The sequence below is a fragment of the Coenobita brevimanus genome, chromosome 46, assembly GCF_032717465.1.
Source record: "Coenobita brevimanus isolate Jiangsu-jjx chromosome 46, ASM3271746v2, whole genome shotgun sequence".
NCBI classification, from domain to species: domain Eukaryota; kingdom Metazoa; phylum Arthropoda; class Malacostraca; order Decapoda; family Coenobitidae; genus Coenobita; species Coenobita brevimanus.
Window position 1 is genome coordinate 54942531 of NC_136999.1, and position 134402 is coordinate 55076932.

At 43.5% G+C, this 134402-nt stretch overlaps 2 protein-coding genes across 2 annotated transcripts; one reads left to right on the plus strand and one right to left on the minus strand.

Moving 5' to 3' along the window:
- The first annotated feature begins 1857 nt into the window (after positions 1–1857).
- On the plus strand, positions 1858–71540 carry Usp10 (ubiquitin specific protease 10). The gene is made up of 10 exons (XM_080271571.1): positions 1858–1949; positions 15688–16042; positions 26169–28691; positions 30899–31100; positions 31623–31863; positions 50092–50223; positions 53454–53615; positions 59997–60107; positions 65241–65367; positions 71260–71540. Exons 1-10 carry the CDS (start codon positions 1932–1934, stop codon positions 71538–71540), a joined length of 4152 nt encoding a protein of 1383 aa, XP_080127697.1. The 5' UTR covers positions 1858–1931.
- Positions 71541–76733: 5193 nt separating this feature from the next.
- Positions 76734–113359, minus strand: LOC145398767 (uncharacterized). Its single transcript, XM_080271577.1, has 2 exons — positions 113258–113359; positions 76734–77564 (listed from the first exon to the last, which is right to left on the minus strand). The coding sequence occupies exon 2, from the start codon at positions 77556–77558 to the stop codon at positions 76773–76775; it is 786 nt and encodes a 261-aa protein (XP_080127703.1). The 5' UTR covers positions 77559–77564; positions 113258–113359; the 3' UTR covers positions 76734–76772.
- Between the last annotated feature and the right edge of the window lie 21043 nt (positions 113360–134402).

Here is a 134402-nt window from a genome sequence, read left to right on the forward strand (position 1 = left end):
GGTGTGGAGGGAGGCTCTTTCCTGACAGGGCCTTGACCAGGAAGGTGGCCCTCTGGACTGGGTCCGAACATGGCCAGCAGGCGTGCTTGCCTCTGCCTGCTCCGGGAGGAGGGCTGTCTGCGGGTGGGGCTGGGGAGGTCATGTCCCAGAGTCTTAGGGGTGCCCCTGGGTGTCTGCGAGTTGCGGTCTCTGCAGGGTCGGACCACAATCAGGAGCTACCTGCGGCATCTATTCCTTGTGGAGTCCATCAGCGGAGGGCGTTGTCTAGGGGTGCGCTGCAGGGCGTGGTTCCCCAGGCTGGTGATGGGCCCTCGCCACAACTCCTCTGGCTGCAACTCCTCTGGGGGACTGCACCTGTGAGGAGAGTGAGAGAGGTGTCCCACTCGGCCTCTGGATGGGTGGTGGGCCGAGCCAGGGACTTCCTCCAAAGGGCTGTGGACGAAGGGCATACAGTGGCCGTCCCTTCCCTCCCGGTGCATACAGTGGCCGTCACCACGGGTCCATGGGCCCTAGAGACAACAGCTGAAGAGAGGACTGGCTGTCTCTTCCCTCCCAGTGCATACAGTGGCCGTCACCACGGGGCTGCTCCCTAAGGAGGTGGCAGACGAAGGGCGTACAGTGGCCGTCCCTTCCCTCCCAGTTCGTACAGTGGCTGTCACCACGGGTCTGCCTTTTCCTGGTTTATCAGCCGAAGTGTGTACAGTGGCCGTCACTTCCTGCCCGGTGCGTACAGTGGCCGTCACCATGGGGATGGTTCCAGGTGTGGCTGCAGCCGAAGTGCGTACAGTGGCCGTCACCACAGGGCTGCAGGGGGTAACAGCAGAAGGGCGTCCAGTGGCCGTCCCTTCCTTCCTGGTGCGTCCAGTGGCCGTCGCCGCGGTGCTGCTTGGGACTGTGCTAGGACGAGTCTCACCCCGATCCTGGCGAGTGCTGGTCTGGCTGGAGAGTAGTGTACCAGCACTGCATACCTCTCGTTGGGTCTGCTTGAGAGGAAGAGGGGCGCATGGCAGCAGGGGACGTAGGGCCCTCTGGCTCGGATCCCTTACGTGCTCTACGCGCATCCCCGTGGCTTCCCCTATGGGTATTTCGCCACCCTGGCCGTACGTGGGTCCTCCGTGGGGTGTGTATTGCGACAGCCTTCCCTGGGCTTCCCGTGGGGTGGGCACTTCAGCCATAAGCAATAATATATCGCTAGGATTAATGATCCCAATGAGGAAGGATGTGATGCCCTGTGAGGAATGGTCGTTAGTGGGTAGGGACAGGAATGCTTGAGGGCATTGTCGGGAGTTACACATTCAGAGGATGAAAAGTAAAAGCACTCTGTACCTTTGAAAACAATAAATATTTCAATTTAAAAACATATCAATCAACCAATGTTACAGACAAAAATTACGCCAAGTCGCCGAGGTTGCCTTACTTTCTCTATGACTCATGAGTATAATCGTATAGCCGGTTTAGCGTTAGCTCGAGCAGAATAGTCTACGAGACTCAAGAGAGTTGTTCCGACCATGAAAGGGTTAATGGTGACAGCATTAACTTTCTCAGGGTCCTCACTTTTGAATAAGTCAAACCTCGTCTCAACCGTCAGAGGGTTACTCAGCTGTTTTACCATTTCAAACACAGCTCTTTATATGTGAAGTGCATATATCACAGAAAATTAATTTGTGCTAATCTGGTGTATATTCATAATAATAATATACACTTATTTTACTGATAAATTTCAATAACCTTCACGTGGATAGAGACGAGGGCGTATGTACAGTGAGTTGCTATTGGTTGATATTTGGCGGGCAGTTTGTTGTGGGCCAATGGCGGCACGTGAGAGGGACGGGCCTGTGTACCAGCCTCCTCGGCCACCTCCATGTTGAGTACTCACGCCACCTCGCCTTGACATGATATTTTCTCTCAATGTCTGAAACAAAACCTCCGTCATGTCCTCGTCTTCGCAGGTAAGAGCCGGAGAGGTGTGCAGTGGTGGTGTGTGTTATGTGTGTTGTGGTGGTGGTGTGGCGGTGTTATGGTAGGTGTGGTGGTAGTGGTGGGTGCCGGGACTGCATGTGGTGGTCGCAGCGAATTTACAGGTTACAGGAATAGCAGTGGCTTGTGAGGGATGGACCACGTGTTCACTTTTACTATATAACGGAGTACGCAGATTTCTTCTAGTCCATGGGTACAGTCGTTACCAGCTGCTTTATTAATACGCCACTTATTACACAATGGTATGCTGCCATGCCTCATTCTAGAATAATCATTTACATTAATATTTATTTTTTTTCTTATTTTTATTTTTTTAGGGATAAAGTGTTTTGATTGGTGACTAAAGTTATATTTGCTTCAGACTTACCTTCTTGAAATTCAACTCGTGATTAATGTACAGTATTTGAAGTTGTTTAAGTGCTTGAAAGGAACAAATTACTAGGCACCAAGATCAGATGAATTACATCCCAGCAGTGATAAAGAATTTATTTTTTAATGTAATTTAATTTTGTTTGAAAATGAAGTCTCAGCTGAGTGCATAGCCTATAGTTCATAGTTGGTGGCACAAAAATGGGAGACATGGTCCTGGTAATTATAGACAAATGAGACCATTTAATTGCATATGAGCTATTTATAGTATGGTACCTGTAATTAAATGCACCTGTGTATGTGTGTATTTGTAACTTGGACACAGTGACCTTCATCAGCTAGGCAAATTGAAGTCCTTGATCAGTGATGTAATGCCAGAACAGGGATGCACTAATTTGAACATAAAACTGGTTTTTTATGTGATTTGTTCCAAATTGGTATCTTGTTTCTGTCAAATTGTGTTTTTAAATGTCCCACCCACTGTACAGTATGTAAATTGGGCCTCCAGTCGGTGATTTTGGTGAAAATGTAGAGAGCGTGATTAATCCTGAAAGACGGAGCACTTTTTTTTTTTTTTTTTTCCAACGTACATTTGAATTGATTCCATGAATTTGTAAAGGTGTTCAGAAATGCATTGTCAAGTATGATGAAGATCCACCAGTAAACAAGGAAAATGGTATTACATAAGGGATAGGTTAGGTTAGCATAAAATTAGGTGGGTTAGGATAAGTAAGGTTTGGTTATGAAAATTTAGGTTAAGTTTGGATAAATAGGCACTGGTAAGGGTAATTTCATTCAAAAATGGCATAAGATGGCGGTGGTCTTCCTGCACACAAGTTGGCAGCTGTGTGTAAACATACACTGCCTTTTAAACACTCTTCACCACATAAAAGAAATAAAAGCATCCAAACTTGGAAATACAGTAAGAAAATACTTTAAACATCCCATGAAATGCTGAGATAAGGAACAAAACTGCAAAAATAAGGTGGTCCAGTGTCTGCTTAAGGATTGCCTCATTTTCTGGGTAGTCCTGAAAGACAACCACTTTATTTTATTTTATTTTTTAAGCTTTTCATGGGATTTTTAGTATTTTCTGATTGCGCTTTGAAGTTTCGATGTTTTAAACTTTTAAAGGTAATTTTCATCTTCTTCCTTTCCTAAAGACGCCACCATCTTCTGCAGGAAGACAGACGAATGCCATTTTGGAATGAAGTTGTCTTCATCAGTGCGAGTTTGCCCAAATCTAACCTAAATTTTCATAATTTAGCCCAGCCTTATCCCAACCTTACCAAACCTATTTTATGCTGATCTGATCTGATGTAACCTACTAGCATTTATCCCTTATGTACTCACATTTTCCATGTTTATTGATGGATCCTCATCACTCTCAAAAACTCTTCTGTAGGCTTGTCCAAAGTTATTGAGTCAATTCAAGGTAAGTAAAATGTTAATTTTTTGAGGTGGTCCTATGTCTCCCTAAGGATTACCACTTTTACAGTAAATATTAGCCTGATTATCATATGGTATTGATAGCTTTAAAAAGGTTGCAGAAATGTGTAATTTTTAAGCTTTTAAATACAGAATACCTTTTGTTTTACACACAAACTGCGATCTTATCCGTTCTCATGAACTTGCTTATCATCTCAGCATCCGCATTGTCACCACCTCCAGCTTTCTTTCATGAGACTTCTCTGTGGGTCAGGTTTCTGAACTGTTTATCATTTCAGGCCTTACCATCGTTTTATATACTTTTCCATTCACTCATGCACTGATTTTTCTATCACATAACACTGCTGACATATCCTGTTTCTCCATCCTGTCTGTATCTTAAGGTTAATTTCTGCACCCAGTCCGCTGTCAGCTGTTATAGTCAATCCAAATACTTGAATGTCCCAATTCTTTTCAGCTTTTCTCCTAGCAAACTCACATCTCCCTCTTCATTATTAAAGCATAGATATCTTTCTTGTACTGTAAGTCCTCTGTCCTCCATTTTCTTTCTCCACTCCTCCAGCTTCCATTCTGCTCCCTCCCTGGTGGTATCTATCAGCACAATATCATCCCCAAAACATCCATAAACAAATCGAAGATATAGAGACTCAACAAGGATCACTAATGTAGCCCAACTTTTACTGAAACTTCTCTGTCGCACCAAGGTACTTCTGACTTGAGTTCTCACATGGTCATACATATCCTAAGCAAGTTGCACTTACCTCTCTGAAATGCTCTTCTCCCTCATGCATCTCCGTACTTCCTGCTTTGGCGCAGTGTCAAACACTTTTTCCAAGTTGACCAAAATCATATGTAGCGTTCTCTGCCCCTCTGTGGATTTGATGCACTGCAAAGATTGCATCTCACCTGGTTTACTCACCTGGTTGGCTACCCTACTACAATTAACAGTATGGCTCAGTAGGAATCTGCTTTTCAAGAAGTAGGGCAGCCCATACCTGCTGGCACGCCAGCCGCGTTTCCTATATACATCATCATCAGAATAGGCTATTGATTAGAGGCTGAGTTTTGTGCCATATGCACGGTAGTTGCACTACTTGAAGGACTTCGAATTAAGAGTCGTAGTTATTCAATATAGTCGAACAGGATGTGACCTAGTTGTGAGTGGAGGGACTTTTTAAATGATGCAACTGAGTCAGTGCTAACAGCATCATCTGAAAGAGAGTTCCAGAGGTCTATACATCTGATGCTGAAGAACCTGCGTCTACACTCAACTGAAGTGCGGGGCTTGGCCACCTTGAATCTATGGCCCCTGGTGTGAGTTAACGAAGGAAGAGAAAAGAGCTCAGGCGGTGCAATTGGGGACTGGCGATGGAAGATTTTCCAGCATTTAATAAGGTCAGCTCTGATCAGTCTCCCTTTTACAGAATACAGACCCAGGTTTTTCAGACGGTCAGCATAACTGAGTTCGGACAGGCCATTGATTTGCTTAGTCCATCTGCGCTGTACAGACTCCAGGAGCCTCTGATCTCTGTGGTAGCCTGTGTTCCATACAGTGGAGCCAAACTCCATGATGGGTCTGATGTGGGATTTGTATAAAGTCAACATAAAATCTCGGTCTCGACAGAGGGTGGACCTAAGTAAATTATTTGACAGGCCTGCTGCCTTTTTTACAGTATTTCTTATATGCGAATGAAATTTTAGTGAACTGTCGACCAAGATACCCAAGTCTTTGTGTGTAGTTTCTACGGAGAGCCTGGTGTTGTTCATGTGATAGTACTGAAGTGCGCCAATAGAATTCCAGTCTACTGGGCCTCTCTGACATCGCAGAACAGTTGTTGTTCCTTTTCCCAGCATGAATCCCAACTGTTGTTCACCTATCTGTGTTTCCTTCCTTAATCTTTTCTCTATTATTCTCCCATATTTTCATTGTGTGACAGCTTTATAGCCCGATAGTTCGCACAATCCTGAATGGCACTTTTTTCCTTATAGATCGGTACTATCTCACGTTATCACCGGGCCTCCAGTATTTTCTCCTGATCATATACCTTCTGCATTAAATCTACGAGTACATCTAGCTACTCCATCTTCTCCCAGGCTTTTCCATGCCTCTGCTGGTATTCATCCAGTCCTGCTGCCTACCCATTTTCCATCTTTTTCAGTGCTGCTTTGACATCCTCTCTACTAATATCAGGTGTTTCTCTTATTTGGCATCCCATCTCGAAAGACACTCCTTTAATTTTCTTTGTTCAGTAACTTCATGAAATACTCATTCCGCCATCCTTTTATGCCTTCCTCTGTGCTTAATACCCTACCCCCACCATCTTTTATCTGCTTTATATGCATAATACCAGTACACCAGTCCTGTATGAGACAGCCCTAGCATGTATTCAATATGAATGGCGGGTGTTAGCGCTGAAGCAGTGACATGTGGAGATGTAGGAGGACTACTTGGCCCCAAGGAGAACCACTGGACCTTGGGGATAGACACTGAAGCCTTTGCTCAGAGTTAAACACTTAAAAAAAAAAATAAATAAATAAAAAAAAAATTGTCACGTTCCTTCATGTCCCCATTGCAAAAATCTTCAGGCCTTCTGGTTTTTCCAATTCCTCGTAGAGCTGATCCACTGCTCTTGCCTTTGCTCATGCTGCTGCTGCTGCTGCTGCTGTTTTTTTTTTTTTTTTTTTTTTAATGGTCTCTTGCTATCTTTATTCCCAGTTCTGTTTGGCTGTCTGTTATCTTGTTTTTATTTTTTTCTTGGGGGAACAATCTTGAGGGCTTTAGTCTTTGCTTCCATCTTCCTTGTATAAGGAAAAAAAAAAAAAAAAAACCTACTTCAGCCATGTTCTTCAATTTTGTGACATTAGTGGTTTCATCATGTTGGAGATCCTTTATTTATATTGAATCAGTACAAAGAATTAAATGTGTTTGAGACAGCATTTATTTACACTACCTTCCTCACAGTGTATTACCAAATGAATAATTACTTGCCATTGGGAGTAGGTTGTAGCACCACCTGATCAGGGTGGAACTCCCGAGGAGGATGGGATTGCTGGTAATAGGGAGAGCTGGAGCTCCTGTTTTCCAAGCCATCCAGATATCCATACCATCCACTTTTGATGACCTTTTCAGTGTGACATTGACATGGGGAGTAGGCGAGTATACTCTCCCAAACACTGTTCTCTATCTCATGCCCTACCCTACCTGTACTTTACATACTGTACCACAGTGTACCCCACTACATCACAGGGGTTGACACCAACCAGGGCATGTGACCAGAATACTTTGCCCTGCTACTTAGTGGTGGACCTGTGGGGAGGTGTGACGTGGGTTCTGCTGGAGTTTTTGGGACTAGGATGGGATGGCAGTTGGATCTGTGCCAGAGGGTGCAGGGCATTGCAGTTCCCAGGAGTAGCACCCCAGGAGGCTGCCCTATCAGTGGGTGCATAATGACAGGGCAGTTACAGTGCCAAGGCACACTTGTGAGGGTATCCAAGTAGCTCTCCATTGGCCACGACTGGTGGGCTGGGGGTCCCAGGTCCCATGCCTGGACTGGCCTATGCAGGTGGATGGGGCCTGTGGTCTGTTTCCCCCTGTATTAATTTTATCTGATATGACAAAAAGCAAGAAAAAGAAATGCAAGCCTGCAGAAACCAAATCACCCAAGAGGATCAGAGTGGCATCTTGGAACGAGGGTAGTTTGAAGGGTAGAAGGTGGAGGCAGGGGTGCTCACCATCCATTCACTTGATGTAGTGCTGCTCATGGGTGTCTGCCCTTCCTTCTTTTTCTTTCTTTCCTTCATTCTTTCATCATCCTTCTGCTTATGGGTGACTTTACACTCCCCTTTCTGTTGTTCCATCCTTTATTCTTTCCTCTTCCTTCTGCCTATGGGTTGCTCTACACTGAGTGACAAGCCAAATGGTTTCCTGTACACCAGGAAACCACTTTATGCTGGGTGGTAACTATATAACCAAATTATGGGGCCTGGTGATTTAGTGGGTAATTCAGGTGCTCCAATCGGATTGAGCTCGTGAAGGTTAATATCCAAGGGGTGGTTGGAGTTTATTGCTTATGTAATGCCACTCAGAGATGAGGGAGGCTGGTCACTTTCATCTTAAATGTCAGGAGCAACTTGCCTAGCCCTGGGCTCCTACGCTCCACATGGGGCAACATAGGATTGGAAGATGGATGGATGAATGAAGGGTAGAGCAGCGGAAGTAGTTAAGGCCATTGGTAGGTGGTGGATGGATGTTCGTTGTGTGTGGAAAGTTAGATACTGTAAAGAGGAGGATCAGCAAGAATGCTTGCTGGGAGGGATGGTAGATATTACAGTAGCTATTTTGGCAGAGAAATACAGATGGATATGGTGGTGTGACCGTGCTGGTTATGAAAAAATGGGTGAATGTCATGAATGTATGAAGGGTCAGTGAAGGGATTAAAGAAATGAAATTTTGTTTGATATTGTAGTTTTGGGAGGGGATTAAATGTTTGTGGGTAAAGCAGCTCAAGGATGTAAAGTGGTACATGGGGGATACTGTATGCTTATGGTACGAGGAGTGTAGAAGAGGTACATGGGGGATGTGCATATAGTATGAGGAGTGTAAATGGGGAAGGATACTCAGATTTGGGTAGGCTGTGAACATGATCGTGCAGCATGTACTTTAGGGAAGAAAGAATAGGTTGATTACATATGTGTCTGGGGGAAATAGTAACCCTCCTGACAAGAAGGGCTGATATGGGGTTGGTGAGGAATAGAGAATCCTGTACTTTACACAGGAAAAATAAATCCAGTATATTACCACTATGCCGGGAATTGAACCCGGGACTCTTAGGTGAGAGTCAGGTTGTGGTGTAGTGGATTGCTGCCTGGCTGTCACATGAGACTCCTGGGTTCGATTCCCGTTATAGTGGTAATATATTGGATGATTTTTCCAGTGTAAAATACAGGTTTCTCTATTCATTCTGTCTTGCCATAAGTGCTTGGGATAGATTAAAATCATCTGCTTGCCAGAGTGCCAGGGTTTATCTCAACCTCTTCAGGCCCACAGTGAGGGCAGAGGGACATTGGTTACAAGACTGTGACCCTTCCCTCTTCTCCATCCTTCTTTCCATCCATCCTCTTCTGTCTTTCTTTCCTTCATTCTTTCCTCTTTCTTCTGCCTGCGGGTGACCTTAGATTCCCTCTTGTGTCTTTCTTTCCTTCATTCTTTCCTCTTCCTTCTGACTGTGGGTGACTGCACTGAGTGACAGGCCAAATGGTTTCCTGAACACCAGGAAACCATTTACTACCCTGGGTGGTAACTATATAACCAAATTTTGGCTCCTGGTGGTTTAGTGGGTAATAAAGGTGCTCCAGTCAGATTCAACCGGTGAAGGTTTATATCCAAGGGATGGTTGGGGTTTATTGCTCACGTAATGCCACTCAGTGATGAGTGAGGCTGGTCACTGTCATCTTAAATGCCTGGACCAACTTTCCTAGCCCCAGGCTCCTGCGCTCCTCACGGGGCAACGTAGGATTAGATGATGGATAGATGTATGGAAAATGTGACGCAACTTTTACCTGGTCGTGGCATGGTGGATTGTTGCAGGGCTCTCACCTGAGAGTCCCGGGTTCGATTCTCAGCATAGTGGTAATATATTGGATGGAAGGTTGGTGAGGGTTAAAGTGAAGGGAGCAAAGAGTGTGTGCAGCAACACAGTTTGCTAATATGTGACACGGTGCTTAAAGAGTGGGTGGCGAAGGAGAGGACCTACATGTCTAAGAGGAAAATGTGGAAGTTGAAAAACCAAGCAGTAACTGATGGCTTCTGTAGAGAGATGAATAGAGTGGTGGCTGAATAGGGAGCTGTTGCTAGAAGTGTTAATGAACAGTTTTGTCAAGGACAGTCTCTGAGAGTTATTAATTTAGTGTGTGGATGGAAAAGGGGCCCTCCAATAAAGTAACATGGTGGGGGAATGAGAGGGTAGAAACTGCAGTAAAGGAGAAAAAAAGTCTTTCCTGGGAGTGGAAAAGGTTGGTAAATAGGAACACTTAGATGCCAAGCATAGGACTAGAAAACAGAAATACAGGGCAAAATCTGAGTCTCAGAGACTTCTACTGGATAACCTAAGTAGTGATGCAAGGAAGATGAAGAGGGAAAAGAGAGAGATTGCAGCTGAGCAGTCCTGGTGGGCCCCTTGTCCATTCATGAACTGAATTGGAAACTTTCAAGAGATTGTTTTTGAGAGCTCTGTATTGCTCAGTAACACTTCAGTCTACAGCTCCATGTTTGGCAGCCATTCTACTCACCTCTTCATAGAAGGTATCCCTAACTGTATGGTTTTTCAGCTTCCATATTTTTCTGCTGGGTGCATAGGTCCATGTTTTCATTACATGCTCCTTTAATACCAAGTCACAAATCAGTAATATTTGTTGATGCATGTACTCCTCGCTCCCTGTAACTTGTAACATCCTTCATGAACCTCCTAACTGCCCTCCTGACCAGTAAATAGTCAGTCTGGCTACTGTTGCTCCTGGACTCTGTACAGTAATCAGCCTACTTCTTCCTTTCCCAAAACGCATATTGCACACTATCGTGTTCATTTCCTTCCCAGATTCCAGTATTCTTCCCCCCTCCCCCCTCCGCATTCCTTGTACCATGCTCGCATTCCCCGTGCACTGCGTTATATCCTTTAGCTGCTGCATCCACATGGCTGTTTAAATCTCCACTCAGTACTACAATCTTATCCCCTATACCATTAACCAGACATACCAAATCATCCCAGAATCTGACCTGTTCTTCATCATCAAGCCAGTATGTGGACCATATGCCATTATAACTGTAACAAGGAGCTTTCCAAACATTTTCAATGCCATAATCCTTTTGTTCACCCTAAATATATTCATAACACTCCACCCACTTCCCTTCAGTGAGCATGCCTACACCATATCCCTCCACATCTTTCTTCCAACATACCGGTAACATTTGCCTGCGGTCCTTGCTGACTCTCCTGTATACCAGATTACTTGTAACACAGCAGACATCAACTTACCTCCTACTGAAGGTCTCCACTACTTCCCTCCTTCTAACCTTCAAGCTACCTACATTCCTGTAAATACAGTAGACCCTCACTAGAACAAACATGGGCACAGTCAGGTCCTGCTGTTCGCAGGGTTATGTACCAGAACACCCCACGCATGTTGAATTCCACAAATAGTCCAAACCTACCATAGAAATCACCGATTCCAATGTTTTAGTTATTCCTGTTACCTACAAACCCACTGTAGCACCCGTAAATGCATTTTATGGCACATTAATAGTTGTATTGTCAATTGGGGTAAATAAAAACAATTTGCCTTAACTTTGCTACACTGATTTTGTTTCAAAGGTGGATATCACATGGCAGTAGGTACATAACATCCTAAAACATGACATATGAATGAAAATTCTACAACCAGTCATTCCTGAGATTTTAAAGAAAATTGATTTTTTTTTTTTACTCTGGTGAATTGGGAAAATAATAGCCTTTTTTTTTGGGGGGGGGGGGGATACAGGTATATCAAAAACTCTCAAACTAATGGAAATAAAGCTTCCAAAAATTCATGAATTTTCCTTATTTATGTGTAGAATACACAGACATAACCTGTAATTAGATAGGAAAATATTGTAGCATACACTCTGAAAACAATGCTTTCTGATACTTACAAATGTTCCTTCTTTGTGTGTAGAACACATATGGACATTACATATCTCTGTCTGTGTCTGTCTATTACCAGATGCCTTAATCCTGTAAGGGGTGACCACAAACAAATCACCTCCATGTCACCCTGTCCCCCGCCATTTCACTGCCCCGTTCCCACCTCGCACTCCATATACCTCTCCGCTCCATCCCTTCATCTCATCCTTGGCCTCCTCCTCCCTCTGCCCTCTTCCACCTCACTCACACACACACTCCTCTCGCTCTCCATCCTCTCTGTATGGCCAGACCACCTCGGTGTATTTCTCCTAACGCTTTCTGACACATCCACACCACAACACTCCTTCATTTCCTCCTTATAATCCACATCATTTCCACTGCTCTCACTCTTGACTTAGTCCATCCAACAAGGTCCAAGCTTCACATCCATATGTTAGAGTTGTTATCACAATACTGTCATGCAGTGACTTCCCTATTTCTTGTCACTGTTTTCAACCAACTAGCAACCTTTCTTCCTTGTTGTACCCTTTGAAACACTTCACCCTCCAAACTTCCATCCTTACTCATCACACTACCCAAGTACTTAAATGTACTCACATTTTCCATTTCCTCATCATCCAGCCTCACTGTACATCCAGTAACTTCATTTCCCTCAAAGACCATAACTTTACTCTTCCCTACATTCACCTTTAGATTCCATTTCTTACATACTTTTCCAAACTCATTTGCCAAGCCTTGCAGTTCCCCTTAGTCTTCTTAACAATACAGTATCATCTTCAAACAATAGTACAGGAAATTTCCAAATGCTGCCCTGTCTCACTGGGGCCGCTTCAGCATCCACTGCCCTACCTTGTATCTCTTTATAACTCCATTCATATACAGATTGAACAACCATGGAGGCATGACACATCCCTGTTTCAATCCAACATTCAAATAGAAAAATTCACTCACTTCACTATCCACACGCACTGCAGCCTTAGCACCCTCATACATACTTTTCATGGCATTCAGCAGCTTCCCATTTACTCCATATATTCTTAATATTTTCCACAATCCTTGTCTATCCACCCTGTCATATGCTTCCTCCAAATCCATGAAGGCCACATGCAACTTCCTTCCCTTCTATAGAAACTTTTCCACCAAAGACCTGAGAATGAATTTCTGATCTACGCAGCCTCTTCCCATTCTAAATCCTCCCTGTTCTTCACCAACTGATTCATCTGTTATTTCCCTAACTCTGTCAGTAAGTATCCTACCATATACTTTCCCTGTTACACTTAAGAAGACAAATATCTATGATTCCCACACACTTCTTTTTCCCCATTTTCTTTGTACAAGGGAATAATTATTAACACATTGGGCAGGATCCAGTGGGACAGAGGGAGGTGGAGAGATGGTCTGGATGGGGAGGGGGGATCCCCACACCTAGGGAAGGGGATTGGATCATGCTTCCCTCCACTAAATCTCATAGTCAGTCAGCGAGGTACCATTTACATCATTAAAGAGGCGGGGTTGTAACTCCAGTTTTATTTAACTTTGCTCTGATCATGGGACATAGGACCTTTCATACCAGGCTCGGAAAGCAACAATCGTCATACATAGTACTTAAGGGGTTAAAGTAATTTCTAGAAACACACAGCCATGGCTATTAGGTTAATCAAAAATGATGAAAAGGGCACAACAAGGACGAAATGTACCACATAGAGATCGGAGATGGGCTTTAGGTAAAGGGTTTTGAGACTAGGGAGTGAAGAGTTAAAGGGCTCTACCACCTAGAATTAATTCCTCAAGTAGGGCCTCATCTTTCAGTCCATCAAAGCCATCAGAAACCATAGATGTTGCATCATCATTGCCGGCAGAAACCAGCTCAAGTGTGCAGTAGTTATATTTTTTAGCCGAAAAATGTGCAATAACAGCAGGAGTGCAGATTTTCGTCTACCAGTAATATGAAAATAAAAAGGAAACATGAGCTATTTATTATCTGAGCTGGCCTCATAATGACTGCCATAACAGTGGAGTTGGGAGAAAAAGTGAACAGAACACTTTAAGGAACTGTTAAACATAGGAATAAAAGTAATGCAAGTATAAGTGGCTGGGGAATGGCTGGGAGGAGGAGGGAGGTGAGAAGGTAGGAAGAGACCAGTAGGTTCGAAGTAGTGGAAGCAATGAAGAAAGTCAAAATGGGGAAAGCCCCGGGAATTGATGAAGTGTGTGGTGAAATGTTGAAACTTGGGAGATAGTAGTAGAATGGATATGGAAGATGTGCAGATTGCCCTGGGAGGAAGGTAGAGTCCTGGAGGATTGGAAGTCAGGTAGTTATAATTTTTCCCCAGTACAAAGAAAAAGGGGAAAAAGAAGTGTGTGGTAATCATAGGGGCATTTATCTTCTTAGTGTAATAGGAAAAGTATATGGTAGGATTCTGACAGTTTGGGAAATACCAGAGAAGAACAGGTTTTAGGAAGGGAAGAGGTCTTTAGTGGAAAAGTCTCTAGAGAAGGAAAAGAAGTTGTATGCGGCCATCATGGATTTGGAGAAAGCATATGACAGTGGATAGACAAGGTTAAGAACATATTGAGTAAATGGGAAGTTGTTGAATGCTGTGAAGAGTATGTATGAGGGTGCTAAGGTTTGAATGCTGAGAAAAGTATGTATGAGGGTACTAAGGCTGCATTGCATGTGGATAGTGAGCTAAGTCACCTAAGTGAATTTTTCTATATGAATGTTGGGTTAAAACAGGGATGTATCATGTCTCTATGGTTGTTCAGCCTGTATATGATGGGATTATAAAAGAGCTACAAGGTAGGGCAGTGGATGTTGGAGTTGCCCTAATGAAAGAGGGTAGTGTGTGGAAACCTCCTGTACTGTTGTGTGAGATGACACTGTGTTGTTAATGTGTACTGCACTGGGGAGAGAAAGAAAAAAAAGGGGGGGGGGAAGAAAGAGAAAAAAGGAAATGAAAGAAAAACAAAAAAAAATAAAAAACATACCCCTTTGCATTGGCCGATTTTGCCCCACCCCCCTCCCAGGTGAATGGGCTTAATATACTGTATTAATATTAGATCCCTGGCACTAATAAAAGTAATCACCAAAGCCAGAAAGTTGGTTGAATCAAGTCAGGTTGGTACCACTTGACCTCTGAAATCTTCAAAGTTACTAAGAGAGCAGAGCGTCTGTGAGCCTGTGAAGGCTGTCACTCGCCTCCCACACTCCTAAATCAGTGTTGTAGGCGTAGCGGAGAAATGTCTGAAGTTAGCGAGATACGTTATTATCTTCCATTTTACTTTGGTTGCAATAACTTCTCAGTGCTGCAGAACACAGAGCCATGTCCTGGTGTTTTAGAGGGGGACGTAGATCTACGTCTCTAGCATGGTATGGCTTAAGTTAAGATGAAGGGGAACTGGAAGGCTTTTGAGAAATTAAGTCACTGAATGCACAGCGAAGTTGGATGGTGAGGAAATGGAAAATGTGAGTACATTTAAGTATCTGGGTAGTGTGATGAGTAAGGATGGGAGTTTGGAGGATGAAGTGCTTGAAAGCATGCAGCAAGGAAGAAAGGTTGCTGGTTCTTTGAAAGCAGTGATAAGAAATAGGGAAGTGAACATAGAGGTAAAAAAGTCAGTACATGATAGTACTGTATTGTGATACCAACTCCATAAGGAAGTGAAGGTTGGATTTTGTCAGAAGACACAAGTCATGAGTGAGCGCAGTGGAAATGAGTTACTGGAGGGGAGCATATGGAGTTACATGGAGAGACACTGTTACAAATGAAGAAGTGAAGGAATGTTGTGGTGTAGATGTGGATGTGATAGAAAGCATTAGGAGAAATACACTGAGGTGGTTTGGCCATGTGAAGAGGATGGAGAGTGACAGACTAACAAGAAGAGTGTATGTTAGTGAGGTGGAGAGGGAGGGGGAGGCCGAGGATGCGATGGAGGGAAGGAGTGGAGAGGTATATGAGAGAGGGGTGTGTGAGCCGGGGGGAGGGCAGTGAAATGGCAGGAGACAGGGCAACATGGAGGCAATTTGTTTGTGGCCACCTTTTACAGGATAGAGACATCTGGCAAGAGATACCAGTAGATAGTTTTCTGATGCTTAAGCTTGTACTTCCACCTTATGTATTGCCTTCTCAGATTTAAACTTTGATTATGCTTCATATACTAGTAACTATTGTATTTCATATTGATATATATATATATATATATTTTTTTTCTCCAGGACCTACAGTTTTTAGACTTCAGTGGAGTGAGTGACGATGAGCGTGAGTCAATATTGGCACTGTTCTCTAGTGCCAACCCAGCAGTACTGGTTCCAGTGCCTGAGTGTGTCATTGCCCCAGTGGTTGACCAGCCAGAGGCACCTGTTGCTCTCTCCACCCCAGTGCCTGAAACCCTAACTACACCAACACATGACACTCCACCAGCCGACATCCCTGCCACACCAGCACCGGACATCCCAACCACCACTGTTCCAGCCACACACTTCACCAGTGACCACGACCACAAAGATGTAACAGAGGCCAAAGAAGTAGACCCTTGCACTGAGGAACATCATGGCGACATATTGCAGCAAGGTAATGCTTGCTATACATCATAAATAATGTTGTATATGTAATCTCATCAGCCCTCACTGGAGACAAGTTAGTTACGATACTATTTTGTCACTAGTAAATATGGCAGTGTTAAGATCAGTTCATGGTCACAGATTTAAATATTGGTGTCATCCACACTTTGGCAGTGTGTAAGACAAAATTCCATGTTGACATATGGGAATAGTACAGTGCATGCACAGACTAATTCAGGGATTAGAGCAGTCTAATTTGTGGAAGTAGCAATGTAGTTTTTCTGCTTAGTTACTCTGGTTGATACACAGCTTAAGGGTGCTTTCCAGGTAAGTCTTCCCTTGTATTTGAAGTAAGAGATGAGTTTAATTTTAGAACTAGAGGCCCAGAAAACTGCCACATCTAAAGTTGAGCTAATGAAAGACAAAACCATCCATCATCTATTCCTGTGTTGCCCCATGAGGAACATAAGAGCCCTGGGCTAGGCAAGTTGGTCCTGAGATTGTAGATGAGAGTGACCAGCCTCACTCATCCCTGAGTGGCATTACATGAGCAATAAACCCCAAATACCCCATGGATATAAACCTGCACTGGCTTAATCCGATTGGAGCATTGTAATTACTCACTAAACCACCAGGCATCATAATTTGGTTATATGGTTACCACCCAGCATAGTATATGGTTTCCTGGTGTACAGGAAACCATTTGGCTTGTCACTCAGAGTTGTCACCCATAGGCAGAAGGAAGAGGAAAGAATGAAGGAGAGAAAGATGGAAGAGGGAGTGTACTGTAAAGTCACCCATGGGCAGAAGGAAGAGGAAAAAATGAAGGAAGGATAGACAGAAGAGGAAGGAAGGAAGAGAGGAAAGGGTAGACACCGGAAGCAGCAGTACAGTACATCGAGTGAGTGGATGGTGAGCTCCCCCACCTACCACTAAAAGATGAAACCGAAAATACCTAATCAGTATTAAATGTTTGGACATGTTTAGTGACAGGTCAACCTGCATTTGGGCAGGTAAATGTTGAGGTTCCCGAGTGACCAAAGCAGTGCTGTGTGGGAAGTGCTGTTGTTATATTGAAGTCTCAGAAGTCAGATTAAAACTCATCTTAGGTCCTATTTTATGAAAATGCGTGGTGCCAGTAATCATGGGATTTTGCGGTGCTGTACTTTTCCAAGCTCACTGCCACTTCGCCTATGTGGTGTACAGCTGACTGTCGATATTCTCAGCTTCAGATACTGTATTGATAAATAACCATCTCAATATGCACTTCTTTAAAGCGTATTTTTTAAAATGGTTTAGCTACCTTTGTTGTTAAATAATTTCAAAATATGCTTTGGACAAGTAGATCCTAGTGTCTCATGATGTTTTGGTGTACTACCTGCCAAGGGTTTTTAATTGGTTACATAGTTAAGTTTTTACTACAGGGGCCATTTTTTGGAGGGTACCAATCACTTGTAGATTTCTCCATTCTTGGGTATGTCTGGTATGTGTCCCTGATGAATATGAAGGGCCAAGTGGGGAGGGGGGAAACATTATAGAGGGGAAGTTTTTTTCATATCAAGTCTGTCCTATGAAAGAAAAAGAAAATGCACCATGAGTCACATGTACAGTATACAGTCATCTCGTGTAAAGTGCGTGTATATGGGCGACACAGCCCCTCGCACTTTATAAATTCGCACTTTGCGAAGCATAGGATCCCATGTTAAAATGGCTTTATGGGTGACACATCCTGAATTTTCTTACATTGATTCACCAATACCTACCCCTAACTAAAATGCAAAAGGAAACTTACAATAGAAACATGCAATAGTAATACTGTATATTTATTACGATAATTCAAGACCTTACCAGCATTGTGCAGAGGGTAGATAATGTGAATTGTTGTGGTACCTGAGGCCATACCACAGAAGTTGAATCAAAACACTTAACTGCACGGGGCCTCATCCTGCACCTCACTTTCACTCTCAGCACTACTGGAGGGGTTTGTCTGTCTGTCTCTCTCTCTCTCTCTCTCTCTCTTTTTTTTTTTTCTTTTTTTTCTTTCTTTTTTTTTTTATTAAGGAATGGTTTGTGGGCTGTTAGCCTTTGATGCCTTCTCTCTTGCATTAAAAGAAAACAAAAATGATGATCCACCGTCTCCATCCTCAGTACACTGATACATGTGAAAAATCCTTTTGGTAAGGAATCATTCTGAGTCATTACTTACCGAATTTTTGGTAATTAATCATTCTGAATCATTACTGATCGAATTTTTCATTACCAAATTGCCTCACATTTCGTAATGAAACATACTACATGGCAACCCTGGTGACGACTGCGCCGGTGATTAACGAGTGCTCTAAAACACAGTATTGTGTGGCCAGTTTTATGGAATGCACATCTTAGTTTGCACTAGGTTAGGTGCTGCCCGTTGCTGCTTCAGGAAACCCTCAAAGTCCAGGTCAGACGCTACAGACATTACGTCTTCATCCTCACCAGCCCCGCCCTTACCCATTGCGCGCTACAAAGAATGCTCACGAATTGCAAGAGAATACCGTATTTGCCTCAATTTTTCATGCCCGTTGCACATTGCAAGTAGCAAACACACTTTCTAAATAATTGATTATTGTCAAACCCCTGTCGCACATTAGGCGAGACGCACTTTGTGAAGGCGCACTTTAAGCGAGATGACTGTACATCAAAGCTTGTCTGCCATAATGAGCCTTAATCAAAATTTAGTTAAAATACTGTATCACCCAAGTACTAAAAGTAGTAGGTGAACCAGTATGTTTTTCTGGTGATGGAGTGGAGCAGAGAAAAACAAGGAGAAAATTACTGTTAATATTGTGAAGCAAAAGTAAAATACTGAATTGTACTGAAGCCCTGAAGATGTACAAGTGTTGGTTAGCATTTAGATTATGGCTGAGTGGACTATGGTATGCAGGGATGTTAAGCTTGTTAGACTAGCCATAGAAGTTAGGGATGCATTCTTGCTACTGCAGGTTATCTAGCACCTCTTTCTTAACAGTTTTGAATTACTGTATTATCTCTATTTTGTATTTATTTATTAATGTATTTGTACAGTTCTCTGTGAGGATTAGAGCCATTCATTAAAAGCTGCAGTCTTGAGAAAATGTTGTTGTTTTCGTTTTCGTTTTTAAAGGCTCCAACATGCTTGCATGTGTCGGCCTTGGTCACCTAATGGCGGCTCTCCATGCTGCACGATCCATTGCATCCTCCCTGTTCAGTCCCTTAACCCTGAGGTCACACTTAATGACCTCGTCCCATGTCTTTCTTGGTCTACCTCTCATAACCCCACCCTCAGTATTAACACTTCTCACCTTCCTCACCCAATTATCATCCCCCCATCCTCTCCACATGTCCAAACCATCCCAATTTACCTCTCCTCATCACACCACCAATACACTCCAGTCCCATCCTACCTCTCAACTCTTCCATCATAAACCCAGCCCCTCCAGGCCTTGGACGCAGGGACGCACTGCACGTCCACCTAATCATTGTCATTTCTGTACATCTGAGCCGGCGAATATCTTCCTCCTTCACTGCCCAGGTCTCACTACCATACAGCATTACACTCCTAACACATGCTACATACAAAGACCCCTTAGCACGTAGGGAGAGTCCTCTCAATGTCAGGAGAGGCAAGAGCTCCCTGAACTTCTTCCAACCACTTCTCACCCTAGCCACAGAGCTAGCTCCAGCCCCACCTCCAGCACACAACATGTCTCCCAAATAACAAAACTCTTCCACACACTCAAGAGATTCACCAGCAAGTTCAGTCCTTTCACGTCTGACAGTCTCCACCTGCTCACCCTGACACGCCATACACATACAATCAGCATTATCTCGCAGTCTACCTCTGATACCACTACATCTGTTATGCACCCATTGATCACAAACACCGCACAAGATGGAATTACTTCCCACGCCTTTGTGGCAAACTGCACATGGCCACTCTCCCTCATCTTTGACAGTACCGCCACCAGCCCTAGATATCATCACTTTTGTTTTATCTGCATTTACCCTTAAACCCTTGTGCCCCATACCATCTCTCCACTTCCTAAACCTTTCCTCCACCTCCCTTTCGTTCTCTGCAATCAACACCAAATTATCAGCATACAACAACTCCCACTGGAGTCCGTTTCTGAAGTCATGAAAGGGCTTCAAGTGCCATAATAAACAACATGGGACTCAAGACTGACCCCTGATGCACACCAACATTCGCGGAAAACTCATCACTCAAATCTCCATTCACTCTTACCTGGGTGTGAGCAACTCTCCAACTCGAACTCTTCCCGCTCCTTCTGGCACCTTGCCAAAAACCTTTCTAACAACTTTACCTCATCATCCTTCCCTCCTCTTTTCTGCTCTGATGGCTCTGTAGCTATTTCTCCTACTGATAATGCAGATCTCTTCGCTCAGACTTTCTCCTCCAATTCCACCTTAGACGATTCTGGTGCTGTTCCTCCATCACTTCCCCCCTTAGACTTCCTCATGGCTAACATTAAAATTTCTTCAGCCGATGTATTTTCTGCCATTGCTGGCCTCAGTACTAATAAGGCATATGGGTCTGATGGAGTCCCTCCTGTTGTTCTCAAGAACTGTGCTTCTGTGCATACACCCTGCCTAGGCAAACTCTTTCACCTTTGTCTGTCAGCTTGTACCTTCTTGCTGGAAGTTTGCTCTCATTCAGCCAGCCCCAAAGAAGGGTGACCATTCCCAACCCTCTAACTATTGCCCAATTGCTTTAACATCCTGTATCTCAAAAGTTTTTGAGTCTATTCTTAATAGAAAAATTTTAAAGCATCTTTCCTATCACAACTTTCTTTCTGATCGTCAGTATGGGTTCCGTCAGGGACGCTCCACAGGCGACCTTCTCACCTGCCTTTCAGACTCCTGGTCATTCTCCTTTCAGGATTTTGGCGAAAACTTTGCCATTGCACTTGACATCTCAAAGGCTTTCGATCGAGTCTGGCATAAATCTTTAATTTCCAAACTGCCCTCTTACGGTTTCTATCCTTCTTTCTGTGCCTTCATCTCAAGCATCCTTTCTGGTCGTTCTATAGCCGCTGTTGTAGACGGCTATCGTTCATCTCCTAGATCTATTAACAGTGGTGTTCCTCAGGGCTCTGTCCTATCACCAACTCTCTTCCTTTTATTCATCAATGACCTTCTAAGCTGTACATCTAACCCTATCCACTCATACGCTGATGACTCCACCCTTCACCTTTCCATTCGATTCCCACAACGTCCATCTCAGCAGTTACTTCAACAGGCAAGGGATGAGGCTATGGCACACCTAATGTCTGACTTGGCTCGTATCTCTGACGGGTATAAATAATCTGGTTGTTTTCAATGCATCAAAGACTCAGTTTTTGCACCTATCAACCCGACAAAATCTTCCACAGGTATACCCACTTATGTTTAATAATACTCAACTTAATCCTGCATCATCCTTGAACATGCCTGGGGTTTCATTTGCTCGGGACTTGTCTTGGAAAGATCATATTACATCTCTTGTAAAATCTGCATCCAAGCGATTGGGTGTGCTAAGCCGACTCCGTTCCTTCTTTGCCCCTGCACAATTGTTGACTCTATACAGGGGTTTTATCCGCCCCAGTGTGGAGTACAATTCTCATGTGTGGGGAGGCTCCCCTCATACAGCTCTTCTCAATAGGGTGGAGTCAATGGCTTTTCATCTCATTAACTCTCCCCCTCTTACTGACTCCCTTCAACCTCTGTCTCTTCGCCGCAGTGTTGCATCTTTATCTCTTTTCTATCGCTACTTCAATGGTCACTGTTCCTCTGAACTGTCTGCATGCATTCCTCCACTTCTACGATGGGCGCGTAGCACCCGTCTAGCAGCAAACTCTCACCCCATTTCTGTCCAACTCTCTAATGCAAGAGTTAACCGTTACTCCCAGTCCTTCATTTATGCAACAGGTCAGCTCTGGAACTGTCTCCCTCTGTCTGTATTTCCTGCTTCCTATGATCTCCAGTCTTTCAAATGCAGTGTGTCCAGGCATCTCGAAATGAATGGATCTTGAATCTGGCTCTCTCTTGTATTTTGTTTTTCTCTTGGAAGGAACAGTTTTGCAGGCTCATTGTCTTTGGTTCCTTCTTCACATTAAAAAAAAAAAAAAAAAAAAAAAAAAAAAAAAAACAGCCATAACCACCCTAACCAGCCACTCCTCCAAGCCAAGCTTTCTCATTGCCCACTTCACCGCCTCTCTAGGGACTCTGTCAAAGGCCTTTTCCAAATCAACAAAAACAAAATAAAGATCCCTTCTCCTACCAATATATTTTTCCTGAAGCTGTCGAACAATGAATATAGCATCAGTGGTCCCCCTACCTGGCATAAACCCAAATTGCATCTCATCAATATTCACTCTTTCTCTAATCATACCTTCTAAAACTCTCTCCATTACCTTCATTATCTGATCTAAAAGCTTTATACCTCTATAATTTCCTCTTTCCAGGGCATCACCCTTCCCTTTATACACATTTACAGTTACACTCTTCAGCCAGTCATCTGGGACAACACACTCATAAATAATCCTATTTATCAGATCAGTGACTAACCTCACCCCTATATCGCCTGAGGCCTTCAACATTTCGGCAGTCAACCCAGACACACCTGCTGCCTTCCCAACCTTCATCCTGCCTATTGCCTCACTCACAGTAGCAGCATCAATCAAAGGCCAAGGGCCAGACACTGGATCTGTTGGCTCCAAACCTTCCCTGTCCCAGTTAAACTCCTCATTCAACAACCGGTTATAATGCTCTCTCCATGCATCTTTAATATCCTCACTGTTCACCACTACCCTTCCTTCATCATTCTTCACACACTGCTCACCTATAATATCCCGATTATCCCTCATAACCTGACCTGCCACCCTAATATCATATTTTTCCTTTCCCCATGATTTAGGTTATCAAGTAATAGTCTCTGTGACTCAGACTTTGCCCTGTATACCCTTCGTTTAGTCCTCCGCTTGGCAGCCAAATATTCCTCTTTGCTACCACCCTTCTTCCATTCCTGGAAAAGCCTTCTTTTCTCCTTAACTGCAGCTTCTACACCCTCATCCCACCACCAAGTTACTTTATGTCTTGGTGGGCCTTTTGTCCAGCTGTATGTTACATCAGTAACTCTCAAGAAATTGTTCTTGAGGGCTCTGTACTGTTCATTAATGCCTCTGTCTACAGCTCCCTGTTCAGCCACCACTCTCCTCAACTCGCAATAGAAGGCATCCCTTACTACCTGGTTTTTCAGCTTCCATATTTTCCTTCTAGGTACATAAGTCCTCTTTTTCATCATTTGTTCTTTAAACACCATATCACAAATCAATAGTTTGTGCTGCTTCACACACTCCTCACTTCCTATAACTTTAACATCCCTCACTAACCTCCTATCGGCCCTCCTAACCAGAAAATAATCTATCTGACTGCTGTTTCTCCCAGACTCATACGTAATGACAGATGATTACTGGGTTTAGTCATTGCCACATTTACAGATGGTTTGCAGTGTACAGTCAGCTTACTTACAGTGTGGCTAATTTATCAGGAACTTGAACAGCATTATGGGAATGTGTACTGTGGGAGATGGAGGGACTATGGGAAAAGCAGATTTTGGTCAGGACTCTTGCTTGTCACCCCTGATGACCTCCCAAACCTGCCCTGACCACCACCTGGCCATAAACGTACCAGTGATCACACCACCACCCAGATCATCACCCCATACTGCCACCTAGACCAGTGGTTCCTAAACTTTTTTGTTCTGTCCCCCCCAACCCCTAGCATAAATTAAGTAACATTGGTCCCAGTCATCTTCATTTGAAGAAACAAATAAAGCAGCTTCACCCAGATGAGCATGTCATATGTGAGCTTATAACAATTCAAGTAATGGAAAATAATGTTGTTCAGCATGCACATACAAGAACATTCTGAAAGTTAATTGAAACGTTTACCGTATAGTTGAAGTTAGATTTTTACAGCCAAGTTGGGTATCAGTAGTTGAGAAAAAAAGGAGGGAGGGATACCAAAGAGATATCTTCCATGTGGACTCCATTATGCCATCTCTCTTTGATGTTTAGCAGGTTTAAAAGGGGGAGGGGTTCTGCAGAGTAGTATAGATAAGAGTGAAAGGAAGACACAGACAGCTTCTTTGTTGATACCAGGGTAGTGACCCATTCTTGCACCAAACTCCATCAAGCTCTATGTAAGAGTGCTTATGGAAATTAATAACTTTTGAATTTGAGGAATGGGGGAGGCGGTGGCTCAATCGGTAGAGAGGTGGCCTGCAGTCCTGACGGACCCAGGTTCGAATCCCAGCTGGGGCAGGGAACAGTTTAAGGATTTGAATTTCATTAAATCAGGCTTTACTGATCTACCAGAAGACCCGCCGACATGTCGTAAAAATACCCCCGCTAATACCAATACACAAGTCCTGCATGAGACAGCCCTAGCATGTATTCAATATGGACGGTGGGTGTTAGCGCCGAAGTGGTGACATGTAGAGGTGTATGGTATGTAGGAGGACTACTGGGCCTTGATAGCAGGCTGTGAAGCCTATGCCCAGAGTCGGATACATAAAAAAAAAAAAAAAAAAAAATACTCTCTGCATGAAGTGGTTACGGAAAAAAGAATCTTCACAGTTATTGCCACCAAGAAGAGAATGAAATTTTATCACTAGTTACCAGCTGTTTAAGGTTAGGCTACCTCATGACCCCCAGTTTGGGAACCACTGACCTACATCATCACCCCAAACCATGCCACCCATACCATTTTTGACCATCTTCCTACACCATCACCTAGGCTTCACTAACTCTTTCGGGTCACAAAAAGGTCCGTACGTCTAGTCTGAAAAATCACATCTTTGACCAAGAAATCTATCTACCTATCTATTGCCAGATGCCATAATCCTGTAAGGGGTGGCCATTTGACTTAGAGTTATTTGTTTTACGGGGAGGGGCACTGACCCTCCATCAACCCACTTGCTGACACGTAGGGAGCATTTATGATTTATATGGTTACCACCCAGCATTGTAAATGGTATCTTGGCTTACAGGAAACCATTAGGTTTGTCACTCAATGTAAAGCCACCTGTAAAGGAAAGAAAAGCAGTAAGAAGTGACAGGCAAGAGGGGAGAAATAGGGAGAGAGGAGGGCAGGCACAGAAAAAGAATGATAAAGGCTAAAGAAATAGTAGGCAGCACTACATCAGGTGAGTGGATGATGGTCGCCACCACCTACCAAATCAAGGACTGTAATTTTAGAAAAAAAAATATATAATATGCATAAGGAGCTAGTATGCGTCTCTCTCTCTCTCTCTAAAAAAAAAAGATATTACGGCTGTACATACCATACAAAAGCCGTAATAACGATGGAAAGTTGCATAGCAAGTGGTGTGTAGTGTCACCAATTAATGCATTTCCATATACAGAATGATGGAGAAACACTCCTACTAACGTAAATTAATAAATCTGTGTTTATTTCTTCTCAGTTGGATTGTCCAGTACCCAGGAAATCATTAAGGATTGAGAGAAATATTGATAAGATTCACTAGCTTGCCACCACAGTTTTGAGACGGGGGGCTAATAGGCAAGCCATGATCATGGCCAGGAGACCCATCACGATAATGCCATGATCGGGGCGAGGTGACCTGAAAGGGTTAAGGCTCTGTGCAGTAATGTGGCCTGAGCTATGGGAGGTATGGTACATCTGTGCTGTGACAGGTAATGCTATATTTGAGCTTGCAGTCCATATTGTATTGGACATAACTGTGTGTGATAGCTTTGAGGACCTGATCAAATGCCTTTCACATTGTACAGTATATGCTCAGTTTTGGGGGAGAGTGCATGGTAAGTGATCTGACTTGGTTAATACCAGTGTTATTATTCTCTTTGTTATAATTATTATATTTTGGATAAAGTTTCTTGAACAAGACAGAGGATAATATTAGAGGCCATTTTAGCAATAAACTGGTAAGAAAGTGGTGCTTGGGAGCCTCCATAAACTGATGAGAATACAACTTTGAATGTGTGATACGATGGTGTAACTGTCTGGTGTATTAAGGAAGGTATGACAGTTTGATGGGTTATTGATGTTAACTGTAGGTGTTGGTGGTCATCCCTCAGGAGTGGTGGATGTGGAAAGCAGCAAGACCAGCGAGGTGGACACCACCCCGGTTGCCGCCCCAGCTGCAACCACCGCTGCCACGCCATCCTCTGGTGGGGCTGTCGAGGCAGGACTTAACCGTACATTTATGTTGCCACCACCTAATGTAGGTGGACAGGCAGGTCAGCAGTACCCACCCTATCCTGCTCCCTCACCCAGTAATCCTCCCTTGTACAATCCTCACATGCCCCCACCCTCACATCCTCCACCACCCCCCAATAGTGTATACACACAGCTGCCACCTCATCCTCCCCCTGTATTGCCCCATGGTGCCACTGTATATGTGGCCAACTGTCACGTCAATCTCTCTCCGTACGGTGGTGGTCAGCCACAGGTTCCGTCAAACCCTGGTCCCTCACAGTCACCCCCAGCTCCACCCATGTTGCCTTCCCTTCCCCCCATGCTGACCGAGCCCCCACCTCCCCACATGGCAGCAGCCAAAGCCAGCCACGAAGGCAAAGGTGAGTACGAGGGCCGCAGGTACGAGCCTACCCGTCCAGGCCACCACCGTGGCGGTCGCGGCAGAGCTAGGGGCCGGGGCAAACGGCCTGGGCTGGACCGCAGCAGTTCTGGTGGTGGTGAGCACCCAGGGTATGGTGGAGAAGGCCTACCTGGCTATGGGGCTGCTCCTGGCCAGTATATATACCCTAATGTACAGTACCCAGTGCGGGGTGGGGGTGGCCCTGGATACCCACCTTATCCTGGGGTGCCAGCGCCACAGACAGTACAGGGTGTCCCATTAATGTACAGTCAGCCCCAGTATGTCCAGTATCCAGGCCACCTCTTGCCCTATCAGCACCAAGGCCCCAACACCCCCCAGCACCCTCCCCCTGGCCCCCTTCACCACCTACATCCGCCACTACCTCCCCCCTACCACCATCAGCCAGAACCCAGCCCTGGGCCACCCCACCACCCACAGGCCCACCATTACCCTACACCCTCACATCACCAGCATCAGGTCACCTTCCCCGATGGTGTGGACCCCAACACCTCCACTGCTGCCACCTTCCCCCCTAGTGCTGCTGAGCCATCCTTCACCCATCAGTTCCCTCCCTCACAGCCCCGCCCAGCCTCAGACAGTGGCCCCCCCACAAGTGTGGAGATGATCCCAGCTCAAGATCCCTGCATTGCCAAAGTCCAGGACCCTTCTGTCTCTGAGCAGCAGCAGCTGCAGCAGGATGAAGCACAGGAGCCATCACCAGTTGAAGCTGCCAGGCCTCCACCACCCCAGGTTGATACTGCTTCACATGTGCCCACAGTACCATCACCCCACCAGACCCAGGCTCAGGTGGAGGCTAATCTGGTGAATGAGCAGCAGGCTGCCACACCTATTCTGCCTCAGCCACCCCAAGTTGCTTGTGTAGCATCTGCACCTTCACATAACCCACCCCAGCCTCAGCCTCAGTCATCACAATCTCCTGGCTCAGCACCAATGTCTGCTTCACTGCAACATCCACTCCATTCCCAGAGTCATCCCACAGAGTCCCAAAGCCACCCTGCACCACCCCAGGCAGAACCTGAACAACTCAAGCTGTACCCAGCAGTGGTTCAGGGGTCTCCACATGGAACACCCCCACAGGATCAACCTCATACCATACAGGCTCAGCCACAGCCACCACCCCAGCCGCAACCCCAACCAGTACCAGGTGAAATGCAGCAAGTGGCACAGTCAGCACCACCTCAACAGCCACCACAACCCAGACCATCCCCAGGACCTGCTCAGTCAGAGGTCATGACAGTCACTGGTGGGGTTAGTCAAATATCATTTGAGGAGTCCACACCTGGCGGAGGGTCTGCTGTGAAAAAGCAGAGCATGTGTGAGAGGTCTGGCCAGGCAGGACGGAGGTCAGGGCCACAGTTTGACCTAGTACACCAGCCACAACAACGTGGTCGCGGTGATAAACCTGCAGTGACCCTTGTGGTGGACCAGACACGCTTCCCAGACATAAGTTTCATGTCTGACGAAATTCAGCCAAATGTAGAACCTGATGTTGGACTGGAATTTGTGATGAGTGAAAGTATACTCCTGGCCCAGCCAGGCCAAGAGACCTCCCCAGGCATCACTTTCATGGGTCCACCAGTGTCATCTGAAATAACTTCTGTTGCAGACAGTACTGCAGTCCCAGCAACACAGCAGGTGGGGGGGGAAGAGAGTGTTGTATCTCAAGAGCCAAGTGAGCCAGAACGGGTTGAACCAGTTCCAGTGGCAGAACCATCCTTGCCCCCTGCACCAGCACCAGCACCACCAGTGGAAGTTCAGGCTGCCAGCACTCCTCCAGGGGGTGCCTGGGCACAGAAGAAGAGTTGGTCTCAGTTGTTCAAGCCATGTGAAGGAGCAGCCAAACAAGTGGCATATGTGGCACCCTTCAATCAGGCCAGCGAGAAACCTCGTGAGGAAACGCCATCGCCTCTAGAACAGACCCACACCATCCCCGAGCCACCAGTACTCTCTGAGGCGGACATAGAGAAAGCCAAAATAGGCGGTAAGTGAAATTGAGGCCGTTTTACATGACCAATATCAGAATTGAAAATGTTAACTCCAGCTGCTAATAATTATTAACATCCTAGAGGATGTGACCATGATTTTTTTTTTTTTTTTTTTTTTTTTTTTTTTTTTTTAAAGGCTGGCCATTTGTACTGCTAATGTCAGGTTGGAGTAGTTAACCATTAGGCCTCTTTGCTCATGATGATGCAAAAATGATGTAATGCTGCTGTAAGTCCTGTAATTCCTAAGTCTGGTATTATTCATTGACATTGTTTGATATGCTTTCCCCAGTATAATACAGTTAAACCTTAACCTAAATGGACTTTGCTGTTGTCTTACACTTTAAGCCTGACACCTTTTCTGTACAGTGGGCTTAGTCCAGTATAAGTAGTAAGAATATCATTTTTGTTTTTGCAAGTGCATCAGTTTTCTTTAACAAGCATACAAAATTCTCTCTGCAGTAGATTCTGTACTGTGTGTCTGCATCCAGCATAGTCTGTAGTTTCTCAGCCTCAGTAGGTTACACAGGACTTCTGCCTCATAAAACTGAAGTACGGTAAATTGGGACAAATTCTGGTAGTGAAAGCTCACTTAGATTTCTGCATTTATTAGCCTGGGTCTCCTCTATTCAGTCATGTAAAAATTTAATTGCCGTGTAACATGTTAAAATCATTATATCAGCTTGTTACCATTTATTTTGTTTTTCATTCCTACTGTAATAAAATTCTAGTCAGAGCATGTCCTTTCAGAGGAGAAATACTGTAATTTCTTTTAGGCTTCATATGCTGTGTTAAGATAATGTTGTTAATTTTTACAGTAGTGTATGCTTTACAAACATTTGCAAAACTAAGTACAAACATAATACATGCCAAGAGCTTTATTGAGTGTGATTTGTTGGAAGAGTTAATGCAGGTTCGTTGAGGATAGTATTGACACCCAGTGTGATGAATCGCCAGGTGGGAAGAGTTGATGTAGATTGTGTGTGTAAGGTATTGACATGTTTAAGTGTGCTAGGAGATTGTGATATACCACTGTTAGGCAGGCATCAGGAAAGACAGTTTATTATTGCTGTTGGCCCAGACTTATTTGAACTCCGTGGACTGCAGACTAAAATTGCCCTTCTTCAGTCCTTCATCATTTTTTGGGGGATAGAGAGAGGGGTGAGGGACATTTGTATAACTGCTTGAAGGTGCTCTTGTACCCCTATAAAGTTTATATTCCAGAATTTCCCTTTTTCTGTGACATGGTTATGTCACAGAAAAATGTTTTGGAGGGTGACTTCGAATACCAGAACACTTATAACATGGGTTATTTTCAGTGGCCATAGAGGTTTACTTTTGTGTGACTTTTAGTCACACATCCACCACCACGAAGTACATATTCAGTCATAATATACTCATTACATACTTAAAACAGCACAATATCTGCACTACAATGTGGACAACAGTTAGTAAAACACAGGTTAAATGGAGTTACGTCAAGTGGCCATTGACGGTAACCCCCAGGTCAACAGGAGTACTGGCTCGGTTAAAAGATTTGGATGCAAAACATAGTACAGGTACACTTCTGGGGATTAGCTGGGCATTTCTTTATGTCTAGCAGTTCAAATCATTGGGGGAGAAATCCTTCCTAGTGGTATTTTTTCATACTGGGAATTGATGAACAGGAATATTGATTCAGTTAAGGGGTTTTGGCAAAGTCGAGGGGGGGGGGCTTTTATTTGGTAGTTAGGACACTGGAATTTTATGTACAGTATTAGTAATTAATATTTTTGAGAAGCACTTCATGCCTGTGATCCATACTGAAATATTTGTGAAAGATGAACAAAAAAGTTTGTAGTTCAGAGGATATACTGCAGCATGCTTTGATGGTATGGTTATATGGAAAAACTGTATATGAATAGTGAGTAAATACTTGTTGTGGCCCCAGGGTCTTTTGGACAAGAACCCAGTGATCTGCAAGAAACGAGCCACTTCAGCTAGACATTACAAGAAAGCTTTTGTTTAGGCTATTTTGAAAGTCTGTCTGTGTTGTGAGAGTGGGGTGTGTCAGTTGAAGTGTGTTGCAGTGTGAGTTGCTGCATTGCTGTGAGAGCATAGTGGATTGTCTGTGATGAGAGTGAGGTGCCTGAAGTGAGTCAAACAGGGTGTAAAGTGCTGCATCACTGAGAGTAGATAGAGTGTTGTCATTGTTATTATTTTGCAGGAATGCTGAAAAATTATGTACAGGACCACCGTCAAGTAGCACTCCAGCCACGAGGTCTGACCAACAAGGGGTACTGGTGTTATGTAAATGCTCCCCTTCAGGCACTGCTCTCCTGCCCACCTTTCTACAACCTCATGCACTCCATACCAAACATCCCAGGGCTCAAGAAGGGAAAATCATCCACCCCCGTCATTGATAGCATGTTAGTGCCATATACAATAATACTAAAAGTTTTAACACTGGCTTAGTGGTAGGTGGGGGTGCTCACCATCCACTCACTTGATGTAGTTCTGCTCTCGGTGTGACTGCCCTTTCCTCTTTTCCTTCCTTATTTCCTTCGTTCTATCTTTCATTCCTTTTCCTTCTGTTTATGGATGACTCTCCAGTGAGTGACAAGCTAAATGGCTTATCTGGAAACCATTTACTATGCTGGGTGGTAACCATACTGTATAACCAAATTATGGTGCTTGGTCCACCTGGCCAGGCTGAGATGTGGACATCTTCCAGCCCTCTTGAGTTATCGAAAGAGGCTAGATGACTCCATCACTGATGCCTGTCCAGGATGCAGCACAGCACCCCATACTATTAAGCACAACTACCAGCAGCTGCTCTCTCTCTCTTTCTTGTTTGTGTGTGTTTATCTATAAGTGAAATGCATATACATTTTCATTCCTTATTGATGGAGGTTAATTTATATTAACAGTAATTCTCCCCCTCTCCTTAGTGTGGAGTACATCCATGAGTTTTCTGAGTTGGGGCCAGCACTGAAGCCAAGCCGAAAGGAGAGGAACTCGGGAGCAACAGCTGGCGGCCGCAAGGAACAGGACATTGTGCCTGGCCCGGCTTTTGAACCATCATACATATACAAGATGCTGGCCTCCATGAATGGAGAAATGTTTAAAGATGGCCGTCAGCAGGATGCAGAAGAGATGTTGTCCTTCGTCCTCAATGCCCTGCATGATGAGGTAAGTCAACCCTTTTCCTAGTGTTATGGCAGTTGTAACTCCCTCATGCAAGTGACAGTCTGCTTTGGTAAAGGGGAGGTGGTGGCTAAGGGGCAAGAGAGGCTGTTAACCCCTACAGACTGCAGTTCTCCCTTTGTGGCTGCAGAACCACATTCAGGGTTTGATTTTCAGCTTTTGCCAAGGTAAACTTTGGTATTTTATATTTCAGGAGATTGGTTCTACACACCACTAAATGTATATGTCACTCTTGTATGACTAATGGTTACCACACTATCGACTGTCAAAGAATGTCAAAAATAAAAATTGTTACCCCTTGCGTATACAGTAGAGAGAGAGGACAAAACATTGCATCAGAGTAAATTTTGGTCTTAGAGATATGAAGAGTTGATTTTACACGCCAGAAAATGTATATTTCACTCATGTGTCTAATGGTTACTGCACTCAACTGCCAAAAAAAAAAAAAAAAAAAAAAAGGCTGGGCTTCCACTTACAGGTTATTGGTAGCCAGTCCATGATTGCCTGCAGTAGGTCCTGATGCACAAAATATGGCTGCAGCCAATCACCTGCAGTAAGCGTTTTGGGGTTAAACAGACTCCACATGACCTGTCGTTGTCATAAATACATCTTCACTAATACCAGTGCACCAGTCTTGAGTGAGACAGCCCTAGAATGTATTCAAAATGGATGTTGGATTTAGTGCCAAAGTGGTCTGGTGTGAAGATGTGTGCATATGGAACTGCTGGGCCATAGGAACAAGTTAAGCCTTATAGCCAGTCAGGTGTGTTAAAAAAATGTAAAGTGGCTGGATGTATTTAATATAGCATAGTAATGCAATAATGCCACCAAGGGAAGTAGACTGGTCATATAGCCTTATATGTACAGTAAACTCACAAGTATCTGGTGTAATTCACCCAACCCCCATGCCAGGTATTGCATAGTACCCCCTGTTTTCTCAACATTCAGCATTAAGCCGGATAATGTGTTACTGTCCGTCTCAACCCTTGTCCTAAAAACTTTCCCGTGAGTAAAAGATGAAAATTAAGCATAAAATACAATACAGTACTGATACAGAATAGTAATACAGTACATAGTGTACTGTGTACTCACCTAGTGTTGGCATTGATTGAGGGTAGAGTTGTACACCATGTAGTACAGTACAGGGCACTTAATCCTGTGTGGACTAGGCACCACATGTACAGCAATTTCAGATTCACATTAGGGCACTAGGACATGAAGCACTGAGAGGCCACAAGCTTTGCAACAACAACGAGTGAGGCATGGGAGGCCACAGAGTACGTCATATCACTATAGTCTGTCTATTTTATGAAGCTCGTTTAGGCGTTGTCCTTCTTGGGAATTTCCTCGGCCGCCTCTCTGCCAAACGTGTACACCTCTCTGTCTCATGTCAGCTATTTACTACTTCTAAATGAAGTTTATTTACAGTAAAGTGATGGTCTTTGAGAGAGGTGAAGTTAGTGAATGTACAGCGAGGTTGGATGGTGAGGAATTGGAAAATGTGAGTACGTTTAAGTATTTGGGTAGTGTGATGAGTAAGGATGGAGGTTTGGAGAGTGAAGTGCTTGAAAGGGTACAGCAGGGAAGAAAGGTTGCTGGTTCTTTGAAAGCAGTGATAAGAAACAGGGAAGTGAGCATGGAAGTGAAAAAGTTACTACATGACAGTATTGTGATACCAACTCTAACGTACGGAAGTGAAGCTTGGACATTGTTGGAAGGACACAAGTCAAGAGTGAGAGCAGTGGAAATGAGTTATTTGAGAGGAGCCTGTGGAGTCACGTGGAGAGACAGGCTGACGAATGAGGATATAAAGGAGCGTTGTGGTGTGGATGTGGATGTGATAGGAAGCGTTATGAGGAACACACTGAGGTGGTTTGGCCATGTGGAGAGGATGGAGGGTGAAAGACTGACGAAGAGAGTGTATGTGAATGAGGTGGAGAGGGGAAGAGGGAGGGGGAGGCCGAGGATGAGATGGAGGGATGGGGTGGAGAGGTATATGAGAGAGGGGGGGGTGAGTTGGGAGCAGGGCAGTGAAATGGCGGGGGACAGGGCGACTTGGAGGCGATTTGTTTGTGGCCACCCCAAACGGGATTGAGGCGTCTGGCAATAGATAGATATATATATATATATATATTTATATTTAATTCTCTAGTAAGGCTATATAATGTTATTAATGTCTCTCTTTTTATAATAATAATAATGACTCTTTATAAATACCACAACACTTGGCAATGGTGCCACGCTTGTAAGGGTAGAGTGACCGTGTTAATCCAGGTCATTTCCACACTGGCCGCCACCTTAGGTGGATGCTCTTACTCCTGCTACTCGCTCTCGTGTGCTCCACAGTAGAGAAAAAGAACCTATTTACAACGTAAATAAGTATTTTTTTTAGAAGAGAAGGTAAACAGAGGACCTATAATTGTTCCTTCAAAAGCTGTTCATTAGGCCTCCTGGGGGGGGGGGAACGCACCTTGACTTTTACCTCAAAAGGTGGTGTGGAAAAAAAATTGAAATTGTAAAGAACAAATAAAACATCATACTTTAAGGAAAGTATCACATTCATAAGAAAAACATAATGTTGACGGACAGACAGCAACAGAGAGAGGGAGAGAGGAGGTAAAAGGGAATGGAGGTAAGGTGGATAGGCAGACAGCGAGGGAGGGAGGTTGGAGAGGCCAGAGATAAGGGTGAAAAGGCAAGACGGAGGGAGGAAATGTGGTGGAAATTGAATAGGAGCACAACAAGACAGTCAGGAGGCTTTTCCTCAACTTCAGAAGTGGTGTGGAAAATAAATAGAAATTATAAACGACAAATAAAACATCATACTTTAAGGAGAGAATCACAGTCATAATAAAAAATAATGTTAGAGAGAGAGAGACAGTCAGTCAGGAGGCTTCTCCTCAAATTTTAATAATTCGTAAAACCGTATAGACTTTTTATAGAAAGAAATCTACAAAAAATGCAATTTCTATATGCAGAGAGAGAGAGAGAGAGAGAGAGTGGTGCGCTGGGAGGGAGTCGTCATTTGCGCCTTTTCTCTAATCCGATTAAGTTGCCCAGTGCAGAGTATGGCAACACTGTGGGACGAGGACTCCCCAAGAGGGACAACGCCCAAACGCTCTTCATAAAATAGATGGACCGTAGGTTTCTGCCACTATGTGGTCACAAGAGCAGAGTGCACAGATGTGTCTTCACAAAACGAGATTCACAGAAGACATTGGGGGAGCGATGGTAGGCTTGGCACGTATTTAAAGGGGGAGGGGGGCTTGCCCTCATTAGCACCATGCTTTACACTAAGGGAAGCATCCGGCATCCTTGCCAGACACGATTTCCAAGTCACAGGTTTCAGTACTTATCACATGTTGATATTACTGCACTGTTTGTTAAACACTTGCAGTGTTATTTGGCAGTAACAGCGGTGTTTCAATGGCCTTTCATCACACAGATGGAATGAAAAGGGGACAGTCACAGCAAATGTAAACATTGGGTGGCTATCTAGGCCCAGCAGGGCTCTTGTTTGGTGAGCCACAGCTCGCAAATACGAGTATTTTTTCCCTTCGGCAAACAAATTTTACATGCAAGTCGTCTTTTGGCAAGGAGAAAATACATCCACTTCAAAACCCAGTAAACTACAAAATAAGTAAATCTCACTTAAATGAACAAAAAAGCACGTAGTGATCGAGTATTAAGTCTTTCCAAAACCTCATTAATTGATTCTAATCATCACAATGTGTACTTAAATATATTTATTGCTCGTAAAATATTTCGCCTTGTAGTCAGTCTGGCTACTAAAAATTTATTTGGCTCATAAATCTGAAATCTTAGTAGCCAAATGGCGCTCAACCATCGTCAGTTAACGAGCCCTGCCCAATCAGCCGACTGGGAGGCACCCCGTATACAGGGAGACAATTTCCAAGTCACAAGTTTCAGTACACTTGACCCTCAATTTGCCAGACTAAAAGGGGGGTAGACCAGTCCGGGAATGGGAAAGGCCGGCCCCACATACCATTCCCCGGACTGTTGCCATACTTTGTCTGAATTCTCCAATATTGTCCGGCAATTCCGATAATCTAGGGCATTCTGGGATGTAGGCTACCTCTACCAACATAACTAACATACACAGTACAGGGTACATAAAATAATAACACTGATGCAATAACAATGATAATAACTGACACAATAGCTGTATTTTGCTAGCTACAACCCTAGGAATGGTTGTTTAGACAGTTGTTTACGAGAATGTGGAGGGTATGATAGAAGCAGATCAGAAAGCAGAGGAAAAAGAGCAAGGAATGGAGCACCACAAGGTCAGCCAACCACTAATCAGCTGACTGAGATACAAACACGCAATCTTGGACCAAATGGCAATTTTAATTGGAAAATACAGTACTGTATTTTAATCTTTATCACCATATAGGTTTGCACACCTAATTATTTGAAATTCAGTCAAAAATTTGTGCTTAATTTAATTGGTCATAGAAAATCAGGATTTAGAGTGAAAATTCTTAATGTTGGCTGAAGTGTTTTGCCTCTAGCCTAACAATTCGCCTTGACGGACTTTTGTTTTGGATAAATATCAATTTACAATGCTGATACATTTTTTTTTTACTCAAAATAAATATTTATGCAAAATAGATGTCTGTCAAGGTGTGCTGATGAACTGAAGGGGAAATATCTGCTAACATTGGCCAACCACTGATCAGCTGACCGAGATATAAACACCGACGATATGAAGGGGAAATATCTGCTAACATTCGTGCATTTTAGCTCTGAAACCTAATTTTTAAATTATGTTAAGTTAATTTTTTATAGTAGATTTCAGATAATTAGGTGTGTATGAGCCACTGTGGCAAAAAAAAATAATATATTTTCCAGTGAAATGTGCCGATTCAGTATTTAGTCACACCGAGTCGGATGAGTAAAGTGAGTAGGAATGGATGCCATTGACTTTGTCCATAAGATTTATTATTATTATTATTATTACCTGTGAATATTATTGTGTCCAAGCCTTCCTTAAGCTTTACTGTGTTATTCAATAAACTATTTATAGTGGCATTTGAGAAAGGTAAGAGGCAAATGGGATATTGCCATGAGTTAGGAGCTGGTGGCATGAAGCAGGTTGGTGGCCAGGATGCATTTCATATATGAAAATAGTTTTTTGTGTGTGTTACAAGTGGCCTTTATCAAGTCAAAACCTTGCAAAAATTATACTGTGTTGTGCAGCAGCCCACTTATAGTTTTATATGAGAGAATAATGGCCGGACTTTTGCTGAGAATCCTGGACTGGTAGGGGCATTTGTCTGGGATTTGATAATATTGTCTGGTCTCAGCCTGTGTTTGGGAAATTCAAAATCCGGGAAATAGGAGTCCACCAAATCGAGGATCAAGTGTATTTCACACAAAAAATCGTATCACTTAATATCGCACACTGCACTATTTGTTGTGCACTCGCACTGTTATTCAGCAATATCAGTGTTATTTCAGTGGTCATTCAAGCACAAAATGGAACTAAAGACAGATGATAGCAGCAAATGTAAATGCTGGGCAGCTAATGTAACCCAGACAGCTGACTGGGAGGCATCATTCTAGAGAACTCACGATCATTTTGCTGTAGTTTTTCTTAAAATGGGTCAAACTTTATGCGTCGTTATAGGGATTTATCACATAGCAAACTGACGTATAGCGAGACCTGACTACAGGTTATTTTCATCTAGCCAACAATGTATCTGGGCAGATAGGAATCATTTAATGGACACATATTGCTGTGAAGGCTGTTGACATGGTTCACTTCTTAGGGAGTAAGCAGTACATCAGAGCTGACCACCTTAATTGAAAATTGAGAGGAAATACTGTACAGTAGGCAAGGTCATTGGTTACTGAACAGAACTTATGAACGGCATTATAGCTTGAGCATGACAGTTACAGTAGTGCTTAGTTGGGCACAGGTACAAGCCATTGGTGACTAACAGACCTTTGGTGTTACTAATGACCAAACTCTTAAAAGGCAAGCAGTGATTGTCTGGAAACTTGGCAGATGATAGGTGGTTGGCTACCATAGCCTCTGGGGAGCGACACTATGGCTGAATTTTTGTTTCAGGCTTGGTACCTAGCCACACCATCATCACTCACAGGCAGGAAATTGAGTCACAAGTAGAATCAAGTACTGGGTGGAGATTCACACATTTTTACAAATCTTGTTTCACATCTTATATTTCTTTTTACCAGTGTTCAGATTTTTATACTTGATTTAGTTTCCAGTTATAAACATTTGCTGTACCATGGGCAACCTCAGTATGAGGATTAAAAATGAAGCTTGGTGTCAGTTGATTTGATGATATCTTATACTGATGAGGTGCAGTTTGGGTTTATGCCAGGCACAGGGACCATATTCATTGTTCAACAACTTCACGAAAAACACATAGGAAAGAATAGGGAACTGTTCTTTGTTTTTGTTTATTTTGGAGAAGGCCTTTGACAGTCCCTAGAGAGATGGTGGGCAATGAGAAAGCTTAGGCTCAAAGAGTGGCTGGTTAGGGTCGTTATGGCCATGTATGTGGGTGCTCGCACCCGGGTAAGGGTGAATGGAGAATTGAGTGATGAGTTTTCCTTGAATATTGGTGTGCAGCTGGGGTCAGTTTTGAACCCCTTGTTGTTTATCATGGTACTTGAAGCCCTCTCATGTGACTTCGGAAATGGACCCCCATGGGAAATGTTGTACAGTGGGGCACCAATTTTCGCGCCTAATTGGGTCCAAAAATAATGCGCGAAAGTGGAATTAGCGAAAGTTGGGGCATTGTCTTTATGGCAAAAAGGCTAATTGGTTCCCGGTTATCCTAAAGTAACATCAGATTTTCATTTTCACTAGCAATACAGTACATCAAATCACTCTTGTACATTGCATTGTGAGATGCAAACAATAAAAACTGTACAGTGCACATTATATGAGGAGAAACATACCACAGAGACCAGGTTGAGGTGTTTAATGGATGTTGGGGGTAAGTATCAGAGGCGCGTGGCGGGCTTATTTAGCCACGCCAGACGTATTGGCGCCACCTCTTGCTGCCTCGCTATCACCGTGCTGTTTCCTCATACTACGCACTGTCGATTCTGGGATGTTAAATATACGGCAGATTTCACTGTTTTTTGCGCCCTTGTCCATGTGCTCAACTATCTTCCTTTTCATTTCATTATTATACTGCCGTTTCTTCACTCCAACACGATACTCTCTTTTAGCCTTGGCCTGTCCTCCCGACTTTGAATGTCCCGGCCACTTTTTATCACCACCACTGCCTTCCGGCCCTCCCCCCACACCACCAGGCCCTTTCCCCACACTACTAGGTATAGTAGAGACCATTGAACCGTGAGAATCCAACACCATGGAGCTAGCACGCTCGTACACAATGGCGGGAATGGGTGGACAGAGTGTTGACATGACATCATTCAAGATGGCGGTGGGTTGCGGGTGGGCGGTGCAGGAAATTCAAAGTTCAAAATATTGTCCCAAACCCAAAATTTGTGCGCGAAAATCGATTTTTTTCAAGCGAAAGTGGAAGTTAGGGAATATTTGGTGCATGCCGCGAAAGTGGATTCCGCGAATCCTGCTGTAGCGAAAGTTGGTGCACTACTGTATGTTGTTGATTTGGTGTTGATTGCAGAGAATGAATGGGAGGCAGAGGAAAGATTTAGGAAGTGGAGAGATAGTATGGGACACAAGAGCTTAAGAGTAAATGCAGATAAAACAATAGCGATGGTATGTGTGGCTGGTGGTATTACTGTCAAATAAGGAGAGTGGCCATGTGCGATTTGCCACAAGGGCATGGGAAGTAATTCCATCTTGTGCAGTACAAGTGATAGGTGGATGCATAAGAGGTGTAGTGGTATTAGAGGTAGACTGCAAGATAATGCTGTTTTCACATGTGCAGTTTGACGGGTATAGCAGGTAGAGATTGTCAGGTGTGAAAGGATTGAACTTGCTGGTGAGTCTCTTGAGTGTGTGGAAGAGTTTTATTTGGGAGACGATTGCTGGAGGTGGGGCTGGAGCTAGCTTTGTGGCTAGAGTGAGGAGTGGTTGGAAGAAGTTTAGGGAGCTGTTTCCTCTCCTGACATTGAGAAGGCTCTCCCTCTGTGCTAAGGGATCTTTGTATGCAGCATGTGTTGGGAGTGTAACGCTGTATGGTAGTGGGTCCTGGGCAGTAAAGGAAGAGGATATTCACAGGCTCAAACGTACAGAAATGACATTGATTAGGTGGATGTGCAGTGAGTCCCTGAGAGCAAAGCCTGGGGGGGACTAAGTTTACAATGGAAGTGTTGAGAGGTAGGATTGGACTGGAGTGTATTGGTATTGTGATGAGGAGAGGTAGATTGAGATTTGTTGGGCATGTGAAGAGGATGGGATATGATAATTGGATGCAGAAAGTGAGAAGTGTTAATGTCAGGGGTAGGGTTGCAAGAGGAAGACCCAAAAAGATCCGAGGTCATTGAGTGTGACCTCAGAGAGGACTGAATAGGGAAGCTGGCAGAGACCAAGTGGCACAGAGAGCCGCTATTAGGTGGCCAAGGACGATGCATGCAAGCATGTTGGAGCCTTCAAAAACAAAATGAAATGATACACATTTTGGTCAGAAATAAACTACTGATGTATTTTTGGTCTTGCCACCACACCAGTGATTGTCAAACTGCATAAATTTCACACTGCCACTCACAAAAGTACTATTGCTGTTGTCATCAGCATCATGTTATGTCCCTTAACCCCTTCGGTACCATGACGTAAATACGTCATGATCCATCCAGTCGGCAGGGCCATGACGTTTCCTCGACGTCAAATTATTGTGATGAGTCTGGGAAGTACAGAGGAGGTGGCCCAGGCTTGAAGGCGTTGATACAGAATGCGGGACACACCTATTAGTCCGGTTTTAGCTCCTCCCGTTTTCGGTCTCATCCAATCACAGGGAACTCTTGGTTAGGGACTCTGTGACGTCTATGCTCTATCAGCAAGCCAGCTCAACCAATCATTTGCCTACTGTGGTCAGTCAGGGGGGTGTTGAGCTGGTTTTTTATTTTTTTATTTTTTTTTTTTATTTTTTTTTCCAACATGGCAGAGGAGCTCAGTGATAGTTCTGGTGAAGAATTTATACCAGATGATAGTGGATCTGAGAGTGATGACAACCTCTCAAGCAGTGAAATGAGTGACGAAACGAGTGATATTGAGGAATGTGTCGTGGATGGAGGCTGGTGCTTGGTGTCGGACATATTCAATAATAAGCGGCCGGAAGAAAAACCACGCTTCACTGCACAATTGTCAGGCATAAATCCTGCGCTAGGTCACTCACCCTTTACAATGCCTGGAGATGCTTTCAAATCCTTTTTTGACTGAGAGGTAATTTCCTCTCTCTCTGAGTTTGGTAATTTGTTCTTTTAGTATTGTAGATGATGATGATGATGATGATTATTATTGTTATTATTATTATTATTATTATTATAATTATTGATATATATAATTTACTCCATTCAGATCTACTACAAAGTGGTTTAGAATAGTTCCTTGTTACATAAGATACATGACACTTTTATTTGGTATAATATTGCACCAGTACACCATGGGAAAAAGCTGGGATACACTACGTCACGTTCAGTAGGAGGTCTGGTACCGAAGGGGTTAATTGGCTAAAGATCGGGACAGTAATTATATAAAAATTGCAATGTGGGAAAAGTGGAGGGGGGGGAGTTCAGAATGAGCCTGTGAAGCAGTGTTGCCAACCTCTAAAATTTCTTCGCCCCACACAGACACTGAAAACACCCTATATTTCCCTTCATCACCCTGTGGCTCAGGATGAAGTTATTACTCTACAAGTTGGTAGTTTATATATATATATATATATATATATATATATATATATATATATGTATGTGTATATTTATATTTATATATGTAATGGCATGTAGCTATTATGGTTTTTGTTTAGTACAGGACTAGACCTACACCTTATCTTTCTGTAAAAATAATTTTAATATGTAATGAGTGTGTGTGCTTTGTGTGAGCGCCTTGTCGTGGCTACTTCCATCTTGGGGAAGTCAGCCAGGTATATGTATATGTATGTAATCACCTGTAATATTCCTGTTCACTTTACAGCTAATGCACTGTCAGCTGCCAGGTTCACTCATTAGTTATCGTGTAACTAGTTTTTGTAGAGGGTAATTGAGAATATTTAAAACTGCTATCTTTTTTAACATATTTCCTTTCCGCTTATATAATTTATCTTTTGCTGCAGAGTAAATATAATTCAAACCAAAAATTCAAAATCGCCCTACGTTTTGCTCAGTTTCTGTAAAATCGCCCTACGGCCCTACAGTCTATTATATGATGCTTAATCGCCCTGTGGTTGGCAACAATGCTGTGAAGTCAGTAAATAGGATTAGTGTGATTTGTACATGAAGGATATGTAGATCAATGGTGCCTCCCTTTCACATTTTCTCCCGAAATACTCGGGCAGCTGGGAGCACCCATGAATTCACACTCCCCTGCAGTGCAGAACCTCTGCTTATTGAATTTCATTTATCCCCAGAACTACTACTACTCTGGAATTCACTTCCTGGGAGTTGTTTCCCACAAACATTTAATCCGCTTCAATTCAAATCCAGTTGTTATAAATATTTTATGAATGGAGGATGCCTTTAGGCACATGGACGTATTTTTTTTCCTCCTTTGTTTTTCCTTCCTCCATTCATTATCTATAAAAAAAAAATTACAGTGTGACAGGTAGTTTGTGAGAAGGACTGTAAGGTGTTTATGGCCTTTATGTTTCTGGAAAAAGCATACAGCAAAGCAGACAGAGAAGGATTATGGAAGGTTTTGCCTATGTGTGGTGTAGATGGTAAACTGATAGGTGCCGTTAAGAGTTTTTATGGTGGTAGTGAGGCATGCGTGAGGGTAAATGGGCATCTAAGTGAATAGTTCCCATTCATTGTGGGCATGTGACAGTAATCACTTGATGATGATGATGATGATGATGATCACTCAGTTGTCTGGACGTTAGGCCATGCTTCTATTATTTCGATATCCGGATTTCTTTGTCCGTATCCGAACATGATATTTCCAACATGGCCAGTTGGGCGGGCGGCCAGCCTCTCTGGCCACATGCAGGTAAAGAACTGCAACCCACAAGCTGAGCAAAAATGGCTGTCTGCCTCTTCATCGAATGGTCAAAGTCCCCCGGCTGCCTGGATTGCAGGGAATGTACCAGCTGGGAGCAAGTAATACATCCTTTAACCCACCAGCAGAACAAAATGCCTGCCTGCCTCCCCAATGAACAGTCAGCACTGCCAGGCATGTCTCCTTTCCCTACCCTTGCTTAGTGTGCTGCCTGCCTGGCCTCCCACCACTTACCTCCCTGCATCGCCATGAGCTCCCCCCCCCCCCCCCAGGTTTAACCCACCGGTGTCCCGTTTGATTTTTCACTATCCCCCCCCCCCCAATCCTGGCAGCTTTATATATATATAAAACTAAAACCTCTGTTTTTTATGAGAAACATTGCAAAATGCCCATAAAAGTGCTCAGCTGGGCTTATGATTGCATTATACAGGTGTCCCTGAGTACCTGGTACCGTCTTCTGTGGGCCATTCTCCAGAGAAAACGATTTCTACGGGAGGAGTAACTATTCCAAACTACTCGTAAAAGATTAGATATTTTTTTAATTGGTACTAATTTATATGTAGTCCATCCATCCATCCATCATCCAATCCTACATTGCCCCATGAGGAGCATAGGAGCCCGGGGCTAGGCAGTTGGTCCCGACATTTAAGGTGAGAGTGACCAGCCTCACTCATCCCTGAGTGGCATTACATGAGCAATAAACCCCAACCATCCCTTGGATATAAACCTTCACCGGCTCAATCCGATTGGAGCGCAATAATTATCCACTAGACCACCAGGTGCCAAAATTTGGTTATATGGTTACCACCCAGCATAGTAAATGGTTTCCTGGTGCACAGGAAACCATTTGCCTTGTCACTTAGTGTAGAGTCATCCACAGGCTGAAGGAAGTGGAAAGAATGAAGGAGATAAAGACAGAAGAGGGAGTGTAAAGTCACCCGTAGGCAGAAGGACAAGAAAAGAATGAAGAAAAGAAAGACAGAAGAGAATGGAAGGAAAGCAGGATGGAGAGGAAAGAGCACACACCCAAGAGCAGCACTACATCGAATGAGTGGATGGTGAGCGCCGCCACCTACAAGAGTATATTGGTTTTCAGACAATAATATAGGCGATATAAGCGTTGTTTCACACACCAAACACATCAGCATACCTCCCTTTTCTTTATGATGTTACCACCTCATCACTTCCTTCTTTCTTCCTTTGTCCTCCACCTCGGGAATAATTTTCGCCTTGAATTTCATCATTGGAGAGACTGTGGCGCGACATGTCTTTACTGGCCAGGTCACTGCTAACAGGTGAGTTGCCGAGAAAATGGAGTGTTGGGGGGAGGGGGGTTAGGCGGGGCTAGGCAGTATCCCTGCCTGACGAGGGGTAGAGGAAGGTCTCTCACATATGCCTGCCAAAAATCACCTGCGAAACTTGAAAAATGTGCTAATGATGGACCTTGCAATTGCAAAACATATGGATATGTCGTCGGGTGTCACTGTGACAAAACGTGGTATCCATACATCGTCGGGACGCCTTGGGTTAATCGAACACTACTGGCTGTATCATGAGGACGTCTGTGGACACCAGAATCGAAGAGAGTACTGAAATGGTGTGGTCATGTGGAGAGAATGGATGACAGTAGAGTGGTGGTGAAAAAGGTATGTCTGAGCAAATTTGATGAAGGAAGGAGGTGAGGTAGGCCAAGAAGAAGGTAGAGAGAGATGGTGGATGAGTGTGTGAGGAAGAGGTATGGAAGTTGGTGAGGTGAAGGGACTGATGAGATCAAGCTGGTTGGATGAATTTTGTGCAGAATACAATACCAGGGATTTGGCACCCCTTTTTAACAGGACAGCATTTGAATTGACTAACATATAGGCATATGTGACGCAGCAGTACGTGGTGAAACCTTTTTGTCTATCAGATGGAGCCAGGATTCCGTGGCCTTGAATGATGAGTGAATGGAACTGTGGCCCATTGGGCAAACTGACTGTATGGATGCTGCTGCTCCTCACTTTGTCCTGGGGTGGGAAAGGAGATCTGGATAATGATGATGATGATGATGATGTAAAATGAAGGCCCTAACAGCGTTACTGTACTATCTATCTATCTATTGCCAGACGCCATAATCCCATAAGGGGTGGCCACTTGACTTTGAGTCATTTGTTTTACGGGGAGGGGCACTAACCCTCCACCAACCCACTTGTTGACACGGAGGGAGCATGTATGGGTTGGTTATATGGTTACCACCCAGCGTTGTAAATGGTTTCCTGGCTCACAGGAAACACCGTGAATTATTTATATTTCACTTATTAAATATGTTTGTGTTTATATGTATGAATTATTATTATTATTATTTTTTATTTATTTATTTTTTTCCACAAAATATTTGTGCATGGTTAGGAGGGTTGCATCAGGTGCCATAGATTGTTAAACTTAACCACATCACACAGGTGATGTATTTTCAACCCCTAAAGTACTATGACTGACAGTCTTGAGTTTGCCACGTAGAGTCCTACAAGTGACGATCGTAGATGGTCTGTCAAAAACTGACGAGCACTAAGCCAGCCCCATTTATGACATAAATAGTTCCTATCAGAACTAGGGAATGAGGTGGTGGGAAGGAAGATCCTGCCTCCTCACCTGATCTCTCTCTCTCTCTCTCACTCTCTCTCTCTCTCTCTCCCCCCCCCCCCCCCCAGCCACTTCCCCACTTTCCTTTGCCTGATTGGATACAGCCAGTTGTCCCCTCCCACCCATACTACTTACCAGTACTACATGTACATCATATGGGAAGGTGTCCCATCCCCCTTCACCCCCACCAGAGACCTCCCACCCCTCCTCCACCTCCCTCCACATCCCCATTTATATCAAATGACTCAGCAGTTTCCTTGCTGCAATCTCTTTCTGTGTGTTTCCTCCCACCATAGTACCCCCCACACCACCTCCCCTGCACTGGGAAGGTGTCTTATCCCCGCCTCACCCCCACCAGGGACTCCCCACCCCACCTCTGCCTTCCTTCTTCCCAATCCTTTGTCCTGAATATGGTGCAGTATTTTCCCTGCAGTGATCAGTCTGTGTCTGTATTTCTCTCTCTCTCTCTTATATTTCTCTCTCTCTCTCTTTCTCTCCTTTTTTTTTTTTACACTTAGTTTCATCAGTGGAAACATATTTTTACATTGATTTCGTTGATTTTGGTAAGGATCTTTAGCGAAAATTAGTTTTTTTGCTTTTTTTTTTTACTCATTCACCAACTTTCATCAATAAAAACATATTTTACATTGATTTCATTGATCTTGGTAAGATTCTCAAGCAAAAATTAGGTTTCCATAGATGTTTTCCTGTTTTCTGAGCAGGGACTTTTATATAATCTTTAACAGGTAGTTTTGTGGTAACCATTAGGCCCAGGGGACTGAAATTGGCATTTTCAGGTGCATAAATTCAAGCTCTTCAAATGTGTAAGAAAAAAATTTATGTAAAAGTTGAAAAATCAACCCCTGAATTGCGGCGGGGTGAGACATTGCTTCAGAAAAATGTGGTCTTAAGGGGTTAAATTCATTCTTGCTGCCTTCAGACAAGTTTATATAAACTTTAGACGAACTGAAGGGGTTGTCATGGCCAAAGGCTCATCTAAGCATGAACCTGGTAGACTGCAGGCTGGAGTCGCGTGTCTGTAGACCGCCATTCTTCGTTTGGAGATACGGAGGGAGTTGAGGGACTTTTGTATAACCCATTTATATCAGTGTTACCACTCAGACATCTTTCTTCAGCACCAGCTGGAGAGTTTAGCTACATAGGCTGTCAATCCCTTCAGTAAAGGAGAATTTTCCTAGTTAGAGCTGTTTTCTGGAGATAGGAAAAACATGATACAGATTATATCCTCAGGTCGAAGGAGTTTTAATGTTTGTTTTCATCTGACAGTTATTCCCCAGTTTCAGTACTAAGTTATGACTATGCTAATCCATATTCTGGGGTGACAGGGGTTAGGAATCTTGTCTATCTATCTATCTATTGCCAGACACCTTAATCCCATACGGGGTGGCCACAAACAAATCGCCTCCATGTCACCCTGTACCCTGCCATTTCACTGCCTTGTTCCCAGCTCACACACCCCTCCCTCATATACTGTACCTCTCCTCTCCATCCCTCCATCTCATCCTTGGCCTCCCCTTACCTCTCTCCCCGTCCACCTCACTCGCATACACTTTCCTCGTTAGTATCTCGCTCTGTGTGGCCAAACAACCTCAGTGTGTTTCTCCTAATGCTTCCTGTCACATCCACATCCACACCACAACACTCTTTCACTTCCTCATTTGTCAGTCTGTCTTTCCATGTGACTCCACACGCTCCTCTCAAATAACTCATTTCCACTGCTCTCACTCATGACTTCTGTCCCTCCAATTAGGTCCAAGCTTCACTTCCATATGTTAGAGTTGGTATCACAATACTGTCATGTAACTTTTTTACTTCCATGCTCACTTCCCTGTTTCTTATCACTGCTTTCAAGGAACCAGCAACCTTTCATCCATGTTCTACCCTTTCAAGCATTTCACCCTCCAAACTTCCTTCCTTACTCATCACACTACCCAAGTATTTAAATGCACTCACATTTTCCATTTCCTCCTTATCCAGCCTCATTGTACATTCACTGACTTCACTTCTCACGAAGACCATAACTTTACTCTTCCCTGGACTCACCTTTAGATTCTGTTTCTTACACACTTCCAGACTCATCCCCCAAGCCTTGCAGCTCCCCTTCGTCTTCACTTAACAACACAGTATCATCTGCAAACAACAGTACAGGGAGTTTCCAAACACTGCCCTCTCTCATTAGGGCCACTCCAACATCCACTGCCCTACCTTGTATCTCTTTTATAGCCCCATCCATATACAGAATGAACAACCATGGAGACATGACACATCCCTGTTTCAACCCAACCTTCAAATAGAAAAGTACACTCAGTTCACTATCCACACGCACTGCAGCCTTAGCCCCCTCATACATACTCTTCACGTCATTCAACAACTTCCCATCTACTCCATATATTCTTAATACTTTCCACAATCCTTGTCTATCCACCCTGTCATATGCTTTCTCCAAATCCATGAAGGCAGCATACAACTTCTTTCCCTTCTCTAGAAACTTTTCCACTAAGGATCTAAGAATGAATATCTGATCTACACAACCTCTTCCCTTCCTTAAACCTCGCTGTTCTTCTCCGGCTGATTCCTCTGTTATTTCCCTTACTCGGTCAATAAGTATCCTACCATGTACTTTTCCTATTACACCAAGAAGTCAAATGCACCTATGATTACCACACACTTCTTTTTCCCCTTTTCCTTTGTACAAAGGAATAATTATACCTGACTTCCAATCCTCTGGGACTCTACCTTCCACCCAGGCCAGCCTGCACATTTTCCACATCCATTCTACTGTCTCTCCCCCATGTTTCAACATTTCACCACACCCTCCATCAATTCCTGGGGCTTTCCCGATTTTGACTTTCTTCATTGCTTCTACAACTTCCATTCTACTGATTTCCTCCTCTCTTCTCACATTCCTCTTCTCCCAGCCATTCTCCAGCCACTTATACTCGCATTACTTTCATTCTCTTTGATCAGCATTTCATTAAAGTGTTCTCTCTGTCTGCTCACTTTTTGTCCTGTCTCCACTAGTAATCTACTGTTTTTATCTTTCACTCCCTGACTACATTGCCACCCTGTCTAACTCTCTTTACATCTTTCCAGAACATTTTCTTACAGTCCTTCCACTTTACACTCATATTCCTTGCAAATTCCTCATCCACTCTCTTCTTACTCACTCATACTAATCTTTTTACCTCTTTCTTCCCCCTGCATATAACTCTCTCTTCCATCTCTCAACTTCTTCCACACCCTTATTTCTCATCCACTCACTATATGCTTTCTTCTGTGTCACAGCCTGTCTCACCGCTTCATTCCACCATGCTGTTCCTTGCACCTCCTTTCGTCTTCTCTTCACCCCACACACCACCTCACACACTGCACATATTTCTTTTGTAAATATCTTGCACACACCTTCGATGTCCTCCAGCTGCTCCAGTCTATATTTACCCAATCGCTCCTCCACTTCTCTCTTATATTCTGCCTTTTTCTCATCCTCTTGTAACCTCTCCACTCTCCCTGCAACAACTTCCTCCTGTCCTTCCCTTCTATTTCTCCATTTTACTTGGACCTTGATTCTGACCACAGCCAAGTGGTGGTCAGAAAGTCCACTCCCCCAACCTCTGTATGCTCTTGCATCCATCACACACCTTCTCATTCTTTCATCCACACACACATAATCAATCATTGCCTTCTTTCATTCAGTTCACCACCCACCCTTCTCTTCACACCCCATGTTTACCTGTGGTTAATTTTGTGCCTGAAGAGGATATTGGCTATCACCAACCCCCTCCCAGGACAAATGTCCACTAACGCGCTGCCATTCTTATCTGTCTCAGCAGGCACACCGCACTCACCAACTACTCCATCCAGCTTCACATTCCCAACTTTACCATTCATATCACCAATCAAAAACACTCTCTCATTCCTTTCAAACTTTTCCATGCACACTTCCACATTTGTCCAGAACTCTTCTCTCTCTCTGCTTCCACTATCTTGTGTTTGTGTGTACACTCAAACAATTGCCCACATTTGTAGTCCAGCTTTCAATCTTGCCCACACAATCCTTGAGCCAACTGACCCATACCCTCTTATATTCTCCTTCCATCTTTTACTCACAACAATACACACTCCTTCTTTTGCCCTCTCATTCTCACCTACTCCTGCATATGTACCCCATCCATACTCCCATTCTCTCACACTCTCACCTCTCCATTTAGTTTCAGTTAATCCATATACATCCTCTTTTGCACCCTCAAGCACCTGGACAATCTCTCTTACACCTCATCATTTGCACCCCTTACATTCCACGTTGCTATCCGTATCATGTCATTTGTTTGATCCTTAGTCATCATCTTTTGGTTGGTGAGGTTAGAATAAAGCTGTACCATGAGCCCAGCAGCTGATTTTTATTAACAGTGAAATGTGTGTTACAGATGGTGGAAGCCCTGAAGCTGGCTGGTGAGGGAGGTGTGGCATCACCCCGGGACACACCCATCAATGGTGCCTCCAATGGAGATACCAACATGTCTGATTTGGATGATCCTTCTGATTCTGAAGAGTGGCAGGTGGGTACACATACACACACACACACACACACACACACCTTGGATGCAAGATTTTCTCGAGATATGAGAACAGTACTAAGGGCAAACTACTCATCATGGAAAGAAGTGACTAGTGGGGTACCACAGGGTTCAGTGCTGGCACCAGTCATGTTTTTAGTGTATATAAATGATATAAACAGCAACATTGGAAATGAAAGCTATCTAAATATCTTTGCAGATGATGCAAAAATACAAAGGAGAATTACTAACACAGACTTTTGTAAAGAGCTACAAGAAGAATTAAATAAACTTCATGAATGGAGTAATGTATGAGGCGTCTCGTGGACATGGGGCGAATGCGCCACCCCCATCAAAAATGAGTTATGCATGTTTTCTGCTAGGTGGAAGTACTGAAAATCTCGTGGTGAAGAGCGTTTTCCGATTCCGACCCATGCGGGTTCAGAATTCTAGGTTCAATCTCCCTTGTTTTGCACACGTGGAGGGAAGGAGGAGGGCGGGGAGGATCTGGGATTTCAGAGCATTAGGGTGAATGTCGGCACACGGCCCAGCCAATGGGCGAGCGGCTACCTCTGTCAGAGTTAAGGGCTGCCTCTCAGCCAATTAGACACGCGCTATGGTCAGACTCAAATATGAAGTCCGTTTGGGTGGGGCCCGAGAGGGGATTTCCCTCTCTACAGCTCTGCCGCATTAACCCCAGTATCTATCTCTCTCTGTCATATGTCAGCTATTTACCAATTGAAATTGTATATTAAATATTCTGTACTTATTAAATATGTTATATAAGGCTATATAGTGCTATGAATGTGTAGCTTTTTAGGATAATAGCAATGATTTGTATAAATTCCACACCATGTGACAACGTCGCTTTCCGACGTTGCCAGAGGTCAAGGACACCCACCTCAGACAACAGGTGACCGGTCACTTCCTCCCTAATCCCCACCCACGATGGCAGCTACTCCGACTCGCTCTCGTGTGCTCCACAGTCGGGAGAAAGAACTTATTTACAATGTGAACAAGTATTTTCTAGAAGAAAGATCAGAGAGAGGACTTATGCCTACTGGGGAAACCTCTATAAAAAAAAAAAAAAACGCGCCAAGACTTTTACCTCAGTGGTGGTGTGGAAAAAAGGTCGAAACAATATAGAAGAAAACAAAACTTATAAATATATTAACACTTTCTCAATCAACTGATAGAGAGAGAGAGAGAGAGAGGAGGTTTGGCAGGGCTGTAGAGAGGGAAATCCCCGCGCGGGCCCCACCCAAACGGACTTCATATTTGAGTCTGACCATAGCACCCCCACTAGTCATACCGCCAAGCATGTGAGTGAAGCCTGGCTTTGTTTACACTCCGATGACATCTTCAACAACTAACCATCATGCCCCCCCCCCCCCCCCCTCTTCATCTTGGTGTGCGGTTGGAGTTGTAAATAGTTGGTGAGTATTATAACTTCATTGTGTCAGTCATTAACAATATAATGGTTATCATACACACAATAAAACAACCTGTTGCCGATAAGATGAAAATTTTTAATTAATAATTATAGGAAAAATATTAATTATAGGAATTTTTGGCTGAAATTTTCACAGTATCTTAGTTTCTTTTACATCTAATACAGGAATGAATTTCTAGTTGATTGAACAATAATTACTATATGCTGGAAAAAACACCATCGCATTTTTTTTTTTTTTTTTCCCCCAGTATAAATTTGCCTCTTCCAGAGGATTCTAATGATATATAATAACATGCTATTCTATAATATTCTGTGTCTGCCACCTATACCTGAACTTTAAACACTCATAACTCAAAAGTCAGAAAATGGCGCATTCGCCCCTTGTCCACGAGACGCCTCATATGGCAAATGGAATTCAATGTGGACAAGTGTCATGTAATCAAGTTTGGTAAAAGTGGAAAAAGACCTGATTGGGATTATACGTTAGGAAATAAAACCCTACACACATCAGAAAGAGAGAAGGACCTAGGTGTGATTATCAATAACAGACTATCTCTGGCTGACCACATCAGTGAGAAGGTACAGAACATGTATACACTGCTTGCAAATATGAGAATAACATTTACATACATAAATGAAGACATGCTAAGAAGGATGATAACATCATTCATCAGGCCAACCCTGGAGTATGCATCAATAGTCTGGAGTCCTCGTCTCAAGAAACACATAGACAAGATTGAAAAAGTTCAAAGGGCCACTACAAGACGGATACCAAGCTTAAGGGATCTAAGCTACGAAGAAAGACTAAATAAACTGAATCTACCAACACTACAGGAGAGAAGGAAAAGAGGTGACATGATAATGCTATATAAATGCATATCAGGGAAGGAGAAAATAGACATAAATGATTACTTAACATATGGGGAAGCATCAGCAAGAGGACACTGCAAAAAACTGCATAAGAAGAGAGGTGATAAAGATGTAAGGAAATTCAGTTTCCCAAACAGAGCAATTGATCAATGGAATGCACTACCGAATGAAATAGTGTGTGCCAAAACAATTCACAAATTTAAGGATATGTACGATAAATATGGTTTAAGACACGGGATAGTACGAGCTTGACTCATTCCTGTAAAGATACAATTAGGTAAGGTAAGAACACACACACACAATTTATATTTATATTACAGTGCAATGCTGGTCATAAAAATCGATCATCTTCCTTGTGCCAGGATTTGAAACCTGTTGTGGAGAGGTAACACCACTCAAGTTGTGTGTGTGTGAGGTAAATGAATACCAAAAGGAACATCTGGGGAAGGTAATTAACCTGGGTGATGCAGTGGCCATATATCACAGGATAGTGAGTGAATAACACCTACCACTAAGTTGTAATAACAAACTTTAGTAAAACTGTACTGGTCATGAAGTGCTATGACAAGGATGTGGAATAAGGTGCAAAAGAGCAAAATTATGGGTCAGGTTATTGTAAAATTAGTATAGTTTCCATTTTTAGGACTAGTATATGCTGTTATTTATATTCAAACCTGCCTGAAGCTCCACCTCAGGGGGGGAGGGGGGGGACCTTCAGATATAACAGACTGTCGGCTTTAACAGGTCTGGCTTTCCTCAATTAATCCATTATTGTGGGGTCTCCTTTATGTGTTTGGTAGTTCACCCTTTTTCATACATTGTCTCTTGTTTTCTGATTGTACCTTATCTCATCTGTAGGTGAGAAAAAAGGATCAGGATGATGATAATGGTATTAAATTTGGTATTACAGGTGATGGGTCCAAGGAAGCGTTGCTGTGTGACCCGAACTGCATCATTCACCCCATCCCCCATTAGTGCCATCTTCTGGGGTCAGCTGCGCTCCGTCCTGCACCAGGCCGGTCTCACCACTGCCAACCTACAGCCATTCACAACTCTGCCTCTTGACATTCAGGTAAACCATTCCCCACCTTCCACTTACTTTATATAGCACTGCCTTCAGGTGACTGCACTGAATGACAAACTGTAGGATTACCTATAACCAGTTTGTTGAGCGGTGCCTCTGGAACCAAAATGAATTCCTTATGGGTTAAGGAGCTCCAGTTGAAGGGTGGTTGGGGTTTGTTGTTCACATTCTGTCACTTTGGGGAAAGTGACTGGCCATTCACCTTAAATATCTGAACTAAGCAGCCAAGTCTCAAGCCCTGATGTTCCTTGAAGGAGGAATAAAAGCATCAAATATAAGTGATAGATTCTCCTTAAGTCTCATCGGATGAGTACTTCACTGTTTTCCATTATTTATGCTTTGGTTAGAACCAGATGCCTACGTCTTTTAACAATATCATGATTCATTCTGTGATTAAGTCCTTGTTTTAGCTGTAAGGAACAAAACTCAGATAATGAACAAATGTACTAATGTGAAAAGGCTCCATACTTTTAGCATATTCTTTCATTAGACTACAGTAGACTCTCAGTGTAACGGATTTGGTATGTAATGAATGCCTTGGAGCCCACCAAACTTTCATGGGCACTGCCAATTAATGGTCATTAAATGGGGTGCTTCACCCAGCCCTTGCAAATGCCTGAGAGCCGCCTTGGGCAGCGGCCAATAAGCAACCCGATGTGAAGGGCTGTCATTTTGAATGAATCATGGCCAATGAGTGACTTTCATACAGTTTCCTTTGTTTTAGGCCAGTCCTTTCATACCTAATTTGCCTAAATAGGAAAGGGAGGCCCTTCATATGAATTTGGATTTAGTTTAGCTATGGTGACTGTCCAGTGCAGATGTCTGAGTTGTGACTGTGGGTTTTACGAATTCATTGTATATTAAAGCTATTTCAGTTAATACGGCATGACCTTATACAAGATTAGGTTTGATTGGTTAGGTTAGGTTAGATTAATGAAAAAAAAAAAAGTGGTGGCGACCATCATCCACTCACTTGATGTAGTGCTGCTACTTCTTCCTTTGCCTTTATCATTCTTTTTCTGTACCTGCCCTCCTTTCTTCCTATTTCTCCCATCTTTCCTGTCACTTCTTATTGCTTTTCTTTCCTTTACATTGAGTGACAAGCCAGATGGTTTTGTGTAAGCCAAGAAACCATTTACAGCGCTGGGTGGTAACCATATAACCAAACCATACGTGCTTCCTACGTGTCAACAAGTGGGTTGGTGGAGGGTTAGTGCCCCTCCCCGTAAAACAAATAACTCAAAGTCAAATGGCCACCCCTTATGGGATTATGGCATCTGGCAATAGATAGATAGATCATCTAATCCAGAATTGCCCCACGAGGAGTGTAGGAGCCTTAGACTAGGCAAGATGGTCCTGACATTTAAGATGAGAGTGACCAGCGTCACTCATCCCTGAGTGGCATTTCGTGAGCAGCAAACCCCGACCACCCCATGGTTATAAACCTGCACCGGCTCAATCTGATTGGAGCTCCTTAATTACCCACTAAACCACCGGGTGCCATAGTTTGGTTATATGGTTACTACCCAGTGTAGTTAATGATTTCCTGGTGTACAGGAAACCATTTGGCATGTCACTAAGTGTAAGAGTCACCCATAGACAGAAGGAAAAGTAAAGAAAGACGGAAGAGGAAGGAAGGAAGGGAGGAAAGGATAGACACCCGAGAGCAGCACTGCATTGATTGAGTGGATGGTGAACGCCCCCACCTACCACTTATATATGTATCATCATCATCATCTGGACCTCCCTTCCCACCCAAGGGCAGGGTGAGGAGTAGCAATTTCCAGACAGCCCAAAATTGCCCAATCCAATGGGCCATGCTTCCATTCACTCATCATTCAAGCCCCCGGAATCCTGGCTCTATCGGATATTCCAAAAACATTCACCACGTTCTGTAGCTTCACGTAATCGTATCCGACAGAGTCAATCCAGACGCTGCCACGTTAAAAAGGGGTGCCAAAAATCCTTGATCATGCACTTCTCCTCACAAAATTCATCCAGCCAGCTCGATAGCCTGTCAGTTCCCTAGCCTAACTGGCTTCCAAACTTCTCTTACTCACACATTCATCCAGCATATCTCTCCACCTTCTCCTTGGCCTACTTCGCCTCCTCCCTCCTTTGAATTCACTCAGATATACCTTCTTCACCACTCTATTGTTATCCATTCTCTCCACATGACCATACCATCTCAGTACACTCTCTTCAATTCTTGTGTCCACCGACTTCCTCACTCCGCATCTTTCATGAATCACATTATTTCGTATCCTATCCAGCCTCTGTACTCCACATACATTCCTCAGCAGTCCCATCTCCATTGCTGTTACTCTTGACTTTTCATTTTCATGCCACACCGTAGTCTCACATCCATATGTTAAAGTTGGCACTAACACTCCTTCATGTAAGCCTCATGCAGCTGCAACACTCAAGCCTCTGTTTCTTATCAAGGCCTTCATTGCACCAGCTACTTTTCTTCCTTGTGTCACTCTACTTTCAACTTCTTTTGCACATTTTCCTCACATCTATCACTGTACCCAGGTATTTGAACTCATTCACCAATTCCAGTCTCTCTCCATTCACTGTTACATTGCACTGGGAGTTACCTTCTCTCAATAACCATCACTTTACTCTTTTCTACATTTACTTTCAAGGAATGACGCTTACAGAGATCAGCAAAACTCTGCACTAGCCTACCAAGTTCTTGTCTGGTATTGCATGCAGTACTGCATCATCAGCATACAACAAATTTTAGATATTCCATCCATCACCATTCATTACCAATGCCATCCCTCTCTCCATTACTCGTGTTTTCACTTCTCTCATCACCCCATCCATATATACGTTGAACAACCATGGGGACATCACACAACCTTGTCGCATGCCCACACTGATCTTGAACCATTCACTTAGATGCCCATTAACCCTGACACATGCTTCGCTACCATCATAAAAACTCTTGACGGCACCTAGCAGCTTACCCTCTACACCGTACATGCACAAAACTTTCCACAATCCTTCTCTGTCCACTTTGTCATGTGCTTTTTCCAGATCCATGAATGCCATAAACACCTTATGGTCCTTCTCACAAGCCTTCTCTGCTATCTGTCTCACTGCAAATATTTGGTCCACACATCCTCTGCCACTCCTAAAGCCACCCTGTTCATCACTCACTAGGACTTCTGATATCTCTCTTACTTTCTCTATAATAATTCTTCCATATACGTTCCCTACCACATACAGTAACCTTATGCCACGATAATTCTTGCACTCACTTCATTCACCTTTATTTTTGTACAGGGGTACAATCACAGCCTTTCTCCACTCTGCAGGCACAGTTTCACTCATCCATGCCTTCTTACATATCTCCAACAAGCACTTCATTCCATTCTCTCCACTACATTCAAGCAGCTCTGCATTCACCTCATCAACCCCAGCTGCTTTCCCATTTTTCAGCCGCTTCACAGCACTCTTCACCTGTGCGAGTGTCACGTCTCCTGGCACTGCATTCCTTCTCTGCACCCCCCCAAAACCAATCATGTTTACAGCTGCTCTGTTCTCTCTATCCCCATTCATCATATATATCTATCTATCAATCTATCTATCTATCTTTCCTTGTCCTTCTGCCTATGGGTGATTTTCCACTCCCTCTTCTGTCTTTCTTTCCTTCATTCTTTCCACTTCCTTCAGCCTGTGGGTGACTACACTGAGTGACAAGCCAAATGGTTTCCTGTGCACCAGGAAACCATTTACTATGCTGGGTGGTAACCATATAACCAAATTTTGGCGCCTGGTGGTTTAGTGGGTAATTATTGTGCTTCAGTCGGATTGAGCGGGTGAAGGTGTATATCCAAGGGGTGGTTGGGGTTTATTGCTCATGTAATGCCACTCAGGGATGAGTGAGGCTGGTCACTCTCATCTTAAATGTCGGGACCAACTGCCTAGCCCCGGGCTCCAACGCTCCTCATGGGGCAGTGTAGGATTGAATGCTGATGATATATATATATATATAATATATGGAGCCTCTGTGGTACAGTGGTAGAGTGTGTGTTTCATACATGGCTGAGCCAGGGTTTGCACCCCGCCAGGGTAATAAACTTTGGGAGTGTTCACCCGGCCACGTACTGCATTGGCGGACACCAGAGGTGCTGTGGTTGAACCAGTGTCGCTTACTATAAAGTATGCTTGCACCCAGTTGGCTTGCGTGGGTCGATTACACTTGGTTCACAGACTACACACACATCCAAAGCCACTCCAACACTACAATTACACTAACAGGCACTTCTCACCCTACATACAATCTCTACTAGGCAGCCTAAGCCTCTTGGTAGAGATACATTGGCTGTATCGTCCCGACTTCGGTCGGGATAGGCCGGTCCTGCAGTGGATACTCAAATGGCTGATGATGATGATGATGATATAATATATATATATGGATGTATGTATATAAATCCCAAATGGAATTGAGGTGTCTGGCAATAGATAGATAGATAGATCATCATCAATCTCTTCTGGACTTCCTTTCCCACCCTAGGGCAGTGTGAAGAGTAGCAGTGTCCAGACAGCCCAAGTTTGCCCTATCCAATGGGTCACTCTTCCATTCACGCCCCCGGAATCCTGGCTTTATCTGATACACCATAAACTTTCACCACACTCTGTAGCTTCACATAAACCTATCTGATAGAGTCAGTCTAAACGCTGTCATATTAAGAAGGGGTGCCAAATCCCTGATCGTGCACGTCTCACAAAATTCATCTAGCCAGCTCGATCTCTTGTCAGTCCCCTAGCCTCACTGACTTCCATACCTCTCTTCCTCACACACATCCACTATATCCCTCCACCTTCTTGGCCTACCTCGCCTCCTCCATCCTGCAGATTTGCACAGACGTACCTTTTGCACTACACTGTTGTTATCCTTTCTCTCCACATGACCATACCATCTCAGTACATTCTCTTTGATTCTGGTGTACACAGACATCCTCACCCAGCATCTTTAACAAATCACAATATTTTGAATCCTACCCACCCTCTGTACTCCACACACATTCCTTGGCAGTCCCATCTCCACTGCTCTTACTCTTGACTTTTCATTTCATGCCACACCATAGTCTCAACATCCATATGTTAAAGTTGGCACTAACATTCCATCATATAAGCCACTATTTCTTATCAAGGACTTCATAGCACCAGCTACTTTCCTTCTGTGTGTCACTACTTACCACTTCTTTTGCACACAAATATGTATTTATAATAATGATGGTCATTAAATGGGGCACATTACACAACCCTTCTGAACCAAAATTGCCCCCTCCCCATCGTGATTGCTGAGTTGTAATGACCGACTATAATAATACTGTACTAGTCATGAAGCACTATGACAAGGATGTGAAATAAGCTGCAATAGGGCAATATTTTGGGCCTAGTCAGTGTAAGATGGGTATATTTTCATTTTTAGTACTAGCATATGATTATTGTACTCACTTACCGTCAAACAGGTACTTGAATTCCGACCTGAGGTGGAGACCCACGAATTTAATAGACTTTTGACCATTGAACCTTGTTTCACCCTAGTTAAACCATTACTGTGAGAGTCGTTTTGTATTTAAGAAATCAGATTAAGCACTAAAGAATGTTTCCAGCAATTAATTAAAGTTTACAGCATGTTATATTATCCCACAGTAAGTTGTGAAGATAAGCTGTTTAAAACAACTGCACTAAGTGTGAGTGTCTAGCATACAGTAAGTCACCACCTAGCACTGTACTTCACAAGCATATACACAAAAGCATGGTCACATGAGCCATCCAAAATCTCCATCCAGACAGCATCCTTCAAAAATCCCCACCAGACGTTCGCCCCACAGAAACTACCCTTCCTAGAAAGATACTGTAGTTGATTGGTAAATTGACTTTTTAGGTAGCAGTGCATCTTTAATAGGTAATCATTGGTAATTTACTTTGTGCTTCTGTGCCACAAAGAACATATAAATAGACAAAACAGAACAAGGATTTTATGTATGGTGTGATGTAAAAATTATGAGTATAATATACAGTTAAGTAAGGTGAAGAGTGAGGGATGTTTTAGAGCAGCTGATGAGTTACGAGTTACCAGACCACACTGATTTGCTGGGTCAAGAAATATACAGAATAAAAGACTGTTACAATGATGAAATGTCTCGTGAATTAGAGTCTCTGAAAATATAATGGATGATGAACTTTCTAAATAAGTTTATTATTTAAAAACAATGATTTTTAGTCATATTTTTTGTAAATGAAGGCACTTGGTGTTCTGTTTTTCATCAGAATTCCTAATTTGACAGACTGTTGATTTATAATAAGTGTGCTGTATGGTGTAATAACGATTAATTTCTTGTACAGTCGAGCAAGGTGGAGAGTGTGAAGGATGCGCTTGAACAGCTGGTGAGCCGTGAAGAAATTCCGGACTACACTGACGCTAAGACCAACCAGGATGTCACTGTATACAAACAGGTGAGTTACTATCACTTTATTTTGGCCAGTTCAGTATCCAGTTTTTATTTGTTTTCTCTGCTTACATTAATGCTCAGTTCATTAACCCCTTAAACGCGGATCGTCGCGTTTGCGACGCTCGGCGAAAAGGACATAATTTCGGATTGTCGCGTTTGCGATTCTAGTAAATTTTGAATAACCGCGGGCAATCAGGCTCCAGCTGGTATTGTCTATCAGTACCACAACCCTCTAGCTACAACTAGCATACTTTACCTTTGTACTACTGACCTCAGTTGTTGCCAAGTATCGCGTCCCCCCCCGGGGGGGGGGGGGCCAGCCTGGCTGTGATACATGGCAGCGCTCAGAACTGTAAATCTGCGCTCTCCTTTCACAAGCAGTTTATGCTACTAGGAAACGCTTGTTTCCCCAGTTGTAACACTAGCTTTTTTTCTCACGGTTTGCCCCTGTTTAGCGTCAGTTTACTGCAGGCTTTCAAAGTGACATTATGGCAAGTTCTAGCTCTTCCCAGTCAGTGCAAGCGGCCGACAGGAACGAGAATAAAGTGACGGGCGTAAGACAGAATAAAAAGCGCGCCGTGGTGATCTTTTGGGAAGTAATATGATTGAAAATAATGTAGTATACATGTTTTTAGCTGTGAAAATGGAAATGTTTGTTGAGTGACGGGAAGACCGCCGCCGCACTGCATGTCGGCCATACGCTCCGTTGATTTTAGCCTTATTTTCAGTGCTTATTTTAAAAATACGGAATCCTTACTACCTTTACGTTGTAGTATAAAGTTTACTGTGACAGAATGAGGCTGTGGTAGAGGGGAAACCGGGTTGCTGGAGGTGTGAAAGTGAAGATTTGGTTACCCAACTTTGCAAGTCTCCACAAGTCTTTGGGTAGTCCACGAAGGCCCAACACCTGTCTCTGAAGAAAGCTGAATGTAAGTACTATTTGCCATACCAAGTATAATGTTCTAGGGTTAATCTCTGATTTTTAGCGAATATTTTCCTACAGGTACTCAGACCGCGATACAACCCTGCCACTCGGGGGGGAACGACTGTACACGGCCGCGTTTAAGGGGTTAAAGATTTGCATATATCCCATACATCTCTCCATCTTCATATCAAAATTCCCCAGCCTAATGGCATTTCTTTAGGGATTTACCTGATGCATACTCAGGGTTGTGGTGGAAATATAAGCAGGCAGCACTGCATTCACCTTGGCTCATTGGGTTTTTAGGCTGGCTAAAAGAGAAGTGTGGTGAAAGCCATGAATAATCTTACTCTAATATAGACAATCAAGATGGCTTCAGGTAATAAATAATTCTGTGCATGGCCAGGGTCCAATAAAACCAGTCAGGCTTACATGGCTATGCAGAATGTGATAGATTTGAATAAAGCCAGCAGAAATAATGAGAGTATTTCAGGCGGTCATCACAAAACTGGCCATTCATTCTCAACAATGTACAGTACAATCCCAGTTAGCTGGGAAGCTTGGGGTATTTCCTTTTCCAGTTACCAATTTTTCCCAGACGTCACATACATACAGTACTCTTATACATAGGCAATATGTATTCTGTCTATCTATCTATAGCCCGACGCCCTAATCCCGCAAAGGGTGGCCACAGACAAAACGCCTCCAAGTCGCTCTGTCACCCACCATTTGACTACCCTCCCCCCAGCTCACTCCCCCCTCCCTCATTTACCTCTCAACTCCATCCCTCCACCTCATCCTCGGTCTTCCCCTCCCTCTCCCTCCCTCTACCTCACCTACATACACCCTCTTAGTCAGTCTTTCATTCTCCATTCTCTCCACATGTCCAAACCACCTCAGTGTATTTCTCGTAATCTTCTAAGCCACATCCACATCCACCTCACAACGTTCTTTCACTTCTTCATTCGTCAACCTGTCCCTCCACGTCACTCCACATGCTCCTCTCGAGTAGCTCATTTCCACTGCTCTCATCATTGACTTGTTCCCCTCTTGCAAGGTCCATGCCTCGTGTCCATACATCAGGGTAGGGATCACAATACTATCATGCAGTGACTTCTTAACTTCCATTCTCACCTCCCTATTTCTCATCACTGCTTTCAGTGAACCAACAATCTTCCTTCCCTGCCGTACCCTTTCACGCACTTTATCCCCCAAGGTTCCATCCTTACTCATCACACTACCCAAGTACTTGAATGCACTCACATTCTCCATATCCTCACCATCTGTCCTCACCGTGCATTCTGTGACTTCATTCCTCTCAAACACCATAACTTTATTCTTGTTTACATTAACTTTCAGATTCCTCTTCCTACACACTGTCCCAAATTCATTCACTAAACCTTGCAACTCCCATTTATCTTCGCTCAACAGTACTGTATCATCAGCAAACAACAACACCGGAATCTTCCATATCTCACCCTCATTCATTAGAACCAGCCCCACATCCACTGCCCTACCTTGCACCTCCTTTACAACGCCATCCATGTATATATTAAACAGCCATGGAGACATCACACAACCCTGTTGCAGTCCCACACAGAGATCAATATCATTGCATTAAATACAGTACTCACCCCTTATCCGGGTGAAGTGCTTGAAAGGGTACAGCAGGGAAGAAAGGTTGCTGGTTCCTTGAAAGCAGTGATAAGAAACAGGGAAGTGAGCATGGAAGTAAAAAAGTTACTACATGACAGTATTGTGATACCAACTCTAACGTACGGAAGTGAAGCTTGGACGTTGTTGGAAGGACACAAGTCAAGAGTGAGAGCAGTGGAAATGAGTTATTTAAGAGGAGCTTGTGGAGTCACGTGGAGAGACAGGCTGACGAATGAGGATATAAAGGAGCGTTGTGGTGTTGATGTGGATGTGATAGGAAGCGTTGTGAGGAACACACTGAGGTGGTTTGGCCATGTGGAGAGGATGGAGGGTGAAAGACTGACGAAGAGAGTGTATGTGAGTGAGGTGGAGGGTGGAAGAGGGAGGGGGAGACCGAGGATGAGATGGAGGGATGGGGTGGAGAGGTATATGAGAGAGGGGGGTGTGAGTTGGGAGCAGGGTAGTGAAATGGCGGGGGACAGGGCGACTTGGAGGCGGTTTGTTTGTGGCCACCCCAAACGGGATTGAGGCGTCTGGCAATAGATAGATAGATAGATAGACCCCTTATCCGGGGCTGCACTAACAGTTTTCATTTGAAACATTACCTCCTCTTCAACACATCCTATAGATGTAACACACATGATTGCAGTGTCTTCCAGTAGTGCAAAATGCACATGGTAAATCCATTTTCTTAAATATTCATTATTGTATTCATAAAATCATGGAAAAGTAAACTCTAGCTTTTATTGGTGAACTGATATGGAAAGAAATGTTGTGCAGTAGATTTCTTTTGACTTTCTTGTTCACACATTTGCAGTGGCAGAGAAGATAAAATCTAGTTGATAAAAATGAAGGTTTGTTTTGATGGACAAAATTACTGTGCTTGCAATTTGTTCGGTACCTTTTTATTGTTATCTGCAAAACAGCTCAGTGGGGGTGGAGTGACAGCAGTCAGTGGAGCAAGAAATGGGTGTGCCGCTGCTGATGTGTGAACAAGGGAGTCTTAATGAATATACTGTACAGCATTTCTTTCCAAATCATCAGTATACCAATAAATGTTCAAGATTTATTTCTATGTTTTTCTGTGTTTTGTGAATAAAATAGTGATTAATATTTGACAGAATGAACTTGCCAAGATAGTGGTAGATAATGCAAGCTTGAGGGTAGTTGATGGGTTTGTTAGGTACAAAACTGCACTTGTACCTTACATTTTCGGCGGATGAAGAGTACTGTATACCATTTTTCAGTGGATTTATTCATTTTGCTTTTTACAAATAAAAAAATCAATGGGCTTGGGTGTCCCAGTAGCTTGAAATCATAAATCATGGAATTCATCGGTGTCTTGCGATGTTCACTTTTTTCAAGTCTGTTGCATATGCCCAGCTTCTGTTCCAAGGTGAACAGTTTACACTTTAGGGATCATGGGGTGTGGAAATCACCGTCTGTCATGACACGATAACCCAGCAGCAAGAGTGCTTGTCTATTGACTGGTGATGGTAAGCAGACTGGTGATTTGTGAAGGTATGGAGGGTGGCTGAATTAGAGGAGGGGGAAGGGGGTCTGGGAAGAGGATTAACTAGGAAATGACTTTGACCAAAAATGTCTTCACCTCGCATTGCCTCGCATCTCCCGGTCTTATGTGACATGTGACTCGACTAGCCAATGCAGGGGTGGGCATTCAAAGTGGTGCACAGTTACATTTTCATTTATATATTTGCCAGTTCATGAATTATCCCGGTCATCTGTTATGTCCGGTTGTCTGGGTACCTGATGTCAGGGATTGTACTATATAATGGTGTAAGATTTATGTATTTCCTCAACTGGTATTTATTGACATCAACAGTACAGTAGGGGTTGGTTACCATTGACCCAGGGAGGTACTACCATAAGAGAAATGTAACCAGCTTGGTAACTACCCACACAGCCATAATTCTTATAAAAACCAGCCACAAGTTTGTACTGTAATGTCAAAGACCAAGCTTAATACACAGCTGTTGACAAGTATTCATTATCATCATCCGGACCTCCTTTCCCACCCTAGGGCAGGGTGAGGAGTAGCAACGTCCCGACAACCTAAGTTTGCCCAATTCAGTGGGCCACGCTTCTGAATCTGCCCATTTGGTTTGGGCCCTGGGCAGGTATTGGGCCCTTTGAGGCTCTCCAAATCATTTGCCATAATTTAGTGATTTTAGAGAGTGGTATCTGGGGTACATTTAACCCTGCCAGAAACCCCAGTTATATGGTTACCACCTAGCATAGTAGATGGTTTCCTGGGTACAGGAAACCATTTGACTTGTCACTCAGTGTAGAGACCATAAGGCAACACTACACAGAGTGAGTGAATGATGGGTGCTCCCACCTACCACATATTAACTTAATTTAGACACCTGGTTAAGATTCCAGCTCAGTGAAGAAGTCAACTGTGTCAAGGCCAACTCCCAAATGATGTTTCTGTAAGTATGGTATAAGTTTTGCTTTGTTGGTCCTGTCTCATTAAATGTATGTGTGTTGCTTTTGTTTTGTTCACAGTAGAAAGGTTACTAATATGGCATGTTACAGGTTGTACTGGAACACCTGCCTAGCATTCTGATACTGCAGCTGAAGCGCTTCATCTATGACAAGGATGGTGGCCTCCAGAAGGTCATCAAGAGAGTCAATTTCCCTATTGACCTAGAAATCACAAAAGGTAAACTTGAGGCTGGCTTATCTTTCTTCTTTGTAGGTCCATTTATTATCAGTATAGAATCAGTATTATGCGCACACACACACACACACACACACACACACACACACACACACACACACACACACACACACACACACACACACACACACACACACACACACACACACACACACACACACACACACACACACACACACACACACACACACACACACACACACACACACACACACACACACACACACACACACACACACACACACACACACACACACACACACACACACACACACACACACACACACACACACACACACACACACACACACACACACACACACACACACACACACACACACACACACACACACACACACACACACACACACACACACACACACACACACACACACACACACACACACACACACACACACACACACACACACACACACACACACACACACACACACACACACACACACACACACACACACACACACACACACACACACACACACACACACACACACACACACACACACACACACACACACACACACACACACACACACACACACACACACACACACACACACACACACACACACACACACACACACACACACACACACACACACACACACACACACACACACACACACACACACACACACACACACACACACACACACACACACACACACACACACACACACACACACACACACACACACACACACACACACACACACACACACACACACACACACACACACACACACACACACACACACACACACACACACACACACACACACACACACACACACACACACACACACACACACACACACACACACACACACACACAGAGCTATTAGGGAATGGAATTAAGTGATATTCCAGGCTTATGAACTTCAGTCATTGTTAGTTGTATACTGCATTTGAGAAACTCCCCAACATTGAAGTTTAGAAAGACATGCAGGTAAAAAAAATGTTCTTGTTTCATGAGCGCAGGGCTGACTGGGTATCACATGGTTCAGTCGCACTGGATTATTGATTATGTATTTTAAATTCTCTTCATTCAGCTTAAGATTTTCTCTTGACTATGGGGTCACCTTAAGAGAGAGAGAGAGAAAAAAAAAACTACACTTGACTGCTACAAAGAAAGACAGTTCAGGAGAAAACAACCATCCCAGTGAATAAATTGCACCAAAAATATATTAGTTTTACAATAGGTTCAGTTAAGCATCAGTGCTGAATGAAAACCCTTTCCGAGTTTGATGTAACTGCAGTTTTTGTGTTAAAGTGAAAAAAGGACTTTAAAAATTTCACTTAAAGTAAGTTTAGTAATAACAAAATTATTCTGGAAGTCTCAGTGTAGAGTATCACCCTTGTCGTGTGTGTATGTGTGTGTCTCTCTCTCTCTCTCTCTCTCTCACACACACACACGCACGCACGCACGCATGCACGCGCGCACACACACACACACATGTGAGAGAGAGAAAGAGTGAGAGTAATCCCTTGGTTTTTGCATGTAAATGGTACCAAACATGGCGTGCAGTAAGGGAATAGGGGAATTACACAATAATGAAAGACTGAACCTAGGAGATGTATCCAAATTTGTACCAGTACCAGGCATCCCAAGTGTTTGCCAAATTTTTCCTTTTATGACAGTTTACACCCACTTCATATAAACATATTGTTACGGTAAGTACAGTATCAGAAACACACACAGGCATTGTTGTATCAGAAACATACACAGGCATGGTTGTATCAGAAACACACACAGGCATGGTTGTATCAGAAACATACACAGGCATGGTTGTATCAGCAACACGTACAGGCGTGGTTGTATCAGAAACACCCACAGGCATGGTTGTATCAGAAACACCCACAGGCATGGTTGTATCAGAAACACACACAGGCATGGTTGTATCAGAAACACACACAGGCATGGTTGTATCAGAAACACATACAGGCGTGATTGTATCAGAAACACATACAGGCGTGATTGTATCAGAAACACACACAGGCATGGTTGTATCAGAAACACATACAGGCGTGGTTGTATCAGAAACACATACAGGCGTGGTTGTATCAGAAACACATACAGGCATGGTTGTATCAGAAACACATACAGGCATGGTTGTATCAGAAACACATACAGGCATGGTTGTATCAGAAACACATACAGGCATGGTTGTATTAATATGAAGTGATGAACAGGGCACAATAAGGAAGAAACACATACCACAGAGACCTGCAGTGGACTTAAGGCAAAGGATTCTGAGGTTAGGGGTTGGAGAGCTAGTGGTCTCCACCACCTGGAATTAACTCATTGAATAGGGTCTCATCTTTGAATCCCCCAGAATCACAGACACTGTACCATCATTGTCAGCAGAAGCCAGCTCAGGTGCGTGATAACAGTGTTGCCGAAAAATGCACTACAATGGCAGGAATGCAGCTTTTCATCCCTCAGTGAAACAAAAACTGCTATAACCAATGGATCACTGTATACAGTATTACATGCTTGTTGAGAGAAGGCTGCTTAGGTGTTTATGACAGTACCGACTGTCTGACCATGTTACCCTTGTTTTGTGATTGGAAATGAAAAATGCATGGAAGAAAACATAAGAGAGAGAATAGCCGTGATATTTGTGAATTATATGCAAGATATTTGAGGGAGTGGTTTGTTGTTGCTGTTAACCCCTTCAGGAAACCTGACCCGCACATCCCTACTCCCCCTCCTGGTTTCAGCCCAGCCAGATACTTCCCCCGTGCTGAAAGTATAGGTTATACTTTTCGTTACAGAACAGGCCCTAATACTGTAGATGCCAATTATTCATTAGTTGTGTTGGAAAGCCAAAAAGGTGTGGCTTTTTGTTCTCCAGCTGTAAATTTATAAGTTTATGTAGAAATAAGCACTTGAATACTAAACTGAATTCATTCATGAAGAAATTGGAACTTTTTGAGGAAGTAAAATATCATTATGTTAAATACAATCCGTCTTCTCTTTGACACCAAAGTAATATAAACATATTATGCGGTCTTTGAGTAATTAAGTGTATAGAGCACATGAAAATTTTCTATAGTATATACTATTTTCTTTTCCCAATCAAAGCAAGATTTATTGTAATACTATCTATCTATCGCCAGACACCTCAATCCCGTTTGGGGTGGCCACAAACAAATCGCCTCCAAGTCGCCCTGTCCCCCACCATTTCACTGCCCTGCTCCCAACTCACACCCCCCTCTCTCATATACCTCTCCACCCCATCCCTCCAGCTCATCCTCGGCCTCCCCCTCCCTCTTCCCCCCTCCACCTCACTCACATACACTCTCTTCGTCAGTCTTTCACCCTCCATCCTCTCCACATGGCCAAACCACCTCAGTGTGTTCCTCATAATGCTTCCTATCACATCCACATCCACACCACAACGCTCCTTTATATCCTCATTCGTCAGCCTGTCTCTCCATGTGACTCCACAGGCTCCTCTTAAATAACTCATTTCCACTGCTCTCACTCTTGACTTGTGTCTTTCCAACAACATCCAAGCTTCACTTCCATACGTTAGAGTTGGTATCACAATACTGTCATGTAGTAACTTTTTCACTTCCATGCTCACTTCCCTGTTTCTTATCACTGCTTTCAAAGAACCAGCAACCTTTCCCTGCTGTATCCTTTCAAGCACTTCACCCTCCAAACCTCCATCCTTACTCATCACACTACCCAAGTACTTAAACGTACTCACATTTTCCAATTCCTCACCATCCAGCCTCTCTGTACATTCACTGACTTCACCTCTCTCAAAGACCATCACTTTACTCTTCCCCACATTCACCTTTAGATTCTGTTTCTTACACACTCTCCCAAAGTCATCCACCAAGCCTTGCAGCTCCCCTTCGTCTTCACTCAACAACACAGTATCATCTGCAAACAACAGTACAGGGAGTTTCCAAACACTATCCTCTCTCACCAGGGCCACTCCAACATCCACTACCCTACCTTGTACCTCTTTTATTACCCCATCCATGTACAGATTGAACAACCATGGAGACATGACACATCCCTGTTTCAGCCCAACTTTCAAAGAGAAAAATTCACTTAGTTCACCATCCACACGCACTGCAGCCTTCGAACCATCGTACATACTCTTCACAGCATTCAACAACTTCCCATCTACTCCATATATTCTTAACACTTTCCACAATCCTTGTCTATTCACCCTGTCATATGCTTTCTCCAAATCCATGAAAGCCGCATACAACTTCTTTCCCTTCTCTAGAAACTTTTCCACTCAAGATCTAAGAATGAATATCTGATCTACACAGCCTCTTCCCTTCCTAAAGTCTCCCTGTTTTTCTCCAACTAATTTCTCTGTTCTTTCTCTAACTCTGTCAATAAGTATCCTACCATACACTTTTCCTATTATACTAAGAAGACAAATGCCCCTATGATTACCACACACTTCTTTTTCCCCTTTTCCCTTGTACAAGGGAATAATTATACCTGACTTCCAATCCTCTGGGACTCTACCTTCCTCTCAGGCCAATCTTCACATCTTCCACATCCATTCTACTACTATCTCTCCCCCATGCTTCAGCATTTCACCACACACTCCATCAATTCCTGGGGCTTTCCCTGATTTAACTTTCTTCATTGCTTCCACAACTTCCATCCTACTGATTTCTTCCTGTCTTCTCACCTCCCTCCTTCTCCCAGCCATTCCCCAGCCACTTATACTCGCATTACTTCCATCCACTATGTTCAACAATTCCTTAAAGTGTTCTCTCCATCTGCTCTCTTTTTCTCCCTTCTCCACTAGTAATCTACCATTTTTATCTTTCACTCCCCTGCTAACTTCACTTCCACCCTGTCTTACTCTTTTCACCTCTTTCCAGAACATTTTCTTACAGTCCCTCCACATTACACTCAGATTCCTTCCAAATTCCTCATCCACTCTCTTCTTACTCTTACTAATCTTTTCACCTCTCTCTTCCGCCTCTCAACTTCTTCCACGCCCCTATTTCTCATCCATTCAGTGTATGCTTTCTTCTTTTGTTCCACAGCCTGTCTCACCTCTTCAGTCCACCATGCTGTTCCTTGCACCCCCCTCCGTCTTCTCTTCCTTCCACACACCTTCCATGTCTCCCATCTGCTCCAATTCATATTTTGCCACAAAAAGTAATAGATTGTCACTAACAACTTGGACCTGCAAGACACACATTTACAATTGGGTACACCATTGCTAGACAAACAAGCCTATAATGCATATGAAAGTAGATCATATGCTTTTTCTTTCTTGTGTTTTGTCATCCAGTGGTTCATATGCATCTTAAATGGATATGGAAACTGTGAGGAGGGTAAGTAGAACATATGCGTTTGACGTATATGATAACCGTGAGAGGGTTAAAAGTAAAAAACAGTCCCCCTGGATGCTCAGAATAGAAATTACTAAGTGGGTATTACAAGTACAGTAATTAAAGAGTTTGTACCATATTTGAGCACAGGACATTGATGTGGCATGATATAAAAACAGCAGAGCAATGAGAAAATGTGTGTTTTGTTAATGTATGTGGATTGCATATAAGTAAGATTAGAAAATGCAGATGAAGTTGATTGACAAGAGTAGAAAAGTGACTGTGGATAATGGTGGATAATGTAATTAGATAGAATGGATGGATATGACAAGGCTTGTGTAACGGAACTTTTACAAAGGACATTGTCTTAGGTATTTGTTTGTTGCTACACTAACAGAGAAAGACAAGCCTCTTAGTTAAAGAAGTGAATAATTTTGTACTCTGTGTCTTGCTCCTTTACTATCATCTTATACTTGAAGAATCAATATTGAAGCCAGTTAACGTGGAATTTTGACGTGTTTTCAGAGTTGATGTCCAGCCAGAGCCGAAACAAGTTCTCAGCTTTGCAGCGTAAGTACAAGCTGCTGGCAGTTGTGTATCATGATGGAAAGGAAGCCACTAAGGGTCACTATGTTGCTGACATTTACCACAGTGGTTACAACTGCTGGCTGCGCTGTGATGACAGTTACATCAAGGAAGTGCCAGAAACCAATGTCGTGCGCCATGTGCCACCCAGGGTTCCCTACTTACTCTTTTATCGTCGTGCTGACACCATGGTAGGTCCTTCCTCCAAGACCAAGTCATGAGTTCTCTCTCCAAAAGATGGCCATATTCCACTGTCATGTTCATGGTACTCTCTCCCTCCTAGACCATGCCTTCATGCCTCCCTACCCTTAAACAAAGCCATTGATCCCCTCAGCTGTTTCTGCGTAGTGGTAAGGGTTACCGTGTATGTGGTTGAGGAAGTGGTCATGATAATAACCATGTGTGGGTTGTGAGTGAAGGAGTCTTATGTGTGTGTTACCTGTGATGCACTGGGGTGTTGTCAGATATGTTATTAGTTAGTACTGAATAACACCACAGATGGGGAAAGACGTAGATAATAATGTTGGTCACGCTAACAGCTTTGTAAAAACATTTCAACAAATGCAGGAGATATATATTACTCTGCCTTATATATTGCGAGTGATGTGTTTGTGTTGAAGATTGTGTATTCTTAAGTAGTAATATTGTCATTAAAGTAGTGTACTCATCACAGAAAGATAATGTACTTGCCTTTATTCCTGCTCCCACAAGAGCTGGGGGCATGAATACAGTAGGAGCCCCCACAAACTGGAAGAAGATGCCACCGCTCGCTAGGTAATGTAAAATGCAAAAGCAGGGTCAACTTGAATTACCCTCTATAATACAATTTTTCTGTTACTTTACTGAAAACAGGAGATTTTCTTTTTTTATCTACATACAATACTGGAGAAAAAAGTGTTTTTTTTATTAAAATATAATAGAAATGGAAGGTTGCGTCCATCTCAGTTTAGGGACAGTCTGTATGCAATTATTATGTAGCCTAAGTATTGATCACAGTCATTTTTTTTAGGTGGTGAAAATACATCAGTAAGGAAAAATTGTAAATGAGTATAAAGAAATTGTATCTTACATAAGATATATGGTACGTAAACAATTGAAGATCGTATTAACCCACTGAACTCATATGGAGGCCCTTTCTAATAAGTAGTGTGGCGTAGTTTATGCGCCCGCCGCCAGGGGCCCGGGGCGGTTCTGACAGTGTGTATACACCACACCTGACTCCCGTACCTTATGAAATTACCGGATGATTCCAGAAAATATAGTGTCATGGTCCACTGCGCAGGTAAAATATATGTGGAAAAATAAACTGTAGCAGAACTGAGACGTTTTCTCAAAGCAAGAGGAATATCATGCCTTTAAAAATTGGGGTCGGCTGATCTCAGCCCCGTAAGATATCAGCCGTACAATTCTTACTATTATTAAGTGTATGATGGGTAGAATCATGTCAGGATTTGCCAGATGAAAGATTACAATCTTTGGGAACTGTATGATATATTTTTCCAACAACTGACATTCATAACACTTTGTAATAATGTGTTGAATGCAAAAACACACAGTAAGCTTTCATGCTTTTTAGTAAACTCCGTGGAGAGCTTTTCATCGTAAATCTCATTTAGAGCATCAGTAAAATATCTACGATGAATATAATACTGGTATAATGCTTTATGCATGAGTAATAATCCTGGTAGAAATTTTTTTAAAGGAAGCAATACCAGCTCTGAATGGGTAGTGACCCCACGCAGTTTAGTGATCCGGTGAACACTGGCAACTTTCAGGAGTTTGTGGGGGCTCCTATTTGATAGATCAGGGTTTCTCTTCATCACAGACATTCAGCTGTATTATACGTGTGGTTGATTGGCACTTATCTGTTACCAGTAATTTAGGTACTTTGACAGATATTATATTAAACTTTAAAAGACAGATTAAGGTTAAATCTAAATTTTGGTTCAGTATGAGTGCCAAGTACCAGGCCCTAGTGATGACCAGCTTCTTTGGTTTGTCAGCAATGAGTTGTGGTTAAAACCCATCCCATATGTCTGGCTCTTGTGTTAACTCATGTTGCAGGCTGGTCTGATTATTTGATATTGCTCATACATTCTTGTATTGAACAAGCCACGGATCCATTTCATTACTTCATTGAAAAAATATTTCCTGCTCTTTTTTTTTTTTTCCTCCCTAATCGCCTGAGTTTCAGAACCTTTTATTTGCCCTCTGTCTTTGTTACTTGAGTTTCAGAAGATAGTAAACATTTTGTTTTTCTATGCTTTCTCTAATAGCGACAACTTTTCCACATTGAATGGGAGCTGGGGCAGGAGATCTGAACTTTAATCATAAATCTCATGACCAGCACGTGCCTATTGAGCAGTGCATTCTCTCATGTTGTAACAGCACTGCAGTGTCCCGTAACTAAGTGGTGCATGTTGCTGCTGCTGAGCAATGCATTGTTTTGTATGTGAGCAGTGCATTATCTTGTATTTAAGTAGTGCACATTGTATGTCTTGTCAGGCTTTAGATTTAAGGAATAGAAAGTAAAAAGTGTCATAGATGCCTCAAATATACTGTACATCTATTGTTACATTATTTGTTTAGGATGTTGATTTAATGGTTGTTACCTCTTGAGATTCAATATCTTGTTTACCTGATCTATGATTTGTGGTATTTTGTATTAAATTTTCCAGCACTGTGTAGTGATGTGAAGTTTTGCTGTAAATTATATATTTGAAGTGGAATGTCCAGAACTGTAGGCAAGACAGGTGCAGGTATTTCTCTTGTGTCTTACCAGGCAGGAAAATTGCAATGTTAAATGTCCCAAACAAATATCGAAGTGAATGGTGGCAGACAAAAATGTAGGTGGTATTTAGCTATACTCTGTCCACTACAAAGTAACTACACTTCCAGCTCTCTGCCAAAATAAGGTACAGTATTTTCTAAAGTATTTGGGTTATTTTTCTATTCCATAATATCTGGGAATGTATTACTTCTAAAGAAAACCTTGTGAATCATTATTGTGAGGAATTTTATGTAGTCATTGTTCTAGTATGTATAATATTGTATTTTAAGACTAGTTTGAATGCAAGTGTGTAGGAGTGAAAGTGTGACAGAACATCATGCACTGATAAGCTTACCACAACTGTTGCACTGTCGTACTCAGTCATAGGAAGGCAGTCACTCTATAAAGTTTTTAAGTTATAAAAAAACAAAACAAAAAAAAAAAGTTTAGTTTTATTTACAGTAACATTCCAGCTTCTTAGATTGAAAATAAGTAAGATGGGTGTGACTGCTCCACATATTGTACTGTGAGTTAATTGTACTCGTACTGACCATGATTTAATTGTCTAAAATGTGTGCAGCATGTAGTGTATCCTATAATTAACCCAATACAATGAGGATACTTATCACAGCTGTAGTGGTTGGATGTGATACCAGTCTAGCATAACTACAATAACATTTGTACATCTTTAAGAAATGTTACAAGTCAGTCAGGGTTTCAAAATGGATCTTCCACGACTAGGCTCAACTAGAAATAACACTGACATATTAACATGAGTAACTGGAAATTATAAAAAGGTAGTATGTAATGGCAGTACAGTATGTTTATTGTTTTTGTCTTTTAACTGGAAAAACTACCCAGACTCATGTAACCATAACATGACCACTTAATACCAGTGTAATTGTGAAATATTCAAAGATTATTGTAGATCTCATATGATTATTTCCTTTTCTAAAAGAAATTTGCTCTCTCTACTGGGGGTCTTGTATGTAAAAAGTTCCTATAATACAGGTTACAGAGGAGTGGGTAATTTGAATTCCAAACATAAATCATGCTTTTATTTTTCTGAGAGATGACAAAAATAGTGTACTGTAAATACTGAATGTTACAATAAAGTACTGTATAAGAACAGTTGTTGTTGTCATCTTTTATCTATGCATTCTAAAGGTCTTTTGTTGTCAGCTGAATAGCCATCGGATAGCAGCAACAAAGTAAATATCAATGTACTGAACGATCTAGCAGCAGGTAATGCAAGCAGGACCCAGTCTATTGAACTTTTTAACACCTATCCCTGGTAACATTTGGCCCTACCTTGAGTAACCATCACTGAGTGAGAAGAGAAAAACAAAATGTGGGTAAAAGATGAGAGATGCCAAATACGGGGAAAAAGATGTGCGGTCAAATGTGGGTAAAAATTGCAATCCCACTTGAGGCTAGAAAAACTGCCCTAGGGTCAATGTATGACTAGGTTACAGCAAGCAAGAACCAGAACCAATCGTAAATCAATGTCTTTTTACTATGGGTTTAATGGAGATAAGTTGGGGGTCAAAGGCCACATAACCTACAAACTCAACATTTCTGCCACCCACCTGAATTGTCATTCTATCTCCATAATGGGATCCCTAGGCTTTGATAGGCACTTGGTGGTCAGGATGGACGAATTCTTTGCCACAGCTAGAATAGACTTTATATATATATATATATACATAGACATACAACAGTAGAAACCATGTACTGGGGCAGCTTAAGGGCTTCTGCAATCTTGTTTGCCCTGTGCTCATCCTTATGGCACTTAAATTATGTCCAATATAACACATCAAAGGCTAGGCCTTAGTCTTTTGGGCTTGCCCTTGGTGTCTTCAGTAGTACCATGTTTTCCACTGGGGTTAGCACCCTTACCTGATGTTTCCCCAAGTTATAAGTTTCAGTATTTCACACAATAATAATATTTCCATTTCATATCGCACACTGCAACTTCATGCACTTGCACTGTTATTTTGTGATAAAGATGATGTTTTGATGGCCTTGCACACACTTGATAGTTATGTAACACATGGGAGACGTATCACTGCAGCAGGACATGCAAGGGAGTGGACAGGCACATGGGGACTTCAAAAGGGTGGCAGGAAGGAGGACATTGTGCCGAGAACTCGGAAAGGGGCTTGTGCATGTAAATATGGGGTAGCCATCTTAACTCAGAAGTATGACAGTTGGCTTATGCAGGTAGCAGCATGTCTGCATGGGATCATTATACTGTATGCTGACCATAATTATAACGTCAGTGGTCTGCAATCCTTAACCTGAAACTGGGTACAAGTTTTCATTAATTGTTACAGCAATCAATCACATATCAGACAATCATACCAGGTCATTATTGTAGTGTATCATCACTGAATTATTAACGTGCGATATACGAACCATTTTGGAGGTCCCATGTGAAACAACGTTTTGTGTGGTTATGAACTTTGGTTAGGCTGGTTTTGGACTAGGGTAAACTTAGGTGAAGTCACATAAGGGTAACAGGTTGTCCACCTGATGTATCCCCACTAAACCCATATTATAACCAATCCATTTTTTTTTTTTTTTTTTTACAATAGATTTTCTGCAACACATCCTAATCGCATATTTGTACTGCCAGTACTGTATAAATTACATCATCAAACTGAATGATTTACCAATGCCTTTAGACTTTATCATAACCTAACAATTTATTGTAATAAACTGGATATTTAAAATTAACTTCATTAAGGTATATTTTGTGTGAAGCTGTGATAAAGATATTTGAATGCCAGGGTATGAGTGTTTTGGCCAGTCTCGTCGGGATCACTGGCTTTACTTCTCCAGGCTGGATGCCCAACATCCACACACTAAATGGATGCTTTCCCATGAACACTGCCATGAAATGGTTGTCCTTCTCACTATAATATATCCTGATGGGATGGTAGGCAATTACCTTCAACACACCAAGACAAAGCATTGCATTAACAAAAATAAATATGGATGATTCTACTGGATAAAGGTCAAGCAACCCAATATTAGGCAGCTGGACACCAAGAGCTGCAGCACACAAAGTACCCAACACAGTAGCACCAACAATGTGAACACCACCTAACCCCAGCTGCAGGTAAGATACCATACTGGTGGTGTACACTAATTCATAGTGAGAACTTAAGTTATCTTTCTTTTGAATGTCTTCTGGTGATATTTTTTTAAATCTTTTTAAAAGCCTTGATGAAAATGTCCTTGAAAGAATACCATTAGAAGAACCTCCCAGGCCAGAAGTAACACACAACAGTCTTGGCTTCCTGTACACAGGTTCAGTTGTAATGCACGTAGGATGTGATTTTAGCCGACTGCATGCCTGAACAGCAACCATACATCCCGGTGCTGTGAAACTGCTTAAACCATGGAGCCATCTGCAGGTCTGAAATCCTGCTCTGTGCTTCATTATCACAGATGCCAAATTCATGGTAATCTGAAATAAAAAATTGAAATTTCAGGGCTTTAACATGTTCACAGTCCTTACTGTATTCTATATATCTATATGTCTACGAGTATCTATGGCCAAATGCCTTCATCCCGTATGGGGTGGCCACAACCAGATTACCTCCAAGTCAGCCTGTCCTCTGTCATTAGGCTGTCCTCCCGCCAACTCATACAGTATAATCATCCACCCCATAACTCCAACTTATCATGAGTCTTCCCCTCCCCTCCTCCTCCATTCACTCACATAACACTCGCCAACATATCAAACTACAGCTACTCACACAACATAATACCCAACATCTGGAAGCATGGCATTATCATCACTAACCCTTAACCCAACAAAGACCCCATGTTACCTTCCTCACACCGCCCCATCACACTCCTCTGCACCCCCTCTAAAGTCACTGAACGACTGGTACTACAACTAGTTACACCTCACACCCCCCTAGCCCCATCACAACATAGCTTTAGGCCACTACACTCCACAAACACTCTTCTTACAGAACTTACATAGAGAGTTTTTGATAGCATGAATTCAGCTAGGTCACCACACAGAACACTCCTATATAGTCACACTAGACATTAGCAAAGCTTTAGATCCCATCCCCCGCCATAACCTCACAAACAAAATACTCAAGACAAACATGCACAATAACACAAAAAGATGGTTGGCAAATTACTTACCAGGCAGATGTGCACATGTAACATTTACCGGTCAGTATTCAAACATCAGAAACTTCACAAATGGTGTCCCCCAAGGATCTGTTTTGTCCCCTGCACTCTTTAACCTATACATACACGACATGCCCTCACCCCACACACCACAGATACACAGCTGCACACATCCTCCAACCTTGCCTCGGCACACTGCGCGAATGAGCAGGCTCGAGGTGGCCCCTGCCGGGTCTACTGTACAGTGGCCCTTCTCACAAGCTGGCCAGCAGAGCAGAGTCGCATTCCACATCTCACCATGGGCAGCACTCCCATACCACACGCACACCCACCCAAAATCCTTGGTGTGACATGCAATACATCATTGTCATTTAGACAACACATCCCAAGCATTGAGGGTAAAATAACACCGGGACTCGATGCCTTGAGATCACTTGCCCATGCAACATTCGGACACAACGGGGAAACCACCACCACAGTGTAAAAGCAATGTATGTGTTCGGTGATGAATAGTGCAAGCCCTGCTTGGGCTCCTGACCTCACTGAAACACATTGCAACACTCTGCAGACCGTGCAGAGCAAGGCCCTGAAAATAATCACGGGCTGCACAGCTGTGGTACCCACAGACCACCTCCATCGGGAAACCAGAGTCCTCTGAGTCGGGGATCACCTAGACCTGGGAGGCACCCAAATTCTTGCTGCAGCCTCCGCAAACCTACAGCGTCCACTATACTGCATGGCAGCGCATCCACATGCGCCAAGGAACATCAAAGCAACACTGTCATCACTCCCCCCTCGCCCGCTTCAGACCAGCTTCCAGAAGCATGTCCATACTCAGATCGATTGCCGCTCCATTCAGTCACTTTGAGACGACACACAGCTGCATGCGCGGCCTCCTGATATTCACCCTTCTGGATCCTGTCTCCCTCATGGGGACGGGGTCCACCTGGCCAGGCTGAGATGTGGGCAACATCCGGCCCTCTTGGGTTGCCAGGGGAGGCTAGATGACTCTCGCTGGTGCCTGTCCAGGATATGACATGGCGCCCCATACTATCAAGCACATTGTGGAGGACTGCATTGCACACAATTACCTACGCCATCAGCGCAGCATGCACTCCTTGGAAGCTCTGTGGGAAAGCCCGGTCTCGGCCATGGCCTTCCTTAGGGACTCGGGACTGTTCGGTCAGACTGCCTAAGGAACAACTACTACTACTACACTTCTAGTCATTCTCTCATTCTCCATCCTCTCCACACGGCCGAACCAGCTCAAAGAGTATTTCTCTTAACATTTTCAATCACATTCACACCCACACCACAAAGCTCCTTCTCTTCCACATTGTCTGTCTCTCCATGCAACTCACATGCTTCGCTCGCATAACTCATTCATACTACTCTCATTCTTGACTTGTGTCCTTGCAACATCGTTCAAGTTTCACTTCCATACGCTTGAGTGGGGATCATGTACTAACTGTAATCACCATGATAATTATCTGTAGAAGCACTGTACAGACAGACAGTCAGGAAAGCTGCCTGTCAGCCTACCAGGCAGAAAGCCAGCCTGCCAACCAACCAGTCAGTCTACCCGCCAGACAGACAGCCAAACAGATAAACAGACACAAATAAAGTCTGCTAGAAAGCCACCCAGCCAGCCAGCCAAAATGCCAGCCAGTCAAAGAGAAAGTAGAAAGACTGCCAGTCAATAAGATAACTACTCAGCCAAAAAGACCAACAGCCACTCAGAAAGATAGCCAGCCGGCAAGAAAAACCGCCGGCAAGAAAAACCGCCGGCAAGAAAAACCGCCAACCAGAGTGACTGCCAGCCAGAGAGACTGCCAGCCTACCTATTCACCTGCCTTGCTTCCTGCGCAACTGCCTGCCTGCATTTCCACTTCCTTGCCTCCCTCCATGCTTTCCTCATTGCCAGCCTGCACTTCTGCCTCCCTGCCTCCTTCCCTACCTTCCTCGCTGCCTGCCAGTCCGTCTGGATTCCCTTCCTGCTAGATTGCTTGTGTACCTCTGTTTATCTGCCAGACTACATGCCTTCTGACTTTCTTGCCTCACTAAATGCCCTCCTGCCTGTCTGCCAGTCTACCTTTCTACATCATGCCTGTTTCCAAAGCTACAAGCTTCCCTGCCTACCTCTCTTGCTCTGTCTGTCTATCTGCCTACATACATGCCTGCTTCCTTACCTACAAATCTGCCTGCCTACCTTCCTGCCTCACTGGCTGGCTGCCTGTCTGCTAGCCAGATGGCCTGCCTGCCTAGCTGTTGGCATACCTACCTGCTTCCCTTGATGTCTGCCTTTCTGCCTGCCTACATGCTGGTCTGCTTGCAAGCCTTCCTGCCTGTCTGCCAGCCAGCCAGGAAGCAAGCATGCCCGCCTGCCAGTACGCCTGCTTACTTTCCTTCCTTCTTTGCCCCTTGCATGTTTCTCTCTCTTCCTGCCAGCCTGCCTTCCTATCTGCCTACTTACCTTCCTGCCTCCCTTCCTCCCGTTCTGCCTGCCTGCCTTGCTTACCTGCCTCTGTGTCTCCATGCCCTTCTCCTTGATTCCCCGACCTCCCTTCCTAGACGCCTTTGCCTGTCTCCACAGCTCCATGTCTGTCTGTCCCCTGTCTGCCAGCCTGCTTCTATGTCTGCCTACACCTTATCAGCCAGCCTGCCTGCCAGCCTGTATCTATGCCTGCCTACTTCCCTGCCTGCCAGCCTGCATCTATGCCTGCCCGCTTCCCTGCCTGCCAGCTTGCATCTATGCCTGCCTGCTTCCCTGCCTGCATCTATGCCTGCCTGCTTCCCTGTCTACCAGCCTGCACCTATGCCTGCCTGCTTCCCTGTCTGCCAGTCTGCATCTATGCCTGCCAGCCTGCCTCCACCTGCCAGCTTGTATCTATGCCCGCCTGCTTCCTTCACTGCCAGCCTGCCTCTATGTCTACTGGACTCCCAGCCAGCTCGCACACCTGCCTCCCCTCTGACAGCTGGCTTACCTGTATGTCTGCCTATCTGCCTAAGCGCCCGAATGCCAGCCTGCCATCGTCTCTCATTACATCCTTGCCTGTCTGCCTCCCTTCCTAGCCACCTGTCTCCTTCCTATCTGTTGGCCTGCCTGCCTGTCTGCCTGCCTCCTCCCAGTCTGATGGCCTGCTTCTCTACCATCTCCTTCCTGTCTGTTGGTCTGCATGCCTCCTCCATTCCTGTCTGCTGGCCTGCCTGTCCGCCTGCCATGCTGCACACTTCCTGTTTGATGATCTGCCTGCCTATTTGCCTTCCTGCCCCCTTCCTGTCTGTTGACCTGTCTGTCTGCCCATCTGCCTGCTTTCCTGCCTGCCTGCATTCCTCCTTGCTGTCTGTTGGCCTGACTGCCTGTGCGCCTTCCACCCACCCACCTGCCTGCCTGCCTCCTTCGGGCTCGCTTGTCTGTCTGTCTTGCTGCCTGCCTGCCTTTCAACCTGTCTATCTGCCTTCATCCTTGTTGTCTGTTGGCCTGCCTGCCCACCTGCCCGCCTCTCTCCTTCATACCCATTGGCCAGCCTATCTGTCTGCCTGCCTAGCCCCTTCCTGTCCGCCTACCTGCCTGCTTCTCTGCTTGCATGCCAGCTTTCTTTGTCTGTTTATCTGCCTTTCTACCCGCCTGCTCCCTTCTTGTAGGTTGGCCTGCCTGCCTGCCTTCTTTCTTCATGCCTGTTTCATTCCTGTCCGTTGGTGTGCCTACCTGCTTCCTTCTTGTCTGTTGGCCTGCCTGCCTTCCTTCCTATCCCCTTCCTGTCCTGTCTGCCTGCCTGCTTCCCTGACTCTTTCCTGTCTGTTGGCCTGCCTTCCTGCCTCCTACCTTCCTGTCTACTGGCCTGCCAGTCTAACTCCTTCCTGTTTATCTTCCTTCCTGCCTGCCCCCCACCTGTATGCTGGCCTGCCAACCAGCCTGTCGGTCTGCCTTCTTCATATCCCTTGGTTTGCATGCCTGCCTGCCTCTATCCTGTCTGTTGGCCAATATACCTACCTGCCTGCTTGTCTCCTATCTGTTTCTTGGCCTTTCTGCCTCCCTCCTGTCTGTTGGCCCACCTGCCTGCCTGCCTCCCTACTCGTAGTTCCTGTCTGTTGGCCTGCTTGCCTGCCTTCATATTTCCTGTCTGTTGGCCTGCCTGCCAGACTGCATACCTGTTTCCATCCCTCCCTGCCTGTTTGCCCTCCTACCCACCTGCCTGCCTGCTTGTTCACCTGCCTGGTCCTACGAACCACAATGCAGTGGGTTGTCGGGGTAGAACACCTCTAAGCTGGTAGTGAGTGGCAGTGTATAATGAATGAGCCTGCCTGCCCCACCAATGACGTGAATGTGATGAATTATGAGGATCTCTGACCATGGCATGCACCATGACGTGGACTAATATCAACACCCAGCAGTGGCCACAGCACATTACCAATAATTAAACTGACAGACGGCTGAGCTACTGATAAAGCTGCACAAATGACTGAAACATGAAGGGTACACAAAACCCAAACACTGAGCCAAGAGATAATGCATGAATGGCTATGAAGGCTAACACCATGCGCACATACTAAATCTTACTGAAGTACCGCAAATACTGTATATGGTCATGCATAAGAATGCAAATTCAAAATGCAAAGTATGCAAATCATGACTGTACAGCAGCAAAAAGGAAACACATGTAAAACCATAAACTTTATCCCACCAGTTGACACCAGTGTAAAGCTATGAATGTTGTCCCACCGGTATTCACCAGTGTGATGCTAAGAATTTTTATGCCACTGGCTGACACCAGTGTAATGATGATAGGGGTATGTATTTTCTTACCTGTTGTGGGTATTGATCAACTCACCCATGGATATACAAGTGGTACTCGACTTAGTATAATGGATGGTAAATATTTATGAAAAGAATGAATTGTGGTAGCGTTTGTAGTTTTTGGCCGAGTTTAGATTTAGTCGGTACCTCAGGTGGTTGTCGTTCCCTCAGCGAAGGAATCTTGAATTGGAAGGGGAGTGAATTTGGCTTGAGGACATAATTTCCTTGATTAAATATACTAATAAAGAAAAGAAAATGCTATATACTTTACTTTAATAATTCTGTTAATTTCCACAAAAACATTTTTTGTTACATGACCCTTTTTAATATGAGAGAAAAATGGTAAATGTTACTAAGGCTTTTGGGTGATCATTCCTCTAACATTATTACCAGACGAAACAATTTGATACACGCGAGATATGGAGTCGTTGTACTTTACTTTCTTTTTGGCCGTTACTCTTGGGCTCAACAATGGCCTCAAGACAGGGACACTTTTACGGGTATAATTTGTCTGTTCGGGCTGGCATAGCCTCGAATCAATAAGAATGATTATTGGTATTCATCTTTCACCCATACAAGGTATTCTCCTCATATAGTTTTCTCGGTTCTCACATCAAATCAGTATTTTTTTACAGTTCACCATCAACAATGTTATATAATCACTAGAAATACATAATCTCTCGGGCCTGTCTAGCCTCGAGGAATAATTAAAAAAAAAAAGAAATACAATCACTAGGAACACCTCAATCACTCGGGCTTGTTTAGCCTCGAAGTGCAGCTTAAATATCACATTATTGCTCACAATCAGTAAGTTCCCTTCCACGCTCCTGATTATAATTTTTTCTAATAAATTAATTTTAAAGAAAGAGAACAGTTGATGAATTTGAATTCTCCTTTCCGTTACAGAACATATCACTTCTATACTTCTATTCCTTATCTACAAAAAAAAGAATTCACTTGATAGAACCATTAATAACACATCAAATACCTTCGGTTTGCAATAATAACTCGTGAGTGGTGCAAGTGTAAGTGTAAAAGTCTATGGGCAATACTTGGGAATAATGGCGTGCTCCCACGGTCGTCACCGCCGGTGTCTGGGGACTAAACGAACGTCTGTTACACACGATGTCTGGGCAGCAAGTCACTACGTTAAACTCTCAACAATATTACTTTTCATAGTTCATAATAAGTAAGGATTAAACAAAGAAAAAGAGGGGGAGGAAGAAGAAATGTGGACGACTCACCTAAACGAACGTCTGTTACACACGATGTCTGGGCAGCAAGTGGGGCCTGTCGGGCACTAAGGACGCCACTGCTCAAGTCAAATGAGGTGGTGTTTTTGAAATATAGGGCGTTTCAATTCTCTTTACAATTTATTTAGCAGTGTACCCATGACGCCAGGACTTTTGATTGAATTGGGGAAAATTTGGGATTTATCCTTACTTAAATTAGATACTGATTCTATCACTATCTCAATTTGAATCTGAGAGCAGCTCATGCCATCTAGTGACGGCCAAGACAAACGGGACTTTAAATCCTCACCAACGACATGATTTAGGCCTTTTGGACTGTTAATCTTACATACTTGTGTTCTAACAGCTTCATTAGCAAACATTTCACAACTAGGTTACGGAAAGAATTGTATATTCATCATTACTCTGTTTAAGGTTTAAACTCGGCGCCCGGCAATGACGCACAAAGGGAGGGGATAAGCTGCTCGCATGTGTCTTTCATTACTCGGCTTGACTAAGGAATTCCCATAGCTCAACATCTACAATTACATCACTCACTGCATAGATACAGAGATACATACATATAAAAATTGAGTTAGCCCTACAGTAATTATTAATATATGAATTACTACTTAGGGTAGGAACTTATAAACTAATATTCAGGTTACACCCTATCTTAAAATTACAGTACTACTAAGTACATACATGAATATCAAATGTGTGGCACTACACGGCTCCCACGTTCGGAAAACAAATTTTACCCAAGTCAATTTTCTGTGACATGTGCATGGATGGAATATTGTTACTCTGATAACTGCTATGGACACTTTGAATTGGAATACCTTTCCCCACAATCGGTGGCACCTGTCGGTCCACATTAAACACCTGATGCGTACCTCGGAAGGTCGCTTACTCACTACATTAGGAGGTATGATCACTCCTTACTCGAGATGTTATGAGGGAATTTATGCCCCAGTCAGCCTCAGGTTTTGGAGGATAGCTTGTCGCTCACCTGAGCTCGACAGGGTCTCTCGAGATTGAGATCACCACGGGAGGCGCTTCCTTACACTCTTCCATTCACAATCACATTCACTCAGTCCTTTCGTTTCCAGCTTTCCACCCGCAAGAGGTGAGCGCTCATTCTGTCCTGAAGACTCCACTACCTCACAAACCGTGCTAACTGTAAGGTGAGGGGATTGATCACTCCCCTCGAAGTAAGGCACTTCCCGGTTCCAACAGGAACTCTTCACTCTTTTCCTTTTTACACCCTCTCCTCGGGGATGAGTCCACCCGGAACATAACTTTAAGCAGTTATGTTTCACAACATTCGTCACATGCACTTGTCCACTTTTCTAACACTCCTCTATGAGTCTCCGAGGGGCAGTCCTCACTCGCGGCGGTAATCGCTCATCTTCGGGCTCCGGGGCGAGCTCCTGTTGCAACGGTTCTAAGAGCCATTCCTCGGTACCGTAATATGGTTTTACCTTTTCAGCAGCCCTTTGTATTTTTTTTTCCACTAAATACATTTTCAATGATATAAACACTTCCATCTAGCAGTACTTCAATCACTTTATACGGGCCGTCCCATTTGGCATTCAGTTTTCTACAGGTACCCGGCTGTATGGTCTCTTTTTTCGCTCACACCAAGCTATTGATTCCAACCTTCTGTGCTCTCCTCCGCTGTCCAGGACGATACCTCGTGACGTCCCAACATCGATGAAGTATTGCCCAAGACAGTGTATGATGTTTTGTGTATTTGTCTCTGGGTAATATTTGTTTAAAGAACATATAATTACCTAACCCTTAACATTCTAAGCTGGAAGGAAAGAAGGAAGAGTGAAGAATTAGCACTAAGCTGGGAGGAAATATGGAAATATCGAGACGAGAGGTAGGACAGAAAAGCAGAAGAGGACAGTAAGGAGACAGACCGGAGATAAAAAGGCCCCCTTTAGTCGCCTCTTACGACAAGCAGGGATACTGGGGAAGTATTCTTTCCCCCCTTCCCCAGGGGTAACCATATCTAGTACATTATTTGAACCTCATTACTACCAGGATGTTCTGAATATTGCGTTGCGGAGGTATTTCCTAATGATCAACCAATGCTACCCTTAGCATTCTCGCTTCTCTTTGCTCTTCCCTTCCCTTCACTTTCTCACCAACGCCACTAATTTGGGAACGATGAGTATCCCACCGCTATTGCCACCAGTGTAAAACCATAAACTTTATCCCACCAGTTGACACCAGTGTAAAGCTATGAATGTTGCCCCACCGGTATTCACCAGTGTGATGCTAAGAATTTTTATGCCACTGGCTGACACCAGTGTAATGATGATAGGGGTATGTATTTTCTTACCTGTTGTGGGTATTGATCAACTCACCCATGGATATACAAGTGGTACTCGACTTAGTATAATGGATGGTAAATATTTATGAAAAGAATGAATTGTGGTAGCGTTTGTAGTTTTTGGCCGAGTTTAGATTTAGTCGGTACCTCAGGTGGTTGTCGTTCCCTCAGCGAAGGAATCTTGAATTGGAAGGGGAGTGAATTTGGCTTGAGGACATAATTTCCTTGATTAAATATACTAATAAAGAAAAGAAAATGCTATATACTTTACTTTAATAATTCTGTTAATTTCCACAAAAACATTTTTTGTTACATGACCCTTTTTAATATGAGAGAAAAATGGTAAATGTTACTAAGGCTTTTGGGTGATCATTCCTCTAACATTATTACCAGACGAAACAATTTGATACACGCGAGATATGGAGTCGTTGTACTTTACTTTCTTTTTGGCCGTTACTCTTGGGCTCAACAATGGCCTCAAGACAGGGACACTTTTACGGGTATAATTTGTCTGTTCGGGCTGGCATAGCCTCGAATCAATAAGAATGATTATTGGTATTCATCTTTCACCCATACAAGGTATTCTCCTCATATAGTTTTCTCGGTTCTCACATCAAATCAGTATTTTTTTTTACAGTTCACCATCAACAATGTTATATAATCACTAGAAATACATAATCTCTCGGGCCTGTCTAGCCTCGAGGAATAATTAAAAAAAAAAGAAATACAATCACTAGGAACACCTCAATCACTCGGGCTTGTTTAGCCTCGAAGTGCAGCTTAAATATCACATTATTGCTCACAATCAGTAAGTTCCCTTCCACGCTCCTGATTATAATTTTTTCTAATAAATTAATTTTAAAGAAAGAGAACAGTTGATGAATTTGAATTCTCCTTTCCGTTACAGAACATATCACTTCTATACTTCTATTCCTTATCTACAAAAAAAAGAATTCACTTGATAGAACCATTAATAACACATCAAATACCTTCGGTTTGCAATAATAACTCGTGAGTGGTGCAAGTGTAAGTGTAAAAGTCTATGGGCAATACTTGGGAATAATGGCGTGCTCCCACGGTCGTCACCGCCGGTGTCTGGGGACTAAACGAACGTCTGTTACACACGATGTCTGGGCAGCAAGTCACTACGTTAAACTCTCAACAATATTACTTTTCATAGTTCATAATAAGTAAGGATTAAACAAAGAAAAAGAGGGGGAGGAAGAAGAAATGTGGACGACTCACCTAAACGAACGTCTGTTACACACGATGTCTGGGCAGCAAGTGGGGCCTGTCGGGCACTAAGGACGCCACTGCTCAAGTCAAATGAGGTGGTGTTTTTGAAATATAGGGGGTTTCAATTCTCTTTACAATTTATTTAGCAGTGTACCCATGACGCCAGGACTTTTGATTGAATTGGGGAAAATTTGGGATTTATCCTTACTTAAATTAGATACTGATTCTATCACTATCTCAATTTGAATCTGAGAGCAGCTCATGCCATCTAGTGACGGCCAAGACAAACGGGACTTTAAATCCTCACCAACGACATGATTTAGGCCTTTTGGACTGTTAATCTTACATACTTGTGTTCTAACAGCTTCATTAGCAAACATTTCACAACTAGGTTACGGAAAGAATTGTATATTCATCATTACTCTGTTTAAGGTTTAAACTCGGCGCCCGGCAATGACGCACAAAGGGAGGGGATAAGCTGCTCGCATGTGTCTTTCATTACTCGGCTTGACTAAGGAATTCCCATAGCTCAACATCTACAATTACATCACTCACTGCATAGATACAGAGATACATACATATAAAAATTGAGTTAGCCCTACAGTAATTATTAATATATGAATTACTACTTAGGGTAGGAACTTATAAACTAATATTCAGGTTACACCCTATCTTAAAATTACAGTACTACTAAGTACATACATGAATATCAAATGTGTGGCACTACACACATACCAAAGAACCATCCGGCAAACCTGCTTGAAAGAAAAATCTAGCCATACTGGCCAACTACTTGTATTTACTGTACCTTTATCAAAAATGTTCACCAAGGAAAAAAAAATACATACACCAATTGAGAGTATTGGATACAAATATGAACAACACAAGACTGTGTTGGTGCACAGGTCCCAACAGCCCCACAGGCTGAGGTGTGGGAAACCACCTTAGCTATGGCATTCTTTTCTCTTGGTATTCTTCTGGCAGCATGCCTGCCATATGGGCCATCTGTAATGTTAGAAGTTTAGAAAAAAATTTACCCACTTGTCTTCAGTAATTTTCGAATGAATACTGAACACACATTTATAAAAACAGACACGAAGTTAATTAATTTTCCACTTACAAATGAAACAAAGTGGAAGACTCAAGGTTAATAATACGTTGAGGACATGTTTTTTGTCCAGTGGAGTATGTTTTGGTCAACTATCACCAAGCAGGTGTGAAGTAGCCACCACCACCACTGTGTGTGACTAAGGTTGTCACTCCATGTATGGCCACTCATCAAGTACACACACGTGCTTTGCACCATTTGGGAAGGCCAAAAAATTAACAAATTTGGTGAAATTACAGAAAGTACACTGCAGGCTACAGAAGGTTTAAGTTGGGACATGCTGCTGATGGTTTAAGAGGAAGGTAATTATGTCTTGTGAAGCAGGGTAGGCGGTGGCTCAGTTGGTAGAGAGTTGGCCTGCAGTCCTAACGGACCCGGGTTCAAATCCCACTGGGGCAGGGAACAGTTTAACCCGCGCCGTCCCGAGGACGTACTTCCACGTCCTCACGTTTTGTCACAGCTAATCCCGAGGACGTACTTCAACGTCCTGCAATTGCAAGGTTCATAATTTCCACAATTTTCAATTTTCGCGAGTCATTTTTGGTACGTATACACGGGACACCTTCCTCAACAAGATGCCAGGCAGAGACAATGCCTTACCCAGCATGACCTCCTCCCCCCCCTGCATGCCCTTTTCTCAGCAATTCACCTGTTATCAGTGACCTGGCCAGTATAGCCATGTCATGCCAAGGTATGAAATTCAGGGCCAGAGTGATTCCCCAATCAATGACAATGTGGAGGACAAACTTTACATAGCATTAGAGGAAGAAACAGAAATGATGATCAGGTAATGTGGCAAAAAAAGGTCAGGTATTAGTGAGTGAAACAATGCTTATAATGCCTATATTACTGCTTGAAAACCAATATACTCTTGTACTACATATAAATTCGTAACAGTAAATAAATAAATACCGTTTATGAGTGGTGTGAAATAGTTATCCTCCCATAGAACTCGTTTTCTTTGGTGCCAGCCTGATAGAAAACCCAGTAAGGTAAGGAGGCTCTCCTACCTGTAATGAGTATTTTAAACCTCAGGTGAGCGATTTCTCTATGAATTTTCGATGTTTCTCACCAAAAGCGAAAGTTTTAGCAAAAAAAAAAAAAAAAGGATCGAAAAATGGTCGGGATTGGGGGGTACCAGTGGTCAAAAAGTGGTCGGGACGGGGCGGGTTAAGGATTTGAATTTCATATCAGACTTTACTAATCTACCAGAAGACCTGCCGACATGTCGTAAAAGTACCCCCGCTATTACCAATACACCAGTCCTGTAACCCGTACATGTATTCAACATGGACGGTGGGTGTAAGCGCTGAAGTGGTGACATGCAGAGGTGTATGGTGTGTGGGAGGACTTCTGGGCCTTGACAGCAGGCTGTGAAAAACTATGCCCAGAGTAGGACACTTAAAATATATATATATATATATATATATATATATATATATACAGTAACCCCTCCAATATCCGGATCAATAGAGCCATAGGCAGGTCCGGATAGTGGTCCTGTCCGGATATTGGGCCCCAGCTTATGGACTAGTACTTACGGACCCAAACTCTGAAAAACACCTATACATCTCCCTCTGGACATGCATAGCACCTATTTAAGACCCAAATCACACCAATAAGGGACATAAAAGACTGAAATAAATGCAAAAGAACCATAAAATGAGGTTTTAGAGGTGAGTTTATACAATATTAAACATTCTGGGTACTTACAAGTCCCTTGGTCTTGCACTGGTTTGAACCGCCAGTTTGCAGTCCACAGTTAATCCTCTGCACTCTAAATTCTAATTTCTTAACACTGCACAACACTGTAAATTCCTGTGTGTTCTAGTGGCAAGGTATTGCAGTTTATTCACTGTTTATTCACAAAAAACAAGCACCTGTGGCTTGCACTGTTATGAGTATCTGCTCTCCATCGGAGTTAAGCTGTGACTGTTGATGTTGGTGGGGTAACAGAGTTGCCAGATCGCAACAGCCACATTACCAATCTCCTCAACTTTCATTGTCAAATATAACTTTTCATTACCAAATTCGTAAAGCTAGCATATATTCTTCACTAATTATATATACAAGTGGAAATACATGTAATCACTCTCCTTATAACTAACACCATGTTGATTATTTTCACACTATGTAGGGTAGCAGATTAATCAGAGAGAGCAAACAATCCACCATCTCCATCCTGTGTATCCTCATACATGTGAAAAATCCATTTGGTAATGCATTATTCTAATGCATTACCAAACGAATTTTTCATTACCAAATTGGCCCACACTTGGTAATGAAAAATACCAAATGGCAACCTGACAGGGGAGGGGGGAGGGGGATGGAAGGAAGGGGTGAAGGGACCATGGTGTAACAGCTGTTTGGCGCCAGGCGGGAATTTCAAATTATGGGAGGGAAAAAAAGTCAGATTTTTTTCGAATTTTTTGCAGTTTTTGGCCCATTTTGGGAATATTGGATCCCAGGAGGATTATGTCCGGTTAGTGGGGATGTTCGGATATTGGGCGTTCGGATATTAGAGGGATTACTGTATTTATACTGTAACTGGATAAAAGGAGTAATGTACCCACACCTCAGCTCTCTAAGTCTGCAATGATTCTTTCAGTCACTATTCTAATTCCTCAGTGGTACTGTATGTACAGCTATACAGGGACCCTGTGTCATTTCCAATTCCTAATCTGTCACAAATAAGGAGGAAGCAGAGACTTCAACAACAGAGTGCAGTAAACAACGCAAGAAGAAACGTGTGAACATGTTAATGAAGCATTATAACATAAAGTACTGTACAGATTATGTTTGACCTTAGTGTAACATCAGACTGTCTCAACATTATCAGTTCATCACAATCACCACCACCACCACATAGACACCCTCTGACCGAACTTAGCCACTACAGAATTGCTTCTGCGTTACTTTGTCCTTACATACTCTCTCACTCCCTGCCACTTCTCTTCCTATTCCTTTTCTCACTGGTTTTCTGTTACACTCTCCCCTTCCACACCACACAGTTTTCCTCCGACAACAGTACCCATAGATGCACTTTCATATACATTACTTTTTTTGTCATTATACCTATGTGCATTCTTAAATGTATCCATACTATCACTGTATATTCTTAGCATCTATTCTATTATTTGATACCTTACTCTTAAAACCCCTTTCTTTCATTCCAAAACACTCATAAACTTCTATATTATTTACATGGGTACTATCCACTCTGTTCACCTTCCACTCCCATAACGTTCTTGCACAGGATTCATCATCGCCAAACTATCCACTCTGCTGCTCAGAATACAGCAACTTATCCACTGTAGTAAATGCTCCTCATAAGCTTCTTTATTTGGTATACTGTTCTGCTAATAGAACCACACTAAATGACAAAAACTGCCTACTAAGTTTCAATGTTACCTATAATCTTGATTAGAAAGTTTCCCACACTGTACAGTATCTACCGCATGGAAAAAGCTGTGATATAATGGAACACTCTCCTGACTGATAATGAGAACTATGTGCACTCTTATCCACTGGTGACCTCTCTCTATTTTGCCACGCTTACATAACACTTCTCAAAAACATTTTGAACTACGGCAAACTCTCAATTATCCATCATCACAATATCCGTCCCAACGCAATATCCTGCGCTGCTGGCTTGGCTCTACTAACCCCTTGACTCTAGTCTATATTGGCTCCATCTCCCCTCTCCTTCTGGGCACCTTTCCCCAAACAGCCATTTTTCATATCCTCTGATCTGGGAAAGTATAGCAGTTAGGGAAACAAATTAAAGACCTTTTCACTCATCAACTCTTCTTCTTGTGAAAGAAAGCATCCCAAGGTCTGCAGGTGGTCACATCGATGACTATGGACGTGAAGAAGATGGGTAACTTTTGACGCCTGAAGCTGGAGTCTCCATGCGTGTGTGCATAGCCCTCACTTGTGATAACACTTACTTTATTACTTATGTTCTACAGCACTTATTCTATTTGCACCTGACATCACATTTAGTTTATATCACATATTTTGCATAATAATTTTAGGACCAAAAAAATACAGAAGTTCAACTCAAAACCTTTTCTACAGCTGCATCTTTGGCTTTCTTTTATTATTGCTAGGACCCAAGATATTAACAAACTCAACTTCACTTATCAGCTTTGAACTTTCATTATTACTTATAAAATACAGACACACAAACACATCTCTTGCACATCAAGTATCCTTGGGCAGTGGCTTGGCAGGGATGGATGAGGCACAGGGTCCGCATGAGGCAGGAACAGAATCGGATTGACACTGCTCTACACCTATACTCAGTTTTTTTTATCGAGGCGAAGATGCACTTGAAAGATTGATAATTATTGGCTGAATCCAACATTACTTCATAATCTAGCATTATTAACTGACAACAAATATCTGAAGGGGAAATTTGGGTTAGTAAATATTTTTGGGCATGTTGCATTCAGCCAACTGTCATCAACCTGTGAAGTGCATCTTCACCTCAATAAAAAAAACAGAGTATAGCTAAGTCAAAGAGAAGACTGATTAACACTTACGTGGGGTGGCACGACTCTCTCCCTACCCTTTGGTGACAAGATCAAATGGCAGCCAATTCAAATTGTGGCGGGACTGCATTTGCAGTTCCTATCAACACCCAGCTGTAAGCATCCACCCCTTTAGCGTTGGTCCCGACCGATGCCAGGCACATATGGGTTAAAGCCATATCCAGCAAAATTACACAACATCCGGCACCGAAAAAGGATATAACCGGCGGTTCTATGCACTATCCGGTGTCCAGGAATATCAACCGGCTCATAAACAGTAGCCAACTGGCACCTGGGAAATCCCTGAAAAATGCCAGCCAACGAGAACGCCTGCTACATACCAGCCAATCAGAATCCATCACAGTAACGGCTCACCTGGCACACCAAGCACTGTGCTGTGCTCTCAATTCTCGTCCATGGATCTCGTAAAGATGTCTGTGCACTCCATTCTTCTGACCATGCAACTGGGAAACCCTAGTGCTGTGACTAACTCTGTGGTGCTGATATACAGTATACTGTACTCTTATTCATAGGCTATATCATTGTGGTATATACAATACCACTCATAACAATTACATTTGAAATATAACCTCCTCTTAACTCCTTGACTGCAGCTAAGGTGGTGAAAGTGAGGCCCCTGCTGCAGCAATCCACCCAAAAGTTTCTTTTTTTTTATTTAGTAATTTTCATAGCAGATGGATGGATATACAAGATTAAAAAAAAAAAAAAAAAAAATACATGTACAAGAAAGCTAACCTCTTCTCTTTCCTACGTTGCCGTAGAGGCAAGTGGAAGTAACGTCATTTTTGGTGTTTATGCACATTGCTGTAGCTGTCCGTCGTCCTCAATGACCCCCACAGTCGCCCACCACCCTTCACTTCACCACCACGCACAAATAAACATGCCAATTAGGTTTGCACTATGGTGTATGTGTCACTTAGCACTTCAGTATCATTATTTCACAGACATTATAAAATAAAATACAGTACAGTAATCCCTCATTTATCCGGACATAACAGAGCCAAAGGGATGTCCGGGTAGTGGCAACACCCGGATAATGAACACTATTCCCCTACCACACCCAGACCTTACCTATACCCACCTCCTACTATACCTAACTTACTTGTACAGTACCTATGCTTAATTTGGCAGGTTTTGTGGTCATTCAGGCATATCTAGACATCAAAACACACATAGGAATATCCAAAGTAATGCTAAACACCAAGAAAACCATGCAGAAAAAACAACAAAAACCAAAAAACACCCTACCTATACACCATTGTATGTACAGTACCCCTCCTAGTTTTGGAACTGTTTTCAGATCAATCTGCCACATTTAGACATCAAAACACACATAGGAATATCTAAAGTAATGCTAAACACCAAGAAAACCATGGAAAAAAAGATACTGAAAACCAAAAACCACCCTACCTGTACAAGACTGTATGTACAGTACCCCTCCTAATTTTGGCACTGTTTTCAGGTCAATCTGCCATATTTTGACATTAAACACACATGATTATCCATATTAATGCTAAACATCATGAAAACAATGCATAAACAACAAAAATCCAAAAAAAAACAAAAAAAATGACGACAGTTTGAAAATCTGTTGTCTGTGACAAGTGGTTGCTCCCGGGGCTCAAAAAAAATTCCACGGCCAACTATGCCTCTGTAATTGGTTATATTGGCATAAATTGTATACCATCATCTTTGATGGTGTTTATACAATAAGATAAGCTAATAAAAACACAAAAAACTGACAAATAAGACTATGAAATTCAAGCAGGTATAAAGTGTTCAAGAGTAAAACTTGCCTTCCTATAACTTCCCACCATCCTAATTCAAAATTCTGCCAGTATCTTCCAAGAATTAAGCATATGTCTAGATGCAGAATTTCATGAGCTTTCTCATGGTTACCATGGAATTTCCATACAACCAGTAGTAGTCAAATAATTGACCAAACACTTTGAAAACTCACAGGTCAGTGCTATCACCACAGAAGAGGGTAAAGACTGAGGGGGTCAGGGGGGAGCCGGGAGGATATGGAGGAGGGAAGGGAAAGGGGGGGGGAAGAGGTGAGGCTATGGGCAGGATTCTCTCCCTTCTGTCAACAGGCAGATGGGCACTTTTGCCATACATTTATTCATGGCTTGCAGTCTGTTAGATGTCGAGTGGCCATGTGGAAACACAATGCATCGTGACCGAGGGACTTTCGACCTTCGATAGAGAGGCAGACGGCCACTGTCGCCAAACGTGCTCATGGCTTGTGGTCTGTGTTCCATGAAGGTGGCGGTTGGGAAAGACTTAGCCCCCGTGGCCTCTGTCATCAGACATTCAGTGGGGTATGTGCACAGACGCTGTGACACCGCTTGTCCGTTACAGTCATATTACTCAGATGCTGGAGGTTCATTGGGTGATAAGATGAGTGCGTGATTTTGATCATTCAGTACAGAGTCAGAAGGACATTTTGGCTCTGGCTGTGGGTTATAGACTACAGTAAAACCTCAATATAACGAACTTCAATAGACCGGAATTCATTTTTCTCAGACTTGAGGAGCTACTGGACTAAATTCCTATATACTGGAAAAAGTCCAATAAAGCCAGAAGCGGACCAGACTTCCTGACCACTTCAGCTATGTTCATCACAATAAGGCAAATAAAATACATGTTTTTCAGTATACAGAACAGAATTATTATATATATCATACCATCTGATTAACCCTTTAACCGCGGGTATTGTTTTGGTCTGACTGTCCTCTCCCGCGGGGGTTTCAGCCAAATGTAAACAAACCTTTTAACCTTAATAACTCTGCACAGAATAAAGCTAGAGAAAAAAATAAGGTACCATTAGAAAGTACTAACCTTCAGCTTTCCATTGATGTAGGTTTCATGACTTCGTTGACTTTCACAGGACGGGCAGTGCCGTTAGAAGTGAGGGGTGTAAAATCACTATTTTTCGCTCACACATCATTACCTTCGCTCATACACCATTACCAAATGCCAACCTCATTCTGATAATAATACTATAAACATATATGAACACTGCACATACGATAAACACCCACTCTGTGTTCACTGAGGCAGGTAAAAGGCACTGTAATTGCCTGCACTTCACTGCCACATCAGCGGTGTTGTAATCACTATTTTTCGCTCACACACCATTACCAAATGCCAAGCACATTCTGATAATAATACTATAAACATATATGAACACTGCACATACGATAAACACCCACTCTGTGTTCACTGAGACAGGTAAAAGGCACTGTAATTGCCTGCACTTCACTGCCACATCAACATATGTTGTCACTCACACAGCTGGACAGATACTGATGCGCGCTTGGTCAGGGGTGGGGTGGGGGGCCCAGGGGGTGGGAGGTGGGGCCCCAGGGGAGGGAAGAGGGAGGTGGGGGTCGGCTGGAGTGAAAGAACTTAATAGCTACTCTCCCTTGAAACAATTGGCGCACGGAAAAAACGCGGGGTATTCAAAATATTCACAAACATTCGAGAATGACACCCGCGGTTTGGTCCAGTTTTTGCAACGTCATTCTGGAATGACACCCGCGGTTAAAGGGTTAATGTAGTAAAGTTATAACACAGTACAGTACCACAAAGGTAGTCAAAACAGTTTAAAAACCGTTCATGTGATCCGGACTAATGTTTGATATATTGGAAAAAGTCCAGGTTAGCAGGGGGAAGTCCGGATGTTGCTTTTATAGGAATTTCGCATTTTTCGGAATGGTTTGGGCCCCAATTAGTCCGTTATAGTGAGGTCTTACTGTACTTCCTGCTCACGGCTGGAGCCCAGAAGCCACGATACCAGATGTTTGGACATGTCAGTTGGCCGGCCGAAGTTCTCGGGCACCTTTATGTCTAGACAATAGCAAGTAAATTCGGATAATGGTTTAATAGAACCAAGACCCGGCGTCCAGATACTTAACACGTTCGGATAATGTCTGGATACCTGAGGGATCACTGTACAGTACATACATACTGAGTGTATATATATATATATATATATATATATATATATATATACAGTAAAACCTTGATAAGTCAACCCAGCAGAAGACGGAATTTCCAGTAAGTCAAACTCTGACTGAGGTGTGACTTAGTGTTTATTCAAAGGGTTACATTTCAGTTTCTTATATTCCAAGTACTACATTTTAGTTTATTATATTCCACGTGTTACATTTTAGTATAATTGTTAGTAAAGTGAAGTAAATAAGCACAGAAATTTACATTATTGCCTGTTGCACCCCTCTGCCTATGCAAACTCCTATCCAGCCTAGCCCATGACATACACCGAATTGTTTTTATTGTTTATTTTTATTGATATACAAATGCTTCTTTAGTTCTGTGTTAATAAACAAGTAATCACATATAATTTGCAACTACTGGGGGGTAATATAGTTTTTTTTTTTTTTCTTTCTTTTCAATTATTTCAGATTAATTGGAAAATTCAGTAAGTTGAACTACCCTAAAGCCCCACACAGCTCAACTTATGAAGGGTTTACTGTACAGAGAGATTGAGAGAGAGAGAGAGAGAGAGAGAGAAACACCAGATCCCATAGTCCCATAAGGGGAGGCCATTTGACTTTGAGTTAGTTGTATTAAGAGGAGGGGAACTAACCCTCCACCAACCCACTTGCTGGCACACAGGGAACACATTTGGGTTGGTTATATGGTTACCAGCAAGCATTACAAATGGTTTCATATATATACCAGATGCTCGATTTAACAAACTAATTCAGACAATCCCTATTCCGTTTTCTCAAATTTTCTGCAAAATTGAACTCCATAACCAAGGCTCAATGTAAGGGAAACTTGTCCAGTATTTTTAGTTACTTTCCACTAAATCCTTGAAGGCAATGGTCAAGCCAAGTTACTAACAATGCACACCCAAACCTAGCAAACTATGCTAACTCTCAATCCTACACACAGCAGTCTGAACCCATAATTAATATCTCCACTTAAATGCATTAGTGTGTACATGTTAACAGTGATACATACAGTAATGACTTAGTAATAAAATATGCACACATAAAGAATAAGGTGAGGATAGTAGTGAACCAAATACCGGTAGTATATTAAATAAGGATAGTAAACTACGGTAAGGTTTATCTCCAAAAGTAGAGGTTCTGCATTGCAGAAATATGCTTGACACAGGTGACCATACTGGCCAGCCTAAACCTGTGTCAGGCCTGGGGGTGGTTTAGTCACTGTCAGAGTCACCCTTCATCAACACTTGAGGTGGCAGAGGGGTAACAGAGGAGCAGGGGAGCATCACAGATGGCACTCCATCTTCTCAATTATTTCCAATTTCTGGCCAAGAGAAAGCCTCACTCTCTCCTTTTCCTGAACCTTAGGCATGGTTCATAAATGCTTTGGTTCACTGAAAAAAAAACACACACACACAAATAAGGCCAAGATATGAGGCAAAGCCACACGCGTGGAGCAGTTGTTTACAGCTGGGGGATCACATGAAGACTGCATGGGACAAGCGACATCACTGAGTCCCCGCCACTACCCAGGCATCTTGGCGAGGATGTGTGGCAACACCACACCTCACCAGTCAGGGGAGTGTTTCCGGTATGGGCTTGATGAGGGGGCTCGATTTACAGGACTATTTCCGGTAATTTGGTGGTTTTTGGAACGGAATTTCCATAACGGAATTATATTGTACACATTTTAACGGAAAAAATGATTCCGTTAACCCCGGCTTCTGCTAAATCACTGTTCATCAAATACAGCATCTGCTGTATATATATAGTAATCACTTCTTCCTTAGCCTTTATCATTCTTTTTCTGTGCCTCCCCTCCTCTCTTCCTATTTTCACATCTTTCCTGTCACTTCTTATTGCTTTTCTTTCCATTACAGGTGGCTTTACATTAAGTGACAAGCCAAATGGTTTCCTGTAAACCAAGAAACCATTTACAACGCTGGGTGGTAACCATATAACCAAACCATACGTGCTTCCTACGTGTCAACAAGTGGGTTGGTGGAGGATTAGTGCCCCTCCCTGTAAAACAAATAACTCGGAGTCAAATGGTCACCCCTTACGGGATTATGGTGTCTGGCAATAGATAAATAGATAAACCCGCATATCTGAACAGACATTATGGAAACCTCAGCATTTTCTGAATCTCCATACTGAATAATTAACAAAATTAATTATGAAGTAACAAAAGAAATTTTAATTTCATGTGCGTGGCGGTGGCCAGTAAGTGGCAGAGCAAATCAAAACAATAACCTGCCGCCCCTATGCCAATGGCTGGGAAAGTCAGGGAAGCCTTTGAGACCGTCACTGATTACTGTATGCATCCAAATGCTATACCACCCTTCCAAAAGACCTCAAGCTCCCTCTGAGAACTTCATGATCTGTTCATCAGAAATCAGAGCAAATGGGCATTTAGGCAAAAAACTATCAACCCCTCCTAGCCGACTACTCATGTAACACTGCCTTCACCATCATGCATCCAACTGTCCACCTCAACAGCACCTCATCCAACCACAATACCCGGGACCTGGAGCGGTGGTGTCTTCGTCATGGGTCCATCCCCCAAACACTGACAAATGGAGGAGGAGGACAGCATGGGGGCAAAACCACCACAAACCCCCCTGTCCCCTCACGGGACCCAAGAACCTGGGAGCGGCTTTGGTCGCTCAGGCAAGTCCCACATCTCCCAATACAACACACACAACAACACTGTTTTTACACACTGAGAAATGACTTTCTGGCAGTCATTTCTCAAAGACTTCTAGCCAGTGACACAGAGCAATCCAGGACCCATCAACAATTACATACGTCCAACATGCTCAAAACCCTTCACTACGAGTCAACTGACAAAGTGTTCAGTTCAATGCAATTCTTGCAAGATCTGGACCCATTTCACCTGCACAACACTTGCATCCAGAGGACATTACACAATCACCTGGGCCTGCTCCTTACCCCCACCCTCTAACCCCCCACCAGCCCCTCTCCTACTTCCTCCACACCTCCTCAGCCTAACCCACCGATCCTTCCCACACCATCCAGTACCCCAACCCCTTCCATTCCATCCCAACCCTAAACTTTATCACAACCTTCTCCTACCCCTTCTCCTCCACCCACATCCCCACTTTCCCCCCATGCTGCAGCACCCAACACATATATATTGTACACCCAACACTAACATTCTTCAAATAAACATAAATGGCATAAACAAAAAACAAGAACTCACAGAATTCATCAAACAAGAAAACATACACACTGCCATCTTAAAAGAAACAAAACTATGCAGAACACAAAAAACACCTTCATATCATAATTTCACCACCATCAGACAAGACTATAGTAGCCGCAGCGAGAAATGAACGCTGTGGTGGGGCAGGCGGGATGACCTGGGATTCCCCCACTGTTGCCATATCCACATGTCACCGACCATAGAGGCAGGATGTCACCGACCATCGGCCACCGCTGCAGCCCCGCTCCATGATCCTTACCCTGTGTCTCTGGCTTTCTCTTTCTCTCTCGGTTTCTATATAAACTGGTGTATTTCCGAAACTAATTATGAAATTATTATGACTTTTGTTCCACACCACCACTGAGGTAAAAATCAAGGAGAGTTTTCTGTATAAAGGTTTCCCCCCCCTCCTAAATGTGGCATATGAGCGGGGGAGTGCGGCCTTGCCGATACCTCCGCCTGACCTATAATTATACACTCGCCAGAACTGACCTGCCCTCAGACAAGGGGGGGGGAAACCTTTATACAGAAAACTCTCCTTGATTTTTACCTCAGTGGTGGTGTGGAACAAAAGTCATAATAATTTCATAATTAATTCGAGAAATACACCAGTTTATATGGAGCCCGAGAGAGAAAGAGAAAGCCAGAGACACAGGGTAAGGATCATGGAGCGGGGCTGCAGCGGTGGCCGATGGTCGGTGACATGTGGATATGGCAACAGTGGGGGAATCCCAGGTCATCCCGCCTGCCCCACCACAGCGTTCATTTCTCGCTGCGGCTACTATAGGCCAACGGCAGTGGCAGTGGACTCATCACCCTGGTACACCAATCCATCAACTTTTCAGATACTTGTGCAAACACAATATCACTTCTCCCCCTATATGACATCACAACAGAAATACAATCAATTACACACTGGCAACACAACACACATAACAATCATCAATACATACATTCCCCCCGTTATACCCCACAGTACCACACAATTACTCTCCTCAAATACTGTACACCGCATCACTAACATATCTAACATCATCCTGGGTAGTGATTTCAATGCCAAGGCATCAGCCTAGCATGTCAAGAACCTTGACACAGATAGAGGGCTGGTACTACAATCCTAAACAGATAATCTTTTCATACTCAACAATCTCCATCAAAATTCCATATCCCACACCAAGCCCTCTTCTTTCCATCATCCCCAGACATCACTTTTTGCTCCCCAAACCTCGCCCCTACAACATCCTGGAGAGTGGTCAAAACCCTTTGCTCTGACCATGTCCCAGTCATCATCACTACCAAAACCAGAATCACCTCAGCTGGCCACTGACACACAAAAACTAATTATAAGAGAGCCAACTGGGAGGCCTTCACAGAACAACATTTTGAAACATTAAACAGTACACCCATCTCAAACATTAACACCGCTGTGCACACTTTCAATACAATTAGACAAAATGCAAACAAAAGGCACATCCCTAAAGGCAACAGAAAGAGAGACAACCCCAACTTCACACCAGAAAATCAGGGCCTTATCAGTCAACGGGATACACTATGACACTCCCCAACACCCCATACACAAGACACAGTACAACAAATACAAGAACTCAACACTCAAATAAACAATATCAGAACAGCAAACACTAAACTGGAATAATTATCTGCAAACACTTGACCACAAAACAAACACCAGTAAACTCTACAAAACACTAAACAGCATCATACTCTCCAACAGCAACACTACACAATCACACGCTGCCATCACAACAACAGACACCATACCTTCAAACAAACAAGCAAACACTCTCATCAATCACTTTTCACAAGCCAGACATCTAAACCCCCATCGTGAAGATCGACGTATCATCCGATGTAAGAGACAATTCCCCACAGACCCAGACTACGCACCTTTCACTTACAACCAGACGAAGCACATCATTAACAACCTCAAGCACTCATCTGCCTGTGGACCAGACAACATAAGCAACATTCACCTTAAACACCTTGGACCACAAGGCATACAAGCACTCACCAACATATCAAACTACAGCGACACACACAATATAATACTCAACAACTGGAAGCATGGCATTATCATCACTATCCCCAAGCCCAACAAAGACCTCACGTTACCTTCCTCACACCGCCCCATCACACTACTCTGCACCCCCTCTAAAGTCACTGAACGACTGGTACTACAACTAGTTACACTTCACACCCCCCTAGCCCCATCACAACATGGCTTTAGGCCACTACACTCCACACACACTCTTCTTACAGACTTTACACAGAGAGTTTTTGATGGCTTCAATTCAGCCAGGCCACCACACAGACCACTCCTAGTCACACTAGACATTAGCAAAGCTTTTGATGCCATCCCCTGCCACAACCTCACAAACAAAATATTCAATACAAACATGCACAATAACACAAAAAGATGGCTGGCAAACTACTTAGCAGGCAGATGTGCACATGTAACATTTGCCGGTCAGTCATCAAACATCAAAAACTTCACAAATGGCGTCCCCCAAGGATCTTTTTTGTCCCCTACACTCTTTAACCTATACATGCATGACATGCCCTCACCCCACACACCACAGATACACATAGCTTCCTATGCAAATGACATAATACTTACATGTACACACCAAAATGCAAACACAGCTGCACACATCCTCCAACCTTACCTCACCACACACAGCATCAAAATAGCCCCAGCCAAATCTACAGTGACCCTTCTCACACAAACTGGACAGCAAATCACGGTCACATTCCACACCTCACCCTAAACAACACTCCCCTACCACACACACACACACACACACACACACTCAGTGTGTAATCAAGTTTGGTAAAAGTGGAAAAATACCTGACTGGGGTTATACATTAGGAAATAAAACCCTACACACATCAGAATGAGAGAAGGACCTAGGTGTGACTGTCAATAACAGACTATCTCCGGCTGACCACATCAGTGAGAAGGTACGGAACATGTATACACTGCTTGCCAATATGAGAATAGCGTTTACATACATAAATGAAGACATGCTAAGAAAGATACTAACATCATTCATCAGACCAACCCTGGAGTATGCATCAGTAGTCTGGAGTCCTCATCTCAAAAAACACATAGACAAGATTGAAAAAGTTCAAAGAGCCGCTACAAAATGGGTACCAAGCTTAAGGGATCTAAGCTACGAAGAAAGACTAAATAACCTGAATCTACCAACACTACAGGAGAGATGGAAAAGAGGTGACATGATTACGCTATATAAATGCATATCAGAGAAGGAGAAAATAGACATAAATGATTACTTAACCTATGGGGAAGCATCAGCAAGAGGACACTGCAATAAACTGCATAAAAAGAGAGGTGATAAAGACGTAAGGAAATTTAGTTTCCCAAATAGAGCAATTGATCAGTGGAATGCAAAAAGACATGAAATAATGTGTGCCAAAACAATTCAAATTTAAGGATATGTACGATAAATATGGTTTAAGACACGGGATAGTACGAGCTTGACTCATTCCTGTAAAGATACAATTAGGTAAGAACACACACACACACACACACGCACACACACACACACACACACAAAATCCTTGGTGTAACTTACAATACAGCAATGTCATTTAAACAACACATCACAAACATTATAAATTAACACCAAGACTCAATGCCTTGACGTCACTTGCCCATACAACATTTGGACATAACAAAGAAACCACCACCACAGTATACAAACAATATATAAGTTCAATGATGAATTATGTAAGCCCTGTTTGGGTTCCTAACCTCACTAAAACACACTACAACACTCTACAGACTATACAGAATGAGGCCCTAAAAATAATCACAGGTTACACAGCTACTACACCCACAGACCACCTGGATCAAGAAACCAAAGTCCTTAAAGTCAAGGATCACCTAGACATGAGAGGCACCCAAATTTTCACTGCAGCCTCCACAAACCCACAACTTCCACTACACTACATGGCAGCACATCCACCCACACCAAGGAACATCAAAACAAAACCCAGCACACGATATCATACACAAATACCGTCATCTCTCCCCGCCTCGCCTGCCTCAGACCAACTTCCAGAAGCATATGCATACTCATATCACTCGCCGCTCCATTCAGTCACTACCACAGCTGCATGCATGGCCTCCCGATATCCACCCTTCTGAATCCTATCTCCCTCGTGAGGACAGGGTCCACCTGACCAGGCTGAGATGTGGACATCATCCAGCCCTCTTAAGTTACCAGAAGAGGTTGGATGACTCCATCACTGATGCCTGTCCAAAATGTAACACAGCACCCCATACTATTGAGCACATTATGGAAGACTGCATTGCACACAATCACCTACGCCAACAACACAACATACACTCTCTGAGAGCTCTGTGGGAATGCCCAGTCTCGGTCATGGCCTTCCTTAGGGACTCGGGGGCTGTTCGGCCAGACTGTCTAGGGAACAACTACTACTACTACTACCCTCTATGCTAAAAATTTTCCTACAATATGAGGGTGGGTTCATGGAATGTGGGAAGTTTGAGGGGAAGAGCAGGGGAAGTCGTTGAGGCATTCAGTAGGAGGTGGGTGGATGTGGCATGTTTGCAGGAAGTCCAGTAAAGGGGTGGATCAGCCAGAAAGATAGTTGGGAAGGACTGTTGCTATAAGTTGTTTTGGCAGGGGGGGACAGACAGATATGGGGGTGTTGGTGTGATGGTTGCGGAGAAATGGGTGGAACATGTTATGAATGTTATGAGAGTAAGCGACAGGAAAATTCTGTTCGATGGAAAGATAACTGCAATTATATCGGCATATGCTCCACAGGCAGGATTAGATGAAGTAGAGAAAGATAGATTTTGGGATGATTTAATACGTGTAGTAGGTGGTATGTGTGATGATGAGATAATGGTTTTGGGAGGGGACTTAAATGGTCATGTAGGTTGGGCACTGCAAGATTATGAAGGAGTGCATGGGGGATGTGCATATAGTATGAGGAATGCGGAAGGGGAAAGGATACTCGAGTTTGGGGAGGCAATGGACATGATTGTGTGCAACACATATTTTAGGAAATGAGAGACAAGGTTAATTACATTCAAGTCTGGGGGAAATAGCAGTCAGATAGATCATTTTCTGGTTAGGAGGACTGATAGGAGGTTAGTGAGGGATGTTAAAGTTATAGGAAGTGAGGAGTCTGTGCAGCAGCACAAAGTATTGACTAGTGATATGGTGCTTAAAGAACGAGTGATGAAAAAGACGGACTTATGTACCTAGAAGGAAAATATGGAAGCTGGAAAACCAGGTAGTAAGGGATGCCTTCTATAGTGAGATGAGGAGAGTGGTGGCTGAACAGGGAGCCATAGACAGAGGTGTTAATGAACTGTACAGAGCCCTCATGCACAATCTCTTGAGAGTTACTGATGTAATATGCAGCTGGACAAAAGGCCCACCAAGACATAAAGTAACTTGGTGGTGGGATGAGGGTGTAGAAGCTGCAGTTAAGGAGAAAAGAAGGCTTTTCCGGGAATGGAAGAAAGGTGGTAACAAGGAGGAATACTTGGCTGCCAAGCGTAGGGCAAGAAGAGAGGTATACAGGGCGAAGTTTGAGTCACAGAGACTTTTACTTGATAACCTAAATCATGGGGAATATTATATTTGAGGTGGCAAATCAGATGAAGAGGGATAATCGGGATATTACAGGTGAGCAGTGTGTGAAGAATGATGAAGGAAGGGTAGTGGTGAACAGTGGGGATATTAAAGATGCATGGAGAGAGCATTATAGCCAGTTGTTGAATGAGGAGTTTGACTGGGACAGGGAAGGTTTGGAGCCAGCAGATCCAGTATTTGGCCTTTGTTTGACACTGCTACTGTGAGTGAGGCAATAGGCAGGATGCAGGTGGGGAAGGCAGCAGGTGTGTCTGGGTTGACTGCCAAAATGTTGAAGGCCTCTGGAGATATAGGGGTGAGGTTAGTCACTGACTTGATAAATATGACTATATATGAGTGTGTTGTCCCAGATGATTGGTTGAATAGTGTAACTGTAAATGTGTATAAAGGGAAGGGTGATGCCCTGGAAAGAGGAAATTATAGAGGTATAAAGCTTTTAGATCACATAATGAAGGTAATGGAGAGAGTTCTAGAAGTATGATTAGAGAAAGAGTGAATATTGATGAGATGCAGTTTGGGTTTATGCCAGGCAGGGGGACCACTGATGCCATATTCATTGTTCGACAGCTTCAGGAAAAATATATTGGGAAGAAAAGGGATCTGAATTTTGTTTTTGTTGATTTGGAAAAGGCGTTTGACATAGTCCCTAAAGAGGTGGTGAAGTGGGCAATGAGAAAGCTTGGTTTGGAGGAGTGGCTAGTTAGGGTGGTTATGGCTATGTACACAGGTGCTCGCACCCAGCTAAAAGTGAATGAAGATTTGAGTGATGAGTTTTCCGTGAACGCTGGTGTGCATCAGGGGTGTTTTGAGTCCCATGTTGTTTATCATGGTCCTTGAGGCCATCTCACGTGACTTCAGAAATGGACTCCCGTGGGAGATGTTGTATGCTGATGATTTGGTGTTGATTGCAGAGAACGAAAGGGAGACGGAGGAAAGATTTAGGAAGTGGAGAGATGATATGGGGTGCAAGGGCTTGAGGGTAAATGCAGATAAAACAAAAGTGATGATATCTAGGGTTGGTGGCAGTACATACTGTCAAAGATGAGGGAAAGTGGCCACGTGCAGTTTGCCACAAGCATGTGGGAAGTAATTCCATCCTGTACAGTGTTTGTGATAAATGGGTGCACAAGAGATGTAGTGGTATCAGAGGTAGACTGCAAGATAATGCTGATTTTATGTGTACAGTGTGTCGGGGAGTGCAGGTGGAGATTGTCAGGTGTGAAAGGATTGAACTTGCTGGTGAGTCTCTTGAGTGTGTGTGGAAGAGTTTTGTTATCTGGGAGACATGTTGTGTGCTGGAGGTGGGGCTGGAGCTAGCTCTGTGGCTAGGGTAAGAAGTGGTTGGAAGAAGTTCAGGGAGCTCTTGCCTCTCCTGACACTGAGAAGACTCTCCCTATATGCTAAGGGGTCTTTGTATGCAGCATGTGTTAGGAGTGTAATGCTGTATGGTAGTGAGACCTGGGCATTAAAGGAAGAGGATATTCGCCGGCTCAGACATACAGAAATGACAATGATTAGGTGGATGTGCAGTGCATTCTTGCGTGCAAGGTCTGGGGGGGCTGGGTTTACCATGGAAGAGTTGAGAGGTAGGATGGGACTGGAGTGTATTGGTGTTGTGATGTGGAGAGGTAGACTGAGATGGTTTGGGCATGTAGAGAGGATGGGGGATGATAACTGGGTGCAGAAGGTGAGAAGTGTTAATACTGGGGGTGGGGTTATGAGGGGCAGACCAAGAAAAACATGGGACGAGGTCATTAAGTGTGAGCTCAGGGTTAAGGGACTGAACAGGGAGGCTGCAATACACCGTGCAGCATGGAAAGCCGCCATTAGGTGACCAAGGCCGACGCATGCAAGCATGTTGGAGCCTTTAAAAATGAAACAAAACAAAACAAAACTAAATGAAGAAACAATGAAATTATGTTTCCATCCTGATGGTCCCCAGGCCAAAAAAGTTTAGGAAACACAGATATACATACTGGGTGAACAACCATGGAGGCACGACACATTCCTGTTTCATACTCACATTCAGACAGAAAAATTCACTCAGTTCACCATCCACACACACTGTAGCATTAGCGCCATCATACATACTCTTCACAGCATTCAACAGCTTCCCATTTACAGTGGGGCACCAATTTTCGCGCCTAACTGGGTCCAAAAATAATGCACGAAAATGGAATTAGCGAAAGTTGGGGCATTGTCTTTATGGCAAAAAGGCTAATTGGTTCCCAGTTATCCTAAAGTAACATCAGATTTTCATTTTCACTTGCAATACAGTACATCAAATCACTCTTGTACATTGCATTGTGAGATACAAACAATAAAAACTGTACAGTGCACATTATATGAGGAGAAACATACCACAGAGACCAGGTTGAGGTGTTTAATGGATGTTGGGGGTAAGTATCAGAGGCGCGTGGCGGGCTTATTTAGCCACGCCAGACGTATTGGCGCCACCTCTTGCTGCCTCGCTACCGCTCTCTATCTCTGCCTCCTCAGATGCAACTTGATGCAACACTTCCACTCTGTGCTGAATTTCCCTTTGTGCTAGGTTCTCTTCAACAAATCCATCGAAATCTTCATCCAGGTTAAGCTCCTCTATGGCACAGTCAGTAGGGATAGCACCATGGTCGGCTGCCCACTTGGCTTCCAATGGTACTTCCACCTCCGTTATTTCCTTAGTCTTCTGCAGGTAGCGTGTGATAAGAGCCTGCTGCCCTTCATGGATGCGTTTATTGAACACTTCACCAATCAGACTTAGTGCTGATTGAAAGCAAGGTATAGTAGAGGCCATTGAACCGTGAGAATCCAACACAATGGAGCTAGCACGCTCGTACACAATGGCGGGAATGGGTGGACAGAGTGTTGACATGACGTCATTCAAGATGGCGGTGGGTTGCGGGCGGGCGGTGCAGGAAATTCAAAGTTCAAAATATTGTCCCAAACCCAAAATTTGTGCGCAAAAATCGATTTTTTTCAAGCGAAAGTGGAAGTTAGGGAATATTTGGTGCACGCCACGGAAGTGGATTCCGCGAATCCTGCTGTAGCGAAAGTTGGTGCACTACTGTACTCCATATATTCTTAATATTTTTCACATTCCTTGTCTATCCACTCTGTCGTATGCTTTCTCCAAATCCATGAAGGCCACAAACAACTTCTTTCCCTTCCCTAGAAACTTTTCCACTAAAGACAAAAGGATGAATATCTGATCTACACAACCTCTTCCCTTCCTAAAATCAACCTGTTCTCCAACTTATTCCTCTGTTATTTCCCTAGCTCTGCCAATAACAATCCTACCATATACTAAAAAAGGGGGGAAAAAATAGATTCATAAGTAAGTCAAAGGCTGAAAAGAAAAAAATTACCATACAAATTACATCATCTGACAGAATGAGCTAAAAATCCAGCTTCTTTATCACAGCAGTAAAATTAGGTCACTTTAACTCCTTCTTGAAACCAGGAAATGGAAGTGATTACTGGTAAAGATAAGGCTACCTATCTATCTATCTACTGCCAGACGCCATAATCCCGTACAGGGTGGCCATTTGACTCTGAGTTATTTGTTTTACAAGGACGGGCACTAACCCTCCACCAACCCACTTGACACGTAGGGAGCACGTATGGTTTGGTTATATGGTTACCACCCAGCATTTTAAATGGTTTCTTGGCTTACAGGAAACCATTTGGCTTGTCACTCAATGTAAAGCCACCTGTAACGGAAAGAAAAGCATTATGCAGTGACAGGAAAGATGGGAGAAATAGGAAGAGAGGAGGGCAGGCACAGAAAAAGAATGATAAAGGCTAAGGAAGAAGTAGGCAGCACTACATCAAGTGAGTGGATGATGGTCGCCACCACTGATGAACACTAACGCTGACACCGACAGAAAAAAACAAAAATCGATCAGGAAAAGTTCAATTCATGGGATACATGGCGTCTGGCAATGAATGAATGAATGAAATTTTTTTCCTCAATAAAATATAACATGATTATCACTGTGATCCAGTAGCTTTAAAAAGTTGTGGAATGGCATAATTTTGAAGATCTCAAATCTAAAACCACCAGTTTTACAAACAAATGATGACAAGTGGCCACCTGCCTTATCAGACTTTTAAGTTAATTCAGCTCCAAAGTCAATCTGTCACTAATCTTTTATTCCTACTAACCTAACCTAAACCAACCAAACCTAACTAACCTGAATGATTTGGGGACAAATGAGTTCCAGGTCCGCATCAACGCCACTGCCGTCAACAAATATACAGCAATTTTTTGTTCTTGATTAATATTATATTTGCAGAATTTGGGTGTTGTGACTTAATTATACAATAATTAGTAACATATAGTAACATACGGTAAATGATATTTCTGCAGACTCTGGGTGTCATTTATGATTTTCCAATTATGGGTAAACATATTCTTTATAAGAGGCAGTAGAAGGACCTTACCAATTTTTTTTTTTTTTTTAATGAGTCCGACTCTGGGCAAAGGCTTCAGGGCCTATTTCTTGGGGGCAGTGGCCTATCCCATGGCTCAGTAGTCCTCCTACACCTCCACATGTCACTACCTCGGCATTAACACCCACCGTCCATACTGAATACATGCTAGGGCTGTCTCATAAAGGACTGGTGCATTGGTATTAGCAGGGGTACTTTTACAACATGTCAGCGGATCATCTGGTAGATCGGTAGAGTCTATGAAATTCAAATCCTTAAACTGTTCCCTGTCCCAACCGGGGTTCAAACCTGGGTTCATTAGGACTGCAGGCCGCCTCTCTACCAATTAAGCCACTGCCTCCCCCAATTCCATTCATATTCCTCCTATTTGTTTTCAGTATTTTTCTGACTATTTTCAGGGTGGTAAATTACCTTTTACTGCTGAAAAATTTCCCCCTGTTTTTATCATTATGTTTCTTAAGCCGTACCTACAGTTGTTTGTTTACAGCTTAAATGGAAGAAATCTTAATCAACATAGTTACTGAAAGGTGGACTTCATTTCCCAACTTTCCAATTGGATGTTAGGTTAGGTTAGGTTAGATTAGATTTATTATTTGGTAAAGTTAAGCTCGGCTAGGTTAGATTTATTTAAACACTTAGGTGAAGACAGTCTTCCCACCATTACAGCTGACCAGTCAAATGAGTTGACACAGTGGAACACAGCTAAAAACAACAGGGGAAACAAATTTCGCATGAAACGTTTATATACCACCCCAGAAATTTTTTGTTTCGTTTAATTTTTGAAGGCTCCAACCAAGGGCGTAACTAGCTTCCAAAAGTTGGGGAAGACAATAACGATATTAGGGTTGCCAGCTGCGGCAAGCGAAGCAACCCTGAAAAGCCCCCCCCCCCGGAGAAAGTTATGAGGTCTGACTAATTTTAGAGACGTTTTTGAGGTCATATAGGGTAGGTATTTGGTCATAAACTAAGGTTAGTGTTAAGTACTTAAACTCATTGGCTAATCTAACTTATCAATGAACTGTTCAAGTAGCCTGATTTTAATCATAAGCACATGCAGAGAAAAAAAGAAGAAAAAAGAACATCAGTATTAATATATACCAAATGTAATACACAAATCAAATGAACATTTTGCACAGTTACATTATTTACAAAAGTAACATGAAAAAACAGCTTGCTGCTATCATGTTAATCTATCAACATCACACAGTATCAGTATTTACCAAATGTAATAAGAAAATTTACTGAACATTTGCATAGCTAATTTATTTACGAAAGTAACGTGAAAAAAAAACAGCTTGCTGCAATCAGATTAATCTACCAACATCACACAATATCAGTATTTACGAAATGTAACATGAAAATTGGCTGAACATTTGCACAGCTAAATTATTTACAAAAGTAATGTGAAAAAGGGCCACAAAGGTAACACCTCATTCCAACAAAAAAATTAAAAAAAACACGAAAGACACAAGAACATGCCGTGTTCCTCTAATCTCTTTAGAGTACAGAAAAGCCACGAACTTGCAATATTCACACACTATGGTCTAAGGGCAGAGTCCACACGTTATATTCTGATGCACCAACGATACTGAATCTAGTCCAGTGACGACCTGATGAGCCCCAGGCTGGGCGACAGGGTTAGGTACTGTAGTTACCGTAGACATGTGCAGGACCTGTCCAATTCAGTGCTCATAGGCTTAGTAAACATGGTGGGTGAATAAGATTGCCAGTTGTCCATGGTTGTGACATTTAATATCCTTTTTCCTGTAAGTTCTCAGATTTTCGTATGAAAAAATGCACATCTCTCGGGTTCAAAAGATGGAGATGTCCCTCCCCCCCCCCCAAGTTCAAAAGTTGAGAGGGATGCGTCCCCCCATGAGTTATGCCCCTGGCTCCAATATGCTTGCATGCATTGGCCTTGGTCACCTGATGGCAGCTCTCCATGCTGCTCGATCTCTGGCAGCCTCCGTGTTCAGTTCCTTAACCCTGAGGTCACACTTAATGACCCAGAAATGTTCAGAAAAATGTAACATACTCCCAGGACGAAGAAATGATTTGGTAAGGTGCTTCCACTGCCTCAAATAAAGTGTATGTTTACCCAATTCTGAAAGATATCCCTGTCATTAAATTTTCATCATTTGGAAACTCTGCTGAAGCCTGTCTCAAAAATCATGTAACGGTCTTGGTGACAAGTACCACCCTTCTGAGAGGAGAGTCATGAAAAAAAATTCTGCCAAGACGAGCTCGGGTTTAGTCAACCCTCTACTTCCCCCCCCCCCTCACGTCCAGAAAGTTATATGACAGTAGCTGATGTGGAACTGCTGCATCCATAATAGTAAAAGTTCTGCAACATACACAAAATAATAGCTAATTTAAGAACATAAACTCGACTCCTACCTTTCGATGCCTTGCCGACCGCTCTTCTTCCTCTTCCTTGTTTTGTGTTGGTACTACTTGGTAGGATGATTTGTAATGCCTCGTACAAGAGATTTTTCTGTCTCTCCCATCTCATTATCCAATTATATTATTTTTCCTTCATCCTGCAGTATATGGGATCTCCCATCATCCACTCACTTCATTTAGTATTACCCTCAGGTGCCTACCTCTACACATTATGGCCCTCGTTGGGTGGAAACCTTTCGTCTGAATCGCATTTTGGAGGGTTGTTTACCTTGTCACGCAAGGTAAACTTATAGCTTCAGCACCTTTTTCTTGGAGATTTGTTTTACCTATAGCACCTTGGCATTTTCTTTAAGTCGTTTCAGGTTCGACATAACTGAAATATCCACCCAACGGGGCGACCCCGACACCACAGTCCACAACCCCAAGAGGAGGCCACGGGGAGGCTCCCGCGCTACACAGGCCCATATCCCCAGCTACCTCATGCCCCTCTTCCACTCAGCCAGACCCACGGGAAGTGCATCGACCAGGTGCATTACTCTCTGACGGGGATAGCGCTCGCCAGAATAGGGGTGGGACATGCCCTAAGACAGTCCCAAGTAGGCCCTCGGTAGCAAAGTCCACTGGACCTGCCTCCAAAAAAGGAAGAGCGACCTGTGGTGCTCAAAGACCTACTTTACCCCAGGGGAGCAGCGACACTGTAATATCCACCGGATCTACTGCAGAAGGAGCGTCCACTGGACCTACTTCTTCTGCCACCCACCTTTGGAAGTAGACGTCTCGGACCGTCAGCCAGACGACCTTCGCCTCCAGTCCTCAGGAGGGCAGTGGGCCCGTGGTAGAGTCCATCGGACCCGCCGCGGAAGCCAAAAAGTCTGCCGGACTTTCCCCTCCTACTGTGCCCAAGACGAGTGGTCCCCCGGCAGTGTTCCCCGGACCTGTCGGCCTGGAGCAGTGTCCCCTGGATCTTCTTCATCCACTTTCCCAGGAGGGAGCCTTGGTAGCATCCCTCAGACCTTCCAGGCGGAAGGAATATCCCCTGGACCTCCTTCCTCTCCCCCGGAATGGAGTTCCAGCAGGGTCCGCCAGGCTGAGGGGCAGACCACCGGTCGCCCCTCCTCGACTACCCCGGAGGCTCCCTACGAGGGCACAGTCTTTGGCTCAGCCCGCCCCTGCAGAGGCCAAGCAAGACTACCCTCCTGCTCCCTTTCCTCTACAAAGGGTGGAGACTGCTCCCCAACAGGCCCTCGTCGGAGAGTATCTGGAGTGGACCCATTGTGAACCTGGGTGTCCTGTCCCTGCAGTCCAGCCCCCAACGCCCCCAGCAGCTGACAGACTACCCTAGGGCGAGTGGCCACAGCCAACCCCTGACGGCCTTCCCCTTTCGGCGAGACCACAGCCCTCGGACCTTGAGGGGCGCCCTGCAGCCAACCCCAGGCCTGTACCAGCCCGGACCCTCCTCCAGGACTCCCACCACGGCCAAGGGCAGCCCCGTGCAGTACGCCTCTTAGCCCTGTTCGACCCCAGTCCAGAGGGCCACCATACTCCCAGGGCCCCCACCAGGAAGGGCCACCCACCACACTGCCTTCCAGCTTACCCCAGACTTCCGAGCACGCCACCCAAGACCTGTGACCCTATCGGGAGTGCACCCCTGACGGCTCCCCCCTCCCACATCGGGCCGCCACCTGTGTTTACCTGAGACCTAGCCCTCTGTGCACCCTGGCGCCCACCAGCGGCACCACCAACACTGTGCAACACTCGTGTTCCATCCCTAGTGCTATAGCCCCTGTGGAAATCCCAACCCTCTCCCCCAGAGTGTCGTGCCCCCATGTAATACTGTAACCCCTCCCCATAACATGTCATATACCCCGAGTGCACACATCCCCTGTGTAGTATTTGTACACTGTCCCTGTGTAATGCTTGCAACCCCTGGCATCGCCCTGTGTATGATCTATTCTTCCTCCACCCCTGTGTAATACCGTACCCTATGTGTAATATCAACACCCCTATGTAATATTTGTGACCCCTTTTTATCATTGTCCCTGTGTATTACCTACTGTGTGTAATATTGTACCCACACTCCTATGCACCAATTGTAATGTCACGACCCCTGTGTTATATTTGTGATACCTACAGTGTCAAAGTCCTATGGGATACATGTCTCCCCTTTGATATATAACGCGCTGTGCAATAGACCATACGTGTGCCATATTTAGTGTTGTGCAATATACCATACCTGTGCCATATATAGCGTTGTGCAATATATCATACTTGTGCCATATACCAGACTTGTGCCATACCTATAGTGTTGTTCATGTACTAAGTGTGTAAAGTCCACTGTATCTGTTTATAAGCTAATATACGTGTAAGACTGGTTAGCCTGTGTTTGAGCCCTATCCCTTGCTTGCATGCTCTTGCCCGGTGCAGAACAAAAGAACCCAAGTCCGTGCCCGTATCTGAGTCCAAGTCGGACCCAGAATACGCTGCATAGCAGTAATATTCAAAATGATGAGGTGTAATGTGAAGAACTGGTGGTAGTGGCCATCATCCAACGTTCGCAGTGCTTCCTACTTCCTTCACTTTTATCATTCTTTTTCCTTGTCTGCCCTCCTCTCTTCCTGTTTCTCCCATCTTCATTACTCGCCTTTTCAGGTGGCTGTACACTGAGTGGCGAGTCTAATGATTTCCTGTAAGCCAGGAACAATTTATAAAGTGGATGGAAATTGGTAACCATATAACAAGCCCATGCGTGTTCCGTGTGTCCAGAAGTGGGTTGACGGAGGGTTAGTGCCCCTCCCCGTTAAACAACTAAAGACAAACACCCACTCCTTGTGGGATTATGGCTTCTGGCTGTTGATAGATGGAATATGAACAATAAACCCCTAAGGAAGTTTTTTTTTTTTTATACAAGGAAGGAGGAACCAAAGACAAGTAGCCCACAAATTATTCCCTCCAAGAAAAAAACAAAAACATGATCCGTTCATTTCGAGATGCCTGGACAGAATGAGTTTGAAAGACTAGGGAATAAAATCATTTGTAAATACAGACCGAGGGAGACAATTCCAGAGTTGACCTGTTGCATACATGATGGGCTGGGAGTAACGGTTAACTCTGGCATTAAAGAGCTGGACAGTAAAGGAATGAGAGTTTGTTGCTACTCGGGTGCTGCGCTCCCGTCGTAGAGGTGGATAGATGCAAGCAGGCAGTTCAGAGGAACAGTGACCATAGAAAAGAGATAAAAATGCAACAGTGCGGCGAAGAGACAGATATTAAATGGGGCCAGTAAGGTGTTACAAGATCTCCGAAGCATCTTGGAATACGACCCCAAGTCCAACCAGATGTGGCTCATACGGGTTTACACTCGGTAGTTGGGGCTTATTGCTCACATAATACCACCCAGGGCGGAGCAACTTATCTCTCGCCTTCATTGTCTGGACTAAGCCTAGCCCCAGACAAATACGTGCTTGCTGGAGCGATAAAGAATTGGAAGACAAAGCCTTCATTGTTTTCTTACCTTCTCACTCAAAAGATCTTAAATTCCCTTCAATGAAAAACTCATTATTGTTATCACATTCCCCAAAGTGAACTTGCTAGCCATATGAGACCGAGACACTGATCACATTTCAAAAGTAACTCACCGGCCTACAGTAGTGCAAGGTACCAAGTGTGCTCCCTGGTGAGTGGGGTTGGAGGACAACGTTAACGGCCCCAGAGAGGGTGTATATAGGCATGCCATCAGAGTTAAGTATGAACACCTTGTTTCTGAAGTCGACAGTTCTCCCAGGTGCCAGTAGTGACGAGTTACTATAGAGTAATTGGCTAATGGTTTGGTTCTGGACAATTCAAGAATATTCTCGTTGCAGGAGCCTACTTGGGAACAACAAACCGTCTTCTACAAACCGTCTAACCATCATCATCCAAAGAGAGACAAATTGAGTACAGTTGGAGCCATGGTGAGAATTAATGAGGCATTACAGGGAGCATCAAAGTGGTCGCTCCAGTGGAGACTGCTCCCCAACAGGCCCTCGTCGGAGAGTATCTGGAGTGGACCCATTGTCAATGCATGGGGATGCCACAGGCCCGTAGCTGAGATGGGGGGAGGTAGGCAGGGTGGGACGACCCCTTCCGCCACAGTAAAGGTTAATTTTCTCACGGTCTGTCTTTTAATATCATTAGAAAAAGAGTCACTCCGTTGTTCAGAAGTTTTGTGCTGCTTCTCAACGTTGTTTATGCATACACCCAGATCCCCATGGTAGGCATACAGCACACCTTTGACCAGCCAGCTGCTATGCAAGTTCAAATTTCAGCAGAAAAGACCCCGAACTCCCTCTTCGAAAAATCTGGCTGTGGGCCTGATGGATACAAAGTCATACTGCAGTAATACCACACTGAATGCGCTTTTGTAATGTCCCTAATGCTACTTAAAGTTTGATGGACATGTACAGAAAGCAGTGCACACCTTTCATGTTTTAACTAGAGCAGCTTGTACAGCACCCTACCCGTATCCCAGACCGCCTTGGAGAGAGCTCCAACATACTTGACCTCTTCCTTACAACTAATCCTTCTGCTCACACTGTTAATCTTTTCTCTCCGTTGGGCTCCTCCGATCACAATCTTATCACCTTAACCTGTCCTATCACTCCGGTACGGCCTGTGGGCCCTCCAGGGAAACGTCGTCTGTGGCATTTTGGAGCCGTGGACTGGGAGGCCCTCAGGCAGTACTTCTTTGATTTTCCCTGGAATGATTATTGCTTCCATGGCCGGGAGCCATCTGAGTGTGTCTTGCGCATTACGGAGGTTATTCTCTCGGGCATGAAAGCATACATTCCTTTTTCATATCCTTTGACTAACGCAAGAAAGCCTTGGTTTAATCACGCTTGTTCTAATGTTGTCCACAACAAGGAGAGGGCCTACAAAAGGTACTGGAGCCAACCCACCCCTGAATCACATCATTACGTTTCTGCTCGGAATCGTGCTAAGTCTGTTCTTCGCTCTGCTAAAAATAATTTCATCCATACTAAATGCTCTCAACTCTCCAACTCGAATTCTTGTCGCTCCTTCTGGCACCTTGCCAAAAACCTTTCTAACAACTTTACCTCATCATCCTTCCCTCCTCTTTTCTACTCTGATGGTTCTGTAGCTATTTCTTCTACTGATAAAGCAGATCTCTTCGCACAGATTTCTCCTCCAATTCCACCTTAGACGATTCCGGTGCTGTTCCTTTATCACTTCCCACCTCTGACTTCCTCATGGCTGACATTAAAATTTCTTCAGCTGATGTATTTTCTGCCATCACTGGCCTCAATACTAACAAGGCATATGGGCCTGATGGAGTCCCTCCTGTTGTTCTCAAGAACTGTGCTTCTGTGCTTACACCCTGCCTAGGCAAACTCTTTCGCCTTTGTGTGTCAACTTGTTTCTTTCCTTCTTGCTGGAAGTTTGTTCTCATTCAGCCAGTCCCAGAGAAGGGTGACCACTCTCAACCCTCCAACTATCGTCCAATTGCTTTAACGTCCTGTATTTCAAAAGTTTTCGAGTCAATTCTCAATAGAGAAATTTTAAGGCATCTTTCCTATCATAACCTTCTTTCTGATCGTCAGTACGGGCTCCGTCAGGGACGCTCCACTGGCGATCTTCTCACCTACCTTTCAGACTCCTGGTCATCCTCCTTTCGGGGTTTTGGCGAAAGCTTTGCCAATATACTTGACATCTCAAAGGCTTTCGATCGAGTCTGGCATAAATCTTTAATTTCCAAACTGCCCTCTTACGGTTTCTATCCTTCTGTCTGTGCCTTCATCCCTAGCTTCCTTTCTGGTCGTTCTAATAGCCGCTGTTGTAGACAGCCATCGTTCTTCTCCTAGATCTATCAACAGTGGTGTTCCTCAGGGCTCTGTCTTATCACCAACTCTCTTCCTTTTATTCATCAATGACCTTCTAAGTTGTACATCTAACCCTATCCACTCATACGCTGATGACTTCATCCTTCACCTTTCCATTCAGTTCCCGCAACGCCCATCGCAGCAGATACTTCAACAAACAAGGGATGAGGCTATGGCACACCTAATGTCTGACTTGGCTCATATCTCTGACTGGGGTAAAAATAATCTGGTTGTTTTTAATGGATCAAAGACTCAGTTTTTACACCTATCAACCCAACAAAATCTTCCACAGGTATACCCACTAATGTTTAATAATATCCAGCTTAATCCTGCATCATCATTGAACATGCTTGGGGTTTCATTTACTCGGAACTTATCTTGGAAAGACCATATTGCATCTCTTGTAAAATCTGCTTCCAAGAGATTAGGTGTGCTAAGCCGACTCCATACATTCTTTACCCCTGCACAGTTTTTGACTCTATACACGGGTTTTATTTGCCCCTGTTTAGAATACAACTCTCATGTGTAGGGAGGCTCCCCACATACAGCTCTTCTCAATAGGGTGGAGTCAAAGGCTTTTCGTCTCATTAACTCTCCCCCTCTTACTGACTCCCTTCAACCTCTGTCTCTACGCCGCACTGTTGCATCTTTATCTCTTTTCTATCGCTACTTTAATGGTCACTGCTCCTCTGAACTGTCTGCATGCATTCCTCCACCTCCACGACGGGCGCGTAGCACCCGTCTAGCAGCAAAATCTCATCCCTTTTCTGTCCAACTCTCTAATGCAAGAGTTAACCGTTACTCCCAGTCCTTCATTTATGCAGCAGGTCAACTCTGGAACTGTCTCCCTCGGTCTGTATTTCCTGCTGCCTATGATCTCCAGTCTTTCAAACGCAGTGTGTCCAGGCATCTCGAAATGAATGGATCTTGAATTTGGCTCTCTCTTGTATTTTGTTTTTCTTTTGGAGGGAACTCTTATTGTGGGCTCATGGCCTTTGGTTCCTTCTTCCTCGCATTAAAAAAAAATAAAAAAAAATAAAAAAACACTACTGTGTGAGGTCCTGTGACCTAAAATTTCTTTCTGTATGGTTACCCAGCCGGTCTCATCCTCATGACCATAACTACTGTATCATTATCCTGATGCTTGAGTTAAAGAGTTTGTCCCTGCGCCACCTACAGGGGCATCAACACAGGCCTCCACTGCCTTACCAACCCTTGGGTGACCTTGCCAGATACAGTATATAGGCTTCACAGTGAGTCAGGACCTAGCTCTGCGTTATCTAAATTAGTCCTTCTCTTTTCTGGGCACACGAGGGTACAAGGAGTGGGTTGCGTTCTGTGTGAGATGTAGCTGGTGTGACGAATTACCCAATCAGCAGTCATTTACCCAATCGGCAAAGAATCGGCACTTTTAAGTGAAAAACGTTATACTTTTTATCACCATACAGGTTCATACTCACCTGTTTATCTGAAATCCGAAAAAAAAAAAAATATTTAAAAAAAATCAGCGAGAACGAGCTACAGTTAGCGGAAGTGTTTCGTCTTTAGATTGGTATTTTGCCTTGAGAGTTTATGTTACTAAAACTGTGTTTAGAACAGGTAAGAGAGTGCACTGAGTGGTGATGGTGATGGTGGTAGAGGAGAAACTCAAGCTTTGTCCTGGAGGGGCTCGAGAGACTTGCCTCACCACACCTCACATCACCCCCCCCCCTCTCTCTCTCTCTCTCTCGTGTCGAACAAAGCTCACTGGGACAAAAGCCCTTAAAGCAAACCCCCCTAGCACACACACACACACGCACACAGTTCATCTGATGAATGATGTTATCTTTCTCAGACATACTGGGAAAGATAATAACATCATTCATTAATAACATCATTCAGTGATTATGAGTAACAGACTATCTCTGGCTGACCACATCAGTGAAAAGGTACCGAACATGTATACACTGCTTGCTTATAATTATGAGAATAACATTCACATATAAATGAAGATATGCTGAAAAAGATAATAACATCATTCATTAGACCAACTCTAGAGTATGCATCAGTAGTCTGGAATGTCTGGAATTCACATTTCAAAAAACACATAGATAAGATTTGAAAAGGTACTAAGGGCTGCAACAAGATGGGTACCGAGCTTCAGGGATCTAAGCTATGAATTAAGACTAGAAAAACTGAAACTACCAACATTACAAGACAGAAGGAAAAGAGGAGACATGATTATGCTGCATAAATGCATCATAGGAAAAGAGAAAATTGACATAAACAAGCTGTGCCAAGACACAGCAAACCCGTCCCCGGCTGACGTATAAACACAGCAGGATATCTAGTTAAAGACGTTACATCAAATTTGGGTTAAATCGGGTGAAAACTGACGATTTTATGCCCATTTGAAATTTTAGGCCCGACCCACCTGACACTGACCCCCTTACCGCTAACTGGGGGATGACCCCCCCTGATGTTATAGGATGTAGATTTGAAAGATGCACCTTTAGGTTTTGGTTTCACGTCAATATGGCGAATTTGAATGGAGTTATGGCGGAAAAAAAAAATGCCCATCCCCCCCCCTTTTTAAATACATTTTTGGGGTCTGCAGCCTGGGCCTAGGCCAAATTTGACCCAAAATTTAATCTGGTGATCAGGTCATAGCCCATCATCCCTGTAATTTTATTCAAGATTGCCCTTGTAGTTTTCGCGTAAAGTTGTTGACAGACAGACAGACAGACAAACAAACAAACCAAGAGAAAACAAAACCTTTCGCCAAGCCCCTCAGGGACGGGGACGGATAATACGTATATAACCTATGGGGATGCAACAGCGAGAGGACAATGAAAAAAGCTGCATAAAAAGAAAGGTGATAGATCTGTAAGGAAATTCAGTTTCCCAAATGGGACAATTGCATGATCAGTGGAATGCACTACCGAATGAAAGTGTGATAATAAAAAAATTAATAAATTTAAGGATATGTATGATAAAAATGGTTCAAAAGACGGGACAGTACGAGCTTGACTCATTCCTGTAAAGATACAATTAGATAAGAAACACACACACACACACACACACACACACACACACACACACACACACACACACACACACAAACAGCTTACAGAAAGAAAAAACTGAAATGGGATTATCTTAGACGTGGAGAGAAACGAACAATGAAGTGTCTGATGGAAAAATCTCTCTCTCTCTGTAAGGTCCAGTGATGTTCGCCATACAGGTAGGGACACCGAAACATCTCTACCTTGTGCCGGGGTCTTCTTTATTGGATGTTCATCACACAACAATGTCGCCTACGCCCATATCTTCCCCCCAGAGGCCTCTCGCATAGCAACCCAGATCACCTTCACAACCTCCCCTCATCTCGGGAGGTCAAGCCCATACACAGACCCCTACCCATACGACTGAAGGGAATACCGTCTACTTTAACCTACTTTTATACACTGTTTTCTCACCATCAGCTGTCACACAGATTCTTCATGGACTGATCTGAGGTACTTAAAGACTGTGGCACCTCTTAATTCCTGGTTCATGCCCAGAAAATTGTGCAGCGCTGCCTCTCTTGTCAGGGCACTTTGTCAGAAAGCAAAGGGGATGACATGTATAAACTAAATACAAGTAACAGCCCTCTTATTTTCCTTAGTTCAAGCATAAATTTCTTACATATTAAAATGCACTTAGAGTAAATACTACAAACTAAAATATCAAGTCGTCACAAAATAAGAGACTTTATATTCATGTGATGTGCCGTAACATTCCGGCCCCTGAGACTCCTGCTCATTTACAAAAATCTACTACTACAACGCACATCACAAGCACTTACGCAAAATTTCTGCGTAAAACAACAAAGCACAAATAATGCTACAAAAGGCATACTAAAATTGTTGGTACACTTAGGGAAAGACAATAATACAGAGTACACATTAATACTAAAAATGCTCAGACTTAACCTTACAGAGCGGATCATGTTGCACACTCTCGGTCAGGAGGCATTATTCTGGCCTGGGTCCCGCCTGCTCAATTTAGGCTCCAACTAACGAGCAGTACTGCTGCCCTTCAACAACACAATTTTGTCACTGGCCTTACAAATGACTGTGGGCGCTTCTACACTGAGCACCAAGCCGTCTTTGCCACTGAACACTTACGTAATTCGCCCTGAAATGCCTAGGGATACCTCCTTCCATCTCTGCAATTAAACCCCTATCTGGAAACTTCTTTGAGGCTACAACCGCTTCAGGCATAATTGCACAAATAGAAGGTACTCCTTAATTCACCGTTTCTAAAACTGATGAGCGATAAGCTATGAACCTGTCTCCATCTTTTACCAAACAAATCCTCGTTGCATATTTTGCCAAGCGAAGCAGCATGACCTGGACGGAGCAAGAGCAAAGTTTAGGGGTCAAAGACTTAAGATCTTCGGGATTATCTGACACAGGTGTTAAGGGCCCACTGCTGACAATTTCTTCTGCCTCGCAGAATACAGTCTCTAACCGCTCATCATCTAGAACCTGACTCCTTTGCATGACGGTTTGAATTTTCCTGACATTTCTTATCTGTCTTTCCCATATTCCTCCCATATGTGCAACTGTGGGAAGGCTGAGCTCCCACCTAATGTGCACGAGATGCTTATCCTTTACTCTGTTCAATTCATTCCACTGATTCAGGGCTTCTCTTATTTCTCGAACAAAGTAAGTGCCGCTGTCTAAATGAATCTTTTCAGCAGCTCTTCTCCTAGTCATAAATCTGACCAAAGCAATGACGATGGAATCTGCATCAACTGAACTCAGCTTTTCAATGTGTATGGCTTGTACTGTCAAGCATGTGAAGAAACAGTCATACTGTTTTTGCTGGGGCTGACCCCTCTTCACTAAGAAGGGCCCAAAACAATCTATCCCCACATACAAGAAGGCATGATTGTCTGGTGTCACGCTTTCCTGAGGTAGGTCGGCCATTTGCTGAGAACCCGTCGGTCCTCTGCTTCTACTAGTAGTGCACTTCTTGTTACGTGGCTCATCAGTGGCCGCAGTATAGGTATCCAATAACTGCTGGACAGCTGCTGCGACATGCTTGCTCCCGGCGCGTGCTGTATTCTTGTAAGCTTCCCTAACAATTAACTCAGCTACGTGATGTTGTCGTGGCAGTATTACTGGGTGTGCCTTGCGTCTTCAGTACGTGATGCCATATGAAGACGACCTCTTACTGTTAACAGGCTGTCATCATGCATATAGGGTTCTGAAAGATAAACTGAAGTATTTGGGACCACATGTCCTTGTGCTCTATAAACCTGTATCTCTGCACCGTACTGATTTCTCTGGATATACGTAAGTATTGCATTCCCAGCCTCTTCCAAGTCTGTAACTTCGAGATCCTTGCCCTTCAGGAACCATGAAACAGATTTTCTTTCTTTAGGCCATGCTCCAAATCGTTGTATCCACACTACAGCCTTCTTCAGACGGAACCACCTTGAGAAGTTTCCTATTAGCCTGTCAGTAGCACTCTCGGTGATGTGAGACACTGCTAATGCTGTCTGCATCTGTTTCACTCCTTTGTCATTGAACAAGATTTCAGAATTTTCTTCGGGACACTGTGGCCACTGTCCTTCCTGGCAGAGGAACTCCGACCCCTGTTTCTGTTTTGCGTTGGTGGCCATTTCATCTGTACACCTCGTGACGGTCATCAAAAGGATTCAGCTTAGTGCCTACATACCTCCACTGTGTGGCACGGGTGCCACCATGAACTGCTGCCACTTTGTTGGCAACATAGGTGTGAAACCTCTTAGACTCAATCTTAATGTACTGGAGAACGATCATACTATCAGTCCAGAAGACAGATCCTTGAAACTCTACTTCCACCCCTTGATGCAGCGTTGTATCCAATTTTACTGCTACTAGAAGTTCCAAACTAGGAAGCGTTACCTGTTTCATATGTGCCAGCCTAGATCTGGCTGTTAACATGGTATAGTGAATTCTTCCATCTTTATTCTTACATAATTCACAGCACCATATGCCTCATCAGAGACATCACAAAAATGATGCAGCTGATAAATAACTAGTGTTTCAAAGTCTGGTGGTATGAAAGAGCAGTCAACTCCATATTCACCTAATCCTGGCAGGTGGTCCGGCCATCTTTCCCATTTGTGCTTACTCTGTGGAGTTAACTCATCATCCCAACCTTTACCTAGCCTGAACTCTTCCTGGAATATCTTCTTAGCTACCAACATGAAGGGAGAAACAAGTCCTAAAGGATCGTACACCGAACTCAGCGCACTATATAACTCTCGGTTCGTGCTTTAATTTCTCTTCAGTTTTGTCCTAATATCCGATCTGTCTTCAGTGTTGCATTCATGGTCCAGTGCACGTTCAACCGGTAGAATATCTTTATCAAGGTTCATCCTCTTCACTTCTTTAGCTCGTTCTTCTGTGGGTATTGACCTAGGCACTTGTTTGCTGTTACTCATCCATTTTATGTGACGAAAGCCTCCACATTATAGCATCCGCTAAAGTTCAGACACAAAAGTCAATGCTTTTTTTTTTTTTTTTAATGCGAGGAAGAAGGAACCAAAGGCCATGAGCCCGCAGTAACAGTTCCCTCCAAGAGAAAAACAAAATACAATAGAGAGCCAAATTCAAGATCCGATCATTTTGAGATGCCTGGACACACTGCGTTTGAAAGACTGGAGATCATAGGCAGCAGGAAATGCAGACAGAGGGAGACAGTTCCAGAGCTGACCTGTTGCATAAATGAAAGACTGGGAGTAACGGTTAACTCTTGCATTAGAAAGTTGGACAGAAAAGGGATGAGAGTTTGCTGCCAGACGGGTGCTACGCGCACGTCGTAGAGGTGGAGGAATGCAAGCAGACAGTTCAGAGGAGCAGTGACCATTAAAGTAGCGATAGAAAAGAGATAAAGATGCAACAGTGCGGCGAAGAGACAGAGGTTGAAGGGAGTCAGTAAGAGGAGGAGAGTTAATGAGACGAAAAGCCTTTGACTCCACCCTATTGAGAAGAGCTGTATGTGGGGAGCCTCCCCACACATAAGAGTTGTACTCCACACGGGGGCGGATAAACCCCCTGTATAGAGTCAGCAATTGTGCAGGGGTAAAGAAAGAGCGGAATCGGCTTAGCACACCTAATCTCTTGGAAGCAGATTTTACAAGAGATGTAATATGATCTTTCCAAGATAAGTCCCGAGTAAATGAAACCCCATGCATGTTCAAGGATGATGCAGGATTAAGCTGAATATTATTAAACATTAGTGGGTATACCTGTGGAAGATTTTGTCGGGTTGATAGGTGTAAGAACTGAGTCTTAGATGCATTAAAAACTTTAAACAATCATCGACTTAAAAGTAGTCAAACAGAGTATTCACAGCTACCGACCTGACTCTGCTACTAATCAACTGCTGTACGATGAAATGCAATTCCAATATACAGTACAACTCTGACTCTAAACTCCTCCAAACAAATGTGCAGTCATCCTGTAAACATCGGGCTTCACTGGTGTGTGTCTATCTATCCACCAAAGGAATCTTAACACATGCCTGTGCTCTAGTGTAACACGTACCTGATGACACTTGGACTGATATCTGCCATAATAGTTATTTTCTCCTGCCTGAATCTAAACAACACATCAAGCAGTGTATTTGTGAGCCCTCGTCCCTTATATATGTATACGTGCTGAACGGATATTCCCGAGACTCAGCTGCACAGTCAAACACTAGTCTGAATTTATCAGGCTTGCCGGGATGCTTCACGTCAAACACAGGCAGATACCAAGTCATCCCTGGGAAGGCACTGATTTCTTCCGGAACCCGTTCAGTACATCCTGTAGCCACTAAGCTGTTTACTTCATATCTGTAACTTTCCAGAAGACTATCATCCTCGGCTAGGCGTCACTTCAGAGATCCAGGGTGTTTCTCAGCCATACTACTATTATCATGCAGACCAGGTGGAGTTGAACCTAAATGATATTTTTGTAGTGCATAATGACCATCTTTCATAGCAACAGATCAAGCCCAAAGGTCCAAAACCCTTGGGTCCTCTACAGACATTGTTGGCTTCTCTAACTATGGACCTCAATCTACTGCCCAGAATTTTTTCACCCGAGTCTGTAGGCTAGTTTCAGGCACTGTCATAGAATTAATGTAGTTGGAGAGGATCTTTCCTTCTTGAGTTTTTTTTTTTTTTCCCACCGGCCTGTTAATCATCCAACCTAGTCTCGTGTGGATAGCACAGGGATCGCCACCTCGACCACATCTTACCTCTCGTGGTTCCAAGATCTCAGGGTAATTCTGACCAATACTGTAATCATCTCAGTGCGGAGGTTGCTCATGTGGGGAACTTTAAGATCTCGTTAGTGTCCCCACTACTCAAAATCCACTGGAACAGCTATACTGCTAAGAAGATCAGCGATATTTATCACTGCAAGTACCTATGGTAGGCTTACTTTACATTTACTGCCAGCACCCTTCAGCTCAAAGGAAACTCTCTCTGCCTCTGTAGCTATCTCGCTGTTCAAGATGGAAAGACACACCTTCTTCGGTTCATCTTTGAAGGTTTAAGTTTTCCGCTAAAACCTGGGATCAGAATGTCCAGTTACTTCCCGAGTCTACTAGAGCAAGTTATCAAACTGTTTTGGTCCCACCCTTGCCTTGTACTAAGACACTATAGACAAGATTATTTTGTCATTAATCGCTGTGTCCCACATCTGTACCTTCTGTGAGTTGACTTTGATGCATTTTCAATACTTCTGCTGGTCCCCTTAGTCTTCTTATGCATATCCTGGAAAGCCTCGTGCAGTAACTTGGAATGCCATAGGTCGCAACCCTTTACACCACACGTGGATCACTTCCTGCACCAATTCACCCGGTGTACTCCTCTCAAGCAGTTAAAACAGAGTCCCCTTTTTAGGGCAAAACTCAGTCTCTCCTCTGATGTGAAGTTCTGGAACTGCATGCAGTCTGGTAACCAGTGTTCTTTGCTACAAAGATGACACCAGGGTTTTTTCATGTTGCTTGTATTCGTAGCTTCAGCTCCACTCATCGCGTCTGTTGACTCGGCTGAAGTGTTGGCGGCGTCCCTATCATGAACTTCCATATTGAAACAAACTTCCTTGGGTACAACATTTCCTTTCTTGGGTCTCGCGCCTTTCTTTTCCTCGTGTTTTGTCTCGCTGAAATGTCCAAACAGTGGTCCATTTGGTTCCTTTGCGGCTTGCTCAAAGAAATCAATAAGCATTTCTATATCAGGGTCTGTCTATCTATCTATCTATTGCCAGACGCCTCAATCCCGTTTGGGGTGGCCACAAACAAATCGCCTCCAAGTCGCCCTGTCCCCCGCCATTTCACTGCCCTGCTCCCAACACAAACACACCCTCTCTCATATACCTCTCCACCCCATCCCTCCAGCTCATCCTCGGCCTCCCCCTCCCTCTTCCCCCCTCCACCTCACTCACATACACTCTCTTCGTCAGTCTTTCACCCCCCATCCTCTCCACATGGCCAAACCACCTCAGTGTGTTCCTCATAACGCTTCCTATCACATCCACATCCACACTACAACGCTCCTTTATATCCTCATTCATCAGCCTGTCTCTCCATGTGACTCCACAGGGTCCCCTTAAATAACTCATTTCCACTGCTCTCACTCTTGACTTGTGTCCTTCCAACAACGTCCAAGCTTCACTTCCGTACGTTAGAGTTGGTATCACAATACTGTCATGTAGTAACTTTTTCACTTCCATGCTCACTTCCCTGTTTCTTATCACTGCTTTCAAAGAACCAGCAACCTTTCTTCCCTGCTCTACCCTTTCAAGCACTTCACCCTCCAAACCTCCATCCTTACTCATCACACTACCCAAGTACTTAAACGTACTCACATTTTCCAATTCCTCACCATCCAACCTCTCTGTACATTCACTGACTTCACCTCTCTCAAAGATCATCACTTTACTCTTCCCTACATTCACCTTTAGATTCCGTTTCTTACACTCTCTCCCAAACTCATCCACCAAGCCTTGCAGCTCCCCTTCGTCTTCACTCAACAACACAGTATCATATGCAAACAACAGTACAGGGAGTTTCAAAACACTATCCTCTCTCACCAGGGCCACTCCAACATCCACTACCCTACCTTGTACCTCTTTTATTACCCCATCCATGTACAGATTGAACAACCATGGAGACATGACACATCCCTGTTTCAACCCAACTTTCAAAGAGAAAAATTCACTTAGTTCACCATCCACACGCACTGCAGCCTTAGCACCATCGTACATACTCTTCACAGCATTCAACAACTTCCCATCTACTCCATATATTCTTAACACTTTCCACAATCCTTGTCTATCCACCCTGTCATATGCTTTCTCCAAATCCATGAAAGCCGCATACAACTTCTTTCCCTTCTCTAGAAACTTTTCCACTCAAGATCTAAAAATGAATATCTGATCTACACAACCTCTTCCCTTCCTAAACCCTCCCTGTTCTTCTCCAACTAATTTCTCTGTTCTTTCTCTAACTCTGTCAATAAGTATCCTACCATACACTTTTCCTATTATACTAAGAAGACAAATGCCCCTATGATTACCACACACTTCTTTTTCCCCTTTTCCCTTGTACAAGGGAATAATTATACCTGACTTCCAATCCTCCGGGACTCTACCTTCCTCCCGGCCAATCTGCACATCTTCCACATCCATTCTACTACTATCTCTCCCCCATGCTTCAGCATTTCACCACACACTCCATCAATTCCAGGGGCTTTCCCCAGTTTAACTTTCTTCATTGCTTCCACAACTTCTATCCTACTGATTTCTTCCTGTCTTCTCACCTCCCTCCTTCTCCCAGCCATTCCCCAGCCACTTATACTCGCATTACTTCCATCCTCTATGTTCAACAATTCCTTAAAGTGTTCTCTCCATCTGCTCACTTTTTCTCCCTTCTCCACTAGTAATCTACCATTTTTATCTTTCACTCCCCTGCTAACTTCACTTCCACCCTGTCTTACTCTTTTCACCTCTTTCCAGAACATTTTCTTACAGTCCCTCCACTTTACACTCAAATTCCTTCCAAATTCCTCATCCACTTTCTTCTTACTCTCTCTTACTAATCTTTTCACCTCTCTCTTTCTACATATAACTCTCTCTTCCGCCTCTCAACTTCTTCCACGCCCCTATTTCTCATCCATTCATTGTATGCTTTCTTCTTTTGTGCCACAGCCTGTCTCACCTCTTCAGTCCACCACGCTGTTCCTTGCACCCCCCTCCGTCTTCTCTTCCTTCCACACACCACATCACATGCTGCACATATTTCTTCTGTAAATATCCTACACACACCTTCCACGTCTCCCATCTGCTCCAATTCATATTTGCCCAATCGTTCCTCCACTTCTCTCTTATACTCTGCCTTTTTCTCATCCTCTTGTAACCTTTCCACTCTCCTTGCAACTACTCCTTCCTCTCGTCTTTCCCTTCTTCTATTCCTCCATCTTACTTGAATTCTAATTCTGGCCACCACCAAGTAGTGGTCAGAAAGTCCACTCCCCCAACCTCTATAAGCTCTTGCATCCATTACACATCTTCGCATCCTTTCATCCACACACACATAATCAATCATTGCCTTCCTTTCATTCAGTTCACCACCTACCCTTCTCATCACTTGCCATGTATACCTGTGGATCATTTTATGCCTGAAGAGGGTATTGGCTATCACCAACCCCCTCCCAGCACAAATGTCCACTAACGCACTCCCATTCTCATCTATCTCAGCAGGCACACCCCACTCACCAACTATTCCATCCACCTTCACATTCCCAACTTTACCATTCATATCACCGATCAAAAACACTCTCTCATTCCTTCCAAACTTTTCCATGCACACTTCTACATTTGTCCATAACTCTTCTCTCACTCTTCTAGCACGATCTTGCGTTGGCGCATACACACACAATCGCCCACATTTGTATTCCAACTTTCAACTTTACCCACACAATCCTTGACCCAACTGATCCATACTGTCTTATGCTCTTCTTCCATCTTTTACTCACAACTATACATACTTCTTCCTTTGCCCTCTCATTCTCACCTACTCCTGCACATATACCCCATCCATACGCCCATTCTCTCACACTTTCTCCTCTCCATTTCGTTTCAGTTATTCCGCATACATCAACTTTCTCACCCTCAAGCACCGGGACAATCTCTCTCTCTTTCACCTCATCATTCGCTCCCCTTACATTCCATGTTCCGATAACCATGTCCTTTGTCCGGTCCTTGGTCGACAACGTTTGGTCAGTCCTTGTCCGAGGCTTATTATTTGTTTTTTTAGTAAGCTGTTTTCCGGGGAGGGGCACTAACCCTCCGCCAACCCTTTTAGTCGCCTTTTACGACAAGCAGGGATACTGGGGGAGTATTCTTGAAAAAAAAAAAAAACCTACCCCCAGGGGGGTACCCCTTATATTTCTCTTTGAAAAGAACCATCTCCCTGGCCCAGCTTCTTTTACAATCATAGGGCAATTTCTCAACTATTTTGTCCATAACGTACTGAGTCCAATTTGTCTTTTTTCCCAATAGCTCTGAGCACCTGTAGGCAATTCCTGATATCATCTGCAAGTTCTTGTAGCCTGACTTTGTCATTCGGACATATATGGGGGATTTGCATGATCGTGCTTAGCCAGGCTTGCGATACTATGGTCATTACCAAACCTCTCCTTCAGGATTTCTCTGGCCCTTTTGTACCCTTCACCAGGTTTCATCGTATAACAACATGATACCGCTCTGGCAGCACGTCCAGTACACAGCCGCAACAATTGGCTCCACTTATATGAAGAACTCACCGAAATCATACCAATGGTGTCGTCAAAGATACTGATGAATTTCCAGTATTCAAGCGGGTTTCCATCGAAGACTTGTAATTTTATCTTCGGTAGCAGATGAATTTCCGCGAGATGTGATCGTTCACTTTTCGAGCTTGCTGCCTCTGAATCAATACATTCATCACTTCTCTGTGATGGTTCTGTGGGAGGAGGTTTCTTATGGTATCGGTATTCTGGTTGAGATGTCACCATATCAGGAGGTTTAGACGGTTGAGTTCTCCCAAACTTGCTGCTTCTATCATTCTCCTCGCCACGTGGGCGCCATGGTTCTGCACAATGATCGTGTCTCACAGGCCCGTCATTCTTGGCTGAACTCCAAACCTGGTTGTTCCATGGGACGCTCCCAAGTGTCGGTTTCAATTTTGTTCCCATTTTTCTTATTTCTGTAGCCGTTCCCCTGACCTTCCTTTCTTTAAAGTCGTCCCAGGCTTGTTCAGCAGCAGCAGCCGCAGCAGCTTCAGCTTGCAGTGCCATATATTCTGATTTTAACTTGGCTTCTTTTCTTTGTCGTGCTAACCTGTCTTCTTGTTCCTCAAACTCAAGCTCCCGCATCTTCTTTTGTCGTGCTAACTTGTTTTCTTGTTCTTCTAACTCAAGGTCACGCAACTTATTCTGGTATATCTCTTCACCAGCCCTAAGCTTGGCCTCTTGCACAGCTCTATGCACCACAGCACTCCTTTTAGATGACGAATTCTTTTTGGATGCTTTCAATGGTACCGTAAACCTCGATCCTGAGGCCATCGAATTTGCTCTATCAGGCCTAGCTGGGTCTGCTACAGTAGACTCAGCATTTTCCTTTCGCCTCAACCACCTCCTAGCTTGGTCTATATGTTCATACGCCTTTTTCCTTTCGAGATCAAGGTATAAATCTGCCATCCGCTGCTCATCTTGATCTTGGTGAAATTAGAAGATTTCAATGAGCTTTAAATGGCATTCCTCAATATTTGCAACAGAGGTTTCCACACCATCGATTGCAGACTTAACTGCTTCAACATGGCAACTGTCATTCAGAATAAGGGATTTTAAGGATCGAAGTCTCTTGTTTAATATTCCTACTTTACCAGCTCTTGAGATCTCTATTGACTGTATTCTTTTATATATTTCTCTATCATCATCATCATCTGCTTGTTGACATTCTTGAGTACCTCCAATGGCTACAAATTGCATTGTGTCCAGCTCATGCTGCTGCCCTTCACTGTTATTAGTATTTCACCTGACTCTGAGATATGAGTGTTATCACTGCCAGAAGCATCTAAGTGACTGCATTTCCTGCAGGTTGAGGAGTTCGTGCTGTTCTTCCCTATGAGACATTTTACTTCTACAGTGCTACACAAATGACAGATTAAAATACAATTTGTCAACAGTTACAGAAATAATATCCAAATTTTTTGTACAAAAACAAAACAAATGATGTCAATCAATACATCATCAAAGAATCAAATCAAATGCTAAGTATGCATCAAACACAGCAATATTAAGTACTGCACAAATCATAGTTCACGATGGCAATTTAGTAAGTATTGCACAGCAACACCAATACTGCAAATGAATCAACAAAGTACTTCCTGGCAATTCATTGCTGTCTAACTCTAACAGTGAACTTTACTGTCGCACAGCAATGTATAAACAACTGCACAATACCAACATTGCAATATTAACTACAGCACATTACCCTTTCTTCAAACATGCAATCATACATCAAACAATACTAAGTTGTATCAATAATGTTACAGTATTCACTGACATCTATGAGTTGCCGATATTATGTAATGGCAGTCTGAATTCCTTTGCTCCCAGCACCAAACTCTTTAGCTTAAGTTTAAAATGAGAAAATTTTCAAACTGCCACTCAAATATAAATACTGTAAGTCCAACGATGTTATATCATTTGGCTACGCAGTGGATGTTTCCTTTTGATATTCTGTAGGGACCAGAACCTGACATACTGAGTAAGGTTCCACTCAAAATGACGGTCCTGGGACCAGAGTACACAAATCACCTCACCTTGGCTGTCGAATCTTAACTGAAGCAAATATTCGTACTTCGATGTGTAACGTCGTGATGTTCGTCATACAGGTATGGATTTTGCAACACCTTATCTTGTGCCGGGGTCGTCCTTATTGGATGTTCATCCCACATCAATGTCGCCTACGCCCATAGCTTCCCCTCGGAGGCCTCTCGCGTAGCAACCCGGGCCATAAATCTTCTCCCCTCACCTTGGGAGACCAAGCCCATACACAGACGCCTAGCCGTATGACTGGAAGAAACAGTTTACCTTAACCTTACTTTTACACCAATGTAAAGTAGATAACACTGTTTTCTCACCATCAGCTGTCACACAGATACCTCATAGGCTAATCTGAGGTACTTACAGATTATGGCACCTCTAA

Excerpts from the sequence above, each read along its gene's own strand:
- LOC145398767 (XM_080271577.1), bottom strand. The coding sequence starts at position 77,558 with ATGAATTTGGCATCTGTGATAATGAAGCACAGAGCAGGATTTCAGACC.
- Usp10 (XM_080271571.1), top strand. Across the intron at positions 53,616-59,996 it reads CTCTGCCTCTTGACATTCAG|TCGAGCAAGGTGGAGAGTGT; the intron begins GTAAACCATTCC and ends TTTCTTGTACAG. Across the intron at positions 60,108-65,240 it reads ATGTCACTGTATACAAACAG|GTTGTACTGGAACACCTGCC; the intron begins GTGAGTTACTAT and ends GGCATGTTACAG.